Source organism: Saimiri boliviensis, chromosome 4 (assembly GCF_048565385.1).
Source record: "Saimiri boliviensis isolate mSaiBol1 chromosome 4, mSaiBol1.pri, whole genome shotgun sequence".
NCBI lineage: Eukaryota > Metazoa > Chordata > Mammalia > Primates > Cebidae > Saimiri > Saimiri boliviensis.
This window is the reverse complement of record NC_133452.1, coordinates 84,317,186-84,458,116: the sequence shown is the minus strand read 5'-3', so window position 1 is coordinate 84,458,116 and position 140,931 is coordinate 84,317,186. Positions and strand designations below refer to the sequence as shown.

The window sequence follows — 140,931 nt, the reverse complement described above, 5'->3', positions numbered from 1 at the left end:
GTATTCTGATGTTTACAACTTAAAAAAAAATGGTGTGAGATGGGTAGGTGGAATGTGTCAAGCAATTTTTTTAGGAAGAACTACGTGTTAATGCTGTTTGTTGCAGGCTTTTTGGAGTGAGGGGAGCATTGGAGTAGAGGAATCAGTTAAGCCCCTACTAGAAAGCCAAGAAATAAAATGATGGCAGGGCTTCAGTTATGGTGGTAGGTATGAAAATGTAGAACCAGACAAATAGACGCGTTATTTTGAAGAAATCAGCTACAAGTTTGGTGACTCCATGTTGGAGAAGATAAGTAAAGGATGCTTCAAAGTTTAAAACTGGCTGACTAGAGATGAAGAAACATAGTGAGTAGGCAGCTGAGTTTAATGAGGACATTAAGTTATTCTGGCAGAAACTGGAAACAGATGTTGGCATTCAGGAGCAAGGAGAGAGGAAGGGTGGAAAGGTAGATTTGCTGTTATGTTGTTATCCCACTAGTAGTGGTATTGTGCCATGATGGTAGATAAAGTCTCTGGGGATTTGAGGGAAGGGCGTGCCTTATTTGTGGAAGGAGATCAAGGGACGACAAAGGCCATTAATTTCCTGAGCCCCACTCTGTGTGTGAGGATGGGCTGCTGTGATGGCTCCGATCCCAAACCAGGGGAGTGAACACCTGCCCTTTATTGCTACAGCTTCATTCACTTATTCCTGATAATGAGCAAAATAGGCAAGAAGACATGAGATTGCAAAGGTATGATTCCTTACCCTGACAGCTCCGAGCTGGAGAAAGAAAAAAACCCAAGATGTTTTGCTGCACCTGGTTTGCTCCAATGAGCAGGCTCAATTTCACCCTTTAGAAATAACTCAAATCAGGCCAGGCGCGGTGGCTCAAGCCTGTAATCCCAGCACTTTGGGAGGCCAAGGCGGGTGGATCACGAGGTCAAGAGATCGAGACCATCCTGGTCAACATGGTGAAACCCCGTCTCTACTAAAGTGCAAAAAATTAGTTGGGCATGGTGGCACGTGCCTGTAATCCCAGCTACTCCGGAGGCTGAGACAGGAGAATTGCCTGAACCCAGGAGGCGGAGGTTGTGGTGAGCCGAGATCGCGCCATTGCACTCCAGCCTGGGTAACAAGAGCGAAACTCCATCTTAAAAAAAAGAAAGAAAGAAAGAACTCAAATCCTTTCCTTCAGGAATTCACTTGTGTGTACCTCACAAATCCTTTTCAAAAAGCCATTCCAGACTTTTCTCCAAGAAGTTTCATAGACCTTGTGTAGCTGTTTCTATCATCTGTCCTCTGTATCTGCATAAGGGTTTTGTTATTGTAAAAGCAATACCATTAGGTTCAGAACCATTGGTAGCATGGCCAGAAGGGGTTTAAGTGCAAGGCACGTTTTACTGAAACTAAATACACTTGGTCAGGCTCCTGCTGTGTTTTTAACATCTTCATATTTGTTCTCCAAGAATGCATGACTTGTGTAATTACCCTCTCCACTTGTTCGGTCTGTTCCTCTATAGTCTACTCCATTTTTCTCTTTAATTTACAACTAATTTTATTCTACTGATGAAACCTGATGCCTCTTCTCCTATACAACATATTTTCCCTCCAATTAATATTGTACTTCAACAAATTTAATTCTTGTAGCAATCTTATAAAGTAGGTGTAGGGGGGAAAGAAAAGGGTTCCCCCCATTTATAGTATATGAGTAGCTGTGATTGATTGACGGTTTCAGAAAACCTAGAAAGAAAAATGGGCCTACTGTGATTTAGACTAAAGGAAAGGCAATGGGTTAATTAGGGCCACGATCTAATTTCTTAGCAAGCTGGATATGTGTTAAGAGACATGTTTTTGATTAAAGACTCTTCTGTGGGAACTAGAAGAGAAGGATATTAATGAGTCCAAATACCAAAATAAAATTATTAGTAACTTAGAAGAATTAGAAAACTTTCAGGTTTCACTCCTTCCACCTTTCATTGCTAATGAGCTGTTCAAAGAAAGATGGCTATTGAATAGCCACCTAACTAAAAAATATCTTTCTTTCCCCTAGTAAAAATGTCTCTGTTTATCAATATACCTACAGATTTAGAACTAATTAGAGCCCTTTAGTAGTTTGGAGTGGGAAAGGAGAGTATCTATTCACACATAGTAGAATTTAGTAATGTCTTAGTTCATTTTCTGTTGCATATAATCAAACATATGACACTGGTTAATTTATAAAGAAAATGAATTTATTTCCAACAGTTATGGAGGCTAAGAAGTTCACGGTCAAGGGGTTGTGTCTTGGGGAATTTATTGCTGGTGGGTAATTCCTGAAAAGTCCTGATGCAGTGCAGAGCATCATATGGCAAGAGAGTGACAGCTTAGGCCTCTCTTCATCTTTTTATAAAGCCTTTAGTTCATCTCTCATGATAATCCATTAATTCATGAGTGGATTAATCCATTCATGAGAGCAGAGTCCTCATGACCGAACCACCTCTTAAAGGTTTCATCTTGCAATACTGCAGCATTGGGGATTACATTTCAAAATGAGTCTTGATGGGAAAAATTCAAATCATAGTAAGTAAAAAAAAACTAGAATTTTTTCAGTGTGGAATAGGACCCCAGTATTAAAACCTAGATTCTTAGGCCATATGAGTAGATGCTAGTATAAGATATTATGGGTTCACACATGGTAGGTTTAATCAGCCGTCTCTGCACAAAAGCAGAGGTGTCAGCAGCAAACCATCTATCCCGATAAGGTTCTTGAAGGGAAGCACTGTGGATGCAGGTGTCTCATGACTTTGTGAGAGGGATAGACTTGGTGGGAATATTAGTTGGAGTTCTTCAGAGAAACAGAAGCAATAGGACATATATAAATATATTGGAGGGGATTTATTTTGGGAATTGGCTCATGTAGTTATGAAGGCTAAGTCCCTTGATGTGCTGTCTGCAAGCTAGAGAATGAGGGAAGCCAGTGGCATAGCTCGGTTTAAGTCCAATGGCCTGAGAACCAGGGAGAACTGATGACATCATACTCAGTCCAAGGCCAAAGGACTGAGAACCTGGGAAACCACTGGTGCAAGTCCTGGAGTCTGATTGCCTGAGAACCTAGAGATCTGATGTCCTAGGGGAGGCAAAGGTAACTCCAGAAGAGAGTAAATTTGCCTTTCCTCTGCTTTTTAGCTCTATATGGGCCCTCAAGCATTTGGTTGGTACCTGCCCACACTGGGTGAGAATGGATCCTCCTTACTAAGTCCACCGATTCCAATGCCAGTATCTTCTGGAAAACAACCTCACAGATATTCCCAGAGATAATGCTTTACCAGCTATCTGAGTATCCCTCAAACCAATCAAGTTGACACCTACAATTAACCCTTACAAGTCTACCCTTTGTCAGTTTGGTTTGGTCCCCATTAGTATCTCCTTAAACCATATAATCTCCAAATCAAATTTCTAAATGAACATAATAACAAGATCATAGTTCCACATAACATAACACAACTATCCTGTCTATAATCAAAAATGCACTAATCCCTTTCAGAAGAAGAAGTAAAGTCCTTGAGTGATCTTTACTCTTCTCTTAATATTTTCTTTTTTTTTTTTTTTGAGACGGAGTTTTGCTCTTGTTACCCAGGCTGGAGTGCAATGGCACGATCTCAGCTCACCGCAACCTCCGCCTCCTGAGTTCAGGCAATTCTCCTGCCTCAGCCTCCTGAGTCGCTGGGATTACAGGCACGCGCCACCATGTCCAGCTAATTCTTTGTATTTTTAGTAGAGACGGGGTTTCACCATGTTGACCAGGATGGTCTCGATCTCTTGACCTCGTGATTCACCCGCCTCAGCCTCCCAAAGTGCTGGGATTATAGGCTTGAGCCACCGCGCCTGGCCTTCTCTTAATATTTTCTAACTTAAATACTAATATGTGAAATTAACAATACTTAAATACTGATACAAAGTTGAAATATTGAATGTTACATGATAAGGAATAAGGAAAGAAAACATATTTGTCTTATGTTTATATACACACATACACACAAAAATGTATTAACAAAATGGGATATTCATGACAATTACAGTTCTCATTTCTTTAAGTGGTTGTAGCTGGTATGTATGACTGCCTTCTTCTGCTGTCCATTCTGTATTTCCTTTGCCTTCAGCAAGCATGTTCTCTGGCTGTGGTTCTTCACTTATCAGGGTGACCCAGAAAGGTCTAGGCCATTCTTAGTCCTACCTGGATCGAGCTGTTGTAGTTTCCCATTGACTTGAATCACAAAGCATGTGTGTTAGTCTGTTTTCACATTGCTAATAAGGACATACTGAAGACTGGGCAATTTACAAAAGAAAGGGGTTTAATTGGGCTTACAGTTCCACATGGCTGAGGAAGCCTCACAATCATAGCAGAAGACAAGGAGCAAGTTATATCTTACAGGGATGGAAGCAGGCAAAGAGAGAGCTTGAGGAGAATTCCTCTTTTTAAAATCGTCAGATCTTGTGAGACTTATTCACTCTCATGAGAACAGCATGGGAAAGACTTGCCCACATGATTCATTTACCTGCCACTGAGTCTTTCCCAGAGCATGTAGTAATTAAAGATGAGATTTTGGTGGGGACATGCCAAACCATCTCATTCTGCCCCTGACTCCTCCCAAATCTCACATCATAATATTTCAAAACCAATCTTGCCTCCCCAACAGTACCCCAAAGTCTTAACTCATTTCAGCATTAACTCAAAAGTCCATAGTCCAAAGTCTCATCTGAGACAAGGCAAGTCCCTTCTACCAGTGAGCCTGTAAAATCAAAAGCAAGTTAGTTACTTCCTAGATACAGTGAAGGTACAGGCATTGTGTAAATACAGCCATTCCAAATGGAATAAATTGACCAAAACAAAGGGGTTACAGGCCCCATGCAAGTCTGAAATCTAGTGAGGCAGTCAAATCTTAAAGCTTCTCCTTTTACTTCATATCTCACATCAAGATGATGCTGATGCAAGAAGTGTGTTCCCATGGTGTTGGGCAGTTCCACTCCTGTGGCTCTGCAGGATACAGCCTTCCTCCTGGCTGCTCTCATGTGCTGGTGTTGAGTGTCTCAGGCTATTCTAGGCACACAGTGCAGGCTGTAAGTGGATCTACTATTCTGAGATCTAGAGGATGGTGGCCCTCTTCTCATAGCTCCACTAGGCGGTGCCCCGCTAGGGACTCTGTGTGGAGACTCTGATCCCAAGTTTCCTTTCTGTACTGCCCTAGCAGAAGTTCTCTGTGAGAGCCCCATCCCTGCAGCAAACTTCTGCCTTTGCTGCAGAAAAGGTGTTTCCATACATCTGCTGAAATCTATGTGGAGGTTCCCAAACCTCAATTCTTGACTTCTGTGCACTTGCAGGTTCAGCACCACATGGAAGCTGCCAGGGTTTGGGGCTTGCACCCTCTGAAGCCATGGCCCAAGCTCTACATTGGCCCCTTTCAGACACAGCTGGAGTGGCTGGGATGTAGGGCACCAAGTCCCTAGGCTGCGCACAGCATGGGAACCCTGAGCCCAGTCCACAAAACCATCTTTTCCTCCTAGGCCTCTGGGTCTGGGATGGGAAGGCCTGCCATGAAGATCTCTAACATTCCCTGGAAACATTTTCCCCATTATCTTGGTGATAAACATTTGGCTCCTTAATACTTATGCAAATATCTGCAGCCAGCTTGAATTTCTCCTCAGAAATTGGGGTTTTCTTTTCTATTGCTTTGTTAGGCTGCATATTTTTTAGAACTTTTATGCTCTGTTTCCCTTTTAACTTTTTTTTTTTTTTTTTTTTTTTTTGAGACGGAGTTTCGCTCTTGTTACCCAGGCTGGAGTGCAATGGCACGATCTCGGCTCACCGCAACCTCCACCTCCTGGGTTCAGGCAATTCTCCTGCCTCAGCCTCCTGAGTAGCTGGGATTACAGGCACGCGCCACCAGGCCCAGCTATTTTTTTTATTTTTAGTAAAGACGGGGTTTCACCATGTTGACCAGGATGGTCTCGATCTCTCGACCTCGTGATCCACCCGCCTTGGCCTCCCAAAGTGCTGGGATTATAGGCTTGAGCCACCGCGCCCGGCCTGTTTCCCTTTTAAAACGGAATGCCTTTAACAATACCCAAGTCATCTCCTGAATGGTTTGCTGCTTAGAAATTTCCTTCCACCAGATACTCTGAATCATCTCTCTCAAGTTCAAACTTCCAGCAATCTCTAGGGCAGGGGCAAAATTCCACCAATGTCTTTACTAAACATAACAAGAATCACCTTTGCTCCAGTTCCCAACAAGTTCGTCTCCATCTTAGACCACCTCGACCTGATTTCATTGTACATATCATTATCAGAATTTTGATTAAAGCCATTCAACAAGTCTCCAGGGAGTCCCAAGCTTTCCCCCATTTTCTTTTCTTCTCAGTCCTCCAAACTGTTCCAACTTCTGCCTATTATCCAGTTCCAAAGTAACTTCCACATTTGTGGGTATATTTTCAGCAGTGCCCCACTCTATTGGTAGCAATTTACTGTATTAGTCTGTTTTCACACTGCTGATAAAGACATTCCTGAGGCTGGCCAATTTACAAAAGAAAGAGGTTTAATTGGACTTACCATTCCACATGGCTGGGGAATCCTCACAATCATGGCAGAAGGCAAAAAGGAGCAAGTCACATCTTACGTTGATGGCAGCAAGCAGAGAGAGACAGAGCTTGTGCAGGGGAATTCCTCTTTCTAAAACCATCAGATCTCATGAGATTTATTCACTATTATGAGAACAGCATGGGAAAGACTTACCCCATGATTCACTGACCTGCCACTGGGTCCCTCCCACAACATGTGCGAATTCAATATGAGATTTGGGTAGGGACACAACCAAACCATATCAGCATGTTAGTACTAAAAGACATCCTAAGGTATCTTATGTATTCCAGAGATACTGTTCCCTACCTCCGTTGTGGAGTAGTCGTCCAATTTCCCCTTGGCAGTCTGGATCAGTCACCATAGGCAATACCATAACTTCCTTCTTGGTCTGTTGACTCAGGGGCATGAGGAGCCGAAAGTGACTGGATTGCATTCTTAACTTTCAGTTCAATGAAATCATTGTTGTATCTCCTGGTGGAAGTATCCTTCCCTCTGAATCTAAGACCTCTAAGTCAACAGAGCATAAAGTCACAGAAACAGAAAGTAAAAATTTTGCTGGTGGGTCACTAGGGGTAATGAGGATTGGTGCCATTCCCATGTCCACCCCTTGATTCCTAGATTTATAAATTTTGCCAATAAAAACTATCACATATTGGACACTGATTCAGAGCATCTATAACCTTCCCGAGAACCTTGCCCCAGCCGTTCAAGGTATTGTCACTTAGCTATAACTGTATCTTCAAATGACCATCCCAGCATTCTATCAATCCAGCTGCTTCAGGATGTTGAAGAACATAAGACCAGTGAATCCCATGAACATCAGCCCACTGACATACTTCTTTGGCTTGTGAAATGATTTTCTTGGTCAGCAGCAGTGCTTTGTGGAATACCATGACTGTGGATAAAGCATTCTACAAGTCAGTGGTTGGCAGTTTTGGCAGAAGCATTACATGCAGGGAAGACAAATCTATATCCAAACCAAGTGTCTATTCCACTAAAGACAAAATGCTGCCCCTTCTATGATAAAAGTGATTCAGTGTAATTGGTAGCTGGTTGATAACCCTGAGGATGGTGCCATATTGAGGACTCAAGGTTGGTCTCTGCTGCTGGCATATTGGGCACTTAGCAGTGGTCATAGCCAGGAAGGCCTTGTTGAGGGGAGATCCATGTTGCTGAGCCTATGCATATTCTCCATCCCTGCCACCAGGGCCACTTTATTCATAAGCCTATTGGGCTATGACAAAGGTGGCTGGGAAAACAGGCTGACTAGTATCCACAGAATAGGTCACCTTATCCACTTGGTTATTACAGTCTTCTCATGCTGAGGTCACCCTTTGGTGAACAGTCACATGGGACACAAATATCTTTGTGTTTTGTCCACTCAGAGAGGTCTGTCTGAACACCTCTTCCTCAAATTTTTGTAGCACCAATTTTCTTTCTTTCTTTTTTTTTTTTATTGCATTTTAGGTTTTGGGGTACATGTGAAGAACATGCAAGATTGTTGCATAGGTACGCACATGGCAGTGTGGTTTGCTGCCTTCCATCCCCTCACCTGTATCTGTCATTTCTCCCCATGCTATCTCTTCCCACCTCCCCACCCCCCTGTCCCTCCCCCATTTCCCCCCAATGGACCCCAGTGTGTAGTGCCCCCCTCCCTGTGTCCGTGTGTTCTCATTGTTCAACACCCGCCTATGAGTGAGAATATATGGTGTTTGATTTTCTGCTCTTGTGTCAGTTTGCTGAGAATGATGGTTTCCAAGTTCACCCATGTCCCTACAAAGGACGTGAACTCATCGTTTTTGATGGCTGCGTAATATTCCGTGGTGTATATGTACCACATTTTCCCTATCCAGTCTATCATCGTTGGGCATTTGGGTTGGTTCCAGGTCTTTGCTATTGTAAACAGTGCTGCAATGAACATTCGTGTGCACGTGTCCTTGTAGTAGAATGATTTATAATCCTTTGGATATATACCCAGTAATGGGATTGCTGGGTCAAATGGGATTTCTATTTTTAGGTCCTTGAGGAATTGCCACACTGTCTTCCACAATGGTAGCACCAATTTTCTATCATGTTCCTTTCAAGTCCCTGACCATCCAGCCAAACCATGGGCTAAAGTCTATGCACTGGTATATAATTGCATGTCTGGCCATTTTTTCTTGCAAGAAGTATTCACAACCAGGTGCGTTACTGGAGGTTCTGTCCACCAAGATGATTTCCTTTCACTACTGTCCTTCAGGGATGTGCCAGAAAGGGGCTGTAGTGCTGTAGCTGTATACATTTGGGTGGTGACTGCATATTGTGCAGAATTATCTGTAAACCATGCCTGAGTTTCTCTTCCTTTGTCTACTGATTGCAGGGTACTCTCCTGTGAGGCCATAGGTAAAGGCTGGGAGAAAGAAGGCAATATAACAGGAGTAGGAACCATGGGCATTTGGGCCACCTCTTCATGTAACATACTTATGCCTTCAGAACCTGCTCAGGCCTGATCACTTATATACCACTTCCATATGATGATGGAGTGCTGCTGTGCGTGACCAATTTTATAGTTCAGTGGGTCAGATGGCATGCAGTTCATGATAGGCAGCTTAGTTTGCATGGTAACTCTGTGGCTCATGGTCAAGGGTTCTGTTTTTGCTAAGGCCCAGTAGCAAGTGAAGAGCTGTTTCTTCAAAGGAGAGACATCTATGGATGATGGTAGGGCCTTGCTGTAGAATCCCAAGGGCTCGAGCTTTACTCCACATACAGGTTCCTTCCAAAGGCTCCAAACCGCACCCGTGTCTTCCACTGACAGCTCAAGCACCATTGGATCTGCTGAATCATATAGCCCGCATGGCAGAGCAGCCTGCACAACAGCCTAGATCTGTTGTAGAGCCTTCTGCGATTCTGCACCCTATACAAAACTAGTAGCTTTTTGGGTCACGTGGTACATGAGCCAGAGTAACACACCCAAATGAGTAATATGTTGCTTCCAAAATCCATCTAGGTCCACTAGGCCTTGTTCCTTCTTTTTGGTTGTAGGAGGGTCCAGAAGCAACACTTCATATTTTACCTTAGAAGGAATATCTTAATATTTTCCACACCACTGAGCCCCTAGAAATTTCAGTGAATTAGAAGGACCCAGAATTTTAGTTGATTTTATTTCCCACTCTCTCACATGCAAATGTCTTAACAATAAGTCTAGAGTAGTTGCTACTTCTTGCTCATTGGATCCAATCAGCATAAGATTAATGGAATGTAAAGGGAAAGGCAATCAAGATCCTTGTGAACCAAATTGTGACACAGTGCTGGAGGGTTGATATACTCTTTGATTTAGTTCGGTGAAGGTGTATTGCTGGCCTTACCAGCGGAAAGCAAAATGTTTATGGTTGGTTTTATGGAAAGGTAGAAAGAAAAAGACATTGGGCAGATTAATAGCTGCATATAGCTCCCAAGAGATACGTTAATTTGCTCAAGCAATGAAAACACATCTGGTACAGCAGCTGCAGTTGGAGTCACTACTTGATTAAAATATAATAATCTGCTGTCATTCTTCAAGAATAAACCAAACCAGGATGCTAACCATTGATTTAGCAACAATGTGGGGTCAGACATAGCTTTGATTTGTTGGTATATGTCTTGCAGGGCTCTTGACACATTTGCCAAATTATCTGGGATGTATACACAGCATTTAGTCTTAATTATTATGCCATTCCCCACTGTCAGTTGCACTTGGAGGTCTTGTGGGGATATGATGACAGGTTGGCTAAATATATATTTAACATATGTATGGTGTGTCTTTATAATAGAACCATTTATATTCCTTTGGGTATATACCCAGTAATGGGATTGCTGGGTCAAATGGTATTTCTGCCTCTAGGTGTTTCAGAAATTACCACACTGTCTTCTACAGTGGTTGAACTAATTTAAACTCCCACAACAGTGTAAAAGTATTCCTTTTTCTCCACAACTTTGCCAGCATCTGTTGTTTTTTGACCTTTTAATAGTAGGCATTCTAACTTGTATGAGATAGTATCTCATTGTGATTTTGACATGCATTTCTCTAATGTTCAGTGATGTTGAGTTTTTTTAAATATGTGTGCTGGCCATATTCATGTCTTGTTTCGAGAAGTGTCTATTCATTTCCTTTTCTCACTTTTAAATGGGATTATTTGTTCTTTTTTTCTAAATTTGTTTAAGTTCCTTACAGATGCTGGATATTAGACCTTTGTCAGATGCATCAGTTGCAAAAAATCTTCTCCTATTCCAGGTTGTCTGTTTACTCTGTGGATAGTTTCTTTTGCTAGGCAGAAACTCTTTAATTAGATCCCATTTGTCAATTTTTGCTTTTGTTGCAATTGCTATTGACATCTTTGTCATCAAATCTTTGTCCATGTCTATGTCCTAAATGGTATTGCCTAGGTTTTCTTATAGAATTTTTATAGTTTGGGGATTTACATTTAAGTCTTTAATCCATCTTGAGTTAATATTGTACATTGTGTAAAGAAGGGGTTCAGTTTCAATTTTCTGCATATGGCTAGCCAGTTCTCCCAGAACCATTTGTTAAATAAGGAATTCTTTTCTCCTTGCTTATTTTTTGTCAGGTTTTTTGAAGATCAGATGGTTGTAGGTTTGTGGTCTTATTTCTGGGCTCTTTATTCTCTCATTGGTCTATGTTTCTGTTCTTGTACCAGTACCATGCTGTTTTGGTTGCTGTATCCAGTGTATATTTCGAAGTCAGGTAGCAGATGCCTCCAGCTTTGTTCTTTTTGCTTAGGATTATCTTGGCTTTTGGGGCTCTTTTTTGATTTCATATGCATTTTTAAATAGTGTTTTCTAATTCTGTGAAGAATCTCAGTGGTAGTTTAATGGGAATAGCACTAAACCTATAAATTGCTTTGGGCAGTATGACCATATTCATGATATTGATTCCTCCTGTACAAGAACATGGAATTTTTTTTTTAATTTGTTTGTGTCTTCTCTGATTTATTTGAGCAGTGGTTTGTAGTTCTCCTTGAAGAGTTCCTTAATTTCCTTCTTAGTTATTCCTACGTATTTGATTCTTTTTGTGGCAGTTGTGAATGGGAGTTCATTTGAGAATTGGCTCTCAATTTGCCTGTTGTTGGTGTATAGGAAGGTTAGCGATTTTTGCATCTTGATTTTGTATCCTGAGAATTTGCTGAAGTTGCTTATTAGCTTAAGAAGCTTTTAGGCTGAAATGGTGGGGTTTTCTAGATACAGGATCATGTCATCTGAAAACAAAGATAGTTTGACTTCCTCTCTTCCTATGTGAATATACTTTCTTTCTCTTGCCTGATTGCCCTGGCCAGAACTTCCAATACTATATTGAATAGGAGTGGTGAGAGAGGGCATCCTTGATAAGATTTGGCTGTGTCCCCACCCAAATATCTGGAATTGTAGCTCTCACAATTCCCATGTGTTGTGTGAGGGATCTGGTAGGAGGTAATTGAATCATGAGGGGGAGTCTTTCCCATGCTGTTATCGTGATAGTAAATCTCATGAGATCTGATGGTTTTATAAGGGGAAATCTTTTTTGCTTGACTCTCATTCTGTCTTGCCTGCTGCCATGTAAGACATGCCTTTTACCTTCTGCCACGATTGTGAGGCCTCCACAGCCACATAGAATTGAGTCCATTAAACTTCTTTTTCTTCACAAATTACCCAGTCTCAGGTATGTCTTCTTCAACAGTGTGAGAATAGACTAATAGACTTGTCTTATGGCGATTTTCAAGGGGAATGCTTCCAGCTTTTACCCATTCAATATGATATTGACTGTGAGTTTGTCATTTATGGCTCTTATTATTTTGAGGTATGTTCCTTTAATACCTAGTTTTTTGAGTTTTTGACATGAAGCAATGTTAAATTTTATGGAAGGCCTTTTCTGCATCTATTTAGATAATCGTGGTTTTTGTGTTTAGTTTTGCTTATGTGATGAATCATATTTATTGATTTGTGTATATTGGACCAGCCTTGCATCCTGGGGATGAAGCCTACTTGATCATGGTAGATAAGCTTTTTGATGTGCTGGTGGATTTGGTTTGCCAGTCTTTTTGCTGAGAATTTTTACATCGATGTTCATCAAGGATATCAGCCTGAAGTTTTCTTTCTTTTTTTTTTTTTTTCCCTTGAGACAGAGTCTTGCTCTGTTGCCCAGCCTGGAGTGTAGTGGTGTGATCTCAGCTCACTGCAACCCCTGCCACCTGGGCTCAAGTGATTCCCCTGTCTCAGCTTCCCAAGTAGCTGGGGTTACAGGAGAGCACCACCACACACAGCTAATTTTTATATTTTTATTAGAGACACAGTTTCACCATGTTGGCCAGACTGGTCTTGAACTCCTGAGCACAAGTGATCCAGCCACCTTGGCCTCCCACAGTGCTGGGATTACAGGTATGAACCATCATGCCCAGTCTGAAGTTTTCCTTTATTGTTTTATCTCTGTTGAGTTTTGGCATCAGGATGATGCCTGCTTCACAGAATGAGGTAGGGAGGAGTCCCTTCTGTTTGATTTTCTTTTTTTTGGGAAATCATTTCAGTCGGAATGGTACCATCTCTTCTTTGTACCTCTGGTAGAATTCGTATGGTCCTGGGCTTTTTTTTGGTTGATAGGCTATTTACTACTTCCTCAATTTCAAAACTTGTTGTTGTTCTTTACAAGGATTCAATGTCTTCCTGGTTCAAGGAAGGTTGTGGGCTTATCTGTCTTCAATCTTTGAGGTTGCTGACCTTTGGATGTGGGATGTGTGTGTGTGTATGTGTTTGTTGTTATTCGTTTGTTTTTCTTTGAACAGTTTGGGCACTCACCAGTAGGGCTGCTGCTGTTTGCTGTGGGTCTGCTCCAGATCCTAGTTTTTTTCCAGTACATTGAGGTATTACCAGTGAAGGCTGTGAAACAGCAAAAAAAGCAGCCTGCTCCTCCCTCTGGGAGCTTCCTCTCAGGGAGATACTAACCTGTTGTTGGCCTGAATGCATCTGTAGGCCATGGCTGGAGAACCCTTTGGGAAGTCTCACCCAGTCAGGAAGAATGGGATCAAGGACCTTCTTAAAGAAGCAGTCGGCCTGCATTTTGGTAGAGCAGTTGTGCTGGGTTGGAGATCCCTTCATCCCTCAATCAGTTTGGGCCCTTTAATGCCTATAGGCTCAACTGGCTAAGTTGAGCCAAGGTGGCAGCCAGCCTCCCTAGCCCAGGCATTTCGTTCATCCCAGGGAGAAATTAGAACTCTGAAGGCCACAGAACATGGGTGGAGGTGGCTGGAGGCTTCAGCTGGGAGGACCCGCCCAGTGAGAAAAAAATGGATCAAGATCCTGTTTAAAGAAGCAGTCTGGGCATGTCTCCACAAAACAGCTGTGCTGTGCTGGGGAACAACCTCTGCCCTGGTTGGCTAGGACTGTCTAAAGTCCACAGAACAAACAGCCCAGTCGTCCAAATACCAAAAGTTGCATCCCACTCCTCCTCCAGGGCACTCCATCATGGGGAGAGATCAGAGCTCTGTCTGTAGAATACTGGCAGGTGGAGGTGGCTGGAGGCCCTGGCTGGGAGATCCCATCGCATGAAGAGGAACAGATCAGAGTCCTCCTTAAAGAAGCAGTCTGACCACATTCTGGCAATGCTGTGCTGCCCTGGGGGAACCCTTTTCAGACATTTGGACTCTCCAAAGCCTGCAGGCTGGAAGGACTGAATTGACGTAACAGTAAAGATGGCAGCCTGCCCCTCCCACTGGCCCTCCACCCCTTCTCAGGCAGGCTCCATCCCATAGCTAGGAATTCCAAGCCAGTGGGTCTTATCTTGCAAGGTGCTGTGGAAGTGGGCCTGCAGACTGACCCTGCTCAGACCCCTGGATTCATCCCTCTTCCTAGGGCTGAATTTTTACAGTTTCAGGTCTTAAATATATTTAAGTCTTTAACCCAACTTAATTTTTATATGATGTAAGGACCTAGTTTCATTCTTCTGCATGTGGGTATTTAGTGTTCTCGATGCCATTTATTGAAAAGATTATTTTCCTCCATTGTGTGCTCCTGGTACCTTTATTGAAAATCAATTATCTGTAAAAGTGGGGGTTCACTTTTGGACACTATATCCTGTGTCATTGGTCAGTGTGTCTGCTTTTGTGCTAATATGCTGTTTTGATTACTGTAGTTTTATGGTAAACTACATGTAAAAGTTTTTTGATTACTGTAGTTTTACGTAGTTTATGATGCCTTGAGTTTGCTCTTTTTGATTATGATTGTTTTAGCTACTGGGGTCTTTTTGTGGTTCCATGCAACTTTTAGGACTTTGTACTTCTATTTCTATAAAAAAATGTTACTGTAATTTTAATAGGCATTTCATTGATTCTGCAGATTACATTGGGTAGTATGGATACTTCAACAATATTTTTCCAATTTATGAATATGGGATATTTTCCAATTTGTATTTTTGTTCAATTTCTTTCATTGACATTGTATAGTTTGTTTTCAGTATACACACTTTCACCTGCTTGGTTAAATTAACACCTACTTTTGTTGTTGTTGTTGTTGTGCAATTATTCAATACTCTCTTTAACGGTACACACCTGTGAGGCTGGGAGTTTGTTGTAACTCAGCCACTTGCATGATGAGGTCCAGTGTTTATTTTCAGCAATTACAGCTTTGTGGCTCTAGGAGATAAGATTTTCTTTCACGGCACAATAGAAGCTCTTAAATCATTTATGCATTGCTTGAGCCAGAAATTCAAATCCCTGAGCTCATCCTTTTTAAAATTACTTTGTTCAGCAACATTTCTGGTAACCAACTGACCTAATTATATTCCTTAGTATTCCACAAGTGTTTGAAAGTGTCATATAGAGTCACTAAATTAAATGCCTCTTACAAGTGGTTGATCAGGAGTACCCAATCCAGATATTTTGTGTATCCCAATAAGCAGTTCATCCCATAGACTATCAATTCTCCCTGTACTGTTAGAAATAGAGTCCTTAGCACTTGAAATTAGATTAGAAAGCAAATTCTAGAAACCCCAAAACCAATTAAAGACACTCATCCTAAAAGTTCTATTCCTCTAGAATAACTCCTGGTACCAGAAATCTGTATTAGGGTTCTTTAGAGATGTAGATAAAGAGATTTATCATGGGAATTGGTTGACACATGATAGCAGTGTGTAAGTCCCATGATATGTAATCTGCAAGCCAGAGAAATGAAAGCCAGTGGTGTAGTGCTGTCCAGATCCAACAGCCTGAGAACCTGGTGGACACTGGCTTAAGTCCTGGAGTCTGAAAGCTAGATAACTTAGAGTTCTGATGCCCAAGATCAGAAGAAGGGTATTTTAGCTCCAGAGAGAGCAAATTGGTCTTTCCTCTGCCTTTTAGTTCTATATGGGCCCTCAACCATTTGGATGTGTCTAACCACACTAAGTGAGGATGGATCTTCCTTACTTTGTCTACTGATTCAAATGCCAATTTCTTGAACAACTTCATAGACATAACCAGAGAGAATGCTTTACCAGTGCTCTGCGTATCTTATAATCCAGTGGAGGTGACATCTAAAATTAACCATCACACTGGGAGAAGATAGATTATTTCTGGAGCTCAAATCTTTATAAAAACAGCCAGATGTGTTCATCTGTGTCCTCTTCCTGGCCCCTAAGCACAATGGTTAAGGAACAGGGTCTGGCTCCTAGGTTTTTAGTTGTAACAAATAGCTCTTAGAGTACTTAAGCATCTTTATAAATAGAACTGAAGACCTGCCATGTACATAGCTCATTCCAAAATAGAATATATAATCGTCATCAAAACAGGATGTACCTTTTCTGAAAGTAATCATGTGGTGTTTGTATGTGTTCCAGAACCAGGCATGCTTGGATTTGGAATGAATGGCCCATAGTCAGTCAAAAGGACCAAGGAAAGGATGGGTGCAGCTACACATTAATAGGCTCACAGAATAAAAATACACAAAAACACACTCAATAAATTATTTATAACCTAAAATTTATTTTACATAAAAAATAGGAAACTGTAATACTTTTACTATCCTCTAGGCATGTGGTTACTAAGCACTTGAAATGTGGCTAGTCCTTTTGAAGATGTAGTATGACAAAATACAGAAACTCAATTTTTGTATCAATACTGTTAATACTTAGGTAGATGATATAAAATCACGTCACTTGATTTTTACCTTTTTAGAATGTTTTTTTTTTTTTTTTTTTTTTTTTTAATAGGCAGGGTCTTGCTCTGTTCCAGGCTGAAGTGCAGTGGTGCAATCATAGCTCACTGTAGCCATGAACTTCTGGATGCAAGCAGTCCTCCTACCTCAGCCTCCTGAGTAGCTGGGACTACAGGCACATGCCACCACACCTGGCTAATTATAAATATTTTTAAGAGATGGGAGCTTTCCTGCGATAGGATTGTAAAGGTCCATTATGGATGTGTGGATACCGGGGGTCTTTTACTCACTTACTCCTACCCCACTTGATGAAACCTCTCCTGGCTGCATGAGTCCCGGCTCAGCAGGCTTCCCCAATCTGCTCTCCTCTGCTCTCCGTGGGGCCCATGGCTTCTCTGGTGAATCCCAGCATGCTCACTTAGATGATCTTCTTGAAGTGTTAGTATTTACTGGCTATTTTCGTTCCTCACCATGAAACAAGCACTCATTAGCTGCTCTAGTCAGCAATCTTGAACCATAACTCGAGGAAGCGCGTATTCTGAATTTTCTCTTTGACAAATACAGCTCCAAGTTCTTAGGGAAATGGGTAAAGGAATGTGAGCGCAGTGGCGCCCCAGTGTGAGCCCTGGGCCTCCAGACTAACATGGAGAGCTGCTGGAAGACTGTGCAGACACTGCTCAAGCCGTGTGGAATCCCACAGGCTTTTGATGCCTCAGAAGCCCAGCACCAGGTGCCACTGCCCCACTGAGGAGGGAGGCCAGGCACTTTCACCCCCAAGACAAGATACTGCAGCTGCAGCCACCATAAAAAGGGGGTGGCGACACTATGCACTACACTACTTGCCTGCTTCAGGCCCCCAGGGCAGCAGCCTCGCCCCTACCTGAATTCCAGGTGGCTACTGATAAGCCCTTTGCAGTCACCCCTGCTGCCTCAGGCCAGATGTGTAATGGGGAGGTTGGGCACTTACCTGTGCCTCCAGCACAGATACGGCAGCAGTGGCACATGGAGGAGCAGCCGGCTAACTGTGCACACATGACTCCCCTCTTCCACTGCTCCCCACTAAATGGGGCTTGCTCCCCGCTAAATGGGGCTTGCTCCCCGCTAAATGGGGCTTGCTCCCCGCTAAATGGGGCTTGCTCCCCGCTAAATGGGGCTTGCTCCCCGCTAAATGGGGCTTGCTCCCCGCTAAATGGGGCTTGCCTGCTTCAGACCCCCAGCACAGCTACCCTGCCCCTACCTGAACACTGCAGACATGGCCCACCATTCTCTGAGAGCTCAACTCCCAAAGGGCCCTCTGCAGTCACAGCTGCTGCCATCTCCACCCCTAGCATCCCCAGGCTAGGGAGAGAATGAAGAGGCTGGGCACTTCTGCATGCCCCCAGCAGACACCACAGCTGCAGTACAGGAGGGGCCAGGCCATGCACAGCACCACTCTCTGCCTCCACTGCTCCCCACCAAACAGCTTGTCTGCTTTGGGGATAGTCCCCCAACACAGCTGCCCCACTTCTCCCTTAACACTAGGGTTGTGGCTTGGCATTCCTCTAAGAATCCAACTCTCAGAGGCTATGGCTATCTATGCTCCTATTGCCACAGGGCCAGAAAGGGAGGGGGGAGGACTTTCATGTATCCCCAAGAGTGAAATCCGGTGCTGCCTCTGTAGGAGGGAAAGGCTCCACTGCCACAGCTGAGGAGATGTGAGAGACATACAGCATGGCTGCCCAGCTTTTACTATATATTACAAACCTATAGCCAACATCGTAATACATGGGTTAAAGTTGAAAGTATTTCCCTAGGAACTGGAAAAAAGATGACAGTGTCCACTCTCACCACTCCTATCAACACAGTATTGGCAGTCGTAGCCAGAGAAATCAGACAAGAGAAAGAAAAGACATCCAAATTGGAAAAGAGAAAGAGTGTGAGGGTTGAAAAATTACCTATTAGGTACAATGTTTAGTATTTCAGAGATGGGTACACTAGAAGCTCAATTCCCACCATTATGTAATACACCCATGTTGCAACAAGCACATCTATCCCCTGGATCTAAAATAAAAATTAAAAACCCCACATTATCAATAATATTGTGGCAGAGTATGTTCAATTTTCTTTTCTGTTTCTTTTTTTTTTTGAGATGGAGTTTCGCTCTTGTTACCCAGGCTGGAGTGCAATGGCGCGATTTCGGCTCACCACAACCTCCGCCTCCTGGGTTCAAGCAATTCTCCTGCCTCAGCCTCCTGAGTAGCTGGGATTACAGGCACGTGCCACCATGCCCAGCTAATTTTTTGTATTTTTATAGAGACGGGGTTTCACCATGTTGACCAGGACGGTCTCGATCTCTTGACCTCGTGATCCACCCGCCTCGGCCTCCCAAAGTGCTAGGATTACAGGCTTGAGCCACTGCGCCCGGCCTTCTTTTCTATTTCTAGCATACAAGTGAGACTTTCTTTGACAGAAAGGAACCTGTCCATAACTCACTCAAAATGTGACTGATTGATGATTTTCAGTAAAACACACAATGGCACATTAGTTGAAAAACAAGCAAAGATAAAAGCAAATTAAATCAGAGGCAATCTATTTTAAATGTAGAACATTTATTGGTATAAGGCAATTTATTTTGCAATGTTGCTTTGGGGGTTTGCTTTCCGGAAACATAGTGGAACACTTGTTTTTCATAGGCTGTCCTGACGGTGGCACAATCCCATCCATCTTTAAGGCCTTTTAAGGCCTAAGGTCATTATGAAATCTGAGTTTCTAGTTAATACTCCGGTGCATTCATTTCATCTTCAAAAGCAACTGGCACAACCACCCCTTGCCGCTGCAGCTCTCGGAGAACATCTAATATTGAGTCTAATTCTGTGCGGAACTTCTCCAGCTCACGATTCTTTAACTGTGCCAGTCTCTTCCATTTTTCAACTTCTTTGTTTTGTTCAGTTTCTACTACTTGGTGGGTTTGCTGTATTATCTGCAAATACAAAAATTCCACATTGAGGTTATAGTCCATAGTGGTAGGTGAGGAACATTTCATGGTCTTAAAGTAGGCAAACCTGGGGTTTCTTTGGGGAACTCATGTGAAACATAATGCTCTGCATGGATGCGGCATTTTCTATCTCCAAGGAGTATAAAAATCCCAACAGTGTTAGGGACTGAATGTTTGTGTCCCCCACAAATTCGTATGTTGAAGTCCTAATCCTCAAAGTGGCTGTATTTGGAGTAAGGTTAAATGAGATTATAAGGTTGGGGAATTGATTTGGCAAGAATTAGTGTTTTCATAAGAAGAGACACCAAAGAGACCTCTCGCCCCCATCTCTCTCTCCTTTGAGCACATACACTGAGGAAAGATGATGATAGAATGAGAAAAAATGTGGCTAAGTGAAAGCTGGAAAGAGAGCCCTCACCAGAAACCTAATTGACCAAAACCTCAATTTGGGACTTCCGGCCTACAGAACTGTGAGAAAATAAATTTCTCCTGTTTAGCCACCCAATCTATGATACTTTGTTATGTCAGCCCAAGCAGACTAATACACTGTTCAAACAAAGTTAAATTTCAGCACCAAGGCAAGTGCCTAAAAACATATCATGCCCTCACATCAGCTATTTTAATTTCTATTAATTTATCTGTTTGTAATTAAGTGTATAGTAATATTACTAGTGCTAGCTATATTTTAAATAATCATATTAAATTTATTTCTTATAAACATTTGTTGAAATGACTTGGATATGGCACACCATGCCTTATTCCCAGAGTAAGATGTGTAACTTTTTAGGAACCTATCAATAATTAAGAACATGATATAAGCTTTTTCTTTTTTTCCAGATATAAGGATACCAATCTCCAAGCACTTGAGATATAAAATCTCATTTTCTATTAGAAGTTATAAATTTATTAAATTTTTAACAAGATCAAAATACACTGGAAATGCTTTAAATGGTAATTTTTGCTAGAGATGACAAAACTACAGCAAATTAAAGGCATTTAGAAGTAAAGACCTATATAAATACGTAAATGTGATTTACTTTACCTGTTGAAGTTCCTGTTCTCTTTGTGCATGTCTCATTTCCATCTGCTTAATTTTCATCTCTAAGCCCATGAAATGTTTCATCTCTGGTGTATGGTTTTCTTTGGCTTCTCTTAATTCTTCTAAGAGTTTTGTAATCTAAAATTGACATGAAGCAAATGGAAAAAAAGAATCAATTATTTTTTAACAGGTTATCTTGAAAATCAAGAACATTTGTATAACATTTCTCTATAAAAGTAAGAGGCATCTTGGATTGTTAAGAGTAAAACATAGCTTTCATTCTCTATATCCAGAAAGTATTGGTTCATCCTGGCTCTGAGTTGACCTCACATTATAAGAGGTTCCGGATGAATGAACCATTTTCTACCGCCCAGGTATGGCAATTGGTAAATGAGCTGAAAATGAAGTTGGCACTTTTTTTTAATGCATTAAACTTTGCCACAAGGTATTTGTAAGGTGGTTACTTTCAGAATTAAATAAAGTACATTTAAAGCACTCAACACAGTATAGTGCCCCATGCAGAGAAAGAGTTCAATAAGTATGTATATTTTTCTTAACACCCTGTAATTCTACTTGTAATTCTCTATGGCCTTTATCATTTTATAATTTGTAGTAGTTCATTCCACAAATAAACATATACATATAAAGCAGAGACAATGAAGTACTGAGTCCTTTCTGTGTTAGCTGCTGTCTTAGGACCTGGGGATGCAGCGATTAAAGACACAGTCGCCATCTTCATAGAGTGTAGTGCAGTGCCTTCATATTGAGCTTGGGAAAACAATTAATTGTATCTTCTTTATTCAATATAATCATGAAAAGAAATTCCAACAAAAATCAGATTTAGCTAATTGTTTACACCAAAAGGCAGTAACAACCAGGCAAATGAAAAAGGACAGAATTAACACTGTTTTATATGAAAACACCCATTACCTAATAACAATACTAAAAAATCCCACTATCTTACCCACATTAGTTGAAAAACATGCGAAGATAAAAGCAGATTAAATCAGAGGCACTCTATTTTAAATGTAGAACATCTTTTTTAAATGAATATATAACTTACACACAAAAAGCACATATACTTTAAGTGTATCCTTTGCAGATTTCTCTTTTTTCATTGTTAAAATTTATATTGTGTGTGTGTGTGTGTTTTGGTGAGGAGTCTCGCACTGTCGCCCAGGCTGTAGTGCAGTGGCGTGATCTTGGCTCACTGCATTCTCTGCTTCCCAGGTTCAATCCTCCCGCCTCAGCCTCCCAAGTAGCTGGGACTATAGGCATGCGCCACCATGCCCAGCTAATTTTTTTTGTATTTTTAGTAGAGATGGGGCCAGGAGCCGGGCGCGGTGGCTCAAGCCTGTAATCCCAGCACTTTGGGAGGCCGAGGCGGGTGGATCACGAGGTCAAGAGATCGAGACCATCCTGGTCAACATGGTGAAACCCCGTCTTTACTAAAAATACAAAAAAATTAGCTGGGCATGGTGGTGCGTGCCTGTAATCCCAGCTACTCAGGAAGCTGAGGCAGGAGAATTGCCTGAACCCAGGAGGCGGAGGTTGCGGTGAGCCAAGATCGCGCCATTGCACTCCAGCCTGGGTAACAAGAGCAAAACTCCGTCTCATAAAAAAAAAAAAAAAAAGAGAGAGATGGGGCCAGGATAGTCTCAATTGCCTGACCTCATGATCTGCCTGCCTCAGTCTCCGAAAGTGCTTGGATTACAGGTGTCAGCCACTGTGCCCGACCAAATTTTTAAAAATTATACTTTAAGTTCTGGGTTAAACGTGCAGAATGTGCAGTTTGTTACGTAGGTATACATGTGCCATGGTGGTTTGCTGCACCCATCAACCCATCATCTATATTAGGTATTTCTCCATCCCTTCCTAGCCCACCACTCTGACAGGATGCAGTGTGTATGTTCCCTCCCTGTGTCCATGTGTTCTCACTGTTCCACTCCCACTTATGAGTGACAACATGCAGTGTTTGGTTTTCTGTTCTTGTGTTAGTTTGCTGAGAATGATGGTTTCTAGCTTCCTCCAATGTCCCTGCAAAGGATATGAACTCATTCTTTTTTATGGCTGCATAGTATTTGATGGTGTATATATGTGCCACATTTTCTTTATCCAGTCTATCACTGATGGGCATTTGGGTTGGTTCAAGTCTTTGTTGTTGTGAACAGTGACACAATGAACATAGGTGTGCATGTGTCTTTATAGTAGAATGATTTATAATCCTATAGGTATATACCCAGTAATGCTGGGTATATATGGTATTTCTAGTTCTAGATCTTTGAGGAATCCCCAAACTGTCTTCCACAATGGTTGAACAAATTTACACTCCCACCAAGTGTAAAAGTGTTCCTATTTCTCCACATCCTCTCCAGCATCTGTTGTTTCCTGACTTTATAATGATTGTCATTCTAACTGGCGTGAGATGGTATCTCACTGTGGATTTGATTTGTATTTCTCTAATGTGATGATGAGCTTTTTTTCATGTTTTTTGGCCACATAAATGTCTTCTTTTGAGAAGTGTCTGTTCATATTATTTGCCCACTTTTTGATGAGGTTTTTTTCTTGTAAATTTGTTTAATTTTCTTGTAGATTCTGGATATTAGCCCTTTGTCAGATGGAGGCTGCAAAACTTTTCTCCCATTCTGTAAGTTGCCTATTCACTCTGATGATAGTTTCTTTTGCTGTGCAGAAGCTTCTTAGTTTAATTACATCCCGTTTGTCAATTCTGGCTTTGCTGCCATTGCTTTTGGTGTTTTAGTTATGAAGTCTTTGCCCATGCCTGTGCCCTGAATGGGACTGCCTAGGTTTTCTTCTAGGGTTTTTTTGGTTTTAGGTCTTACATTTAAGTCTTTAATCCATTTTGAGTTATTTTTTGTATAAGGTGTAAGGAAGGGGTTCAGTTTCAGGTTTATACATATGGCTAGCCAGTTTTTCCAATACCATTTATTAAATATGGAATTCTTTCCCATTGCTTGTTTTAGTCATGTTTGTCAAAGATCAGGTGATTGTAGATGTGTGGTGTTATTTCTGAGGCCTCTGTTCTGTTCCATTGGTCTAGATATCTGTTTTGGTAACAGTACCATTCTGTTTTGATTACTGTAGCCTTGTAGTATAGTTTGAAGTCAGGTAGTGTGATGTCTCCAGTTTTTCTTTTTGCTTAGGATTTTGCGAGCTCTTTTTTGGTTCGATAGGAAGTTTGAGGTGTTTTTTTTTCCCCCCAATTATGTGAAGAAAGTCAAAGGTAGCTTGATGGGGACAGTACTGAATCTATAAATTACTTTGGGCAGTATGGCCATTTTCATGACATTGATTCTTCCTAAAAATAAGCATAGAATGTTTTTCCATCTGTGTCCTCTCTCATTTCCTTTAGCAGTGGTTTGTAGTTCTCCTTGAAGGGTCCTGCACTAGTCAATTGTATTACTAGGTATTTTATTCTCTTTGTAGCAGTTGTGAATGGCAGTTCACTCATAATTTGGCATTTACTGGTGTATAGGAATGCTTGTGATTTTTGCACATTGATTTTGTATCCTAAGAATTTGCGGAAGTTGCTTATCAGCTTAATAGATTTTGGGCAGAGATGACAGGGTATTCTAAACACACAATCATGTCATCTGCAAACAGACAATTTGACTTCCTCTCTTCCTATTTGAATACCCTCTTTCTTTTTCTCTTGCCCGACTGCCCTGTCCAGAATTTCCAATACTATGTTGAATGGGAGTGATGAGAGACAGCATCCTTGTGCTGGTTTTCAAAGTGAATGCTTCCAGTTTTGCTCATATAATATTGGCTGTGGGTTTGTCATAAATAGGTATTATTATTTTGAGGTAAGTTCCATCAATATCTAGTTTATTGAGAGCTTTTAGTATGAAGGAGTGTTGAATTTTATTGAAGACCTTTTCTGTATCTATTAAGATAGTCATGTGGTTTTTGTCATTGGCTCGGTTTATGTGATGGATTACATTTATTCATTTGCATATGTCAAATCAGCCTTGCATCCCAGGGATGACACCAACTTGATCTTAGTGGGTAAGTTGCTGGATTTGGCTTGTCAGTGTTTTACTGGGAAGTTTTGCATTGATGTTCATCAAGGATATTGACCTGAAATTTTGTTGTTACTGTGTCTCTGCCAGGTTTTGGTCTCATAAAATGAGTTAGGGAGGAGTCCTCCTTCTTCTATTGTTTGGAACAGTTTCAGAAGGAATGGTACCAGCTCCTCTGTGTATCTCTGGTAGAATTCAGCTGTGAATCCATCTGGTCCTAGGATTTTTTTGGATGAAAGGCTATTAATTACTGCCTCAATTTCAGAACTTGTTATTGGTCTATTTAGGGATTAGACGACTTCTTGGTTTAGATTTGGGAGAGTGTATGTGTCTAGGAATTTACCCATGTCTTCTAGATTTTCTAGATCATTTGTGTAGAGGTATTTATAGTATTCTCTGATGGTAGTGTATATTTCTCTGGGATTGGTGGTGATATCCCTTTTATCTTTTTTTTATTGTATCTGTTTGATTCTTCTCTCTTTTCTTCTTTATTAATCTGGCTAGTGGAGTATCTATTTTCTTGATCTTTCCAAAAAGTACCAGCTCCTGACTTCATAGATTTTTTGGAAGGGTTTTTGTGTCTCTGTATCCTTCAGTTCTGCTTTAATCTTAGTTATTTCTTGTGTTCTGCTAATGTTTGAATTTGTTTGCTCTTGTTTCTCTAGTTCTTTTAATTGTGATGTTAGGGTGATTTTGATCTTTCCTGCTTTTTCTTGTAGGCCCTTAGTGATATAAATTTTCCTGTCAACACTGCTTTAGCTGTGTCCCAGAGATTCTGTTATGTTGTGTCTTTGTTCTTACTGGTTTCAAAGAAGTTATTTATTTCTGCCTTAATTTTGTTATTTACCCAGTAGTTATTTAGGAGCAGGTTGTTCAGTTTCCATGTAGTTGTGCGGTTTTGAGTCAGTTTCTCAATCCTGAGTTCTAATTTGATTGCACTGTGGTTTGAGAGACTGGTTGTTATGATTTCTATTTTTTCTCTTTTGCGAAGGAATGTTTTATTTCCAATTATGAAGTCAATTTTACAGTAAGAGTGATGTAGTGCTGAGAAGAATGCATATTCTGTACATTTGGCAGGGAGGGTTCTGCAGATGTCTATTAGGTCTGTCTGTTCCAGAGCTGAGTTCAAGTCCTGAATATCCTTCTTAATTTTCTGTCTCATTGATCTAATATTGACAGTGGAGTGTTAAAGTTTCCCACTATCATTGTGTGGGAGTCTAAGTCTCTTGTAGGTCTCTAAGAACTTGCTTTATGAATCTGGGTGCTCCTGTATTGGGTGCATATATTTATGATAGTTAGCTTTTCTTGTTGCATTGATCTCTTTACCATTATGTAATGGCCTTTTTGTCTCTTTTGATTTTGTTGGTTTAATGTCTGTATTACCAGAGACCAGGATTGCATCTCCTTTTTTTTTTGTTTTTTTGCTTTCCATTTGCTTGTTAAATATTTTTCCATTCCTTTATTTTGTGCCTATCTGTGTGTTTGCAAGTAAGATGGGTCTCCTGAACACAGTACATGGACGGGTCTTGACTCTATCCAATTTGCCAGTCTGTGTCTTTTAATTGGGGCATTTAGCCTGTTTACATTTAAGGTTAATATTGTTATGTATGAATCTGATCCTGTCATTACGTTGCTAGCTGGTTATTTTGCCCATTAGTTGATGCAGTTTCTTCATAGTGTCAGTGGTCTTTACAGTTTGGAATGTTTTTGTAGTGGCTGGTACTGGTTGAGCCTTTTCATGTTTAATGCTTCCTTCAGCTCTTTTAAGGCAGGCCTGGTGGTGACAAAATCTCTCAGCATCTGCTTGTCTGTAAAGGATTTTTTTCCCTTTCAATTATGAAACTTAGTTTGGATGGATATGAAATTCTGGGTTGAAAATTCTTTTCTTTAAGAATGTTGAATATTTGGCTCTACTCTCTTCTTGCTTGTAGGGGTTCTGCCTAGAGAGCTACTGTAAGTCTGACGGGCTTCCCTTTGTGGGTAACCCGAACTTTCTCTCCGGCTACGCTTAACATTTTTTCCTTCATTTCAACCTTCGTGAATCTGATTATTATGTGTCTTGGGGTTGCTCTACTTGGGGACTATTTTTGTGGTGTTCTCTGTATTTCCTGAATTTGTATGTTGGCCTGCTTTGGTAGGTTGGGGAATTTCTCCTGGATAATATCCTGAAGAGTATTTTCCAACTTGGTTCCATTCTTCCTGTCACTTTCAGGTATACCAATCAAACCTAGGTTTGGTCTTTTCACATATTTCCATATTTCTTGGAGGCTTTGTTCATTCCTTTTTGTTCTTTTTTCTCTAATCTTGTCTTCATGCTTTATTAAGTTGATCTTCAATCTCTGATATCCTTCCTTCTGCTTCATCGATTCAGCTACTGATAATTGTGTATGCTTCACGAACTTCTCGTGCTGTGTTTTTCAGCGTCATCAGGTCATTTATGTTCTTCTCTAAACTGGTTATTCTAGTTAGCAATCCTCTAACCTTTTTCAAGGTTCTTAGCTTCCTTGCATTGGGTTAGAACATGCTCTTTTAACTCAGAGGAGTTTTTTATTACCCACCTTCTGAAGCCTACTTCTGTCAATTCATCAAACTCATTCTTTGTCCAGTTTTTTGCCTTGCTGGTGAGAAGTTGTGATCCTTTGGAGGAGAAGTGGTATTCTTCTTTTTGGAATTTTCAGCCTTTTGGTACTGGTTTCTTCCCCTTGTTATGTACTTATCTATCTTTGGTGTTTAATGTTGGTGACCTTCAGATGAGGTTTCCTTTTTGTTGATGCTCTTCCTTTCTGTTATTTTTCCTTCGAACAGGCCCCTTTTCTGCAGGTCTGTTGGAGTTTGCTGGAGGTCAACTCCAGACCCTGTTTGCCTGGGTATCACCAGTGAAGGCTGCAGAACAGCAAAGACTGCTGCCTGTTCTTTCCTCTAAAAGTTTCATCCCAGAGGGGCACCTGCCAGATGTCAGCCAGAGCTCTCCTGTATGAGATGTCTGTGGACCCCTGTGGGGAGGTGTCTCCCCACCAGGAGGCACAGGGTTCAGGGACTCATTTGAGGAGGCAGTCTGTCCTTTAGCAGAGCTCAAGCATTGTGCTGGGAGAACAGCTGCTCTCTTCAGAGCTGGCAGGCAGGAACATTTAAGTCTGCTAAAGCTGTGTTCACAGCCATCCCTTCCCCTAGGTGCTCTCATAAAAGCATATATTCTTTAATGAATAAAACTCTGTTATCTTATTAATAGTTTATTTACTAAAGTAAGGAGTGCTTCACTCAGGTGATGCCACTTAAAGGTGAGTGAACCTGCTTTTCTACCAGAGAAGACAGATATCACTGTGTGCTGGCAGGAGGTGGCTCACATGCTAGAGTTCAAAAAATCTGTGCATAACCCAGAGCCTGCTTCTCAGAGAAGACATTTGTCTCTGTTCTCTTACTTGCTGGTGAGTAGCTAATCTTACAGACTACATATTTCAGTTTAAACAGACCCACAAAATTATTGCTATGTTTATTACTTTAAATGAGTATGGGCCCGTGTGGCTCACACCTGTAATCCCAGCACTTTGGGAGGCTGAGGTGGGTGGGTTACTTGAGGTCAGGAGTTCCAGACCAGCCTGGCCAACATGGTGAAACTCAGTCTCTACTAAAAAAATGAAAATTAGCCAGGTGTGGTGGGACACCCTTGTAAGCCCAGCTACGCAGAGGCTAAGACATGAGAACTGCTTGAACCAGGGAGGAAGAGGCTGCAGTCAGCTGAGATTGTGCCAGTGCACTCAAGCCTGGGCAACAGAGTAAGACTCTGTCTCAAAAAAACAAACAAAAAATACGAGCCTGATACACTGTGTCTATGTACTTCTCAATCATGTCACGTCTTCATGTTTTGTAATTATTGGCATAAGATTTCCTAGTCACTTTGCTGAAGGAATTTGGAGTACTTACTTAATCTAGAGGGTTTAGATACGAATTAGGCTAGCAATGAAAGAGATACTGGGCATTGTGTCTTTAGCAGCCATTCCTGCCTTCTTTGCTGAGAAGGCCTTGATATTGTTCAGGTGTTCATGTGATGTTGGGGTAAATTCTGATCAGTTTTACTGTCAGTTTACTGGACAGAAACAATTGATCAGTTATAGCTGTCCAGTTTTTCTTGGCAGTGATTGGTTTAGAGGTGGGCACATGTCTTTGTTTTCTGCTGCTATAACCAAATACCACAGGCATTTATGTGGCTCACAGTTCTGTCATCTGGACAGTCCAATTGCATGACACTGGCATCTGGCAAGGGCCTTCTGCTGCGTTAACCCATGATGGAAGGACAGGAGAGTGCATGAGACAGAGAGAGAATGAGATCTGCTGAAAATGCTACTTCATCATGAACCCACTCCTGTGATAACTAACCCATTCCTACTCTAACATCATGAATTCATCCATGAGATCAGCACTATCATGACTTAGTTACATTTTAAAGGGCCCACCTCTTAATATTACAATGGCAACTGACTTTAAATTTAAGTTTTGGTAGGGACATTTAAATCACAGCAGCATGTGACACAGCTCTGAAGCAAAGGTGGTTAGCTGGAGACATTACAGACTATATGTATCTGATTATTTTTCTGTCCCATTGGTTAGAATGTTCCTTGAGGACAATGACTTCAGGTGTTTCATTACCATATCCTGAGAAGCATATAATAATAGGGACTGATACCTGCTCATTAAGTATTTATTAAATAAATGAATAAAAAAATGCCATGAAGGTCTTATTTAACTTGATAGCTATAAAAACCGAGGCTATGAGAGTTTAAAGAAACTAGAAATGGGTAGAAAAAAATAAAGATTACTTTTTTCTTCGCATGAGAAACTAACCCTGAGTTCAGTTACTTTTCTGTCTGTTCTACCCTTGATAAAGAATGGACATTGGCTGCACACCAGGTACTTAGGCTTGGGGGACTTTGCATAAACTGAAATACTTCATAGACAGTTTTGGGCTGTCCTGAGCATGCTGACTCTTGTAACTAACTGAGCGTGTGCCTGTGGAAGCCACTGTGCAAGGATTACTATAAGAGATACTGGTTCTTGTGGAGCATGGGGCATTTAAGCTAGCAAGGGAATAAGACTCAGAATTGGCAGGTGGTACGAGTCTTATTCCTTTGCACCTGTGTTGTCATTCGGACAGCTCCTGGACAACTATATGAACTGCTGTGAGAATGACTTGCACTGAAGAGAAATGCCTCATGCTGCCTTGCTAGCCTGCTGTTGTTTCCTGGCCTCTATCCAGCATGCCAAGTGCGGCCTTATGGTTGTTGTGTGACTCTAAATGTTTACCTGAACAAGGTACTGAGCCTTACAATGGTGGGTCAAGACTATAAACCCAGATCTTATCATAAACACTATGATGATTCCACTGTCTGTTCATAAAACAGCAGCAGCTAGGTATAGCATATTTGAGACAAATTACAGTATATTTTGATAATTCTTATGAGTGAGCCACGATTGTCCCTGGGCTCTTATTAGCGGTAAGTCTTAAGTATTTTCTAAATCTTTTATAAAATATTTATGCAAATTAAAAAAAATAAAATCTCACTAATGAAAAAGAATCTATGATCAGTAAAATACATATCCTAATAGAAAAAATATGAAAATAAGCAATAATAGCAACAGTCCTCTTAGGTGTCTGTAGGGACCATAAATAAAGATTCATGTCCCTTGTCTATAACTGCAGGGTGCAAATAAATAAATGCTTTTTGTAGTCAATTAGAAGTGGAATAATACATTGAAAAATCTATGATAAACATTAAAACACAAAAGATTAACTTTAGAGTCTTAAAAAAACCAAAGATTTGAAAAGTACATGCCTGAGTTAGCATCAACTGAAGAGGGGCTAGATGCTTAATAAGATTTTCACCCCACTGAAGCAGATAAAATTTTAAAAGACGTGCTTGAAAATATTTTAGGTAACAAATGCATGAAACATAATTAAGAGTTTAGAAAAATTCTTTAATATTTTTTATAATTAATACACTCAGTGAGAATCATCTCCAATGATATTGAGGGCATTTGCTTTACGTTGAAAACTTCAAAATCATCATTATTCAGTTTTCCCATGGCCAACAAAATATCCTAAAAAAAAAAAATAAGCAATCAAAAGTTCACCACTTTTGATGTTTAAAATGTATGGGTTAAAAATGTATAGTGTGCTTTCATCTGTGGTAATGTATAGTGTACTTTCACTTGTGGGCATGTGAAGTCAAGGGGAGAGTCCTCCTTTAAACAACTAGAAAACAGCACAAAATATTTGAGACAACTGTTTTTAGACACTGGGTAACAGTACTGTAGACTGTGATTTCTGGGAGAAGGGAAATAAGGTAAGCCCTACAGTTGTCCAGTTTATTGCCTGGAGGCATTTTTGAAGCCAGTGGAAATAACAGCATTTCCTGGAGCTCACAAAGAGGTGGGAATAAGTTCATATTCCCACCAACCTAAGAAGAAATGCCTCATAATACACAGGACGTCAGGGAGAGTCCTTGGAAGGGTATCAGTGGTAGCAATAAACTAGCTTTGTCAAAACAGCTATTATATAGAATATTATACAGAATACAGCCATTATTAATAAACTCCATATTAAAAGGTAGGTATTCCAATTAAAAGGCAGGGTGTCATTACCTTTACTTAGGACACTGAGTGCTTTACTTAGCTTTCTAGTAATTAGGCTTAAAAATCATGTGCTACGGCTTTTCTATTTTCAAATATTTGAAAATTCTATTCTCTAAGAACTGTCTTATTGTATTGCTAAATTAACAATTACGTCAACTAAAACTGGCTTCATTCTTTATCTTGCAAACATGTACATATGCTTTCTTTTATGGCTTTTCCTAAAAACTTTACTTCAGTTCGGAGGTTCTGTAAACTTAGTGCTTATGTTAACAAAGTTTTATGTACATCTTAAACATTGAAATGAATGTACAACGTTGAACTAGCCTTTCAACTACTAGAACAAGATTTTAAAAACTAACACTTGCATACTTGTAGAGTGTTTTTACGTTGATCTTTGCATAGGATAATTGGCTCTATGTTTTGCTTGTGGTACTTAAATCCTTGAATAACAATAAATAGTTTATATGCATCAAAGAATAGGATATACAGCTTTCCTGGCTTTTCACACTTTTTAGAATCAAATAAATCTTAGACTAATAAAAATAGTAGGTTTCCAGAAAAATTTATTTTTGTAATGACATTGTTACTGGTGATCCAGCATGACTATATCATGGTGGCTTTACCTATTTATTAATCAAATTAAACAGCAGTAGTACTGAAGGAAACCAGAATATGTTACCTCAAAATATGTCTTTTTGACATAGAAATTTTTGAGCTAAAGCCAATAAGCAGCAGCAAATGGAAGAAAGGCTCTCTGTCCTTCCTCTTACTCTGCTTAAAAGTAGGACATACATTTTCCTTTAGTGAAGAGGACTCTAGATGCTTATCAGCCCAGAGATGGCCCCAGAGGAATCTGCAGTACTCCATGAGTTTTCTACCACATATACATATATTTTTTTACATTCCCAGTTTTCCATCTTTGTAGCCCAAAACTGCTTTCCTATGTCCTGTCTTGATCTACAAATTGATTGTTCTTTGTTGAAGGTGGTTTGTAAGCCAGAGTTCTAAGCCACTGTTTTGAGTTACTTTTTGTTGACATCTCTTCTGTGATGTGTGCTGCACACATGAATAAACTTATTTTTCTCTTGTTAGTCTGTCTCTCGCTACAGAGGCCTGTCCCAACAAAAACTCACATGGATTGAGAAAATTTTTTTTTTCCTTCCTGACAGTTTTGGCAATGCAGATGGGACTTTCTGGGATACCCATTCACTCTGGAACCTATAGATGAAATCCTAGCAAAACTGGCAGAAGCTGCTAAAAGGTAAGAATTCTTACTAAACTCAGCTCTCCAAGGTATCTGTCTGTAGTAACCAGTCAAGAGATGAAGGTGAAATTTTTCTTGGTCCTTCCTTTCCATATTTAGATTGATAGGAGAAAGAAAATTGTAAAATTATTTGAATTTGTGACTCTTGTGGGTTTGGTTTTGGCTACCTATTGGTTATTATCTTTAGTCTCCTTGAAAAGGTCATTATTTTCCATTGTCTTTTGCGTCATTTGTCATAAGGAGAATCACAGGGTAGAATACAGAGACAGGTCATATAAGCCTGTTGTTCCAGGCACCGTCTCAGGCTGGTGAGTTCACAGTTCTCACTAGACTGGTGTCTGTTTAGACCAGGCGTCCCCAAACTACGACCCGCAGGCCGCATGCGGCCCACTGAGGCCATTTATCCGGCCCCCCGCCGCACTTTAGGAAGGGGCACCTCTTTCATTGGTGGTCAGTGAGAGGAGCACAGTATGTGGCGGCCCTCCAATGGTCTGGGGGACAGTGAACTGGCCCCCTGTGTAAAAAGTTTGGGGACGCCTGGTTTAGACAAACCTTGCTGTGGGTTCCCAATAAGAAAAGGAGGAGGTTCACCTTTTGTCTTGATTTATATCCTGAGAGCTTGGCTTTTATGACTGCTAAGACCACTCTCCATGGTCTCTGCCAGGTGGGGGCAAAAGTTTTGGCTTGTATGAGGCAGCCAGATGAATAGGGTGAGAACCCAAGACACAAGTGACAAACGGCATTCTCTTTGTCTGATGGTTCCAGCTCAGGGGAGTTGTCTTAAGGGATGTCAGTCCATAAGGTGCCTTTGGCGTTTCAAACTTTGTTGCTTGGTTTATACTGGAAGCATCTCAGTAGTGCCGGTCTCGTGTCACAGATTAGCAGGTCTGTGACTGGACGTGTCCCACATTCTATGGGAGGCTTGAAACATCATTTTGACAAAACCACTCTTAAAGTCAGCATAGCAATAAAGGTCTTTGTTTTCTTAGGCTATCTTTGAGAGAAACTTTGGATCTTGAGGGAGATTTGATCTTTTGGTAAGCCACAAAATGCTTCTTGGTTGAAGCCTTGAACTCCTGGCTTAAGCGGTCTTCCCACCTCAAACTCTCAAGTAGCTGGGACTACAGACGCATGTTAACACACAAGTTTTTTTTGTTGTTTGTTTGTTTTTGTAGAGATGATGTCTCACCATATTGCCTAGGCTGGTCTCAAACTCCTGGCCTTGAGCAATCCTCTCACCTTAGTCTCCCAAAATGCTGGAATTTATAAGCATGAATCACCTTGCCTGACCTGTTTTAAGCCATAAAAAAAGCTTAGTGGTCTAGAGCGGCAGTTCCCAGCCTTTTTGGTACCAGGGACTGGTTTTGTGGAAGACAATTCTTCCACGGAAGGATGGGGGTTGGTTTTGGGATGATTCAGGTGCATTACATTTATCATTAGATTCTCATAAGCCCACAACCTAGATTCCTTGCACATGCAGTTCAAAATAGGAGTCATGCTCCTATGAGAATCTAATGCCGATCTGACAGGAGGCAGAACTCATGCAGTAATGCTCACTTGACCCACTGCTCATCTCCTGCTGAGTGGTCCAGTTCCTAACAGGCTAGAGACTGGTACTAGTTTGTGGCCCAGGGGTTGGGATCTCTGGTCTAGAGTCACATTAAAATGAATATACCGTTAACGATTTGAGTTTTTACATCAAAAAATGATTTTTTTTTTTTTAAATTTTAAAGGGAGCATTCATTCTAAACAAATGTCTTACTGGTACTTGTGGTAACATAAAATTTAAAGGAGGGCATAAAAGAGTAAGTCTAGTCTTAAGTCCAGTCTGACTTATTTTTTTTCTTTTTAAGACCAAACCTAAAATCCACACCTGCTATAAACTCCTCACCTACCTATAATCTCCTTTATTCCTAGCCGCCTGACTTTGATCTAACAGAAGATCTTCTGATATCTGGGTTCCTGACTTAAAACCTCTTCCTCAAAATCCAGTCTTATCCTCTGAACAAATTCCTTTAATCCTAAAACTTCTCCAACTTCCTAGGGCTCTATAAATCAACTCCATCAGCTCCAGGCCTTCTCGTATTTTGGGCCCCTATTACAAAAATATTTTTTTGTACTCCAGGAAGAGAAAAACTTAAAAAAAAAAAAACACCACTGGATATTTTATAATAGGCGAATATGCCCTAAAACTCCTTCTTGGAGGAAACTTACATCCTTTCTCAGTCCCTCAGAGATGTAAATGTTACCATGTCTTTGAAATTTAAACATTCAAGGAGTTACCTAAAAGAACTCCCAGATACATTTGAGACTAAAAGAGAAAAAGGCAGCGCAGGGGGAGAATAGTTTTTTTTGTTTTTTAAACACACTGCTATAAAAACTCCTTTACTCAGAATTTAGTCCATAGCCTCCCTCCATAACATTACCTACAAAGCGCAAATGAAAAAATTTAAAAGTCTTCCTCACAAATACTGGTAAAAAGTTTGGCCTTAATTTGTTGCATCTGCCAAAATACAATTTGCATTCAACTTTTCCTTTATAAATTAGTGAGTTTTATATTACTGTGCCTGTTTCATGGCTAAAATTTTTAAATGAAAGCTATATAATCTGTTTGCATCTGTCTATGTATGTCTAGTATGTGTGTGTTTATATAGATATGTATTTTTTCTACCTTTGGATGGTGTTGTCAAAAATAATTCATAAAAGAGCACTATTTAATTGACTTGAAACTAACCCAAATGCTTTTCAAATTCATGTGTTTCAGGTAAATCTGGTATATGATTAGTTTAATATTATTGATTTAATAAAAATAGACATGCCTTCAGAATTGTCAACAGTAAGTATAATGCAGACATTGAACCCTTATTTTACCTGGGTTTACTACTCAAATACGTTTATATCTGCTAGATATTTAAAATTATAGACTTAGGACTTTATACCCAAATCAAACATGCAAGTCCAAGTACTGTATCCATTATTCCATGTATATTAAGCACAGCAGGAAAAGGAAACATGTATTTGTTTCTGTGCTGCTTGCCTAACATGCATGTGTTATAAAAATAGTTAACAGGAAAATAAGATAGTGATTAGCTGTTTAATGACTCATGAATTTTCATGAGCAATCCAATCATAATTATTAACAAGTATATTAAGTAAATATTAGTGGGATAAAATTGATAAACTCTTCAATAATGACTGTTTTATGTTTCTAAAAAAAAAAATTAGTTTCCCAAATCTCTTTGGTATAACTTACATCCTTAGGGTTTTGCTAAGTTAAATAATAAATATTCATTGAATATCTAGATCATTTCCAAATATACTGAAACATTGTGTTTCACAGACTTATGTTGCTGAACATAAGATTATTTAACTTGGTTTCTTAATTTTTATAGAGAAACAAAAGATGTTTAGGTCTGTTAATTACCTGTTCTTATTGTCACATTAAAAAAAACCAAAAAATATACTTCTAGAAATCATTAAATGATGTTAATCTGCAAAATGTTGGTATATGACAGGTTATGATTGCTTACTTTGTGGTTTTCCTAAGAAATTAAGGTTACTATGGATTAAAAGTTTTAACATATATATATTTAAAAGTACTAAAGATGATAAGGGTAACAACTTTGTACGCAAAATATACAAGAAAAATAAGATTATAGTTTTGGTAGGCAAAGTCAGGAATGAAGCTGTGTTTTTGTTAAAGGAAAAAGAATAATTAAATCTGTACTAAAGTAGAATGATAGACTGTTTTAGAATGAAGGACAAAAAATGAATGAACAGAGAAAGCTTAAAGAGGGAGAAAGTGAGAATGCATGAATATCTTGTGTGTCCAAGCTGTCTAAAACAGAATACATTTATTATAAGGGTTTTAAAAATGAGCCTTGATACCAAAAGTACAGTGGACAAAACTAGTAATTGGTCTTCTCTCTTAAAACAACAAAGCTTTCTTGGAGCATTGGTCTGCTCTTGGTAAGAGATTATGGAAGACTTTCTTTACCTTTAAGTTAATCTATGTAGAAAGCAAAGATTTTGTGTTTTAGTAAAATAACTTCCTGTGTTTCCTATGGTCTCTATCAGTTCTTTATTACTTAGGAAAACTGAGTCTTCTCGCTATGTGACTTTCTGTATTTGCCTTTAGAATCTTTTTTAATAATTACTCTGGATAACTAAGTTTTGTTTCCTAATAACCTGTGATCCTATTTAATCAAATGATTTAAACTTTTTGACCTAAAGCTAACTTTGGGATGTTCCACAGGGCCACAGATGTTCTCCTTTTTTTTTTTTTTGAGACGGAGTTTCGCTCTTGTTACCCAGGCTGGAGTGCAATGGCGGGATCTCGGCTCACCGCAACCTCCGCCTCCTGGGCTCAAGCAATTCTCCTGCCTCAGCCTCCTGAGTAGCTGGGATTACAGGCATGCCCCACCATGCCCAGTTAGTCTTTTGTAGTTTTAGTAGAGACAGGGTTTCACCATGTTGACCAGGATGGTCTCGATCTCTCGACCTCGTGATCCACCCGCCTCGGCCTCCCAAAGTGCTGGGATTACAGGCTTGAGCCACCGCGCCCGGCCCTCTTTCTCCTTTTAAAAACAGAGACATCAAAGTAATTAGGCTTATTTGACATGTTAAATTGCATAGGAATCACTGTCAAATAAAGACAATGTTTAATCTTCTTTGAGTTATAAACGTAAATATCTGGTATGTCTTGGTATGATGTTATCAGTAATAATTCTTAAAATGTTGTATCGTCACAGAAATAACCAAATTTCCATATCAAGTGCATTATAATGAACTCTTATCATATGTTTAACCACGGCTAAAGTCTTGTCATTCACAGATAGTTAACTGTTTTACCCTGTTACTTTCTTTCCTAAGAGCTTTTGTAAGCATCTATAAATACGAAGAGTTCTATCTTCAAAAAGATTCATGCAAAGGACTCTGACACACATAGGTTTCTGATAACTTCAAGATCATACCACTGAGCCGGGTAAGAATATTTTAGAATTCTAATGAAAACATTGATTGGTTCATAGAATTGCTAACTCAACATCAAGCAGAACAAGAATTAATTACATGGGACTAAATAACTGATGAAGAATTCTTTTTAGGGCCTTTCTGTTTAAAACACTGCTGATTGTTTAATATTCTGTTTTTCAGATTTAAGAGAAGTTTTTTTCTCTTAAGCTATCCATAGCTTAGAGCAATTTGGTAAATTATACTTTTGTAAACAGAATTGAAGCATTTATCTTTTTTTCCTGGGTCACTCCAGAAACCATTAGTGAGTATTCTTATGCAACTATTTATATTACTATGAAAATAAGTTCAGTAAGAATCTGTTCTCTTTGTAACACAACTGGAAACATCAGTTACGTTACCAAGGCTTTGACTGGAATGTCATATTTCAGAATATGCATACAATCAGATAGTTTTAAAAAACACACTAACTTTTTACTGCCAATAATTGGAAAAAACTGGCTTGATATCTTATATACATGGTTTCCTTGCAGATGAGTAAGAAATGTCACTTCCTGACAAGCCCAGGAGCCTCATAATATTTGGGAGATCTTTCGAAAAGAAAGGAATTTACCTGACTCTATAGGTATTGCAGGCAAAATCTGATGGCAAGTCTTTGGCATGCATTCCTAACCTGGGGCGGCCAATAAAGGGCCAATCTGAGAATCTTTATTAAAAGTTCCGGCAAAGCAGACTTATAAAAGAGCCTATATGATTAACCACTATTCTTGCTGGACTTTTATGCAAATAACCAAGCAAGTTTAATAAGACTAGACTTTTGTGAACAAATTGGTCTTACCGTGATTATCTCTGGTAGAAATCAGGTGACTGCAGAGAGAAATACACTGTACTTCATTATAAAACTATGATGCACTCCTGCAGATAGCAGATTCTACCCTTGTTCTTTATCTCTGGGGTTTTGTTATTTACCTGTAATCTGGTCTAGATCCTGTATTCTTCTAGTTTCTTCCAATCTCTGTCTGTAATTCTCCAAACTAGTATTTCCAATTTTTCTCCTACCCTCCTGGCTTGAAATCACTAAAACATAAAACATTTAACTCCCCTTTTCCTGAAATCCTAATAAGCTGAAGCTGAACCACTTGATATAAACGGTGGAGATTCATCAAAACAGCTCACATATGGACAGTTTTCATGTCTATTGTTGTGTGGGCCACACACTTAAAACTAGAGACATTCAAACTGCAAAAAATGCTTTGAGCCCAACATCTAGAACTCTTGACTAGCGGCCCTTAGGATTCAGAAATTAGTATACTGACTGTTTCTACTATTAACTTTTGTTTTTCTTTTGTTTCCATAGAAATGCCTCTTATTAATTCCCTAGAGGCCGAACTTTGATGAGAACTCACCTACAATATCTCCTGAAATGAGACACAACTGCTTAATTGAATTGACCTATTCTCAACACTAATGATTTGGATACAGGGCAATGTACTTAAATTTGCTCATTTGTACTTGTTCCAACCTAGGTTTTTTTCTTCCTTTGCCAGTCTCTTATCTCACAATCTCTAATCCAAATACTTTCAAAGCTACCAACTTGGAGAGTTCTAAGCCACCATTTGTGTTGCGGTTTCTCACACACTGTGTGCTGCACGTGTTACTAAACTTGTTTTTCTCCTATTACTCTGTCTTTTGTTATGGGGTGTGTCTCAACTAAAAACTCATGAGGGTTGAGAAAAAAATTACGACAGTATTTAACACAGAAATGGTCATCACTATTCAATTTTGTCTCCTGAAGAAAACAAACAGAAAACCCAAACATCTCCCATCCCATTTTCCCCTCTACCCACAAAATCTCAACAGGAAATAAAACATAAACAACTTAATGACTTAATATCACCTGGGGAAACAGATTTTACATAAGTACACTACTAATATTTTCTTGACATGTGACAGATACTTTCAGGTTATGTCTATTTGTACATTAGGTAAAAAATTATACATAAATATGAGTATGACTGAAATGCCTAAGAAAAACTTATTTTAGCTAAACAGTTTGGCTATGTCTTACCTCTTTCTGTAGAATTTCTTCTCGAAGTTGAGAAACTACAAGAGACTCTTGCTTACTCTGCAGCTCATTAACTTGACTTTGGAAATGTTTTATAAGCACCTAGGAAATTGTCAGAAGTACTGAGTTAATAATGCTCCTCCTTGAAGACTATCTGAAAAATATAAGCAAGCAAACTCCTAAAAGGGAACTCTCATATGCTGTTGGTGGGAATGTAAGTTAGCATAACCACTATGGAAAAAACTAGAGAGATTTCTCAAAAAACTAAAAATAGAATTACGTATTATCCAGCAATCAGTATCCATCCAAAGTTAAAGAAATCTGTATATCAAAGGGATACCTGGCGCTTGCATGCTTATTGCAGCACTATTCACAACAGCAAAGATATGGAATCAACCTAGGTTCCCATCAACAGATGAAAAGAAATGTGACACGATGGAATATAATTCAGTCTTAAATAAAAAGGAAATAATGTCATAAGCAGTAAAATGGATGGAACTGAAAGTCATTATGTGAAGTAAGCTAGGCACAGAAAAATACTGCATGTTCTCACTTATATATGAGAGCTAAAAAACTTGACCTCATGAACACAGAGAATAGAACAATAGATACCAGAGATGGGAGAAGGGGATTGGGAAGGACGAAAAGAGGTTTGTTATGGGTACACACACACTTAGATAGATGAATTAAGTTCTAATGTTTGATAGCAGACCAGAGTGACTGTACTTAGCAAGAATATTATGTGTATTTCAACGTAACAAAGAAGACAGGGCTTAAAGTGATACCAAGACATAAAAATCATGAACACGCAAGGTGATGGAAATCCCAATTACCCTCACTTATTACACATTCTTTGCATGTAGCAAACACATGTATCCCATAAATATCTACATCATTACCTATCAATAAAAGGGAGGGAAACACATATGAATATTTTTCATGACTAGAAAAAGTCCTTTTAAAATAAAGCTCTATAAAGTCTATGCATTTGGAAAAAGACAATATTATCTTTATACTATGGTTAAGTATGGTAGTTTTTATATAAGAACTATTGATTAAAATAACACAAGCCTCACAGTATCTGTGAAATGTCATCCTCCTATTTTTAGGCAAACTGAAATACATAAATAGATACTTCCATCAAGAAACTAGGAAAAATGTTATATATCTTATCTCTAACTCTACTTTTTACCATCAGACTATGCTGATTTCTCTTTAACTCAATTTTACAATATTACATTTATAACTCTGGGAAAATAACATTTATGGCACTATGGCATCATGATACTACTATTCCCACCTCTCCCAGACTATTCCTTAACACAAAATCATTAATTGAACGCTTATAGTTGCCCTCTGACACCCTATTCCTATGGGGGATAATGCCAGAGAAGTTCTCTGTAAGGCTGAATGGACTGTTACTTTCGAAAGGCACTTTAAGTATTTTTCATTAAAGTAGTCAAACAGTCTCTTTTTCCTCAGCGATGTGAAGTTAAGCTACAGACCTCATTACATTTCACTCCTAAATTCTTCAAATGCCATTTTCGGAAGCCAAAGTGGCCAGATCATTTGAAGTCAGGAGTTCAAGACCAGTCTGTCCAACATGGTGAAACCCCATTCCTACTAAAAACACAAAAATTAGATGGGTGTAATGGCGTGCACCTGTAATCCCAGCTACTCGGGAGGCAGAGGTTGCAGTAAGCCAAGATGGGTGACAGAGAGAGACACTGTCTTAAACAACACCGTCAAATGCTTCAACATACATCTCTTTAGAATAAGGGCATCTTTCACAAAACCAACATTTTACACCTAAGAAAATTTATAATAATTTCTTAGTATCTAATAGCCAGTTCATATTCAAACTTCCCCAATTTTGGAATTTTTAAAAAATTAAAATGGTATTAAATAATTTTATGTGGTGAGAATTCTCAATGTTTTTTTTTCCTTGAGCTTCTTTCTTAAAATTGAAGCCTATAGACAAGATGAACACAATAAACATTCATGTATTTTTCAACTTGATAAACCAAAAGGTGGCTGATGGATTAAAAAAAAAAGGTGGCTGATTTGTCACTTTTTTTTTCTTGGATACACCATTTGAAAGTAAACTGTAGATAAAAGTCCTATTTTAATGCTATTTTTACAAGCAATTAACAGTACAGAAGACCGGCCACATGGTCACGCTCATAGATATTCTGAGTAGCTATAGCTATTATTCAAAAAGGAAGACACATTTGAGGAAATGCTGTTAAGTTGGCAGTATTCCTTACAGGAATTCTTAGAAGACTATGCTGAATCAGCAAGAGCTGTGTAGTCTCTGTTCATTATTTTATCCCAGTTCCTGACGGTCTTTGATCTGAATCATTATTTGTTCAATAAATAAAATGTAATGGGGCAGGAAGAATGCCTTAGGATAACTGTCAGCTAGGACTTGGGGACTTGGTTCAACATCCAAGTTCAAGTACTAGGGTCCCAATCATGTTAGATATATACCTTACAACCTGTGACAACGTATTTAGAGAAAGACGTATTTGAGAAGTGTAGGGACAAAACTGTAAAAACATGTATTTACATGGCACAGTTTTAAAGTAGAAAAATTAAATATATGGTAATGGTATTATCTTCTTTAAAAGGAAATCAAGTCAATAATAGTTTTCCATTTCTATCACCAAGCTGAAAAAGTTAACATTTCCAAATTAAACAATGTTACCTTTAATCTCATTAAAGTCAAAACAAGTTTATTCAAGTCAAAAGATAAAACAGATTTGTCACATACCTCTTGAGTTGCTATTTTACGATTTAGTTCTGCTACTTTGGAAGAAGAATTTTCTACTGCATTTTGGCAAAGGAGTTTCTCTATTTCCCTTTGATGAGATGCTCTGAGGGATGCAATGTGTGCTGCACTATCTTCCTTGACCCTACAGAGCAAATGAAAGAAAACCACACATAAAAGTGGCTCTTCAATCTCTGATTCAGAGTTAGCACAAAAACAGTGTAAGAAACCTGGAAATTAAGCAAAGGGAAAAAGAGCACTAATATTAACTGCATTATGATAGGTACTTTGTACATTATTGTCTAAGAGTTCTTGTGACCAATCCATGAGCTCATTATTATTTACTAAATTTTATAAGGGCAAACTTGATGAAATAGTGACATATCTCTACTTTATCCCCAGTCTGAGGCTACACTTTCTGAGGGAATCTAACGTTCCAAAATAACTGTTTGAATTTAAAGCAAAGCACTTAACATTTGATCTTTGAGGATAAAATCAGATTTCTTGCCCAGATGCGTCTTTGGAAAATCACAGCTGTTCCCTTTAGAATCTTCGATGCCTTAACCAATTTTTGCATTAACCAATTTTTGATCCATGCATGAGACTCCAGGGCTAGCTGCATGTTGTAAGAATGAGACAATCTTTACATTTATTCTCAGGATATATTATGCTTGTAATATGCAATTAATTAATTTAGACTGTAAGTGTGACAGACTATTCATTTGTCTCTGTGATAAAATTTATGTATTCAGAGGCAGTTCAGTAAATGGTAAAATTATAAACAAAGATTATTTCCTACAGATAAACATTTTCTCTCTTATTGGAAAGACTTTGAAAATAATAGTATTTAACTTAAAAACATGTATTTTATTAAACTGCTGTTGCTACATATTAATATGGTACTTCCCAATGATAGACAAATTTATCCATTGCTTATTTCACCATATGAATATTTCTCCATGGAAACAGTGTGAACAGGATCCTAGGAAAAGCATAAAAACCTAATTAAAGCATAAAAACCTAAATTAAAGTACATATAACTGAATGATAGTAAAAAGTCTAAATCTGGGATTAGAAAAATGTATTACTTCTCAGGCCCAGACTTGTCTAAGAAACAGATTGACAATATTAACACATTTTAAATGATGTACAGGAAATTTTATTGGAAAACCTGAATTTTAAATTATTTCCTGGAAAGAATATGATTCTTCTTAAACATAGCTTCATGCTACTATCATAATATTCAGGACTGAAGAAACAAGGTTTCCATTTGGTAGCAATATGACTGCCATATGGTAACAACATATAACTCAACCACTGCCATGGCTGCCAGTTAATAAGCATTTGTTGGGTGCTTCCCATGCTCATTCTGCTTCTACAGCAGATTGCTGTGAGGATGCAAAACTTACACCAGTTCTCAGGGAACTACAAGGCTGTGTATGATTAACGCTTCCTTAGTACATATTAGTAAGTTATGTAGGAGTTGGGGGTAGGAGAAGGCAATTTCCTGGAAAGTTCCAAGAGATGTTTTATGAAAGTAGGACTTGTAACAAGAATGAGCAAAAGGCATGAGAAAATGTGACAGACTAGGTAAGTGGAGTGGAATAGTTAAGGTACTTACGATGCCAGGTGAGAAATTTAGTCTTGTTATTTAAGCATGTTGGGAGTCACTGGAGAGCAGAGATACTCAAATACAGGAGTATTTAAATACTACTAATGATTTTTAAGTAAAATGACTGGGGAAGGTTAAAAAAAATTGGGAGTGGGAAAACTGTGTAATGGTGGCACTGGTTTACTGAAGTAAGGAAGAAAGAAAAATGGGAAACCTACCCAAGGAATAACAGATTAAGCTGGCCTGGTAGTTAAAATAAATACAGACAGTGAAGGGGAGTTTGGGACAGGGAACTAGTTGACAGGTAAATAAAAAGGGAACTTGAGGTATTGGTGATTCCAAGAGAAGCAATCCAATAAATAGTTTTAGGTTTCACATCTGAACTCAGCAAAGAGAACAAGTCTTTAAAAATAAATCTAGAAGTCATGGTTCATAGAAACCGTAAGAATGGGTAAGTTTAGAAATGGAGAAAGAACAGAGAATAAACAGAAAACCAAGAGCTGAATGCTGGTAGAAAGCCAGATTTTGGGGGATAGAGAAGAAAGAAGGGTCAGAAGTCAGTAAAAGAAACAGAAAAGGAGTTTTCATCAGAGCTGCCAAGTCACGAAGGTTAAAGGAGAAAACGGTTTCAGGAGAAGTAGTGTGGTCAACATTGCTGAAGAAAATGAGGATGGAGAAAATGCCACTGGACTGGGAAACGTCATTATTGAGACCAGGTTTAAAAGGGGTGATGATGAGAGCCATATTGAAGAGAAAGTGAGATAGATAAAAAAGACTACTTGTGAAAAACCGGCACTGAAAGACAGGGGATTGGAACTTGGTCAGGTGAAAAAAAGATCTGAGGATGTCAAAAGACTCAGAGGAAAGACACAGTGGATAGCAACTGGAGATTGTGAGGAGATGGATGAGTTTAAAGTTCCTTAAAGCATGAATGGATATGATCAAAAGGTCAATCTGAAGTTATTTTTGAAAAGAGGACCTTTTCTTTCTAGACTGCCAACAAGTTTTAACAGCAGTTGTTTTCTGAAAGCAATCTGCCTACAGCAATAATAAACTATGGCATTCTTTTGCTAGAGGAGCTCAATGAATCAGCTTATTAACATCATTTGGGTTGACCCAGAGGTTCAGGTTCATCAGAATTTGGGCCACCAGTAGGTAGAAGACCCTCTCCTGAAACATATGAGCTCAGCAATGTAACATATTAATATTCACTTATGAATTCAGTTCAGTGTCTATCTGGAGGAAATGTATCTTATAATTTTTCAATTTTATGTTTTAATTTTTTCTAAGGATTTATAAATAATTTAACATTTTACCTTCTCATGGAGTTTTCAAATTCATTCATTGCTGCTTCAGATTTCATCTTCAGCTCATTCTTCTCTGAAATTAATCCTTCTAGCTCAGTTTTTAATCTGTAGTTTTCTTCTAAAACTTCTGAAACATGGGAATCAGTGAAAGTATGTGGTTCGTAAAGCTTGCTATCCAGGGTTCCAGGAAAGGAATTAGCATTCCCTTTTCTTGAGTGCAAAACATCTTTCTTTGCTCTTTTGGCAGTCATTTCCTCTCTGTCCTTAGAGTTCTGATTAGATAGCATCATTCTTCTTTCTTTCTGAAGCCTCTCCACAGTTTTTGAAAGGTCTTGTATTTCTCTCTTTTTTGCAGCCAGTTCTTCACTGAGTCTTACTAGTTTAGCTTTAGCATGAGCCTGTTCCACCTGAAATTCTATAGAGTGAAAGTCTTTATCATCTTTACCATTTTTCTTGACGTCTAATTCAGCATTCTGGTGTTTAAGAACGTCTATTTCAGCTTCAAGGTTTCTTACAGTGATCTGATGGGCTTCCTTAATATCATCAAGTTCCTTCTCCAGTGCTTTAATTCTGGGAGAGTCATGTTGATTCAATTTGCAAGCAAGGAGCTGCTCCTGCTGCTCCAGTCTTTGTTCATACTGAATCTGAAGGAAAGAATCCATGTGAATGCTTAGGAAAATGGAAGAAGGAATTGATTAGCCACATGCAATAGGCTTGCCAAGTGGTACTAAAAGAATTCATGAGATTAGACACCCATATACCTGTGCAGTCTCTCTCTCACAACTGGGTCATCTTCTTCAGAAGCACAAAGCAGTGTGACAAGAAGTGGAGGAGATGGATGCACTATGGGCACCAAGACAGGATGTTAAGGGTGGCTGAAAACTGGGTGTATAAAGGGGTACACATGAGAATTTAGTATGGTGAGAGAGGTAAACAGGCAGGGGCTGAGAGATTTGAAGAAGTGGGTGGAATAAAAGAAACCCAACCTCCTTGATGTGACCTCAATTATCAGGTCACTGTATTTCCAGGTTATCAACCTTCTGTTTTTGGAATCTAATGTTCTTGCATTTGCTGCTTTTCTGAGGACAGACATCTGTGGGGAATGAGAGGAGCTTCCTGGAAGGAGTGTGGTGTAAGGGTTGGTAGCGGATGCTTTGGGCTTGAGGCCTCTTACTCTGCCAACTTACCAGCAGTGGAACCTTGGACAAGGTGGTTGAACTGTGAACATCTCAGCTCCCTCATCTGCTAAATAGTGTTAACAATATCTACTCCTCACAGGTGACTGGAAGGATTATGCAAGATGAACAGAGATATTTATAAAAGTATCTAGCTTGAATTCCTTACAGAAACCATGTGCTCAACAAATTTTTAACAATAATCTATCACTGTTATTTGTCTACAAAAAATTTTTTTTAAGTAAATTAAATATCATGTCCTGTTTCATATTTGGTCTGTTCAAGCACTTATATTTTCTGATTCATTCCTATTTCACAAAATAGTGGAAAACTCAGACAGTAAGACTTTTCTTGAAGATGCTCTCCTAACTGCTGTTCCGTTCCCTAAAATGTATACTTCTTATACCCTTACCCTTCTCTATATAAATTTCAGTGAAAATATATTCAACCATGGTAATTTCTTTTTTCCTTTTGTACTGAATACGTATCAGGTGTGTTTTATTCTGCATTTTCATGACTTAATTTCCACTAATTCTAATATTGAGAGAGATGTAAATATTATCCTGTGCTTGATGACTGTCAGAAATAAAAAGAAAAGTTGCTGAAAGAGGATACCAAAATAGGATGGACTTGGTTTCTGTTGCACCTACTGATACCAGTGGTAAAGGTTTCACGGGAAAGAATGTTTATAGCTATTTGTTAAAGTGAGATCCTAAGAAGTGCTTGCCCTGTGGTCTATCTCTGACCTTTATCTCTGAGGCTACTTTGCACTTACCTTCATTTTCTGAAACTGTTGTTCCATGGTACGAAGGCTTTTCTTTGCATCCTCATCTTTGCCCTCCAGATCAGCTTCTAGCTTTTTAATCCTTTTTTCCATAAATTCCACAGTATTTTTATCCACTGTATCACCAGCTGCTGATGCAGCCAATATTAAAGCAGGTAAAGAATTGGGATATCTTCTCTTTAGAATCCCTTCCATTTCCTTAACCTATTAAAATATATTTTCCACCAAAAAACTCTTAGATTGAATAAATGAATTCAGTAAAGTTTCAGGAAACATTCAGAAATCAGTAGCATTTCCACATACCAATAACAACCTGCAGAGGACCAAATCAAGAACTACCTAGGAATACACTTAACCAAGGAGGTGAAGAATGTTTACCAGGAGAACTATAAAAAGTGATAAAGAAAACTGTGACACAAACAAATGGAAAAACATCCCATGTGCACAGATTGGAAGGATTAGTATAGTTAAAATGACCATACTCCCTAAAGCAATCTACAAATTCAATTGAATCCCAATCAAATTTTATCAAAGTCATTCTTCACAGAATTAGAAAAACCAATCCTACAATTTATAACAGGCGTCCCCAAACTACGGCCCACGGGCCGCATGCAGCCCCCTGAGGCCATTTATCCGGCCCCCCGCCGCACTTCAGGAAGGGGCACCTCTTTCATTGGTGGTCAGTGAGAGGAGCACAGTATGTGGCAGCCCTCCAACGGTCTGAGGGACAGTGAACTGGCCCCCTGAGTAAAAAGTTTGGGGACGCCTGATTTATATGGAACCAAAAAAAGGCCAAATAGCCAAAGCAATCCTAAACAAAAAGAACAAAGCTGGAGGTATCACATTACCTGACTTCAAACTGTACAAGGCTATAGCAGCCAAAACAGCATGGTACTGATAAAAACAGACACATAGATCAATGGAAAGAATAGAGAACCCAGAAATTAAGCCACATGCCTATAATCAACTCATCTTGGACAATGTCCACAAAAATATACACTAGGGAAAGGATACCCTATTCAATAAATGGTGCTAGGAAAATTGGATTGTCATGTGCAAAAGAATGAAGCTGAACTCACACCTCTCATCTTATACAAAAATAAACTCAAGATGCATTAAAGATGTAAGATCTGAAACTACAAAAATCCTAGAAAAAATTCTAAGAAAAACTCTCCTGAACACTGGCCCAGGCAAAGGATTTGTGACCAGGTCCCCAAAAGCAAATGTAACAAACCAAAAATAAACAAATGGGACTTAATTAACCTCATTAAAAAGTGGGCAAAGGACATGAACATTTTTTCAAAAGACGTATAAGTGGCCAAAGACCCATATGAAAAAATGCTCAACATCACTAATCACCGAAGAAATGCAAATTAAAACCACAATGAGGTACTCTCTTACATCAGTCAGAAGGGTTATTATTAAAAAGTTAATAAACAGCAGATGTTAGTGAGGATGTGGAATAAAGAGAATGCCTGTATACTGTTGGTGGGAGTATAAATTAGTATAACCATTATGGAAAACAGTGTGGAGATTTCTGAATAACTAAAAAGAGAACCCTTTGATCCAGCAATTCCACTACTGGGATTGAAAGGAAAATAAAACTTATCAAAAAGACACACACACACTCTCTCTCTCACACTCACTCTCCCTCTCTCTCTCTCTCTCTCTCTCTCTCCCTCTCTCTCTCTCTCTCTCTCCACAGATGAGAATAAAAGCATGTTTTGAAGCAACACCGATGAACCATTTGATCCAGCAATTCCACTACTAGGATTGAAAGGAAGATAAATTGTATCAAAAGACACACACACACACAAATTCATCCATAGAAGAGAACAAAAGCATGTTCTGAAGCAACATGGATGGAACTGGCCCATTATCTTACGTGAAATAGAAAGTAGAATTCCACATGTTCTCACTTGTAAGTGGGAGCTAAACAATGAATACACATGCATATACAGACTGGAATAACAGATCCTGGAGACTCTTAAAAGATGGCAGGGTGGGAGTGGGTAAGAACTGAAAAATTCCCTACCAGGTACAATGTTCATTATTTGGGTAATAGCTAACTAAAAGGTCAGACTTAACCACTATGCAGTATATGCATGCAAGAAATGTGCATGCACTTGCACCCCTTAAATCTGTAAAAATGAAACGCAATTTTTGAAACATATATAAGATCACAAATATATGTAAAATGAAGCAATTTAAACTTAGATTATGCTACGTCAAAATTTTAGAGATATGTATAGCATGTCTCCAGATAGAATCAAATGCACAGAAGCACAAATTAATTTCAAATTTTACATTCCTAGATTATCTGATGAAAAAAATCTTAAAGTATACTGTCTAATTAACTATTGGTTTATTTACAGAAATTATTTTACATTCATTAGAAATATATCTTCAGGGCCAAGTGTGATGGCTCATGCCTGTAATCCCAGCACTTTGGGCGGGGGGATCACTTGAGGTCAGGAGTTCCAGACCAGCCATGGCCAACATGGTGACACTCCGTCTCTACTAAAAAAATACAAAATTTAGCCAGGTGTAGTGGTACGCACCTGGTCCCAGCTACACAGGAGGCTGAGGTGGAAGAATCGCTTGAACCCAGGAGGCAGAGGTAGCAGTGAGCCAAGATCACGTCACTGCACTGCAGCCTGAGTGGCAGAGTGAGACCCTGTCTCGAAAAAAAAAAAAAAAAAAAAAAAAGAAAGAAAAAAAAAGAAATGTTTTCAGACTTTCAATTAGTAATAACTAGTCCTTTTAAGTACAAAGCTCTCCCCGCTCTCTTTTTTCCAGACTTCCTCATATGATAGTGCTTCTACACTCTACTGATTGAAAAATTACTTATAAGCACATGACTGTGTAAACTTTTGGCAATAAACATTCAGCTTCCTAAGCACCTAACTCTGCCTGCAGCTCTACTGCGTCCCAATCTCCCCAAAGGCCCCGGTCCAAATAAAGTTTAACCTACTTTAAAATGATTTCTTTTAATTGGGAAGTAAGTAGAATTAGATAACATTTAATGAAGTCTTAATAAAGGACTGGATACTTTTAGTCTAAAAAACAATGACATAGTATATAATGAAAGAAACACACCAGGGTCCACAGAAATGACAGCTTATTATATACGCCTGTGTGTTTACCTGCTTTTTAAAACTATTACAGTGAAGATATCTTTGAAAAACATACAAACACTCAATTCTTTGTTGAACTGTTTTCTAGCCCATGAGCATGCAACGAACTAGCACCTGAGAAGCTGTGCAGTGTCACAGTTAAGAGCATATTTGGTTAGACTGTGCCACCAGCTTTAGGATCCTGTGTCAACTAATCCCTCGATTTAAATCTCTCTTGCCTGGTGGGTAAGACTGGGATGGTAACAGTAGCAATTTCAAAGGGTTTTGATACAACTGAGGATCAAATGACTTTTTGATAAGCACTTAAGAGAACCCAGCATACAGGGAGGACTTGATAAGTAAGTGTTGGCTTTTATGATGATTTCAACTCCCAAGGCAAAATGGTTTGCTGGTGTTCAAAATCCTGTTCATATTAGGTATTTACAGGGCATATAATTTGCAAAGTTATAAATATTTCCATTTGTGAAAACTGCTTGCACATTTACTGATATGTCATAAACTGGGATATATCCATCTACAAATATTAATAATTTCTTTCACTTGAAAAATTCAAAGCTTTATTTCCTCTGATATTAGTTACTTGAGTTAGTTGTAGGTATATGAAAATACATGTATACATACCAACACTACACTACATATATTAAAAAGAGAACTAGATTTTAAAGAATTTAACATATTAATTAATGTATTCATTTAAAAAATTTAAGAAATATTTTCAATCTAGTTTTGATATCTTGAAATATATATTACTTTTTTTGGGAAAAACAAAATTTTATTTGTATCTTCTTTAATTTTGCTTTTTAGTGTTATTCTTTGGTCAATAATATCAGTCTGGTATACAAAGTAATTTTTTTTAACTTTCATTGAAAATTAAACTATAAAATATTCCATTAAATTAAAAAAAGCACAAATGCAATCTGAAATTTTCATTATAATATGCATCTAATTATCCCCATTTTTACTTATATTCTATTTAAAAAGAGCTATTTTATTTATAATTAGTCTACTTAAGATTATTGCTCCATAATTATACTGAATGTATTGTGATATACTATAATTAAAATATACATATTAAGGTTTAAAATATTGGGATACAAATGCTCATGGAAACTAAATAAGTAAGATCTGAAATGTGCATGCAGCAATCCAACTACACAGAAAACTACTTTAGAAAAATATAATCTAAGATGATGAACTAATGTTTAATAAAAGTATTAATAAAAGACAGAGGTTACTTTTATAATGTGGTAAATTTCTGGCCAATATGAATTCAATTCTACATTTCTCTTAAAATAAATTATCTAATAAAAAAGTAGTTACTTTGGTCTTTTTTCTCTTCCATTCCTGGATGGCTTTTTAGATTGGCTACTCTAAATCCTGAGCATTGAAGAAAATCCAAGCAATCCCAAATTATACTCACTTTAGAATATTTCTAGTTCTTTGTTTTAAATCATTATTATTTTTTTCTTTCTTTCTTTTTTTTTTTTTTTTTGAGATGGAGTCTTGCTCCATCACCCAGGTGGAGGTGCAGTGACATGATCTCAGCTCACTCCAACTTCCATCTCCTGGGTTCAAGTGATTCTCTTGCCTCAGCCTCCCAAGTAGCTAGGATTACAGGTCTGTGCCACAGTGCCCAGCTAACACCATGCCTGGCTAATTTTTCTATATTTTAGTAGAGACGGGGTTTCACCATGTTGGCCAGCCTGGTTTCGAACTCCTGGCCTCAAGCGATTCTCCTGCCTCGGCCTCCAAAGTGTTGGGATTATAGGCGTGAGCCACAATGCGCCTGGCCATATATTTCTAGTTCTTCATATCATATTTGGCTGATCCTTTCTTGGCCCTCAACCAATCTACTCGATCATACCTTTTAATATAAAAATAGTTCTTGTAAAAGTAATAAAGTTAATTCTTTGCTTAGTTCTCCTTCTTCTCATAAAACTGGGATAATAATCAGCCCAGTGATGACCTCACAGTTTCGCATTTATGATGGAATAATACCCATATGTTTAAGGATCATGACTTGACTACAGAATCATGCTCCCTTATGAACGAGGCTGGCAATTCATACTTTGTTTTAAAATATTTAGTTATGAATACAAATACCATATTATAGTGTTTTAAAAACAGAAGGAAAAGTAATAATCCTGCCTCCTAAAACAAATATTTAAATTAAAAAATCTTTATTCTGATAAGTTTTATGACTTTAGTAAAGGTCTCCCACACCGACCACAAAATAAGTATTTCTAAGCCTCAACAGTAAGAAAGAGCTCAAGATAATGGCCACCTCTTTGGGAGGCTGAATATTCTGTTTACAGGGTGTTTTGTAACATTTCCCAAGCATTACCAGCATGTTCCCAACTCAGGGATCTCCCTCCTGTACTCCTCTCTCAGCTGTCTATGGGCAGGAAGAGAAGTTCTAACTCTATATCCAGAGTTTCAAAATTCTACTTCCTTCTTCCTAGATGTCTAACAGAGCTGGGGTACCAAATTACCTTTTATCAATAGGTCTGCCATCCTATAAATGAGGCACATTAGTCTAAAAATTCTGTAATTATAAAGCTGTAGCTCTATAAAATAATGCTATTACTTTTATTACTGTATAAGTACTTTAAAACAAAAATTTCCAGGTTGACTCTATCTCATGAGAACTCCTGAAACAAAAGAGAAAACCAAAATGCACTGTACATAAAACACGCTCATGAAAATTTACCCTGAACACATACTTGTCGCTCTAGATCCTGAATTTTTTTGGCATCTGCTGCTTTATCTTTTAAGCGTATCTTCTGCTGAATAGTTGGATTCCCAGATTCAGTTTTCAGTTTCTCAATCTGCCAACAAATAAACAACATGTTAAGAAGCATATTTAAACGTAACAGAAAAGCTCTAGAGGGGAAGCATAATGTTAGTTCACTCACTCATTTATAAATTTCTCAGCAAAATTTGGGGAATTCGTCAAATTCTTTGGGGACCTCCCAAGTTCCAGGCACTACCCAGATCTGGCAGGAGATATGGAGGGCAAACGAGACAAACTAGGTCCCTGCTCCCAAGATGCTTACGCTCTAGTAGAGGGAGAGAGTTGACACGCTAATAAAGTAAATCAAAGGCGAAATGAAATAACTTCAGAGTGGTAAGGGGTAAGAAGAAAATTAAACAGAGTGAAGGGACAGGAACAAACAGCCAGAAGTTGGGAGACTGGCAGCTACATTAGGAAAGGGGAGTCAGGAAAGGTCTTTTCTAGACAGTAGAAATCTGAGCCAAGAGGAATGAGGACGAGTGAGACACAAAAAGAACTGAGGCAGCATATTCCAGGCAAAGGAAACAAATGGAACGAGTTCAGCATGTTCAAGAATCAGAGGAGCTCTGATGTGGCTGAGGATGCTGAAGAGGCAGGCAGGGTTCGGACCCCACGGGGGCCTGACAGGCTGTGAAAAGGAGCTTATATTTATTCTTAGTCTAATCTAAAATAGACTATGTATCTAAAAACAAACCAGTGATCTTAATTAATAGTTCAGAGTAATGATGCAATGACAAAAGGTTATAAAGAACCGATATTATAGACAACAGAATTCATCTAGAGAAGAAATACATTCTGAAATGATCTATCACCTCAAGTTTGAGCTTCTCAATTTCCTCATTTGCTTCTCTAAGCCGAAGTGCATCTTTATCTAGAAGTTCCTGATTTTCAGCATACCACTGTAATCTTTTTTGCAGACGACTGATTTCTTGTTTATGTGTTTCTTCTAAAATTTTTATTTCATATAATTTTTCACCTATAAAATAAAGTAACTCAATAACCTGCTTGCTGTTCTCCAAAATATGAAAATAAACTAAAAAGATTTTAAATGAAAACCAGTGCCCATCTAATGACAGCATTATGAAGAAACAAGAAGCATCAAACAACTGATTTACATAATATAATGTCTAGCTTAATCTATTAGTCAAAGGAAATAAGAGACTGTGTTTATAATCCAAACCATCAACCTCGTAGCAAAGTTGGCTATGTAGAAATTTTTAATAAATTTCTTGTTTTCCAATAACCTTTTAAAAATTATAAAAGTTGTTTCCATGGGAAAATAAATGTTGGATTTAAGAAATAATAAAAATGAAGAATGTCTATAATTATATTAAAAAGTAACAATGACAAACATTCAGGAGCACTTATTACAATTTATTGTTATCTACTACAGCAAACTTTTACAATGGGTACTGCTATTATTGCTGTTACTCTATTTTACAGATAGGGAAAGCAAATGTCATTTTCTTACAAATAGGTCAAAACGGATTTCTCAGCCCTTGTCTTACATTGAGGCTCATAATACTGCAGATCAAAGATCCTATCTTTTGCAAATGAGGGCTCCTCTGATCTAACTTTCTATCCCTGTGTTCCGCCATTCTAAGTCATGGGATATACTTGTGCAGCCTTTCTCTTTCCCTTCACCTTCAAATACTACTACCCGTCAAGGCCCAGCTCAAGTGCCACTCTGTCCCAAAACCCTCATTTGGTATCCCAATTCCTCTTATGTTTGTAATTTTTTCCTTACATGACAGTTTTCTGTTTTCTTATCTTACTCCCCTTGGTTTTTGTGGTCTGGACCATGCCACATTTATCTATGTGCTCTTTATAAAACCCAGCGCACTATGATTTATTCACTTGGCAAACACTAAACAGCCTACCAAGTTTCAGACCCAGGGAAAAGAAGACAGGCCTTGCCCTCAAGAATGTCACAGTCTAGGTAGGATGACAGACATGTGAACAATCAAACATAAATGCCATGAATCCAAAATCTTTTCCCTGCTCTTGCAATTATTCCTGTTAAACCCAATTAGATTCATACATCTTTTAATAACTAATTTTAAGAAACATTTCTAAAATTATAATATACTTCAAGGAATAGCATTTTGATTATACCATTCAATTTCTATTACTTAAATTCAACATTAGAACAGTTATGATTATAAAGGTATACTATTTCAGTTCAGTGTTTTACCTGTGACATAAGCAATCTGATCTTTGGCTTGGTCCCTCTCTTTCTTCATTTTTTCCAAGTCTACTTCAAGAGCTTGTTTGTCTTGTTTCAGTCTTTTGATGTCTTCCAATAAACTGTTTTTTTCTTTCTTGATATTCAAAGAAATATAAAAGCAAGGTTTTTCCAACCACAATAAATTGTGGCATAGTCTCTCTTTCACTCAACGCATCATGAATACTGCTGCAAAATATTTTCTCACAATTTTAGCTCTGATGTTATTACCATCACCTGCCCCACCCCAGAATTTTTTCATGTCTTCCGATAGCCTATTTGAATCAGTTCTAATCATCTCAGCACTGCATTAAAGACCTTTTAATCCACTGTTCAAACTTCTTTCATATATTAACCATACTGAAGACCCACTAATTCTCTTGCTTGAATTACTATAATAAGCTCTTAACAACTAGTATGCCTCTTCTACCTCTGGCCCCTACAGTCTATTCTCACAGCAGCCATAGGGATTGTTGTAGAGTCAGTTAATGTCATTCTCCATCAAAAACTCTCTGCTGGCTGGGTGCAGTAGCTCACGCCTGTAATCCCAGCACTTTGGGAGGCTGAGGCAGGCAGATCACGTGAAGTTAGGCGTTCGAGACCAGTCTGGCGAACATAATGAAACCCCATCTCTATTAAAAATTCAAAAATTAGCATGGTGTGGTGGCATGCAACTGTAGTTCCAGCTACTCAGGAGGCTGAGGCAGGAGAATGACTTGAATCTGGGAGGCAGAGGTTGCAATGAGCCAAGATCACACCACTGCAATCCAGCCTGGGTGATAGAGTGAGACTCCGTCTCAAAACACAGCTAAAGCAGTGTTACAAGCAAATTTATAGCATCAAATGACCACATTAGAAATTGGGAAAGATCTAAAATCGACACCCTAACATATTACACACACACACACACACACACACACACACACACACACACACACCCAGAGAAGCAAAAGCAAACAAATTCAAAAGCTAGCAGAAGACAAGAAATAACTAAGATCAGAGCAGAACTAAAGAAGACAGAGACATGAAAAAACGTTTAAAAAAAAAAAAAATCAATGAATCCAGGAGCTTTTTTTTTTTTTTTTTGGGAAAAGATTAAATAGATAGACCGCTAGCCAGACTAATGAAGAAGAGAGAAGAAACACATAGACACAATAAAAAATGATAAAGGTGATATCAACACTGTTCCCACACAAATACAAACTACCATCACAGGATACTATAAACACCTCTACACAAATAAACTAGAAAATCTAAAAGAAATAGATAAATTCTTGGACACATGCACCCTCCCAAGACGAAACCAGGAAACAGTAGAATCCCTGAATAGACAAATAACAAGTTCTGAAATTGAGGCAGTAATTAATAGCCTACAAGGAAAAAAGCCCAGAACCAGACAGATTCACAGCTGAATTCTACCAGAGGTACAAGGAGGAGCTGGTACCATCCCTTCTGAAACTATTCCAAACAACAGAAAAACACGGATTCCTCCCTAACTCATTTTATAAGACCAGCATCATCCTGATACCAAAACCTGGCAGAGACACAACAACAACAACAAAATTTAGGCCAATATCCCTGATGAACATCGATGCAAAAATTCTCAATACAATACTGGCAAACTGAATCCAGTAGCATATCAAAAAGCTTTTCCACCATGATCAAGTTGGCTTCATCCCTGAGATGCAAGGCTGGTCGAACATACGCAAATCAATAAACTTAATCACATAAACAGAACCAATGACAAAAACCACGATTATCTTAATAAATGCAGAGAAGGCCTTCGACAAAATTCAACACCGCTTCATGCTAAAAACACTCAATAAACTAGGAACTGATGGAACGTATCTCAAAATAGTAAGAGCTATCTATGACAAACCCATAGCCATTATCATACTCAATGAGCAAAAGCTGGAAGCATTCCCTTTGAAAACCAGTAAAAGACAAGCATGCCATCTCTCACCACTCCTACTGAACATAGTATAGGAAGTTCTGGTGAGAGCAATCAGGCAAGAGAAAGAAATAAAGAGTATTTGAATAGGAAGACAGGAAGTCAAATTGTCTCTGCTTCTGGATGACATAATTGTATATTTAGAAAACCCCATCGACTCAGTCCAAAAAATCCTTAAGCTGATAAGTAACTTCAGCAAAGTCTCAGATAAAATCAATGTGCAAAAATCACAAGCATTCCTATATACCAATAACAGACAAGCAGAAAGCCAAATCATGAGTGAACTCCCATTTACAATTGCCACAAAGAGAAAAAAATAACTAGGAATACAACTTAAAAGGAATGTGAAGGACTTCTTCAAGGATCACTGCTCAAGGAAATAAGAGAGGACACAAACAAATGAAAAACATTCCATGCTCATGGATAGGAAGAATCCTTATCATGAAAATGGCCATACTGTCCAAAGTAATTTACAGATTCAATGCTATTCCCACCAAGCTACCACTGACTTTCTTCACAGAACTGGAAAAAAACTACTTTAAATTTTATATGGAACTAAAAAGAGCCCACATAGGCAAGACAATCCCAAGCAAAGAGAACAAAGCTGGAGGCATCATGCTACCTGACTTCAAACTATACTACAAACCTATGGTAACTAAAACAGCATGGTATTGGTACCAAAACAGACATACAGACCAATGGAACAGAACAGAGGCCTCAGAAATAACACCACATATCTATAACCATCTGATTTTTGACAAAACTGACAAAAACAAGCAATGGAGGAATAATTCCCTATTTAATAAATGGTGCTGGGAAAACTGGCTAGCCATATGCAGAAAACAGAAACTGGACCCCTTCCTTACACCTTGTAGAAAAATTAACTCAAGATGGATTAAAGACTTAAACCTAAGACCTGAAAACCATGAAAACCCTAGAAGAAAATCTAGGCAATACCATTCAGGACACAGGCATGAGCAGACTTCATGACTAAAATACCAAAAGCTATTGCAACAAAAGCCAAAATTGAAAAATAGGATCTAATTGAATTAAAGAGCTTCTGCTCAGCAACACAAACTATCATCAGAGCGATCAGGCAACCAACAGAATGGGAGAAAATTTTTGCAATCTATCCATCTGACAAAGGGCTAATATCCAGAATTTACAAGAAACTTAAACAAATTAAAAAACAAAACAAAACAAAAAAACCAACCAACCAACCCACCCTATCAAAAAGTAGGAAAAGGATATGGACAGACTCTTCTCAAAAGAAGACATTTATGCAGCCAACAAACATATGAAATAAAGCTCAGCATCACTGGTCATTAGAGAAATGCAAATGAAAACCACAATGAGATACCATCTCATGCCATTAGAATGGCAATCATTAAAAAGTCTGGAAACAATAGATGGCAGTGAGATGTGGAGAAATAGGAATGTTTTTACACTGTTAGTAAGAATGTAAATTAGTTCAACCATTGTGGAAGACACTGTGGTGATTCCCCAAGGATCTATAACTAGAAATACCATTTGACCCAGCAAACCCATTACTGAGTATATACCCAAAGAATTATAAATCATTCTACTACAAAGACACATGCACATGTATGTTTATTACAGCACTGTAGCACTGTTTACAATAGCAAAGACTTGGAATCAACCCAAATGCCTAGCAATGACAGACTGGAAAGAGAAAATGTTGCACATAAACACCATGGAATACTGCGCAGCCATAAAAAAGAACGAGTTCATGTCCTTTGCAGGGACATGGATGAAGCTGGAAATCATCATCTTCAACAAACTAACACAAGAACAGAAAAGCAAACACTGCATGTTCTCATGAGTGGGAGCTGAACAGTGAGAACGTCTGGACACAAGGAGGGGAACATCACACATGGGGGCCTGTCGGGGCTTGGGGAACAAGGAGAGGAAAAACATTAGGACAAATACCTAATGCATGTGGGACTTAAAACCTACATGACATGTTGATAGGTGCAGCAAACAACCATGGCACATGTATACCTATGGAACAAACATGCACATTCAGCACATGTATCCCAGAACTTAAAGCAAGACAAAACAAAACAAAACAAAACAAAACTCTGTTGGCTCCTTCCACGGTTAACCCAAAGTCCTTACCATGACCTTTAGTGTCATATAACCCAGCCTTATCCATGACTGATCACCTGTTCTATAAAACCCCACCTATTTCATTCTAGCCCAAGACCTCCTTGCTGTTCTTTGAACACTCCTACCTCAATGAGTCTGCACTGTCTCTTCTGTTTGCTGTGCTCCAGGGCCCAGATAGCCAGGTAGTTTTGTCCTTCACTTTATCATGATTTCTGCTTACATGACCACCCTAACTGAAACAGCAAGCCCCATCCTGGCCCCCAGGCACACAGTTTCACTTTTTTCTCACAGCACTCACTACCACCTGACATATTTTCTATTTACATGAAAGCAGGATTTCATTTTGCCAAGCTTTGTATCATAAATGTATAAAAAATTTAAGGACACATGCACACGAATGTTCATTGCAGCACTGTTTACAATAGCAAAGACCTGGAACCAACCCAAATGCCCATCAATGATAGACTGGATAGGGAAAATGTGGTACATATACACCACGGAATATTATGCAGCCATCAAAAACGATGAGTTCGTGTCCTTTGTAGGGACAGGGATGAACCTGGAAACCATCATTCTCAGCAAACTGACACAAGAGCAGAAAATCAAACACCGCATGTTCTCACTCATAGGTGGGTGCTGAACAATGAGAACACATGGACACAGGGAGGGGAGCACTACACACTGGGGTCCGTTGGGGGGGAAATGGGGGAGGGACGGGGGTGGGGAGGTGGGAAGAGATAGCATGGGGAGAAATGACAGATACAGGTGAGGGGAAGGAAGGCAGCAAACCACACTGCCATGTGTGTACCTATGCAACAATCTTGCATGTCCTTCACATGTACCCCAAAACCTAAAATGCAATTAAAAAAAAGATTTGAAAGAGAAAATAAATAAATAATTAATCAATTAACAACAAAAAAAATGCTTGGGACATCAAAAAATAAAAATGGAATTCTCAATATGCACTAAATTCCATACTATTCTCTATAGTTCCAAGTGTTGTGCCCCATTCTTATGCTTGACAAAAATCATACTATCTTTCAAAGCTCAGTTCAAATTAAGCTAAGCTATTCCTGATCATCCCATCTTCTGTCTCCCACAAACTTCAGTTGTACCTCTGGTATGGCATTTATTACTGTTTCATATGATAGTGATCCATGTATATACAACCTCTTTTCTTTATAAGGCGGAAGGCTCTATGGGGACCAAGACTGATTTATATTAACTTTTTACTTTATGGCAATAAGTACATGGCATGTATTAGATAAATGCACACTAAACTGAACTTATGAAACTACTGGACTCAACAGCAGTCAACTTGGTATTCATGTTTCAAAATGACAAGTTCTTGCAAACTTTTTTACAATTTAAAATTCACTCTTAGGGAATAAGAACATTTGTAAAGCACTGTATAATCTTAGTTTCTAGCTGCTCCATGGATTTAACTGCATCATTTCATTGTTTAATCTTCTGTAGATGTCCTTTCAGAAGAACACCGAAACTAACACTGATCTAAAAGTTGCTGAATGCTCTTTCTGCAAAAACCTTTTGCTTAATTAGTTCTATCAATTTAGAAATGTTCTCTATCAGTGTCTACTTCATGGAATTAACAGTATTTTAGAATTCAAAGAACTGTAAACATCTTGAGTTCAATTATACAATCAATGCTTAAATGGATGTCCACTCTAGGCTTGTGTATCTCCAGGGATAGGAAATGCCCATCTTCAAGAAAGCCAAGTATGCCCCATGTTAAACCTGTGGGCCAGAGGTTTTTGTCTGGCAAGTACTTTTCGTCTCTCCTAAGTTACTATGCAGACATTTAGAGAAGCCTCTGTCACTTTTGTCCTTACCTACTTACACTTCAAAGGCCTCTGGCTTCTGGAAGGTAACAAACTCAGGGCTTTTGCATTTGCTCTTCCCCTAGCCTTGAAGTCTCAATCTTTGCACAGTTGGCTGTTTCTCTTTTTCCACTCTCAACTCATATATCCCTTTCTCAGAGAGAGCTTTCCATTCGACACTATTAAATGCTGCCTTACCTCTAACTCATCACCCATTATTCTCTATTTTCATTTTCTTCAAAGCACATTTATCTGTAATTATTTGTGTATCTGTTGCCTGTCTGCTTCTCTAGAACATATGTTTCTGGTGAGCAAAATCTGTGTCTGTCTTATTTACCTACTATATTTCCAATGCTTGGATGAGTGCCTGGTGCATTGCAGGTGTTCAATAAAGGCTGTCTGAATAAATGAGTTGAAGTCAGCCCCATTCTCCTCCCAATCCTGGGATACTAAAGGAAAGGGCTCAGGAACTTACCTTTTATTACACTTCCACTTATACTTTAAAACCAACTGACATTTTAAGAATATACCAATTGGTACTAATTTTTAAGGGATAAAGTAGACTATACACAAATATACTTGACAAGATTATTTTGTAGATTTGTCCCAGTATAATTTTTGCTCTAAAACTATTTAAGAGTACCAAAGTAAATGAAAATAAAGGTATGTTTACATTCTATCTTGCAGTATGGACACAAAAAACTTCCCAAATAATTTTTACCATTATCTTAAACTAACACCTGTCCCCCCTCTGACCCCCGATTTCTTTTAGGCTTCCCCTGACTTTGGCAGCTTCATCATGATGGGAGTAGATGTGGATTTTTACTCATTTATGTTGAGTGGGACTTATTGTGCTTCCTAAATTTGAGAATTCATCTTTTATTACTTCTAGAGAATCCTCAGCCATTACCTATTAAAAATATTTAAATATGCATTAGGGCATCTCATATTTCTTAATATTTCTGGTATTTTACATTTTTCTATTTTTCTGTGTTTCACTCTGAGTTCCCTTAAATTGCTTCTTTCAGTTTAACGTTTTTCTTAGTTGTTTATGATTACCTATTTAATTCTACTTACTTTTTAATTTCCGGCATTACATTTCATTCCCACAGCTCTGATTAATGTTATTTTGAATTTGCCTGGCCTGTTTTGCTCTTTTTGCATCCTTTCCCATTTATTTTGCATATTTAAGCACTTTAAGTCTATTTATTTTATAGTCTCTATTCAATAATTCTATTGGGGTTCTAATCCTGCTGAAGCAACTCTTGCCTATTGATGGTGGGCTGCTTCGCTAGATTTTGTAATTTTGCATTTGTGAGCAGATCATCAGTTGGATTTTATCTGTGGGAATATTGTGTGGGCTGGGTTAAAAGGTGTATACCTCTAAGAATTGTTTTGCATTTGTTTCTTCTAAATCTACCAGAGGTTATCACTGACTCAGATTACTGTTTGTTATTTTTTTTAGTTTGAACATTGCAAGATAGTGTCAATTCAAATACTAAATACAAATGTGGCAGAAGAGGTAATACTTACATTGAACAAACAGTAAAGTATGTGCAGAGGAGACTTGTTTCCTCTCCCCACCCAGAGACCAAGTTTAGACAGAAAAGCTTTCTTGACATCTCAGCTTCTTTTTTCCTAATCCACTATTTTAGTGAAAGATGTGGTCCGTTAAGGGTATCCTGTCTACACTTTGCTGTTAAAGCTCAGGCCTCAGGCCAGTGCAGTGGGTCACGCCTGCAATCCCAGGACTTTGGGAGGCCAAGGTGAGCAGATCACCTGAGATCGGGAGTTCAAGACCAGCCTGACCTTGATGGAGAAATCCTGTTTCTACTAAAAATACAAAATTAGCTGGGTGTGGTGGTGCATGTCTGTAATCCCAACTACGCAGGAGGCTGAGGCAGGAGAATCTCTTTAACTGGGAGGCAGAGGATGTGGTAGGCCAAGATGGCACCACTGCACAACAGTCTGGGCAACAAAAGTGAAACTCCATCACAAAAAACAAACAAACAAACAAACAAAACCCCAAAAACAAACAAGCGAAATAGTTCAGGCGTCTTGGCTGTTTTTTTAAATCCCTCCTTTATTTTGGCTCCTAAAGATTTCCCTTTCTTTCCTGAGAGGATGGTTATCCACTTACAAGTATTTATTATTTTTTTCCAGTATCTTCTGGTGGTGTTAGTGGTAGTTTTCAAATTTTCTGTCATTAAAATACGTTCAAAACAGAACTTTTAAAAGGTAAAAACAACAGCCTTTGGAACTAATGCTATGCTATGCCTGAAACCTTACTTTGTTCCTCCTAGCCTTCATAGAATAAGGTAATATTAATTTGTTTTAGCTTGCTAATTTTTGAGGTCCACTGATGGTGTGGGTGGAGAGGGTATCATCCAATCATTCATTCACCTTTTTACCTACCTTCCTAGCTATTTACACATGCATCCAAAGGAAATTCCCTGTAATGGATTCATATGTAAAGCTGCATTTTTAAAACCCTATTAAACATTTATTAACTATGGTATGTTTCTATTTCTATTTAACCTGTGTGTGGTAAATTTCTTATTAAAAAGTAACTGAAATTTTTCTAATTTACATAATCATTGAAATAGATTGGGAGGGCTTTTTAGTTTAGTGCTACAATTCTCAAAGGGAGGGGTGGGAAGAAGTAACTCATCTACAGGCCATATTTGGAAATGTGGCAGAGTGGTTTTAACTTTTACAATGACTAGTGGGTATTATGAACACATAGTTCTTGGGACAGTAAAAATCATGCAGTGTATGAATTACTACTGCTTAAAATAGAACTATCCTGCCCTAAATTCCCAGACTCCTCTTACTGATAAATACTGCTTTAGAAAACTCTAGGCCATATTCTTTATAATATAATTTAATAAACATAAAAAAGATGAAGCAGCACTGCATTTCGACTTTATTTTAAATATGTGGGATATAAATACTTGTAAGATACAGTCTCTGCTCTCTAAAAGGGCCCAGTCTACTTCAGAACACAGGTAGAAAGCTACTAACTTTTAAAAGTAAACAATTATCTCCAAATTACACTATTTAGGCTGCATGCTTTTGAATAAGGAATTTGTTTCAAATAAGGTATACATGTCCTAAATAAAATCGTGCCTCTGATATGGTTCCATGATAAATAAGCCTGATTAAATGTGATAAACGCCTGATGAGGCTGAATCATAAAGACAATGACATCTAAAACCAGTATTATATTGTTTCCTCTATACTTAGGTCATGTGTAGACTACATGCTAATCTATTGCTCCCTATTTTTTAAATGGTATGAAACTGACAGTTTTTATAAATTAACATGGGGATTTTTACTAAAAAAAAACCAAAAAACCTTTATTATCCCTAATATTAAAATCTTCATGCAACTTACCTGTGCCATCCGTAGTTCTGCTAACAGATCTGTAAAATTCTGGTTTCTGATGGGCTCTGAATCTTCAACTACTTGAGACAGAAGACGACTTTTGTGCATCTGTTCTCTGATTTATTTTGAAAATAAAAAGTTGTTTTTCTTTCTTACCAGGTGCTACTTTCAGTAGAAAATATTCAATTCTTAAAAATTTTTAAAAACATACATTGAAACTATATGCATAAATGAAGGTAAAATTTGTATTTAATCTGAAGATTATCATAGTAATATACTAAAAGAGAAATATACTTTAAGGGAAATGCTAATTCTAAAAGAACTGAAACCTAAGATTATTGATTTATAATATACAAATATTTCTTCCCAATTCTCAAAGAAAAAAAATTAATGGCCCACAAAGATATGCTGGATTTTTCCTGTGGGGTTGTTAACGTACTCCTTGTCATATTGTTCTAGAATCTTCTCTGAGAGTTGCCAGTCTCGTATATGGAAACTAACAAAACCAAACACAGCCTAATACTTGGCCTAAGATTCAATTTTCCTGTTATTCCAGAGATAACATACAAGGAGTTTCAGATTCCATATAAGATTATCTAACCCTAATGTACTAAAAAAACCATTTATTTCATTCTGAAAGCTAACTTAGAGCTTCACTTTTGGATCCTGGGACAGACCTTCTTTTAGAAGCTGAGTAATGTAAGGTATTTTAAAATAACTTTACTGAAGCTTCTGGGAAAACAAAGCAGAAGTAAATGAATTCATGTAATACAACTGTGCAGATTATCACACGTGGTCTGGGGCTACATTTACCAACCTACCAGAAGAAAGAGGCTATATATATATGTGTACATATTGCTTCTCTCTCTATAGATACACACTATATATATACATACACACACACCATACACAGGTGTGTATGTATATATATGGTGTGTGTTTCTATGTGTGTGTGTGTATATATATATATATATATATATATATATAGTGTATATCTATAGAGAGGCAATGTATACATATATATTGCCTCTCACAACTGTGTGTGTGTTGTATATATATGTAAATATACACATGCAATGGTGCTCTCTGCTTGGTAACCTGTGCAGCTGCTGGCTTTGTCTGCTATCAAGTGTGCCTTTTTCTGTTCTGCATGAAAGACAGTATGAGATTATTTTTAGCAGCCCTGCCTCTCAGGCCCCTAGGTTATATAACCAAAAAAATGGGGACAAGTGGCTGGGCATGATGCCTCTTTGGGAGGCCGAGGCAGGCGGATCGCTTGAAGTCCGGAGTTTAAGACCAGCCTGGCCAACATGGTGAGAAACCCTGTCTCTACTAAAAATATAAAAATTAGCCGGGTGTGGTGGCATGCACCTGTAGTCCCAGCTACCGGGGAAGCTGAGCAGGAGAATCACTTGAACCAGGGAGGCGGAGGTCGCAATGAGCTGAGATCCCGCCACTGCACTCCAGCCTGGGCGACAGAGTAAGACTCTGTCTCAAAAAAGAAAGAAGAAGTATATAAATAAATTTGGTTAACATTCATGATATTCATGGGTCAAAGAAATTTCTGATAACAGTCCTTTCTGAACAATTAGGTGTTTATATAAAAGGATATACAAATAGTGGTTATTTTCTAAGAGAAGACAATATCCCAGCTTGTCTATGTTCATGGGCTTGGCCTTTTCACTTAATATGTTAAAGTTGGAAGCAGTAACATCTGAAAGACCTTAATAGTTTGAAATATGATTCCTAAGTAGGTGTTGGTGCTCCACTATCTTGCTGTGATGAGTGCTGGCTGAAAAGAACTCACAAGTGCTCCTTTAAACAGTAGTCCCTGTACCCTGGCATAAAGGGCAGCCCCCACTCCCTTCCATGGTATACTCCAGCCAGTGACCGAGGCTGCCTCCATGCCTCAAGCAGGAACCAACTCTGGTACAATCTACTCTCCAGAGCTTCTTGGTGGAAGGAGAATGAGGCCAGTCTACAGCTGAGATCATTACCTGCCCTCCTTCTACCTCCCTGATCCTGCTTCCCCTGCTCCCTTCTCTTGAGTGTTAGCCTTCAGTGTATCATCTCCACAAGGACCTCCACCATCTCAGGCTCTGCTTCTATGGAATTTGACCTACGATCATATGTGATACTGTATGATCTTTCTATTTTAGGATTATTAATCACATGGTTCCTTGGGAAATGGTTAATTATCTCATTCTTAATGACTAATGGAGAGGAATACTGTATATTTAATTGTCTAAAACTGATGTTTAAATCACTTATGAACATAAATTCATATAAATTCAAATATGAATATGCTGAAAATACTATAAAGTATGTGCTAACCATCTAACACCAAAAGAAAAATCCACTGAATATTAAATATATAAACTGGAAATGAGTGTACAAATAAAAATAAAATTTTACAATGTCTAAGTAAAAACAAATGTATTATTAACATAATAAGAACATGCTTAGACACAGTCTAAGTACATTTGGTTTTAAGAACTTCAAAAAGACTTACTTTAAGGAAGCTACCTCGCTGAATAAACTCTGATTTTCCTTAAACATTCGCTCCTCATTTTTCTTGTTTTGTTCTTGGAGATCTTTTACTTGATTATATAATCGTTCATTTTCCTTTTTAAAACCAGAAAACTGCATTTTAGTTAAAAGTCATCAGTATGTACATATTATATGTGCTCATAATACAGTAATCCTTTAAACGGCCTTTTAAGTCTGTTTAGTTTTTTGAGTATGTAAAATCTTTCTTAAACTTTTTACATTGTCTCAGAAGAAAACTTGGTGTCTAAAAACAGTTCTTTCCAGAATGTTTAAAATGTCTACTTGAAAAATTAATTTGCAAAAATTCCCAAAGCCAAAGGGCCTAAGGTCAGTTTAATGCACTGCATTTTGTAAGTGTAAAGTGGGAGAGTGGCTGAAGAAATCACCACATCCTGACTGTGTGGACACCGGTGGAAAGACCCAGTGAAACCCTTTACATTCTTTTCTGTCTGAGAGGGGAAAAAAAAATCACTTCTGGAGGAAGATTCTGCAAGTCTGGCTTCTAGTGATGAGGCAATCAGATGTACTTAGGGGTGTTCATGCTTTTACCTGATACTGACCTTAACCAGGGAGTTAAAGACCAGAGTTTCTGAAAAGTGTCAGGATAAGGCACAACAGAGGACAGATCCAGTACACCACAGGCTTGAGCTAAAGAGTGACTCAACTAGTTGAGATCAGAGGGAGAAGAGAAGGTGCCAATCTGCACTTAGGTGCCCTCCCTGGCTTATTAACCCCTTTAAAATTAAAAATCAGATGCAAACCAAGGGCTTTTGAGGATCTAATGTAAACTATAGACTGTGTTTCATCATGTCTGGAATTGTGCCTGGTAGACAGTCTGTGCTTAAACACCTGGAGAATTAATGAACATCCTCTACTATTTAGACACATAAATTTTGTGTTGTCTTTGTTGGAGGGGTTGATTGGCACACTTACGGGTCTGCTAAATTTTATTTAAAACCCTTGTATTTTAATGGCAAGATCAAATCAGCAAAAGAGTTTGAATGGTACCTAGTAACTGAGGGCAGTGTGTCCTGCAAAATCATTCCAATTCAGTTACAACAAACATTGTAATCACTGATGTGGCAATGGTTTTGCTGATGTCCCTGGGTGATAATGCATGTTACTAAGGTTCAAGGTTCCAGTTATGTTGTCCAAAGAGAAGAATGTAATGAAAGACAAGAAGGGAGAGAAGTAAGAAAAAATGGGTGTGGGAGGCACGGAACAAAGATAAAGTCTTATGATGAAGATCACTAAACCTGTCCTGGCTGTCAGGCTAGCAACACCAAGATGCCATCACACATTGCAAACATCTGCCTCTGTAGGACACACAGATCTTCTTGCATTAAATTCAATTTTTTTTTTGCCGTCAGGGCATTAGCAATTAATTTCAGATTCATATTTCTGAATATAGTAACAAAATCCGTCAATATTATCTACTGAAGAGCATTATAGAAAACTAAGATAGGACAGTTTCTAAGAAATTGACTATTAAAAATAGTAACAGGTAACACTCATTGATTGCTGTGTGCCACACTAAGAGTGTACAGATGCTCCTCAACTTGCTTGCCCCTCAAATGGCTATATTCCAATAATCCCAAAGTAAGTAAAAAATGTTTTAAGTTGAAAACACACTTAATACCCTGATGAACCCATTGTAAAGTAGAAAAATAGTAAGTAAAACTTATGATGAGGTTACATCCTGATAAGCCCATTATAAAAGTTGAAACTTTGTTAAGTTAAACCACTGGAAGTTGGGGATCCTCTATATTATTACCCCCACTTCACAGATGAAGAAACTGGATTAGAAAGGTTAAGTGATACCCAAGGCACACAGCAAGTGGTAGAGCTAATACTCAAAACCAGATTTTTCCAATCCAGAACCCATGCTCTTAACGTTTAATCCTGCTCATAAGAAATAAATAGATTAGTCAAATTATTACTCCCTCATATTTGCCAGATTTCTCATTATCTGTTAAATAAGCACAGAAATATTTTAATATGCTTTATTTTTTTTTGAGATGAAGTCTCACTATATCACCCAGGCTGGAGGGCAGTGATGTCAACTCGGCTTACTCTGCCTTCTAGGTTCAAGTGATTCTCCTACCTCAGCCTCCTGAGTAGCTGGGATGACAGGCGTGCTCCATCATGCCCAGTTAATTTTTTTATTTTTATTTTTAGTAGAGATGGGATTTCACCATGTTAGCCAGGCTGGTGTTGAACTCCTGACCTCAGGTGATCTGCCTGCCTCATCCTGGCCTGGCTTATTTTTATAAATAAAAGATCAAGAGTAAATTTGCCATGTGCTTAAGAACTGCCATACCTGTTGATATCCTTGAAGAAGTGTCTCCTGTTCTTCTATTTCTTTTTGGATTTGCTTCAATTTTTCTCCAGTGACAGGATCAGCTGCTTCTCCAAAATGTAACCACCTTTGTTTTTTGTTTGTTTCTTCAAAGCTGCTTAACTTTGATAAAATGAAAAACTTGTTTTATTTGAGGAAGGAAATAACAGAAGTGAGAAAGAATAATAGAAAACTGCTATTTAGATCCGAAGCTGTTTGATAATACTGAACACACTGGAATGTGACATAACTACACTTAAATTTGCAAACTGCTGTTTTGTGCTGATGGTTTTGGGTTAGTGAAGTAACTCACAAATGCTATGCAGTGTCATTCTCTGGGTCTATACCTTCTATAGCAGTTCTTTCTCAAACTTTGATTTCTTTGAAGGTCAGAATGAACTGATTTTTTTAAAAAAGGACTGCTAATAGAAGAAAAGCATCAAAATGAGCCAATTTAAACTTAATTTTCTCCCCAAAGTTTCAAAATTTAGGCTCTCATGTAAGGCATCACTCTTGGAACCATGTCTATATTTTTATACAGCAAATATATTAGGTCAAACACCTCTAGTAATCGAGGATGACAGTGTATTTAGCAGGTAGTACAGTTTCTTTTTTTAAAAAAATAAATATAAAGAAAAACAGAACAATGTGTCTAGTACCTTGGCTTGAAGAATATAATTATCTTGATTCAATTTGAAGAGTTCTTTTTCCCGTTGTTTCTTTAGTTCTTCTAACTTATTTTCTAGTTCTTTCTCTTTTTCTGAGAATGTGACTTTAATTTGCTCAATTAGGGCTTGTGCACCTCTCCATTTTTCCTCTGCTTCACGTACTCTTTTAAACATAAGTAATTCCTTCTCCTTGTTCTCACCATGGTATCCTAAGTAATCCTTTCAAGAAGAAGTATTACTTCATTATGGTAGACTTATGTATAAAATTTGAACACAGGTGGTTTAAAAAAAAGGAATAAAAAGGACATGTTTAATAATGTTCTATTATATAAGAAAATCAATAACTGTTCATTAAGAGTGATTAGAGTATCATTTGAAGGAAAAGACATTTCAAATGCTTATATTATTTATAATTTAGTTTTAATATAATTTTTAACATAAAAACATTATAATTATTATTTTTGAATTTAATACTTACAGTATAAAGTTGAATACAGAAATCAGTTTCTGTGGGATCTTCAAACTTCTGAGGAGTAGCCAGGCAACTTTCAGTTTTGGGAGCTGGTTTATCCAAAGCTGCAGGCTTGATGAGTTTTGTTCCAGATAAAATTTCTAAATGTTATAAACAATTATAAATGCACCACAAATGTAAAGTTAAATGTTTATTCATCAATTGTGTCAAATAACTACAAATACAATGGAAACAATAAAATGAAGATCTCAAAATAGGCTTATGGATTACACTATAATACAGCTGTTTCACTATGATAACTGATGGCATTCAGGACAATTGCCACCCCATAATCAATGTTCTCCTAAATTTGACACAGATGGCCAATTAACCCAAGAGTCATGTCAAATGACAAATGGAGCTAAATAAACGTTAGAATGTAAATAGGGATAACTTTCAGAGTTTATTACTTTTAAATAAATTCTGTTAAATGTTCATAGCAATAATCAATCATAATTTCTAAATGACAAATCAAGGAGCAGCTGATAACTTTATGAAACATTTTGATGCAGATTACGTGTGCTTTCAGAGCACATTTTTAATAGACAATGTATATCATGATATTATAGTATCAATGGAATAACAGAAATTTCATAGAGGATTTTATAACTGTTAATCTAAATCTGATTTTAAAAGATTATGACTACTATAAAAACCTGGTAATATACATTAAATTAGAAAAAACTGTGATAATATATATTCTGTTCCAACTGTCAGCTTTTAGGGTAACCTGCGATTTCTCAAATAAATAATTCTATACTATTCAGTTAATAATAAACAATGTTTAAGAAGAATATCTAGAAGGGATCCTAAGCTCCATATTCAAATACTACAGGCCCTGAGTTGAAAGTTCAATAAACATTAGCTGACTGCTTTAGAGATTAAAAACTTCAAAATTTAAATATTTAAAATATTTTATTCAAGATGCTAACTTTTTAAATGTAGAGTTTATTTTTTAATTACAAATGTTATACATGATTATTAAAGATTTGGAAAATATAGAATAGTCAAAAGAAAAAACAGATTATCAACAATCCCTCATCAAAAGATTTCATTTCAATTATTTTTCCAGGTTATGTGAAGGTTTTTCTTACAGAGTTATAATCATATTTAATTAGACGAATGTAAGTTTTCTGTAGAAATTTCTAACAGTGTTCATGAAGAGACTGTTTTCAGTCATTTTAAGAACAGGCTTTTTAACCTTCCAAATCATTGGAGTTAAATGAATGGGGTGTGATCTGCTAGCACATGAACATCCCAGATCAGAAACTCCAAAATCTGAACTGCTCTAAAATCTGAAATTTTTTGAGTGTTGACATGACGCTCATAGAAAAATGCTTATAGGAACGTTTAAGATTTTGGATTTTTGGATTGGAGATGCTTAACTGATAAATATAATGCAAATATTCCAAAATCCAAGGAAATCTGAAATCTGAAACACTTCTGGTCCCAGGCATTTTGGATACGTAATTCTCAACCTATCACATGTTCTTATTCATAGTTGTAGTCTGCCTGTCCTTTTATACCAGAATTCTCCCTTCTTGAATTCTATTTTTTTTTTTTTTGAGATGGAGTTTCGCTCTAGTTGCCCAGGCTGGAGTGCAATGGCGTGATCTCGGCTCACCGCAACCTCCGCCTCCTGGGTTCAGGCAATGCTCCTGCCTCAGCCTCCTGAGTAACTGGGATTACAGGCACACGCCACCATGCCCAGCTAATTTTTAGTATTTTTAGTAGAGACGGGGTTTCACCATGTTGACCAGGATGGTCTCGATCTCTTGACCTCGTGATCCACCCGTCTCGGCCTCCCAAAGTGCTGGGATTACAGGCTTGAGCCACCGCGCCCGGCCTTTGAATTCTTAATATTGAATTCTCTCTCAACGAATTAAAGTATCAAGTAATTACTTTAAATAATGGCACATGAACAGTATTTTCCCCTTTTACACATGAAAGAACATTTGCTTGACTATGAAATTTAAACACGAGAACACTGCGGAATTTGAAACCCATGAAACCTTCTTGAAAATGCAGTGCATTAAGAAAAGTCGGTCAAAACAGAAACCAATCAAAATAATTCCAGAATGGAGAAACTATGTCCAAGAGACAGGTGAAAACCATTCAGTCTCTTTAATAATCAGAACCAAGAACTAAATCCAAAAGCTGAGGGATATTAAGGTTGTAGGACAGAATATACTAAATATATCTTAAGGGCTAGGGGAGAAATAGCAGGGGGTAGGGGCATTGGGGAGGGATAGCATTAGGAGAAATACCTAATGTAGATGACGGGGCGATGGATGCAGCAAACCACTACCATGGGACATGTATATCATGTAACAAACGTGCATGATCTGCACATGTACCCCAGAACTTAAAGTATATAAAAGAAAAGTAAAAATAAAATAAAAATACAGGAGGCATGTAAGTAGTGGATATAATATACTGTATATTCCAAAGAAAAGGAATAGATTGCTAATGTCTAAAATTGAAAAATGCGGTAAAGAAAACAACAGTACAGTTACGGCAACCTTTGAGTGTTTTTCATAATTTCTTTCCTTAAAGGGATCTTTTCGGATATACCATTTCTTAGGATGAAATTTCTTTTTCTTCTTACAGATATAAGTAAACCTAGATCTAATACTCTATTTTAAAAGAGAATGTAAAGTGTGATCTCATTCTTACAAAATATTTTGTCCATTTATACATGTCTGCTTCTCTCCTTCCATCCATTCATTCGCATTTCCATATGTAAATATACACATTGTGAGATCCATGTAATCTGCTCACCTAGCATAACACTAGTTGTTTCTGGCTAAATTACTGCTTTCTTCTTTTACTTTTCTGTATTTTCGAATTTTAAATAATAAGCAAGTGTTCCTTTCATGACAAAAAAAAAAAAAAAATTAGTCTAAAAACAAAAACACAAGTTAGAGCCAAAGAAAATTAATCAAAACTAAAAAGGAAAACCACCACATGGCTGGTACTGCTAATTGCCAACCTTCTCTTCCTTCCTATTAACAAAGATCTAATTCTGTCCTGAGCAGCAAGGTGCATAGTTAAACATACTCGACCCCCTGAACTACATGCAACTGATGGCCACAAGATCAAAGGTCATGAAGATGGCTGCAAAAACTTTCCTGATTATGAAGTTGATGATTTGGCAGGCATCTATCTTTCACCTTTCACCGTACCTCATGCACAGGGTCTGGAGGTGGAGTAGCCATTGTGCCAATGAAGACAGAAATCACATACTAAGGATTTAGCATCAGAAAAGGAGAAGGAATCTGGTTCTTTGCATGAGCTTTCCAGCCATGAACTGCCTATCTCTGGACTCTGATACATAAAAGAAAAGATGCCTTTTATTTGGTTAAGTTTCAGTAGCTGGGCTTTTTCCTCATCCTAACCAATGTTGATTTTAATTTTAACTGCATCCTGTATACTTTCTAACACTAATCTCATCTCAAACTCTGCTTCCTGGAGAATTCAATCTTTGACAAGTAACAACTATCCTAAAGGAATTACAGTTCTGAATAAAACTAAAACTGCTCTGGGCAGTTCTTCAATAAAAAACAGAGCTTAAAAGCATCATACTTAATAGACAGTCTAATGAGAAAAAGTAGTTCAGTATAAAAACATTTATGATCCATCATTAAACTTCACTATAAATTTTAGTAATGTGTTTTATTGGATGTTAAAAATGCTGTACAATTTTAAAATATGAAAAACAAGTTTAAGAATATTATTTCATTTTACTCATAAAAATGTTACTTTTTTCATCTAGCAACCTCCTCATCATTCCTCTCATTTCTTTTTCACTCACTGTGACATTACCTCTGTTTTCATTCTTGGTAATTTCAATATACTCATAAGTAATCCTTTCAACTCCCTGGCTTTTGGTTCCTTTAACTTCTTTCCATCTCAGCTACTCATTCCCATCCACACAGTCCAGGTCTTTCCTAGACTATTGTCAGTAATGTAACCACTCCCTAGTCTCATCCCCTAATCTAATCACTTCCTCTGACTATCATCTCTATCTCCCCAGTTTACATCCTTTGGTACCCAGATTCCAACAATCCTTTGACCCTGTTAGGACTCACAGTCGATGGATCGTACCTGTTGAACCTTGTATCACACTCCCCTGATGCCCTTTCTTCCTTCATTGCTCAACTTCAATTCCACGGTCAACCATATTAATCACTCTTACACGCATGATCAGCTTTACTTGGCGAAAACATATTTCTTGGTAAACCCAACTGTTTTACCAAGTACAGCTGCTTAAACAAGTTGGTTATTTAAATTTAAATTCATGATCACTTACTTTAATTAGAGTCTCTTGGTTCCTGACAGTCTAACTCTCCTAGATGGCTAATTCCTATCTTCTCTTTTCTCTTATAAGCTCTAAAACACTTCTGCCTAATCCTCACTCCCATCTAATGAATGATACTGCTTTCTATTTCTCAGAAAAAACTGAAGCTATCATGAAAACCACCCACATTCTCTCCTTAGCACATCTATCCACCTGCCAGCATACACTTTCCCTTCCTATCTGCCTCCACAGTTCCTAGAAAGCAGGAAGTAGCCATGTTCCTGTCTAATGTCAACCCTTCTTCCACTGTGCACCAGATCCCATTATAGCTTCTCTACTCAAAACATTGCTCCAGAAATTCTTCCCTCACTCTCATACATTGTCAGTTATTTTTCTATCAAATCTGTCTTAATATCATACAAACAAAATGATCATTTATTTCATAAAAACAAAGCAAAGCAAAAATGCTTTTGGTCTCACCTCCCTTGTCAGCTACTGGTCTATTATTTTGCTGCCTTTTACAACAACTATCTGCAGCATGGACTATAATTTGAAGCACCATTCCACTCCTCCTATCCCCACTTATTCCCATTTAATTTGCCTTTTATAGTCACTTCTCCATGGAAACTACTTGTCCATTTTACTGATCACTTCCTTCTTGCTAAACCCAAAGGGCAGTTCTCAGTCCTAACCTTTCTTAATCTCTCAGCAGCAAATGACAGAGCAGTCCTTCTCAATATACTTTCTTCACTTAGTTTTCAGGATTCCATAAGCTTTCAGGTTTCTTCCAACCTCACTCTGTTTCCTTTGCAGGTTCCTCCTCTTTTGCCTGACCGCTTCAGGTTATCATGCTCAGGGGCCTCAGGCCTTGGCTTGCTCTTTTCCATCTATTTATGCTCACTCTCTTGGTACTCTCAGTCAGATTCCAACAACTCCCAAATGGTATCTATAGTCCATATTTCCCTCCCAAACTCCAGACTTTTATATCTGACTGCCTCCTTGTCACTTCTGCTTCCATGTTAAATAGACAGCTCAAAACTATCATCTCGAAAATTAAAACTCCCAGATTTTCCCCAACTGTCAAATATACTCAATCACAGCTTTCCCCATTCCAGCTGAGTGTAACTCCATTCTTCCAGTTGCTCGGGCCAAAAATCTTAGCAACCCAAAACCAATTCTTCAAATTTTTGGTTCTACCTTCTATATATAACCTTATCCAACCATTTTTCATCACCTCTACTGCCACCACCCTGTGTCAGGCCCTGTTGCCTCCTGTAAATTGCATCTTACAAATGGAATATAGTATCTTAAGATTAATTCTCTTCCATGGAAACAAAGAAAGTAAAATAATATACTAAATGCATAGAATTCTATTATGAAAAGAGTATATGATTACCTTTTTTCCTAGGTTGACTGGACGTCAGAATAGATCTCAAGTTTCTGCTTTTCATAATGTCCTCTGAAGTTTTCTTTTCAAGAGTAGAAAACATCTTGAGTGGTGAACTGGGTTTGCCATAGCCTGAGCTCCTAACTGATGCATACAATCCTCTCTGGGGTTTCCTTTTAAGTAAAGGAGGTGCACTTCTGGCCTTCTTGTATGGTACCTGTTTACCCATTATAGCCCCTTCTTCGGAACTAAGTTGAGATCTGTAAGCCTGTACACAACAAGCAAAAGCTCTTTAGTATCTAAATAAACTTTACTGTTGTAAATGAATATTTAACAGATGGCAAAACAACAGTGATTATCAAATAATGTAGTTTGTAAAAGGCAAACTACTAAAGTTCTTGAAGTCTAATGCATTAGAATTTCAGCATTTTGAAGCAAACCCTCAAAGTTAGCATAGAGACAAACTAAAGCAAAGTAATAAAGCAAAATTAGCTTGCCAGAAACCAAGATGTTTAATTACTGGAATGAACACAGCAGAAAGAAAGAACATACTTTGAAATTACATAAAATCTTATCTAATTTTTTATCTGAACTTCTCAAGACACTTTAAAAAATTTATTAATACTCTGACTTATTCCACAAAGAACTGGAGACAACTTAAATATGTAATTCAAAATTATAATATACAAGTCGAATGTCTGAATCAGGGCAACTATAAAGTAGGAGAGATCAAGAATACAGGAAAAAGAATCAGTAAAATGTAAATTTCTTCACAGGTGTTAATAGCATTCATATAAAATGCCACTTACAATACAAATGATTGGAAAGACTGAACAGTGCATACTAAATGAAGAATAAACTTTTTCTTATACTAGTCAAATTCTGGACTATATTTCATTGAAAGAAAGGAAGAAATGTATAAAGAATGTCTTCTAAAAGAAAGCTAGTGTTATGGTGGTATTTTTGAATCTGGGGACTGGCTAGCATTGTAATAAACAAGACTCACAAATATCCAAGATCTACTGTGGAGGTTAGTATATAATCGATCCCATAGTTTAAAAAGCACATACCTACCAACAGTACTTATAACTTTACATAACTTCAATTCACAATATCTCAAATCAATTTATAAGTACTTACTTTATTAATTCTGTCATCCTGAGATAATGATGAGGGATTAACAGATATTTTTTTCCTCAAAATATCAAGGTACATTTTATCAACATGTTCTTCTGTGGCAGTTACTCTTGGACAGCTGTTCTCCATACTCTCGTTTGTGGTCTTTTGTAAAATCACATTCTCATCATTTTTATCAAAAAAATGGTTTAAATTTTGTGAGTCTTGAGATATAATATTTGGGTTCATCTTCAGGGGTAAAGAGCTAACAAATTCAGTTGCTTTACTTTCAGCCACTTTCTCAGAGCTATAAAACAAAACAGGACACAGATAATGAACCCTATGCACAACTCTTCAAATACCAGTAATATCCACATGTGTGTGTACACGCACATGCACATGCACAATATATATAGATAAGAGTTGTTAACTATTCAATTAAGTTTCTGATGTTAAATACATTATTTATAAATTTGGTTAACAGAGTGTACTCAGTACAACTGCTTTTAATTTCAGATAATTATTTTAATGCAGTATAATGCAAAGGATTACATAGGTGACGTTGAGACTTATTTCAGAGAAAGGCCAAAGCAAACAAGACTGAGACTGCTTGTATATAAGAAAAATACAATATAAATTTCTGAGTGAACTTTTTGTAATATATCCCTTACCTACATTTTCTTATAAACTTGACATGCATTTGAAATAAGAAAAACATTTTAATCATTTTTAGAAGAAACTAAAGAAGCAATCACAATTTATGTCAAGGAGGCATAGAGTATAAATACTAAAAAGTATACATTTAAATCACAGTATAGGAAACATTTCAATGTAAAAAGAAGAATCACCAGGCTTTGAAAATAAAATCATTTTTTTGTGGTTTAAAACATTTAAGTGGGCTCTTCATAGAACTTAAAATGTAATTTAAAAAAATACGGAAAGACCTAAAAAAAAAAAGTACCACTGCTCCTCCTAAATGGAGAATATCATTCTAAATTTTAAGATCTTATAAACATAATATCTTATTTAATCATTAAAAAAATAAAGATAACCCCTACTTATTAAAAAAAAGCACTTGTAACAATTCAGACAATTAGATGTTAAAAATCTGGAAGTTACAACTTAAGGAAATGTTTTAAACGTGGTTAAATATTGGCAAACTACAGGGGCTCCAAAAATATGGGAACTGTTAGTATTAAAATATTTAATCATATGTCAATTAGGCCATTTGATTTTATAATTTATAAAATAAGATTAAAAAAATGTTTAAGAGGCTACCATTTTCATATAATGTAGATTGGCTTCTTGGTAACTGTTGGAAGCTTCTAAAGTAGCTGGAATCATCAAAAATAGAATGGTTCTTTCCTTCTTCACAGTAGCTAGATGCTAATCAAAACTTTCTCATTCTTGCGAGGTACCAAGAAACTGTATTTCCTTGCCATCTTGCATCTAAATGGGACCATTTACTAGTTAGTCCCTTTAGAATGTAAGAGCTGAGATGCCAAGAACCCAACTTATTTGTTAATGGCTTAGGTCAGGTTTTGGGTGGCAGGAAACTGATAATTAGAGTCTGGAGAGATGGCAGCCTATGTTTTACAGTGGCAAAACACTGCTAAACTGTCACCTACAAACGCTTATAAGGCAGATCACATGCCTGCTGACCATGCAGTACTAAGTGAAATGAGTGGAAAGAACAAGGAGTTATTAAGTGCTGGCTACTGTTAGCTTCTTTTGACAAGATATCACCAAAAAAACTGACGGGCTCAAGAAAGAATAAGCTGGTTTGTAAGCAGAATTTAAAGAGAATAGAAGGAATCTAGAAACTCTAGGAATGGGTTCACTTTCTGTATAGACTCAAGCTGTAGATTCAGCATTAAAAAATGCTGAGAAAGCAAGATTTCATGAGACTTCTTGGTTGAAAAGTGAGAGACTCAGTCCCTTAGCAAAGATCATATTAAGAGTGTAATCTTCACACTTTTGGTTGTTTCCCCAAATATCAGAAAACTGCAAATAAACAGAAAAAAAAAAAAAAAAAAAAAAAAAAAGAAACAGAGGAACAAGCAATCAAAGAATAAAGCAGATTTAAACCCTCTGTCTAGCAAAAAACTTTTTTTTTTTTTTTTTTTTTTACTTTTATTCTAGGTTCAGGGATACAGGTACTGTTTGTTACACAGGTAGACTGCATGTCATGGGGGTTTGATGCACAAACTATTTCATTACCCAGGTAATAAGCATAGTATCCAATTGGTAGTTTTTTGATCTCCACCCTCCTCCCAACCTCTCAAGTAGGATCCAGGGTCTGTTGTTCTCATCTTTGTGTCCATATGTACTCAATGTTTAGCTCCCACTTATAAGAACATAGAGTACTTGGTTTTCTGTTCCTGCATTAGTTTGCATAGGATAACGGCCTCTAGCTCCATACATGCTGCTGCGAAGGATATGATCTCATTCTTTTTCATAGCTGATAGTATTCCACGGAGTATATGTATCATACTTTCTTTATCCAATCTACCACTGATGGACATTTAGGTTGATTTCATGTCTTTGCTATTGTGAACAGTGCTGCAATGAACATATGCATGCATATGTCTTTATGGTAGAACAATTTACATTCCTTTTGGTATATATCCAATGATCAGATTGCTGGTTGAGTAGTAATTGTTTTAAGTTCTCTGAGAAATCATCAAACTGCTTTCGACAATGGTTACTATTTTACATTCCCACCAGCAGTGTATAAATGTTCCCTTTTCTCCATAACCTCCTCAGCATTTTTTTTTCTTTTTAATAATAGCTATTCTGACCTGTGTGAGATGGCATTGCATTGTGATTTCAATTTGTATTTCCCTAATGATGAGTGATGTTGAGCATTTTTTTTGAATGCTTGTTGGATGCACATATGTCTTCTTTTGAGAAATGTCTGTTTGTGTCCTTGCCCACTCTTAAATGAGGTTGTTCTCTGCTTGTAAATTTGCTTAAATTCCTTATAGATTCTGGGTAGCAAAGAACTTTAAGTCTGGTTACTGGCACATGGCATTCACTGGGACCAAAGAGATAACTAGGTTACTAAACTTTCTGAAAGACTATAATGTCAAAGAAATTAGAACCCTGTTTAAAAGAAAAAAAGGAAAGAAATAAAAAAGAAACCCAAAAGCCAGGGACTGGGAAACTTAAAGCTACCTGTAGGCAGGAAGTGGACCGAGAAAGGAGTGTGATGGGCATACCCCTCAACCTAAAATTCACTTCAGTTGTAGTCAATGGTGATAACATACAAGACAAATCCTCCAAGGAATGGAACAAGGGCTATATGGAATAACTGACTTTAGGTGGTCCCTTCTTAATAGAGTAATAACCAAATAAAGGAAAATCCCTATTCCCAAGTTAGGGGCCCTTTACAAGGTCTTTCCAGCGGTTCTCAAAAGTTGCAACACTGGTTGCTGTATTTTCTTCATACTTTTCCTTGCTGAAAGGGCACATCTACTGCAGTTCCACCATTATATATTGGGATGGGGGTGAGGAAGTATGTAACTTTGTCATTATCTCCCATTGGCAGACAATGAGGAGCCATACTCAAATATGACGGAGAGGACTGCACTGGATCTGGAAATCCTAGCCTTTCAGATGCGTATAGTCCTGAATGGGACTTGGGGCTGTCTGGTTGGGGAAGGGGATAAGTGGGTCCGTGTATGAAGAAGAGTGAAATCAATATTTTGTTATTAGAGATACTGACTAGATACTGACCAAACTCATTTATTTTTCTTTCTTCGCACTGAAACAAACCACATTTCACAGCCTCTTTGGACCTCATTAGCTGGATGTGCTGGTTCCTACCAATGGAATGTGAGCTGAAGTGATATGAAACTTCTGTGTTAAGGCAGCTAAAAGAAAGGATATAAAACCATTCTCTTTCTTTCCTTACTGACTGGTTGGATGATGTTGTAACAATCTTAAAACTGTATGTTGATGACAGCAACAGCCTGGGTTCCTAAACAACTGTGTGAAGCGGAGCCCAAGTCCAACCCCACTGACCCACCAAGGACAGTGATGTGAACAAGAAATAAATTTTTGATGATGTTAAGCTACTAAGATTTCAAGGATTCTGTTAGAGCAGCTAGGATCATCTACTCGCTAGCTACTAAAAATTTTTTACATATGGGTACTAAAGGTCATATTTCTTGATTTCCATCATATGTGATTACCATTATACCTGTAATATAAGTATAACTGCTTTCAGCTTTTAAACACAAATGTAAAAATGTTTTAGAATTCCTATTACTAAAATGGTTTTACCTATAAAAACGAAGATAAGATACAAGATGTGCAAGAAAATCTCTTTAGTTATTACTAACACCCCCAAACAGCAATAATGAGTTGGCACAATATTTCCTTTAAAAATACTAATTAGCATTACAGATCAATGGAAGATTACTAGACTTAACATTCAAGTACATGAATTTTAGTGTTAAGGTTCACTACTTATTTTTTTTAATTGCATTTTAGGTTTTGGGGTACATGTGAAGAACATGCAAGATTGTTGCATAGGTACACTGCATCATTTTTTTCTCAATTAGCACAAATGTAGAAACAAGGCCAAGAAATCACCACATGTGGATTTACATCATGAGGGTATAGTATACAAAGGGGGCTCAAAACATGTCTACTGAAGACACAAATAAATGAGAACATGAATGGATGACAGGCTATTTCACAGAAGTGTTTTACAGAGATAAAAGACTGACGATACAAGTGGTTAGGAACATGGATGGCCCCTGTTCCTGGTCCACAGCTATATGACCTTGGGCAATAGCTTTATCTTAACCTCTTAGGCTTCAGTCTTCTTGTCTCGGAAATAGGAATAATAATGGACTATAACCCATTGTGTTGCTGTAAGGTTAAATGAAATAATATATGTAAAGTATTTGCCCAAAGTAAATGTGATAAATGTTAGCTGTTACCTACCAGCAAAATGAGTTTATCTCAGTCTCATTTCTTGAATTATGAGCATGAACACACCTTCCCTACTTGTTATGAGGAACACATGAGAGACTGGACATGATATTTCAGTGCTACATAAAAGCAACGCTGTCTATGACAAGGTTACTGTGACGTGTTACTCCATGTTGAAGAATGACAGCGGGTCACACATAGTCCAACTAAACTGTATTAGACCTGAAGCATTTTAATGAGGCCCATTTCTCTTGTGGCTACAAAACTCAGCCAGTGAGATGATGGCCAGGGTGCGAATAGGTCAAAACTAACTGGTATAAAAAGAAGCAAATCTATGACTCATAAACAGAATAAAATTCACTTTTTGCCTCATCGTGAATAAACTGTTCCAGCACTATTAAAGCTGAAGAGAGACTATTTTTCAGTGAAAACCTTTAGGACTATTTAGTGGCAGAAACTTTTTTATAGAATCTATTTATTTTTTCATTTAGCACTAGAATTTTGATGAACTGAGTGAGGACAAAATAAAAAGAAGAGAGTAATGACTCACAGGCAGACTCATGCAAGGTAATATTAGTCATTAATCATTCACTAGGAAAGATTACATAGAACAAATGACTAAAAATTTCCAAAGACAAAACAATAAACAAAAAAATTCATACCTGACAGCTTGTAAATCAAAACCACTGACCCCAGATGAATCTATTCTGATAGGCTTCATTAGCTCCTCTACCGTGGGCAGATCTAAGGGGGGCAAAGAAGTAGAAATAAAAAGATGTTACGTAGACTGCTTAATTTACATGTGTAATACCACCAAAATTATATTTTCTCTGACATAGTTAACAAAATGATACATGAAATAGACCTGTTTTCCATCTTAAGTTTCCTTACACCAGGAAAACTTCCTTATGAAATATCATATATCTCACATACCATTATCAAATATATATATCAAAAAATATCTATACACACATGCTCACACACACACACACACACACACACACACACGCTATGTACATGTTTGGTTGATCCGGAAATACTGTTCTCTAACAAAATGCAACTTTAATATATGTACTTGCAAAAGAGTAAAAAACGTCCATTTAAGTGACTTCTTAATTTGGTCAAGGCATGTTAGAAAGGAAACTGGGCTGGGCGCAGTAGCTCATGCCTGCAATCCCAGCACTTTGGGAGGTTGAGGTGGGCTGATCACCTTAGGTCAGGAGTTCAAGACCAGCCTGACCAACATGGTAAAACCCCATCTCTATTAAACATACAAAAATGAGCTGGGCATGGTGGTGGGTGTCTGTAATTCCAGCTACTGGGGAGGCTGAGGCAGGAGAATCACCTGTACCTGGGTGGTGGAGGCTGCAGTGAGCCAAGACTACACCATTGCACTATAGCCTGGGTCACAGAGCAAGACAGACAGACAGACAGACAGAAAAAGAAAGAAAGAAGAAAAGAAAAGAAACAAAACGAAACTGAAATTCCATTTTATGTTTAGCTCTAATTTTATAGTTAAGCCAATAATCCCCGTATGTCATTTGAACAAATCTCTTTAAAGCTCAGAGACAGAGGAAAAATCACTACAGCAAATTGTATTTTAACTATATTACACTAAAAACTCTTTAGAAAGAATATCAAATAATTAAAAAATTCATCTATAAGCTTTTACCAGATTCCATAGTAGAGATGTTTCTTGAATGCTCTTCATTTTCTTGAGGATGACCTTTCATCACTGAGCTCTTGATATCTTCCATTGTGTTACTCTCAATTTTTTGTTCATCTTCATCTCCCAATGAATGTGCTATATGACAATAAGCTTGATGTAGGGCTTCAATGTCACTATTGCTTTGTCCATAAGAAACACCTGTTGAAATAAATGTAAACCCCAAAAATAATTACACCACAAACACATGAGAACTATAAAACACTAATATCATTCCTTAATCTGTTAGAAATATAAAAGTAGAGTTAAGTACTAACTAGGTAATTTCCAGCTATGGGCTGCCAGTATATATTCACAGCAAGCTCAATAACTCTTTTAGCAAGTTGAGGTGTGTCCTGATGCAGTTAAGTATAAAATCTGCCTTCACAAGTCATTGCCCTTTCCCCTACTATTCTTAACTGACCCCTCTGCATTGGATAAGACTATTCTTAAATTTCCCAAAATGACAAATTCCTTTGAAGGATTCTACTTCTCCTTTACCATTACCACTCTCTCTGTACCACCAAGCATCCTGTCATTTGCCTTTTTTCAACCACAGTGAATTCACTCCTCTAACTTTGCAATCCAATGTGTTCCAACATCCTGCTAAAACTGCTGTGATCAAAAGTAATTTTCTAATGACCAACTCCATCTGTCTTTAGTTCTCTTCAACTATGTGAGACATCTGACATTATCTTTTTCACTTCACCTTAGCCAAAAGGCAGAGAAGTCATACATTGTCTTTTTCCTGGTAACTGTTTCTTCTGCATGCTTTCTTCTTTTTGTTATTCCCACCACTTTGACGGCTAGTTTTTCATCTCTTATGGTCTATAGTTCATTTCAGGATTCCATCTTCAGCCCTCTTTTTTTGAAAGTTTCACTTACCAATTTTTTGACCTGACTAGTTTCATGAAGACTCTTAGCTTCAACTATTACCCACAAGCCTATGACTCCCAAATCTATGTCTATGTGCTTACAATTCTTTTCTGAACATCAACTTAACATTTAGATTGTCCTGTAAGTGTATCACATCTACATATTGCCAACTGAATTCATTACATTCCCTACTAAAACTTGTTCTACTACCAGTATTTCCTATTTTACCTAATCACTTCACGATTTACTAAGTCAAAGTAGAAACCCTGATGTCATCATTCACTCTTCCTTTCCTATTAGCCTTCTAATATGATTTGGCTGTGTCCTCACCCAAATCTCATCTTGAATTGTAACTCCCACAATTCCCAAATGTCATGGGAGGAAGAGAGTGGGAGGTGACTGAATTATGGGGGCAGGTCTTTCCTGCACTGTTCTTGTGATACTGAATGAGTCTCACGAGATCTGATGGTTTTAAAAATGGGAGTTTCCCTGTACAAGCTCTCTTTGCCTGCCACCATCCACTAAGATGTAACTTGTTCCTCTTTGCCTTCCACCATGATTGTGAGGCTTCCCCAGCCACTGGAACTGTAAGTCTAATAAACCCTTTTTCCTGTATAAATCACCCAGTCTTGGGTATGTCTTTATCAACAGCATGAAAATGGACTAATACACCTTCTCTTTCCACCAACTGACAAAATCTAGAAAAAAGAATTCAAATAATTTGATAATAATGATTGCACATTTTTGAGTACTTTCTTACTCATTTTGTAATTTTCATTACTAACAAGAGGAATTTTCAAAATTAGAGGTAAACAACGAATCATGGAAGAGAGGAAAAAAAGAAAACAGAGTAACCAATCCCTTATCTTGATACCCACGGTTAACTAACCAGATATTAAAAATAAAATAGTATATATAGTCACATCTTCCTGTACACACACAATTTGTAAACAGAAGAGATAGGCAAGTACTATATATAAGATTGTGTAAGAATGCCTTACACCGAGATGTCTTTCTAGCTAGTGCTTCAGGTCCCCATAGCTACATGAAGCATACCCAAATAACAAGTTTGCTTAAATAAACTAAAAACAGAAGGGGATACTGCTAGAGAATTGCCAGTTGAAGGGCAGAGATTTTCAAGAGGACATGAGGAAAAAGGTCTTGCTTGTAGCATGAATGAAAGAGATCATTAATTTTCAAGAAAATAGGAAAAGCACACAGTGTTTTTTTTCTCTATAAAAATATCAGGTTGAGTAAAGTATCTGCTGGGTATACATCAAAGAAATGACTTCAATGGTAAACAGCATAGTAGTACTGAATGCTGATATCTAATTTAGTAGGTATGAAGTGTCAGAAAGAACAGGTTCTATGCTTTTAAGCAACAACAGAGCAAACATGCAGAAAAACAAATGACCTAAAAGTTAGAAAAGAGGACCGAAAAAAAATAAAAGAGGTAGGAGGGGCTGCTCAAAAAAATGGCAGGAAAATGGTACTTTTCTAACTTGAGTTATTAATCCAAGTCATATTAAAAGTAATTTCGTGGTTATGGAAGTTAACTTTTTTCCACGCATATCATGAAAACAAAAGGAGTTACTTATCTGCCTTTTACACTGAAAAGAGCAGACTCTGTAGTTATTTTATGTATTATTACAAGTCAGAAGAGCCCTGTATTTTTCAACTTTAGAAGCTGAGGCTGGGCACGGTGGCTCACACCTGTAATCTCAGCACTTTGGGAGGCTGAGGTGGGCAGGTAACCAGAGGTCAGAAGTTCAAGATCAGCCTGGCCAACATGGTGAAACACCATCTCTACTTAAAAAAAAAAAACACACACACACACACACACACACACACACAAATTAGCAAGTTTTGGTGGTGTGTACCTGTAATCCCACCTACTCGAGAGGCTGAGACAGGAGAGTCGTTTGAACCCAGGAGGTGGAGATTGCAGTGAACCGAGATCATGCCACTGCACTCCAGCCTGGGTGACAGAGCAAGATTCTGTCTCAAAAAAAAGAGAGACAGTTTTAAAGTGTCAAATATTATTTTGTAGAAGAAAGGGTCTAGTTTCATGAAGCAACACTGTCACACTGTGACGACCCTAATAACGCAGGCATAGCACAAAATGGCACTTGCCTGTGAGACAAATGAAAAAAATGAAAGGTTAGATCTGGTCTGGTGTTAGGAAACCCTTCGTTTTCTACTTGCTAAACTCTTTAATATAGCCAGGCACAAATAATTTCATAAATAATATTTTTAATAAGAGAATCTTTGTCCATGTTTTAAAATCAGCCAATGTTTGAAAGTTAAGCAACGTGCGTTAGTTAGCTGCTTAACACATAAAGCGGCAAGGTAAAACAAAACCCCACTGAACTTTTCAGTTCTTAAACCTAGTTCACATACTCATTTGAAGACTTTCCAGTATATATTTTATTTTAATTAATTAATTTAGAGATGGAATCTTACTCTGTCACCTAGGCTGGAGTACAGTGGCATGATGTTGGCTCACTGCAACCTCCGCCTCCCAGGGTTAAGCAACTCTCTTGCCTCAGCCTCCTGAGTAGCTGGGATTATAGATGCGTGGTTTCACCATGTTGGCTGGGCTGGGCTTGAACTCTTGATCTCAGGTGATCCGCCTGCCTCAGCCTCCCAAAGTGCTAGGATTACAGGCGGGAGCCACCACACCTGGCTGAAGACTTTCAAGTATATATTTTAAATACCAGAAATTCAATCCCCCGCAGCCAACAAGTATTTACACTGTATAACTCTAGGTTCTCTACTATAGCATGTATTAATAACAGAGAGTTGACATAAATAATAATGATAATAACAACGACAAAGTTGCTACTATTTAGTGAATCTTAAAAATTTACTATACGTTATCTCAGTTGACCATCACAAGACTTCATTTTAAAAATCAGAAAACAGGCTTAGATGTACTCATTATCCAGTGTCACATAACCGGTAAGTGGCAAGGTTAAAAATCTGAATCCAAACCTACATGATAATAAGTTCACACTCTACTATATTCAAGTAATTGACTAATCAAATTATCTTATAGGCAAGAATATTTAAGAATTAAGATCAAAAAACTAGTTTTATATAACTGCTTAGTTCATCTTAATAAAATTTTTACTTTTAGAAATACATATTTTATTTCTGAGCTTTTCTTATAACCTACTGGTTTCATACAGTGTGAAAATCACTACTGGTTATAAGAAATCAGTAGTGGTTTTCACACTGTATGAAACTAATTTTATAATCAGTTTTTCAGAGAAAATCATGGATTTCACAGATGTTTGACTGAAATTCCATTTTTTTTTTTTTTTTTTTTTTGAGACAGAGTTTCGCTCTTGTTACCCAGCCTGGAGTGCAATGGCACGATCTCGGCTCACCGCAACCTCCGCCTCCTGGGTTCAGGCAATTCTTCTGTCTCAGCCTCCTGAGTAGCTGGGATTACAGGCATGCACCACCATGCCCAGCTAATTTTTTGTATTTTTAGTAGAGACGGGGTTTCACCTTGTTGACCAAGGTTGGTCTCGATCTCTTGACCTTGTGATCCACCCGCCTCGGCCTCCCAAAGTGCTGGGATTACAGGCTTGAGCCACCGCGCCCGGCCTGAAATTCCATTTTAAATCATGCTTTAAAATTAAAAAATTGGAATAGAACCTATTCTGCACACTCAAATGTACCATTTATGTAACTGTAATAATCTGAAGACATTATGTAATAATATTGTTAGTAACTTTTGCTTTCTCTTTTGTTTTAATGCACCTCGGAATAAAGTTTCTCTGGTCATCCTGAGCACATGAACTTCCTATAAAATACTGTTAATCAGAAAAATTGTGGCTCTACAATGGTCTTTTAAAAGAATTCACGTCTGCCTACTGAAAACTGTGCAAGGGTTTAACTATCACAGGATGTATGTGACATGATAAATCAAGAGCAGTAAAATTGAGGGACCTGCCATCAGCACATGCTTACATTACAGCAGAATACTTAGTTGGGCAACAAATGAGTAATGTGTCTTAATGGGAAAATTATGTCTTATAGTTGTAATTTTTTGACCTTTATATTTTAAAATGAAAGTAGATGTAACAAGTCAAAATAGTGGTGACTCTTGCAAAGACAGTGACTAGACATAAGATATGTGATGGACATTGTGGTTTGAGTCCTCTTAGTTTTTATCTGGTTGCTGATTACATGGGTGTGCTCAGTATTTCAAAATTCACTGAGTTGCACTATAGTGATACCATGAACTTTTCTAAAGGTATACTATATATCAATTAAAAAGTAAAAAGGAAAAAAAAGGAAATGCAAGCTGATGATGGTTAGTGATTTCTGAGTTGGTTGTGATTTCAATTACTCCTTTTTTTTTTTTTTTAAATCAAGTATCTAAATTGGTTTAGTTAACCAGTATATATAGACTGCAAAGTAGGCTGATTAAAAAGTTCCCATTTGAAGCTATTTATATGATAAAACAAGAACAATTCTATACTATTTAACTAAAACAGAAACACAAACACACTAGAAGACTGATGGTAATATGAGGCCACAACAAATCTCAATAGTTTCTGATTTCAAAAATTCCAAAAAACATTATTGTTCTCACCTATTTTATGGCCAAATGTAACAAATATAAGTTTACATATTTATACTAATAAAGTATCATTTTTACCTATGAGAGAGTTCTACATAAGATATCAATTGGAGATGAGCATTTTGCTGCTTTAAAAAAGTTTGAAAAGGCATTATCTCAAAGACATTTAAAGGTTTTAGCAAAGTCCAGTTGGTATCAGGTATTTCAGAATTTGGGGATGGGATGTAGCTTTTTCCTAGAGAAAGAACTATGGAAAAGCACAATAAGACCAAAATCCCATTTCTCCTACACATGGCAGATTTAACTGAATACTCTGTAGAGGCATAGAAAATTGGTTAACGTTCACCTACAGTGTTATACTTTGTATCAATAGCATTTATTCATTTATTAATATTTATTTAAAACCATACTTTTCTTACTAGCATTGTGGCATCATTAGAAAGTTCCAATTATTTAAATGACTACATATGGTAGAAAAATGTCAGATTTAAAGTTTTCAAATACTTTTACCTGTTCCTGTCATTTCGTTATCAGTCATTTCTGGTAGGCCCTTTGGCTTAGATGTTGTTTTATCTTGTTCATCAAGGTTGACTTCTGCAACAGAGTCTAATGAATCAAGCAGCACAACTGGAAGAATATAAAGAAATATATAAGGAATGTGATAAACTGGATGGTTCCATTGATTTGATAAAAATTATTTTAAACATATGCAATGCATATAAAAGCAAAGATAAATGCTCACAGAGTATATAATCTTATATATGTATGAATATAACAAGCATGTTTTACGTTTGTGTGTATGCATATAACAAATATTATTTTCTTCCCATGTAGAAGACAGTAGGCTAACATCAACATACATATCTACACGTATGTACTGGTCTAGTGTACACATACACATATACACATGGAAGGCAAAGGCATAAGAAAAATAACAAAAAATAATCTTTTTTTTTTTTTTTTTTTTTTTTTGAGACGGAGTTTCGCTCTTGTTACCCAGGCTGGAGTGCAATGGCGCGATCTCGGCTCACTGCAACCTCCACCTCCTGGGTTCAGGCAATTCTCCTGCCTCAGCCTCCTGAGTAGCTGGGATTACAGGCACGTGCCACCACGCCCAGCTAATTTTTTGTATTTTTAGTAGAGACGGGGTTTCACCATGTTGACCAGGATGGTCTCGATCTCTTGACCTTGTGATCTACCCGCCTTGGCCTCCCAAAGTGCTGGGATTACAGGCGTGAGCCACTGTGCCCGGCCCAAAAAATAATCTTAAATATAACAGAATGGATTCAATATAGGAAGAAACACATTATTGGGAAAAGCTAGGAAGTTTAATTCCTTAGAAATACTTAAAAACAAATACATAGTAACTCATTCAGAATTATTTAGATGAAATTCTAAGCAAACTAATTTTTTGCCAACTAAAATATATGAATACAAATAATATTTACCATTAGCTAGCATGCCAGTTTTTTCTTCTTCCTAAATTAAAAAATAAAAATGATTATATGTTTTGGGACCAAAATTACATAAAATGACCACAATGCAAATAACAGCAAAACGTGAAAATCAGGGCTTTTTACTGAAAAGATCAGGAACTGTGTTTTCTGATTCATCAATAACTCTTCAAGACTGTAGCACTGATGGAACTTCTAAAATTTTTTTCTGAACCTTGGTAATTACCAAAAATAATTTAGACCTGAAAAAAGTCTTGCTTAAAGTCTAAGTGCCATTTGCTCATCTAACATGCTCATGAATTCGCTAGTTTTCTTGAAAGTCAAGATTAAACAGATCTATTTCACACAAGAGTTCTGCAATTGTAACATTACCAGTCTATTATCCCTTATTGTTCAAAATTAATGACCATATTCTTTGTATTCATTATTTCATCTATGTTTCAAAAGACACAACTTTCAGAAAGGCAGGCTACCAAACAGCAAGACAGATACAGTTCTTCAATACTAGAGGTTACCTCAGAATAAGTTTTCCTATTAATATCACCTATACCTCCTACCTGGCCAGGCAGTTTGTGGGATCCTCCCATAATAGAGCTTTAGTTCTTTCCTATTTTGATTCTTACCCAGACAGTGCTCTGAAACTTCCACATTTAGGTTGATACATTTTTTTATATATGGTACACTTTCTAAATATACCACACTATTATGCCTTTTACTGACCGATTCATTTTTCCTTTTTCTTTTTTTTTTTTTTGAGACAGTCTCTCTCTCTGTCTCCCAGGCTACAGTGCAGTGGCTTGATCTCGGCTCTCGTAACCTCTGCCTTGCCAGGTTCAAGCGATTCTCCCGCCTCAGCTTCCTGAGGAGCTGGGATTACAGGCACCTGCCACCACACCTGGCTAATTTTTCTATTTTTAGTAGAGGTGGGGTTTCACCATGTTGGCCAGGCTGGTGACCTATTCAGTTTTCAATAAAATATTGCAATTGCCTTATTCCAAGTATAAAATTTCATTAAATTTCTAAGGATACTTATCTGTCACATTAATTTCTGTTATTTCTAAAGTCATCTTGTTTTTTCCTCAAAATTGAGTGACATGTAGACACCCAAGGGCTAAATACTAAGTAAACTTAAAAATAAGAGTATTTACATATGCCTGAAGTGTTTCTTTTATCTTGTGTCCACAGTTTCATACATGTTAAAAACATCTAGTCTAAAATACAGTACCAAAGAGACTATGTCCAGATAGAGACCAAAATAATAAATAGTAGTAACAAATAACAACATTAATTGCCCTACCAGCTACTGTAAGAGAGCTTCAAAGGTAAGTTCTATAAGGAAGGCAATATGGAGTAGTAGCACTGAATAATTCTTGGTAAGAACTGGTAAATGAGAGAATTAGAGTACGAAGCACCACTGAATCTGAATGGAATCATGTAGTTCCTTATCGCAGCCAAGTAAGTTTTAGACGTTAATGTATTAATGTTAATGTTAATGACGTAAACTAGCATAAATACTAGGGAGGGCCATTTACTATACTTCATAAAGACAAATCATACCAAAGAAAAGTATAATTTAACATACTTGTTTAAAAATTAGTTTTCAAATTTTAATTAGGCTTTCAATTTCTAAAGTTTACCTTAAGCTTAACTTACTTGCCAAAAGAAATCTTTTTTTGTTTGTTTGAGACAGAGTCTCACTCATCACCCAGGCTGGAATGCAGTGACATAATACAGGTCACTGCAGCCTTGACCTCCTGGGCTCAAGTGATCCTCCCACCTCAGCCTCCTAAGTAGCTGGGACTACAGGCATGTGCCATCATACTTTGCTAATTTTTTAAAAATTTATTTTCTGGAGAAATGAGATAGCACCATGTTGCCCTGGTTGGCTTCCAGCTCCTGGGCTCAAAAATCTGTGCCTGGCCAAAAATCTCTTATAAAATCATCAACTGTCATATTTTTTAAATTAATGTTTACATTAATTTGATATACTGAGCTAAGAAAATGTTTGAGTGTTCAGAGACCTGTAACTTTACAACAATGAGCAAAATTATGAAAAACTCCATTGTTTGAGCTCTTCATATAGTGATAGGCAGCCAAGTTGATGAAAAAGTTGTAAAGCTGACAAATATATAATTGATGTATACCTGTTTGGGTATGCTTATTTTTTCTGATTTAGAATCCTCTTTGGAATGGGAATCTTCATCTTTAGTAGTCAAAGGCGCATCAACATACTCATCTTCAAAATCATCACTATAATTTTCTGCAGAAAATAATTTTTAAAAGTACAAAGATCAAATTGTCAAAAAAGTCAAATTCCAGGAAAGGACTGTTGATTTCCAAAGGAAGAAGTCTGTATAAAAATAGTTTATTGAAATAGTAACATAAAGATGTCTTTAGAGAATTTTTTTTTTTTTGCAGATTTAATGAGAGTTCAATTTATAAGACTATCTTTGGTTTATGTCATTACTGTACTTTCAAATAGTTCTCAGAGTTTTATAATCTTTCATATTATTAACAAAATAAAAATTTCTAGAGCTGCCCAAAAGATCTTTTATTACCTTTAAAATAAAACTTTAAACTTTAATATTTATTTGAAAAAGACAAACATTTTCAATTGCTTATTTTTTTTATTTTTTTTTTTTTGAGACGGAGTTTCGCTCTTGTTACCCAGCCTGGAGTGCAATGGCGCGATCTCGGCTCACCGCAACCTCCACCTCCTGGGTTCAAGCAATTCTCCTGCCTCAGCCTCCTGAGTGGCTGGGATTACAAGCACGTGCCACCATGCCCAGCTAATTTTTTGTATCTTTAGTAGAGACGCGGTTTCACCATGTTGACCAGGATGGTCTCGATCTCTTGACCTCGTGATCCACCCGCCTCAGCCTCCCAAAGTGCTGGGATTACAGGCTTGAGCCACCGCGCCCGGCTAATTGCTTACTTATAAAAGAAAAAACTTTGTGAAATCTAGCCACTTTAAAAAGGCTAGATTTTTTTTTTTTTTTTTGTCTCTACAGGTATCTCTACTCTGCTGTAAGTCTTAACTAGTACTTATGAAAGATCTCTGACCCTTCCCATAGGTAAATACTGGCCTCATATGACTTGCTGTTTCCCCAATTCTCCAAGTGCTTCTTATCTAAAGCCTCCAAATTGTATCTCAATGACTTTGTGCAGGAGGAAAATGTGTCTCCATGTTAACTGATGCCTTCAGTGTCCTCATGGGGAAGGTGGTATAGGAATTATTTGGCCAGGACTGCTTCAATTTTTAACTTGCTCACAGTATTAATTTAGATCTGTGGCCTATGAAAGGAAACAGCCTTTTCAGAGTGAAATTGATCATTTTAGAAACAAATGAGATCGAATTTGTATTTCAAAAAATTACATCACATTGAGAAACAGGATGGTCTGATGGGAAAAAGACTGCATAAGGTACTAGAGTCCTACTTCTGGAATCAATTGTCATAAGTGTACCTTAATCTGTTTTTTACTCTTTTCGTAGAATGAAGAAAATGACAACTTGTGTGTAATTAATATTGGAAGTTAAGGAATGTATTTGAGAGTGTTTAGGAATGAAAAGGGGATGCTTCCAATGAGATCTGGCTACAGAAACATCTATATTTTAGTTCATAAGAAATATGAACTTGGAACAGCATGTGTATTGTTACTTAGGTAGATAAACTAGGTTAGCTGGTTAACTGTGTCAATATCTGTATTCTGGGGCTAAGAAGTTCACTTTTGTTTCTTTTCCACGTGAGAAAGAACACTGCTTGGGATTTTCTATTATCAGTAGACATACAGTTAAAATCACAAGACAGTTATAAGCAATTACTTTTTATTAGGCACACTTCCACGTGCTGAGACCAATACAAAATGATTAAGACTTTAACAGTCTAGGTGGGAACCAACGAATTTTAAGTAGCCTCAGAGATTAGACTTGCTTAAGAAAAGAAGAACAAGGAAAGAGGAGATATTAAAGAATATGACATTGAACTTAGACAACTATTTATGATTTGGGAACCAATGGTAGGCACTGTAGTATGTGTGTGTGACTGCATAAAGGGAGTGTTACCAACAGTTTAGGCCAGGCGTCCCCAAACTTTTTACACAGGGGGCCAGTTCACTGTCCCTCAGACCGTTGGAGGGCCGCCACATACTGTGCTCCTCTCACTGATCACCAATGAGAGAGGTGCCCCTTCCTGAAGTGCGGCGGGGGGCCGGATAAATGGCGTCAGAGGGCCACATGTGGCCCACGGGCCGTAGTTTGGGGATGCCTGGTTTAGGCAGTACGGCATAGGGTTTAAAGAGCATGACCTGGAGCCAGAAGGCGTGGATTCAATTCCTGGTTCTACTACTTTCAGCTGTGGAACCATTGAAAGTAGTAGGCCACAAACTCCCTTTGCCTGACTTTTTCCACCTATAAAGTGGGGATAATAGTACTTTTCTCAAAACATTGCTGAGATGATTAAGAGTTAAAGTGTTTAGAATGGTTGATATGTAACATGTACTGTATTTAAGTGCTAACTATAACGTTTATAGTAATTATTGCTGTTATTATAGCTATTTTTTTTTTTTCTTTTTTGAGATGGAGTTCTGTTCTTGTTGCCCAGGCTGGAGTGCAATGGCATGATCTTTGCAACCTCTGCTCCTGGGTTCAAGCGATTCTCCTGTCTCAGCCTCCTGAGTAGCTGGGATTACAGGCGCCTGCCACCATGCCTGGCTAATTTTTTTGTATTTTTAGTAGAGATGGGGTTTCACCATGTTGGTCAGGCTAGTCTCGATCTCCTGACATCAGATGATCCACCCGCCTCAGCCTCCTAAAGTGCTGGGACCAAAGGCATGAGCCACCATGCCTGGCCTTTTATAGCTACTCTTATACTTAATCTAAGTAAAAAGTTAATACATCCAAGTATTATTTCTGATTAGGAAAAGTGCTAATCTAATAAGCATTCCTCAAAACTACATTTTGTTATTTCATTTAGTAACTAAACAGCTTATAGGTAAATACTACCAACCAACACAGTAATGACTGACTTCCTCCCCAGAAACTTGTCATGAATAAAGTAGGTTTGAAGAAGGAAATGTCACTGATAGACACATAGAGAAATGAAAGAAAAGAAACAAAGAAAAGGAAAACAGCACATTTCAGAGATTTCAGGAACAAGCATCAAGGCAAATTAAGTTTATATAAAAATGAAAGAGTAAAATTAATTTGAGAGGGTGATTCTTATATGAGAAATATCAGAGATTGTATCTAGGCTCTTCCACACTGTTTGGAAAACAATTAGAATATTCACTTGTACCACTCTGATCTTTTTGGCAGGAAGATGTTACATGTGCAAGGTACTGGGTTTCTATTATTCCCTATCCTTGTAGCTTCAAGAATATTATATTCGGAAATAAAGAAGTTCTTAAAGCTCAGATAAACCATATTCAATGTAAAAGATCCTTTCTGAAGACATTTTTCATCTTCTGTTGGCAAATTTAGCTGCAAATTTTTATTTGTTTGCCAATCTGGAGGACTTTCTCCTCTGCCACGTTGGAGTTAAAGGGACTATATTTCCTTTGTAAACAGTGAAATATTAAACAACTGTTTTCAAATATTAGACAACTGGTAGCAGAAAAATATGATTCATAAGAAAACAAGTGAACTAGCCCTAGAATTACCTGAAGGCACATACATTCTGAAGTGTTGAGCAGGAGTGGGGAGATCAGGACAGTCTCACTGAGTTGAGGAGTGAGAGATAAGTTCAGAAAGGCTAAGGCAACGAGAGAGGAGGTATCTAAGTAAAAACAAAGCCCCAGAAATCTGCAAAGGGTCCCCTTGAGTCTTTGCTGAATATATAATGCAAAAAACGAGCCAAGAACAAGGGGAATGCTGTAAGTTAGACAATTCTCAGAGTTCATATATGACAAGGAAACTTTCGAACTCTAATCTGCCTAAGTGGAGAGTCCTCACTGATCACTAGGGGTACTCAGCAGAAACCTCAGAAGGGATGTGCCTTGGCAGTAGGGTTAGATGTTACTAGAGCTACTCCAGACTTCTGCTAACAAAGCATAAGAAAAGCCTTAAACAAAATCAAGTGGTGGGGTCAACTATTTACCAAAGCTCAACAATGCTCTTTAAAAGAAGACAATCAAATCCAGATGCTGAATAACATAAAATTCACAATACCAAACATCCAATCAAAAATCACTAGATTTCTAAGAGGCAGGAAAAAGTGTCAGAAAACCAGAAGAAAAAATAGCCAACAGAAAAAAGACCCAGAAATGAACAAATACTGAGATCTGTAAAATATGCTTAATATTAAGGACTTGAAAAAAATAAACATAATGAGGAAAAATACTAAAGAAAATTTTTTAAAAAGTTCCAAAACAGAGTGAAAGAAAAAAAATGGATGGGATTAATAGCAGATTTAAGAAAAAGACCAGTAACTTGAAGCAACAGAACAGTGATAAGAACTGAAGCACAGAAAGAAAAAAAGGTTTCAAAAAATGGAACAGTCTTAGTGACCCATAAAACAAAGCTTAGCATTAGAACATACTTATAATTAGGGTCAGATGGCAGGAAGTGGAAAGCAGCATTATTACTATTTTAAGAATTCATGGCCAAGAGATTTTTTTTTGATGGAAACTATAAATCCATCAATCAAGGATGCTCAACTAAAAGAATAAATGAAAAGAATACCACGACACACCACAGTCAAACTGCCAAAAAACAAGGATAAAACCTTGAAAATAGATTAAAAAAAAAGACACGTTATATGCAAAATAACAATAAGAGGAATTACCAGAAACTTCTCATGAGAAATAAGATGAAAAGACAATAAAATCATGAAACTGCCCAAAGGGGGAAAAAAAATCTACATAAAATTCTGTATCAAGTATTCCTCAAAAACAAAAGCAGAATATATTTTCAGAAAAACAAATGCTGAGAGAAGTTGTTTCTAGTAGTAATTCACACTACAAGAAATGTTAAAGGAGGCTCTTCGTGCTGAAAAAAAATAATATGAGACAGAAATTCAAATCTATGCAATGGAATACAAAGCATTGGAAATTGTAAATATATGGATAAATACATATTTTAACATAAATATCCATTTCATAATATTCTTTAAAAGTACTTTTAAATGATAAATGATCGCTTAAACAACAATAATAATACATTGTGGGGTTTTTAAGAAATGTAGAAGACAAATGTTGACAAAAATAGCGAAATAGTTGAGGAGAGTTTACTGTTGTTAGAGTTCACATAAATATAGCTATAAAATGTTATTTGAAAGTAGACTGTAATAAAGTAAAGATATATGTTGTGACTCATGGGACAATTAAGAAAAAAAAAACAGTAAAGAAGTGTAGCTAAAAAGCCAAAAGAATAAAATGGAATACCATAAATAATACAACAGAAGGCATGACAAAAGAAACAAAAACAAAAAGATGAAGAGAGAAAACAAATGGCAAAACAGTAAACAACCACATCAGTAAATACATTCTTATAAACACATGAATTAAAAGGCAGAGATTGTCAGATTGGACAAAAATGCTAAAACTAACTATATGCAGTCTATGAAAAAAACATTTTAAATATAAAAACACATATGCATTAGAAGTCAAAAGGTGGGAAAAGACACACCTCTCCACTACCATTCTGGAGGTCTTTGTGTTGTCTTCACAGATTCCCACAATCCTGGCACAAAAGTCCTTTTTTCTTTCTTCCCAAGTGGTCTACTGCCCACTCTCAACAAATGAGGCAGTTCGCTTTTAACAATGTATTAGCACCTCAGATTATAACATAGGCAAACCCACTCTATTCAAAGCTCTTTCTATGACAATAGGATTTTCCTTTTAATTATACCTCTCTAATCACTGTCTTTATTAAAAGCTATGTTATCTTTTCAAATATTATAAATTTAAAAACCAATGAAATTACCTGCCAGTTCCTCGTGTTTCAATCCATTCTCATGTCTGTCATCAGTTAGGTCTAAATTGGCTTGATTACTGGAAAAAATATTTTTTAAATTTAGCATTATATGTTAAAAATATATCCTCATGCAACTCTTTCTGTGTATCTTTAAAAAAAAAAATCCCTAAAATTGTACATGTCCTCTCTCAAGTACTCTTGTTCTATCAAAACCTAAAAATTTGGGAACTTCTAAGAAAAATTTTTTGAAAATTAAGCATCTTCAGAACATGATTAATTATAGCTATAAAAATATTACAAAGGAAAAAATGCCCTATTTCTTAAATACACACAATTTTGTAACTATGTACATTTACATATACGAATTTTATCTTATAACCCTAGATATCCCTTTACATTAAAGATCAGAAATTGAACACAAGCTATGAGAACCAGTGAATCCATAGAAAAGTCAGAAAAAAAAAAAAAAATCCTAAGGTCGGCACTCACATGCTACTAAGCAATTTAATTCTGAAAAGGAAGCTGAATAGGAACCAAAACCTAAGCAAGGGGACAAAGGAGCTTCAGTATGATTTAATTACATTGGATATATTAATTCATATACTGCTTTCTCTCAAACCAGGAATCAGTTCTACCTTTTCAGTCTATCAGCCCTCTTTAGTGAGATCGTTGGAGAAACTATAAAACTAAAATCATAATGATGATAGGAACAAACACTTAACATTGCATGCTCAATGCTATCCTGTACTTTGACCAGCCTGTTCTAGAGCAGAAATATCAATGGTTAAGAATATTGTTAAGAAATAAGAAAAATGTTAAAAAATATTGCAAAGTGGCAAAAAGCCCTGGCCCACAAACCTAAGCATGCTTAATCTGTATTGACATCCTTGGGAGAGGCAATGACCACAGGCCCTGAGTATCCTTGTACATTCTTGCTGAATATACCAACAATGCAAGACCCTGACCATTATTCACTATGCCATGTGGTTATTTCTGAAGAGACAAAGAGCAGGCTTTTTCCACTTACAATAAAAGCAATATATTTTCCAAGCTCAGTGTTCCTCTTCTGAAACAGTGTTTCTTCTCTGTAACACAATGGATCCTTTGCCTTGCCCTCAGCATACTCACAGGGCATGGGGAACCAATGCGAACAAACGTGAAATTCAGGTACTGCCTTTGCTCCTTAGTTCTGACCCAAGAATTTGTTTCTATCATCAACATCATAAAACTGGAAGGCTAACTTGTTAGCTTGCCAAGTAGAGTAAAAATCTCAGACCCCTTAGAGTTCATGACAGTAAATGTATTTCTTTATCCACTGTCCATAAAAAACTCATCATCCTGCAGAGACTAGGCACTCTAAGAATCAGAGATTATGATTCTCCTGACCTTTAATTTAATTATACCTTTGTGATCTCAAAATCCTAAATAAAACTGTACATCTGCTTTATACTCGTAATTTTAAGAATTATATGGATAACTAAATAAGGGCATTAAAGAACTCAGGTTTCAAAGGTCTTGAGAATGGCAATGGTCTAGTGTAATTAAGAGAGGATCAGCTCAGTAAACTAGTGGAATTTCTAGAATAAATGACGTTTCCCAGTAACAATCAGGGTCAACCATAAAGAGGTTAAGACAAAGATCAAACCTGTCTTTGCTCTTTGGTTCCCATTTCCCGTTGTTACTTTTTTCCTGAAAATGACTTAATAAATTACTTTCCCAGTAAGGACTTCTTGGTAATGTACTGTTAGTCTCAATAGCATGAAATTTCAGATTCTGAAGGGAGCGTGGGCTTTCAAATACAAAGAAAACATATTCTATTCATACATAAGAAAAACCCTAACTATAATGATGAATAGATAATAGATTTTAAAAATAAGATTTAATTTTGTCTGTTTACCTATTTAAAACCATGCATATATCAGTCTTCCAAAAATATAGAAAACATGAAAATCATTAATAGTTTACACTGTACTTTACCTTTGTAAAGCTTTAAAATTTATAGAGTCATTAGAATCCAATTCCTTATTTAATCTCGAATAATCAATAGAAGATGTCAAGCCTTTCTCAAGCCTGGCAAAAAATTGTTCTTTCTCCTCTTGTTCTTCTAATGTGTCCAATCCCACTCCGAGAATACTATGGTTGAGCTCAGAAACTACCAGTTCTAAATGGAAAGCACAAATATATTTTAGTGATATATAGAATTTTGAAAACACTGATTTGAATGATGCATCTATTCACATTATATAGTAAATTTCAAAAATTTTACAAACGTTTACTGTCACTCATCAAACATGATTTCCTATTGATAATATGTAAGGTTTAAAGCTTCTCTAGAATAATTCTAAACCCCTAGGAAGATATTAAATCTGTCTACATGCTCCAGTAAAGAAGGTTCAAGATAGTTATAAGTCAATTTTTGTAATTCTGAATATAAGCCTAGTAATTAAGTTACCAATTCATATCCCTTGCATTTCTTACCATTTGTTTCTAAGCTGTCAGTACTTAAGAGAGAGGTTCCACTGCTCTTAAGAAACTGGATCTTTTCAGCAGACTCCTCTCCTATTTCCGTAACAGGTTGAGAAGTCTTCTTTGTTTTCAAATAGCTCACATTTGTTCTAAGCAGTCCTAGGAACAGAATTTAATACAAATTAATATTTATGTTAGGAGAACTGTTTTGACCACTATGACAACACAAAAATACAGTTATGCTAATTTTGTTCACAGTAGCTACAAAATAAATCTGCTCTATTAAATAAAAATCCATCAGACTCAAAACTCACAAAAGAAAGATTATACTTCTATTTGGTGGCACTGGATCATATTAAATAGAATACTTCAAATATTTGCACCATGAGACAAAATTTTTTAAATTACTTTGAAGCCCAAGTACTTAATTCAGTATACCATACCACTTTAAAGAGTATCTTCTGCTTTATTCTCTCTGTTCTTTACATTTCTCAGAGGGTGTTTGTTGCTGAACTCTTAATGCTATTGGAAATAGACTGTAGGTGGCATGAATTAGTATAACAAAACACAAGGGGGCAAAGTAGGTACAAATTAAAAACCTACTGGGCTAGACAGAAGCCTTTGTTAAATAACATTTCAAAAAATAGACGGAAATATTAAAAGATCTTTCAAAGTCATTATTTCTAAAACAATGGAATCAGTGGCTCCCTGCATGAGATGTTCTCATGCCGGGATATGTGCATTACTGTTGGCGGATGGGAGGCTATTACAGTCTCTCACAGCATACAGGAATTTGAAATTTTCTGTAAGGCTAATATATATTAAGCATATTAAAAGTGTTTTATGACTGACTAGATATTTGGTGATACTAAGACATTGTTATAGATATTTCTTAGATAATATTATGGTTATTTATTTTTATTTTTTTTAATAGAGATGCGGTTTCACCATATTGGCCAGGCTGGTCTCGAACTCCTGACCTCAGGTGATCCACCCACCTCGGCCTCCCAAAGTGCTGGGATTACAGGCGTGAGCCACCACGCCCAGCCTATAGTTACATTTTTAAAAGAGAGTGCTTATTTTCAGAGATACTTTGAAATATATGTGGAGAGAACTGATACGCTGTTGGAAAATTGTTTCAGAATAATCCTGAGCGTCAGAAGATGGAGAATAAGAGAGGATACTGATGAAACATGATTGGCCATGAGTTAATAATAATTGTCACAGAAGGGCAATGGATACATGGAGTATTTCCTGTTGATAATATGTTAAGGTTTAAAGCTTCTCTGGAATAATTCTAAACCTCTAGGAAGATACTAAATCTGTCTACATGGAGTATATTGTATTTAGGTATATGTTTGAATTTTTTTATAATAAAATGTTTCAAAAATATTCTATGAAACTTGGGTAAGAAAGTATAACTAATGTTTATGTAGCAAAAGTTCTGAGTATTACTTATTTTATTCAAATTTTTTGACAAACTATGTGCCTAGAACATTGTTAGTGCCAGCTATACAACGAAGGCCTTTACCATCATGAAGGTTAGAATCTAACAGGAGGAGACAATAGCAAGTATTTATGGGTGCCTACTACACACCAGGCACTGTTCTAAATACTAGGGCTTTATCAGTGAATAAAAGACAAAAATCCCTGCTCATTTATGTGAGTTGAGGCAGGCAATAAGTAAAATAAATATGTACACTGCAATTAAACAGTACATTAGAAACAGTTAAGTGCCAAGAACAAAAATAAAACAAGAAAGAAGAACACAAAATGCAGGAATGGAGGGCACTACAACTTTAAACAGGGTGGTCAGGAGGGCCTTTACTGAGAAGATAACATTTGAGCTATGGCTTGGTGGGGGACCAATCCACATGAATACATGGGTGAAGAGTGTTTAAGGAGGAGGAAAGAAGTGTAAAGCCTCTACGCCAAGAAAATGCCCAAGCATGTGTGAAGAGAAAGAAGGTCAGGGTAGTAATATTGGCAAAAGCAAGGGAAAGGTAGTCTAAGTTGAGAGGTCAACAAACTCAGGGTGCAGAACTGGGGTGGGTGGTAGCTTGAAGGTCATTAGCTTTTACAAGTGAAATAAGAAGCTATTAGAGGGAGTAGGTGGCTATGATGTGGTAGGTAAGATTTTTTGGTGTAAAGAAGTTTAAGGAACTTAGAAGTCGGTTAATATAGTCACCAATAATTAGACAAAAGAATTGGAGAATCACAGTGAAACAGCAGCTAAAATCTTAAGAGGAATGAGGAGGAATAACCCGGAGTTCAGTAAATAACTGCAGCAAACAGACACAGTAGGTAGGTGGTCTGATGGCATGGTTCATAAGGAGATTGGAAGGAGAATGGTCCAGAAAATAGCAATGAACAATAACCTATTCCTTTTCCAAGTCTAATGAAACAAGAGATGTGTCAAAGAAAACAGTAACCACCAGAGGTTACTAGAGAAGCAGCAGTGTTCACAGAGCAAAGTTAAATGTGAATTACAAGTCTGCTTTGAAGAAATTATATGAGATTAATGGGGATGGTATACCAATACAGGAAAATCTAAAAATATTTCTGTGAGGAAGTAGTATTTCTGCTAAGATGTGAAGAAAGAGCAGGAAGTAACCAGGTGAACTAGGACAGGGAGACCAGTACAGGTAGGGGGATTAGTAGGTACAGAAGTGTGAAAATGGGAAGGGCAGGCCACATTTGCTGATGCAAAAAGGCCAATGAGGCTGATCCAGATGGTGAGGGTGAGCCTGAGAGGAAATAAGCCCAGAGAAGGAAGTCAATGGTTGGACCATGCTTGTCCTCATAGGCTAGGCATACAGTCTTACTCTGTATTCCAAAGCACTAGAAAAAACTTGTAAAGTTATAGTATCAAAATCTCCTTATTTTACTAGTATATGTTTGTTGTAAAAAACTGATATATGGAAAAGGCAAATAATTATAATGTATGCTTAATTTTGTTTTTTGCATTTTAATGTTCTTTTGTTTTTTGTTTTCTGCCAAAACCAGAAGACTGAAAATGTATGCTATAAATACTAAGATTAGAAAAAATACAACTTTTGGTTAGAAGGAAGCCTTATTAAGAAGTCACGAATTCTGTCTTCAAATTCTTTCATTACTGTATTCTTGGAAAAGGCTAAGAATCAATTTATTTTATGTCTTTCTATGAATAATGGGTTTACTGGATCAAACAGTAACCTCCATACAGTTGTAAAAAATCAAGAGCTAGACCTGTAGATGCTTCAAATGAAAAAATACGGGCCAAGGTTGGTGTGCTATGGTGCAACATGTCCAGGGTCTCACCGGCTCTAAAGCAGGACTTGGGGTTGTAGCTCACACTAACCAAGCTCACAAGAAACTAATGTAACAGAAATCAAGATCCAGTTTAATTATTTACAATAAAGAATACCACCAGCAAGAGGATGAGATAGTTTCATCTTTTAAGCAGAACATTTTATTCCTATGGCAACTGGGAAACAAGCAAGAATATAACGTAAAAGTTGCTCAATGTTAATGTTTATTGGTACCTCTCTTTAAGATTTGGTGAAGCATTCCTCTTCTCAAAACGGGTATGGAATTCTCCCTCAGAAGCTTCTACACTCTTGACACAAGAATCACATCTTGCCTTTTGCTACTAGTGCCTAGTATTTATAATATAATATGAACTCAGTAAATGTTTGTGACTGAATCAGGGACCAGGTTAGTCCCCTGGGCAGAGAAACCTCCCTCTGTTTAAGTTGACATTGTCAAAGTTTGCTACTTGACTATCCTTCTTTACTTCTTTTACTAATCAAATCTATTTTTGATACATTTTTAAAAAAATTATTAATACCATTAGGTTGCATGTGAGTATTTTTGGTCTAGGAGCTATTCTTTTCTGTAGGATTGGTCTATATCTACCTGCTCTGAGTCATTATCTTCTAGACAAAATGCTTTATGTCCCAAATCTTTGTCAACAATTCCAATAGTACTTCATCTTATAATATCCTTTTCAAACATTAAAAGTGGGGAGAGATTCTAAAACATAATTCTTCACTACAAAATTGAGCATGTTGTATAATTTAAGAATTTATAAAAAACTGAATTTTTCAATAAGGAATTTCTTTATAGTATTAAAAAGAACAGAGGTAACTGTCAAATCTACTTTAACATGCATTTATCAAACAAATTTATCACTTAATGTTGATAATGTTGAGGGTCAGGGGTTACAAGGACAAAGAAGTGCTTCCTGCCTTGCCCTCACAAAGCTCCCAACCTCAGGAGCTGTCCTGTAGGTTACAACTATCAATACAATGTGTTTTATTACGGTGTTTTGACATCAAAATGAAGGGGAAACTAATTGTGACAAGACAGCTAGAAGACAAAGTGAAGGACTGCAAAAAGTGGTGATGCTAGGTTTTATTGGGCAAGAAAGATGAAAGGAAAAGGCATTCTAATGGCAAGGAAGCATGAGATAATACACAGAGGCATGGAGGTCTATGGTGTTTCCAGGAGATAAGGAATGTTAAGCATGGCTAGAGCACACAAGAAGGCAGAGTTCCAATCAGATCATGCAGGGCCTTAATTATTACATGAATTCAGGCTCAATTTTATGGGGAATAAACAAAACCCCATAGGTAAATTTTTTCCCTAGAGAAGAGATACAGAAATTATATCAGTTTACAAAATTACGCTTAACGCTGATCCACAAATGGTCTGAATGTAGGTACTTAAATAGAAGCAGTCTGGGTTGTTTACAGATACGGCATTATCACATATAATAAATGTATCAGGCCAGGTGTGATGGCTCATGCTTGTAATCCCATTGTTCTGGGAGGCCAAGGTGGGAGGATTGCTTGAGGCACGTTCGAGATTAGTCTGGGTAATACAGAGAGAGACCCTATCTCTAAAAGAAATAAAAAAATTAGCCAGGCATATTGGCATGCACCTGTAGTCCTAGCTACTCAGAAAGCTGAGGTGCGAAGATTGCTTGAGTCCAGGAGTTTGAAATTACAATATGCTATAACTATGCTACTGTACTTCAGCTTGGGTATATCATATACATATATATGAGGCATATACACACATACATATATCTATGCAGTAATTTTTTTTTTACTACTGTCATTAACAAACTGTGATATCAAAGTCTACGGGTTTGTTAAAATCTTCCCAATGCAATGACATTAATATACTGCCAGAATACAATATCTTATCAAATCACCTTAAATCAATTTATCATTAAACAAAAAAAAATACCTGAATTGTCACCTTAATTTGAGTAAATATAAATTATCTCCATGTAAAATAAGCTGATGTTATATAACACAGAAGCTCAATTACATAATAAAGTACTGAGTATATGAAAACCAATTCAAACTTGAAAAATCCACATTATTAGTATTATTTTCTTTATATATTTATACTGAAGTAACAAAATCCAGAAGTCTGGACTGACCCCTTGTGGTCAAATAATTTGAAACAAAAAATCAGCAACATTTACCATCATCCTTAAAATCATCTTCAGTTATCCACCAAGGCACCTTATCTTTCTTCTTCATGTCTTTTTTAGGTTGTTTAGCTATTTTGTCTGAATTTTCAGAAGAATCATCTGAAAGCTAAATCAGATACAAGATACTGAATTTGAAAATACACTGTAAATTCAAGAGTCTCAGATTCATCATTAAGTATGTTTCTATTAGTTCGCTCACAGTTCAGTTGTCACATAAATAACATTTTCACCAATAATATATAAGTTCATATCTACAAACATGTGGCCAAAATAACAAAAATCAGACATACTTCTCTGAGAATCAATTTCATAATTAAGTAAACCAGGAGAATAACAACAAAGAAATGAAACTTGATCAAGAAATTTTTTCTGGAAAGAAAAAAACAGGAGGATACAATCCTATTTTCCAGACGTTCTCTAAGGTTTAAGAATGAATACATAATGGTTAACAAAACTGCATAGCATCACTCTAGAAAAACAGAATTTCAAGATAAGGAAGAACTGAGTTTCAGGGTGTGAAGAGGAGGAGGAAACTGACCAGAAAGATCAGCATTTTTTTCAGTGATTAATAAATGTTTGTTTTTTTCTACTCTTCCAGTCCAAATTTTACTACAATCCTAAATCCCAGGCTCTAACCTCAATTCCACCCCCCAGCACTTTAGCCAATAACTTGGTCACTCTTTTCACTGAGAAATAAAAACCTTCAAACACCACCCACCTCACTCCACTACTAAACTTACCTGTGAAGGCACTTCTTTCGTCTTTCAGACAACACAATTTTTTCCTCCACTCCAAGTGGAACTTCTCTAGTTCTCCTTCCTTGGTTATCCCACTTGATTTCTGTATCTTCACTCCCTTCTCTCTCTACTCCCCTCCCTTCCCTCTTGTTATACACCTGCTCAGCACTTCATCTCCAGTGCCTAGCACAGTAGCAGGCGAAACTGTGGAATGAAAAAATAAACATTCTACTCAACTCTGAAAAAAAAAAAAAAGTAAAACAACAAAATTCCTTAGCCCTACCTCTCTTTTACTCCACCTATCACATTTCCTTGATATGCCAACTTCTTGATTTCACTGCTTAACCCCTTATAATCTGGTTCACATCCAGAACAGCTCTCCTCCAGGCACTAAAGGCCCCCTAAATGTCACAAATAAAGTACCACTGTCAGTTATCCTCCCTGATGACATCATGAAATTTGCTACTGGTGATCAACTCTTACTTTACTTCTTGAAATTCTCTACCTTGACTTCAGTAGCATCACTTCCTCCAGGTTATTCTTCAGATCTGTGGCTACTCCCACCCACCTATCTTAATAGCTTTTTTTTTTTGGCCCATTTATTTAACAGGAGACTTCTCCATGACACTGCTGTTGATCCTTTTTCAATCTCATTCCACATAACTTTTTCTGGAAAAGAAACCAACATTTGCCACATGCCTGCTCTATGTCGGGATCTACACTCAGCTTATCTCACTTAATCTTTAAACAACCCTGCAGAAATTTACTCATGAGGAAACTGAAGCTCTAAGAGGTTAAGCAACTTGCCCAAGTTGCTACTGCTACTGTTAGTAAGCGTTACAAAGTGATGTTTAAACCCATGTCTGACTAACTCCTGTCCACTTTCCGCCATACTATGTAGTTCCCCAACTAGAGTATTATCTGAGTGACGTTTTAAACTTCTAAAACAACAGCGCTTCCACTTGCCAAACAAAAAACTCTACCCCAGTGACCTGAAGAATGTCAATTTTAAAAGGTTAAAGAAGAACTGTCTTCACCAACAACCAGGTAGGAAGACAGGAGGAGGGAAGACAAATATTGCCTATCCCATCAGAACTTCTGAAATTAGTTAGCTACATCACTTTTCACGTACTCTCTAAACTTCAGTATCATTTTGAGGTGTTCCATTTCTCTCTCCTCCCATTTTTTCAGTCTGCTTATCTGCAACACAGGCATAGTATCACTGATCTTGTAGGGCCATGACAAAGAGAAAAATAAATGAAGATTGTTCGCCCTACTTTCTAATACATGGTGAGTGTTCTCACTTTAAACGACCTTCTACAGTGCTTCCTAGCACTTTCATTAGTTATTTTTAAGAAGATAATTCATTAAAAATAAAACAAAACAGGCTGGGCACAGTGGCTCACACCTGTAATCCCAGCACTTTGGGAGGCCGAGGCACTTTGGAATCGCGAGGTCAGGAGTTTGAGACCAGCTTTACCAACATGGTGAAACCCTGTCTCTACTAAAAATATAAAAATTAGCCAGGCATGGTGACATGTGCCTATAATCCCAGGTATGCAGGAGGCTGAGGCAGGAGAATCGCTTGAACCGGGGAGGTGGAGGTTACAGTGAGCCAATATCATGCTACCGCACTCCAGCCTGGGTGACAAAGCGAGGCTCCATCTCAAAAAAATAAAAAAAATAAAAAAAAACCGAAAAAGCTGATTCTCGGATATAACAGTTGTTAGCAAGGATATGGAGAAACTGGAACTCTGGGCTGGGCACAGTGGCTCACACCTATCATCCCAGCACTTTGTGAGGCCAAGGCAGGCGAATCACTTGAGGTCAGGTGTTTGGGACCAGTCTGGCCAACATGGTAAAATCCTGTCTCTACTAAAAGCACAAAAATTAGCTGGGCATGGTGGTAGGTGCTTGTAATCCCAGCTACTTAGGTGGCTGAGGCAGGAGAATCGCTTGACCCCAGGCGGCAGAAGTTACAGTGAGCCAAGATTGTACCAATGCACACTGTCCAGCCTGGGCAACAGAGCAAGACTCAGTCTAAAAATAAAAACAAAAAAAATGGGAACTTTGTACGCTATTGGTGAAAATGTAAAATAGCACAGCCACTTTTAAAAACAGCCTGGCAAACACAGAGCTACTGTATGATCCAGCAATTTCACTTTTTGGCATATATACAAGAGGAACGAAAACACATCCACACAAAAACTTGTACATGATTGTTCATAGCAGCACTGTTCCTAACTGCCAAAAATTGGAAAGAACCCAGATTTCAACTGATAGGCTGAAAAACAAAACGTGGTACATTTACATAATGAAATATTACTCAGCTATAAAAAGAAATGAAGTATTAATACATACTAAAACATGAACCTTGAAAACATCATGCTAAGTACAAGAAGCCAGACCCAAGGAGCCTCATGATATATAATTCCATTTCTATGAAATGTCTGTAACAGGCAAACGTTTAGAGACAGAAAGTAGATTAGTAGTCTCCCAAGGCTAGGGAAGGGGGAATGAGGAGATGGAGTAACTACTAACAGATATGGAATTTCTTTTTGGAGTGATAAAAATTCCTAAAATTGATTGTGGTGGTGGTTACATAACTCTGAAACCACACAACTGCACATTAAAAATGGGTGAATTAAATGGTATGTGAAATACGTCTCAACAAAGCTATTTTTAAAAAGCTAGTACCACCACTCTCCTAAAAATATATATATAAATGATGCCCTTGAATTAATTGTTTGAACAGTAATTTACCAAAGTGAGAAAAGAGGTTAGCATGACTCTAAAATCATGACTTTCATATTAAAAAAAATAAAAATGAAACACTGCAAAGGAGGATGTAAGAGGGAGAGAGATGGAGACAGAAGACGGGGGAAGGAAAGTGCTGGAGACTGTGTGTGCTGGAAGGGTGATAAATGAGGGAAGAATAAAAACATCTTAAAGGCCTGTTCTGCTATCTTTTACAATAAAAATCATTCTTATAAATTTTCAAAATGTGCCTGTATTTGAAATTTAAAAAATAAACCTTTCAAACGGTAAATGAAACTTATTCCAAGTGCCTATTACATCTTAGCAACTGGTAGATGTTTTTTGAATCCTTCAAACAATCCTACAAAGAAGGCATTATTTTTCCATTAGACAGATAATGAAACTAAAGTTTTTTTCTATTAAACTCCCCTTTTTAAACAAGAATGTTCGACGTATAATAGCTTAAAATGTGACTCTCTTGAATGTTCTACAAGGCCCCTCCATTTATGTAGAGTTAGGCATTGCTTAATGATGGAGATATGTTCTGAGAAATACGATTTCATCGTAGGAGCATCACAGAGTGTATTTACACAGATTAGATGGCCACATGGTATAGCCTACTCCACACCTAGGCTATATGGTATAGCCTATTGTTCCTAAGCTGCAAAGTTGTTCAGCATGTACTACACTGAATCTTGCAGGCAACTGTAACACAATGGCAAGCATTTGTATCTAAACATAGAAAAGCTACAGTAAACATGGCACAAAAGATTTAAAAGGTACACCTTTATAGGACAGACCCTTTAGAGTCTTATGAAATCATTGTTATACATGTGGTCTGTTGCTAACCAAAATGTCTTTATAAGGTACATGACTGTACAGAGAATGTGGTACACCATTTGATTTACTCACTGAAATATTTAAGTACTGTATATATAGTAATGAACACGTAGATATATAACAGCAATGAACATAGAGTCATCACTTTACAGATCAAACAATCTTACAATGGGAAGCAGTAAACAGACCCACACAAGAAAAGTAATTAATGTGCTAAATGCTAGAAAAATAATTAAATACATACTAGATTAACAAGTGACTCCATGGTTACCTTTTACTGGAAAAACAAAAGAAGCCACTCTGAAGTAGTAATATTTAAGGTAAGATCTTCACCAGCCAGGTAAAGAATATTGGCAGAGGGAACAGTGAGTGCAAAGATGCTAAGGTGAAATGAGCTTGAAATGTCTGGGAGAGAAAAAAGGCCACTGTGGAATAGATAAAGTGGATGAAAGGGGAATATGAAGGCAGTGACATATGTAAGAGCAAAATTATGAAAAACTTTTTAACCACGGTAAGGAGTTTGGATCTTTTCCTACATTTGATGGGATACCAAGATAGTCTTTTACTGGGGAGGAACAAGCATCTGACTGCAATGCAGTGAGCAGTGAAAGGAAAGCTGGGTCATGAGTTGGGAACTGCTGCAATAGCTCAGTTGAGATGATGGCACTGAACTAGCAGTGGCAGAGAAAAGGGAGAGAGCTAGAGGGATGAGGGGAGTTGAGAGTTTGGTGATGGACTAACTGTATCTTGAAGGTGAGAGAATTGAAGGAGTCTTCTGAGACAAATTTACAACATAGCTTTTAAAAATATAAACTTACCTCTTTCATAAACTGTTCAAACTCTTCATCTAGCTCTTCTTGGGAACAGTCAGCCATAGTCAACAATTTTGATCTCCCAGAGAGAACATTCTAAAGTATCTCAAATACTGGAAGCACTAAATGACAAGAGACATAAATATCTTTTGAGGAAAGCCAACACATCATGAACACGACCAAACTTCAGCTTAAGACATTTCTCTTACGATTTAGTATATATGTACAAATTTTTTAATGATATAGTATACATTACGATTTTTTAAAAGTTGGTCAAGAGATTCCTAATTCATTATGCAAAATGATTTGGAAAAGCAGCTCTGACAAGGATGTCTTGTACTCAGTGTTCAGGATTGTTTTCATTTGTTAACATCCAATTGTTAACGAGTGGGTCTTGTACTAATTGTTTTCATCTGTTAACATTCAATTGTTAACGGGTGTGTCTTGTACTCAGCGTTTAGAATTGTTTTCATCTGCTAACATCCAATTGTTAAAGAGTGGTCTCTACAGTATTTCCCAAATCTACGTTTGTGTGCATGTGTTAATACCACTGAAACAGAAACCAGGTCTTCACAGGGAATCTTAAAAACTAAAAGTCAGCAAATCCAAAGGGCTGTTTCTTTCCAGCAAAGCACAAAACAGAGCTTGTGCTACCTGCCCGTTATTTTACCAACACGTATTAATAGTTTCGTAATGCAGACTGTATCCAGATTCGGGGATGTTTCAAAATATACATAAATGGAATTTACTAAGAAGATTCAAAATACTTAAAGAATACTTAATACACAAATCAGTACTAATTATGTTTCTTTTGAAACGAGGGAAGAGACAGAAACTGCGCTAAACACAAGTAGAATCCAGTGACTTGCAAGGGAAAGCTTTCCCCTATACACCTAATGAACCCAACCTTAGGTCGACTCCCAGTTCCTGAACTCCTTGGAGCAGCACAAACCCCAGCTTTCTTCTGCAGAGAAGGGGGAGGGGAGGTGGGCTTGCAGACCGGGACAATACACGCCCCATTGTGCAGAATAACACCTCTTCCCCTTATTAGCACTTTCGATGAGTTCAGGGCAAGCGCGGTTAAAGTCTTGGCCGCACCAGCTTGGTCAGAGGCGGACTCCAGCAAAAAGTTCTCAAGCCTGGCGGCAACCTGGCACCCAGAAGCGCGGGTTCGGAGGTTGGCGGGAAGACAAAGACGCATTTTCCGTGCGCTCCGGACCGGGAAGGGAAATGACCCGGAAAACTAAAGACCTTGGATCGGGTCTGAGGCACGACCTCGGCCATGGCGATGTGGGCGGGAAACTATCGTTCATATCTTACCTCTTTACCTCTGCCTCTGAATTCCGCGCTTTCCGGAAAGGTCTGTGCAGGTCCACCAGTTGCCGGGGTAACAGACTTCAGCTGTCGGGCTCTGGAGTCACGTGACCCCGGCGGGTCACATGGCCCGTGGGCCCAGCCCAGCTGCCGTGGGTTTTCCAGTTCCTTTACAAGCGAAGGTCGGAATAACCAAGGCTCAGAAAGACACTCTGGTGGCTAAACCTTCGCTGCTGTACTAAAATTAGCCTTTCCTTCCTTGGCTTTCTCTACCTTCCTTAGAAAAAGGGACGGCACTCCAGCCTGGGTAACAAGAGCAAAACTCCGTCTCAAAAAAAAAAACCCAAAAAGAAACCCGAAAGAAAAAGGGACGGCGGCGAACAGGTTACTGAGGAGTGAGACGGCAGGCTTCCGGCGGGCTTCGGGAGCGCGGTGGTTGTAGGCCAGCCCGTGGCTTTCTGGGAAATGTAGTTTCGCTCCCCGGTCCTTGTGTTTCCGCACTCCGCATCGTCTCTTCCCAGCTTTCCCCACACTTGTCATTCGAACGTTGTGTTTTTCCAAGCGGCAGTTTTGAAGAGATTGAATTTCTTGGATTTCTTTGGCGTGCAAAGACCTGTGTAGGCGTTGTGAGAGAAACACAAACCTGTAAGGAAAAAACTGTCGTTTAGATAGGGACTCTGTTCCACCACCTAGTGGACAAGAAGTCGAAGATACACAAACACCAAGATTCTTACTAAGACCGCTACTGGCCTCAGAGCTTCTCTGGTTTTCCGCTACTCCTACTTTTCAAAACTCCTTTCTTTACTGGCATTTCACAATCACCAACTTGGGTTTTGTTTTCTGTTTTCCTTTTTTTAAAGCACACAACATTACCTGGAGTTTCAGAAGATAGCGTTTAGCGTAGCGTAAGTAAAATCTACAACAGCTGCAGGTATTGCTGATGGTAGATTTAGTTAAGGACTTCATCTTCAGCCAGAACTGTTTGTTCAGCAAGTGTTCATTGCAATCCGAATATGTACAAGTCAGGAGCTGTGCACTACGATGCAAATATGAATGATAAAAGAGATATTGTAAGCTACCATTTATTGAGAAGTTGACTTCCTGCCACATTCTATCAAAGACTTATCTTACCACATATGATCTAGGGCCTTTACCCATTCTTCTCAGGGATCTTGTTCCACTGGGTCATTCCCCTTAATCCTGTATCTTCGACTTCTGGCTGGCTGTGGGATTTTTCCTAACAGCGTTTGAACATGTTTTGGGATCCCCACCTAAAGCACCACTCTGACACACTCTGTTCATTCTATTATTTCCCAACGGTTGAAATTATCTCTCTCCTCACCTTACTTGCCAATCTTTTCTGAGGAATTATTTCCACTTTGCCTCCCTTTTATCAGACCATTTAATCCCCTGTGTGTGTGTGTGTGTGTGTGTGTGTGTGTGTGTGTGTGTATAAATGTACATATATGACAGCATTGTACTTTTCCCCTCTCTCCTTGGTTTTTCTTTCACATTTATAGCCTCCCCTCAAGGGTTTTCACTGTCTCTATCTATCCTAGTTGACCTCTAAATGTTAGAATTTCTTTTCTTTCTTTTTTTCTTTTTCTTTTTCTTTTTTTTTTTTTTTGAGCTAGAGTCTCACTCTGTCACCCAGGCTGGAGTGTAATGGCGTGACGTCAGCTCACTGCAACCTCTGCCTCTCTGGTTCAAGTGATTTTCCAGCCTCAGCCTCCCGAGTAACTGGGATTACAGGTGCCCACCACCAAGCCCAGATAATTTTGTAGTTTTAGTAGAGACAGGGTTTCTTAATGTTGACCAGGCTAGTCTTGAACTCCTGACCTCAGGTGATCTGGCCGCCTTGGCCTCCCAGAGTGTTGGGATTACAGGTGTGATCCCACTACAGCTGCCACTGCAGCTGGTCAATGTTAGAATTTCTTAGAGCTTATTTCTGGACTCTTATTCTGTCACACTCTATGGTACTTCCACACGCCCACTCATTCAAGACAAAAATCTGGGAGTTTCCTCTCTCCCATATTTTATTTATCAAGACTTGTCAGTGCTATCCCAACAATGTGTCTCTATTCTGTTCACTTTACACCTTAATTACCGATGTCAGAGGCATCGTTTTCTTTTGTCTGAACACTTCACTAGCCTTCAAGTTTCTCTATTTCTAGTCCTATCCTCCTCTAACCCATTGTCTACAAAATAGGAAAGGTGATCATTTGAAAATGTAAATAAGGTTACTCCATGGCTTAAAATCCTGCAAGGAGTTTCATTGTACTTAGACTAAAATGCAAATATCTACAAGGACTTGTACGGTATGGTTGGCACTACTCTCTTCTACAGCCTCCTCTCATCCCTACTCACAAAGGCATGCAGAATTATTTACAGTGCTGGTACAGAGTTCAGTCCTATTGGAGCTTTGGTATAAGGAGTGCAGGATGGACATTTTACTGTGTCTAAAGAGTGAATATTCATTTCGTCTCTGCATAAATCTATAAAACTTACGCTAATAGGATCCAAATATTTGTTATGCTGAATTGTGGTAGGAATGTCACTAAATTTTTGATACTCAATTGAATCGTTATACATTTTTCAACATAATAGTCATTAAAAGAATAATTAATATTTACTGAGAGTTTACACTGTGCTTATACTATTGTATTCATTTTTACAAAATGAATTGACCTCATGACCCATAATTTAAAACAATATATACTACTAGCTCTCATGATAAATATGTATCTAAAATGTCAATGAAATGGCAAAGTAAGCTGGCTACTTTAGTAGTTAAATCACTCTGTGTAGCATCAAAGATTCTTATTTTTATATTCTCCATAATTGTTGCAGGTTTCTCAATCATTATGTGTTTCTTTTTGTGTTTCCCAGAATGATATGGAATTTGATATTTGGTGTTTATCCAACTCCCTAGTGAGATTATAGAGGGGAAGACTGTACTTCAAGTCTTATGTGGCCTTTTCTCATAGCAAACAGTACAGTATGGGAACTCAACCAACATTGATAGCATAGCTGCAGCCAAGAACTGCAATGTTAAATGGGGTGTAAACTTAGCACATTGTGGGGTTGGATTAAGGAGAAGAACTGAATTAGATACAGTTACACAATAGTTCCAGTTGCTTGCTTCTTTACCTCTAATTTTCAGAAGGGGGCATTCTCTTCACTTATGTGGATAATGAGGAAGACACTGAAGGAATCGTGACATTGTAGTCGTAAGAAAATTAATGGTTAGTATCATTGTGTTTTTTGTGGTTGTCATTGTTATTTTGTTTGCCAAAGTCATTGCTGACTTCTGCTCATTTGACCACATCTTGACTGCTTTTATTTTGACTACTTAAAAATTTTCATAATTGTTTTATATGTGGAATGTAGTAATCAAGCGTTTAGCTGTTGTTATGTTTTCCCCAAGAAAAAGACTAATAATTATTCATAGTAGAATACTGAGAAATTATACAGTCATCTTTACAAGTATTTAAATGTTTCTAAAATACAGGCAGGTGCTCATTTCTTAGCATATGCAGGGCTGCCCATTTATAATTATATCATGAGGACATGCATGGTGATTTAGGTCATGAAATTGTTTTCAAAATAATTCTTTAATAATCCTTATTAAAAAAGTAAATGGCCACTGAGGATATTAGTCATCATTGCAATTTAGCTATGCTTCTAAACAATATAATTAACAACATGATTTATAATTATTATCTAAATGCAAAAACCCAAAAATTGATACAACAAGGAAAACCTTTTTTTCTATGAAAGACCCCGTTAGAGGAGGAAGAGACAAACGAAAGACTAGGATAAAATATTTGCAAACCAGATATCTGACATAAAGCTGCTATCTAGAATATATAAAGAACACTAGTAAAATAATAAAATCAGCAAAATACACAATTAGAAAATGAGCAAAAGACATGAGCAGACATTTCACTAAAGGGGACATGAAAAAGGTACATGAAAATGGTGAATAAGCACATGAAAAGTTGCTCAACATCACAAAAATATTATACATCATTAGGGAAATGCAAATTAAAACCCACAACTGGGTGGGTTTTATCACTGGGTGAGTGTAGATATGAAGAGGTAGCATAGGAAATCTTTATGGTGATGGAATAGTTCTGTATCCTGATACAGCAGCAGTTACAGAAAGCTACATATTGATAAGATTGCATACAAATGCACACACACATAACACACATATACAAATGAGTGCATATAAAATTGGTGAAATCTAAATGACCTCTGCCCCATTTTTCCCAACCATCTGTGAATCTGCTACTAGATAAAATAAGATCATAGGTTATATATATATATGTGTGTGTGTGTGTCTAGAATCTTTTCTTCTGGGAAAATCTTATGAGAAGCACAATATATAAAACAAATAAAAGCAGAGTTGCCATGGTTTGGAGGCAGGTGAGGGATGGTTTTGAGCCCCCTTTCTATGCTTTTTTGTAGGTCTTGAAGGGACCTCCCCCAAACTTCACAGTCCTGTCTAAAGTTACTATTTTAGACTATAACTCTATAATCCAGATAATCACATAATTTCGATATGTCTATTAATATATAATCAATGTAATACGTATATGAATTCACTAGCAAGTTAGAGAAATAGTAAAAAATGAATATGGGTTTTCCTTTGTATATATGCAGAATTGTGATTTTTAGCATGTCTAAAATATGGACTAAACTCATCTGATTATTAACAAATTATTAGGCTGTGCCTATGTAATAATGTTAGTCTAAAATTTTTTTGTATTCACATACTGTAGATGGTGGGAAGATGATTGGATACAAGAAGAAAATGTCAGAATTTATTTTCAATTTATTTTTATCTCAAACTTAATAAAGTTGGACTAATATTGTAGACCAATTGCTATAAATGTATTAATTTATAAATAAATATTCACAAAGTGAATGTGTTTGCCTCCAAATAGTTTTACTGACAGGGTTATGTGGAACATTACTGATTTATTGAATGGAAAATTCAAATAAATTTGGAAAATCTTAGAACTCAGAAGTACTTTATTAAAATATGTCAATAAAGCAGAAATTTGAAGTTGTAGTTATTATTTTCTAAACTAAATGTTTTGGATTACAAATATCACTATTTTGTTGTGTTAAGAAACTCTAATGAAGAAAAATCATTATAATATCTTTTAGCTAGAAACAAGTATTATTCCAGTAACAATCTGTAGTCTTAAGCATAACTAGGCCATATACAGTCATTTTCTAACTCCTGCTCTATTATTAGTTACAATCTTGTTGCTTGATACTCTATTTTTCTGTGTGTTCCATTGGACTGTCTTATGTGTTGCATTCAGATGTTCATGGCCTCATCTTTCACTCTTGTCACTGCTGCTGGGACCAGTTTTGCTTAGGCTTCCACTAGCTTCACAGATGTAGGTCAAAAGTATGCCTGCCTTAAGCTTGCACGTGAACCTCTTGCTTTCTGCTCCCTAGGGTTTCTCTGATACTTGAGGGAACACATTCAGCACTCAAAACTTGCACATTGGAAGTGTAAGGGACTAACTTCTATGGCCTCACCCTTGACCAATGTGGGGAGCAACTGATGAATAAATGCTTTCTGCTTTTCACCCTATGGTAGATAGTATTGATATACATTTCATAAGACTTTTGAGAATGTTTGCTGTGATTTGGAACCAGCTGTTCACAGCAATGGTTTGATGATACATTCTTGTATTGGCTCTCTTGCTCTCTGTCACTGTCCTTATTCATCACTTCTACTACTTGACAACTCATTTTCAAATATATTACTTTCATTGAAGTCTATGTATCATGTTATCCTTTTAGGGGAAAGACAGATAGTGTTAGAGTTATCTTTAGAAAGCAAACCATTAGGATAGGATTTGGGAACTGAAGAACTCACCAGTAAGATGGCAATGAAAACCTCATTGCTGAAAGAAATGGAATGGTGACCAGTGGAATGCAATTGCTAAGATTCTCATATGAGGTTGGTTGGGCAAAGGTAGAGGTGGAATGTGAGGGGTTACTCATAAAATATGATGGTGATGATAATTATTAATATTGTAGAATGACTGGATTTTACTAATTGCTTTGGATGTCTTGAAATAAAGACAATTAATGGCTCAGGTCAGCCAAAATCAAGGTGCATTATAAAAGCCAAGGGCTTATAACAGTATTTGAGGGAATCATCCTTTCCTACAGCTGCAGGAGAGAATGGTGAAAGTCATGCCCAGGATCAAATTGTAAGAATGGCACAGCTACAAAGGGAATTAAAGCCACAACCTTTGTGGGTCTTCTGTGTCAGAGCTCTGGTAGCAAACAGTGGAATACTGAACTTGAGATATGGACATTTGGGTGGATAAATCTGGGAATCTCGAACTCTCAGATTTTCCTGAACCCTCAATACTGGGAGAAGCAGTTCCATTCTCCTTCCTAGAGCAGAACGTTCTCTTCTTGCCTAGAGACCTTGAAAAGACCTAAAGACCCTTATATGAGGAAGGAAACTCACAAGATGATGCTTGCCCTCCTCAAGATCTATCAGATCACCATTTTTGTCCCCATGCCAGTAACTTGGGTCAGGTCTCAAAACACCTGAGTCGGGAAATAGAATTCTTTCTCCAGGAGAAAAGAGTTTACAGGAATTGCATGTCCTAGCTTATCATATGCATTAAAAGAAACCAGGGAAACACATGTAGGGGTGAATTTTGAGAGTGTTGACTGGTCGGGTAAATAAAATAAGGCTCACTAAGGAAGATTTTATTGACATGAGAGTACTCACTCCTGAATTGGCCTCAATATCCTAGTAAGGACACCTCGAGTTGGTCCTAATATTCTTCTGGGAGGTTTCCTTAAATTCCGCATGTAATAAAGGCAAATAGGAAAATGAGACAGAAATGCTGAAATTGCTTTGCCCTAGTATTAAGGAAAATTTGAGAAGGCTCATGAAGATGGGGATGTTAGCATGGATTTGTTATATGATATCTAGAATCTATCACCTGACTTTTTTCCCTGAGACAACATACCGTTCAGTAAGGTTAAAAAAAAAAAATTCACTGGTGAGGGGAACATCAGAATCTGAAAATCTTGGTGATGTCTATCATTCCTAGGTCAGGGTTAATAACAGGAGATGCTGCTTGGAACTAGATTCCCTAGTATCAGTGAAGTTATGGGATTTCTCAATGAAAGAGTATATGTGGCAATACTAAATTGTCAGAGGCAAGATGGTTGCAATTACTGAAATGGGCAGAAGTCTATAGTAGTAATCAGGCTGTCTTGACCTGCAGGAATCTGCAGCAATGGCTAATAAATAATAAATCGTGGTTTGAGGAATGAGGTACATGGACAGCTGACTCTGTGTGTGTGTGTGTGTGTACAACAACAACCAAAAGATCTTCATATGATCTGCTCCATCAGAATATAAGAAGAATATGAGCATCAGCTATCACGATGGAAAGTCCAGGTCCTTCATCCAGCTTCTAGATTTATGTAATTTTGTAGACCCAGATCTCATTGGTTAAAAGGGAGGGTGAGTGCCCTTAAAAAGGACTCTGCATTGTCACATAAATAATTATAAACATTCTCCCCATCTCTCTACAAAGGGGCCTATGACTAAGGTAACACTGCACTGAGCAAAGAATAATAGTTAGATTTTGTAAAGGCTGTTGAATAACGAATATGAGCTGACTCTAATACTAGAAAACCAGAAAAGCTTCTATGGTCCTCTAATTAGAGTGGGAGTGTTTGGGGGCCAGATGAAATTTGGAAAAAAGAAGTTATACTTTTTAAAGATTGTTGGATAAATGGTGTGAGCTAGGAGGCAGCGCCAAGTTGGCCAAAAGGAGACAACACTGGGATGCAACTCCCAGCAAATGAGACACAGAGGGCTAGAAGAATTCATGATTCCAAGTCAGGTGCTGGGTTCATTTTGGGGGGACTGTAAGGACTCTGAAAGTAGCCCAGGGAGGGAGCCAAAGCAAGGCAAGAGCCACCCAGGGAGAATGAACCAAGACAGGGCAGGGTTTGTGCCCACCTGGAACATGCAGCCAGCTCAGAGGGTCGGGTAACTTCACCCACTTGGTGCTCTGATTTGGATCCTGTGCTTACCTCATCCCTCATGCAACCCACAGTCCACTAGCGCCCCTCCAGACTGAGGGGCGCCATGGGTTGTCGATGCAAATCTGAGCTACAGCTCCCGCCTCGCCTCGTGCTGTAAGTTGTCAGCCGGGCCAGGACGGAAGTTTGGACTAGAGCCAGTGGGACGGAACAACTGGGACAGAACAACTCATCCCACAGAAAGAGGCAGAGCTGAAAGCAGGGAAACAGGTTATTTGGCCTGGCAGGCCCCACTCCCCACAAAACTCAAACTGAAGCCCGCACAACAGAGAGCTTGGCAATGAATACACCAGTTTGACCCCAACCAGGAAGATTGAGCTCAGGGAAGGAAAGATGCCACTGGGAAGGTGGGGCTAATCTCACCTGCAAACAAACCCCAGGGGAGGACCACCCACCCATCAACCTGACTGAATCCGAGGCAGCCCAGCAGTGCATCTACAGGACAAAAAAAGATACAGCTCCAGTTGCAACAGAAAGGACATCCACTCAGAGATTCCTCCTGAAATCACCACCTTCAAAGATCAAAGGGAGATAAATCCACAAAGATGGGAAAAAAACAGCATAAAAAGGATGAAACCTTCAAAGACCAGAACACCTCTTCCTCTTCCAGGGATTACAACTCCTCACCATCAAGGGAACAAAACAAGACAGAAAATGAGTGACAAATTGACAGTAGCAGGCTTCAGAAGGTGGATAATAACAAACTTCTCTGAGTTAAAAGACCATGTTATAACCCAATGCAAAGAAACTAAGAGCCTTGAAAAAAGGTTAGACAAAATGCTAACTAGAATAACCAGCTTAGAGAAGAAGATAAATGACTTGATGGAGCTGAACAACACAGCACGAGAACTTAGCGAGGCATACACAAGTTTCCACAGCCGAATCAATCAAGCAGAAGAAAGGATATCAGAGATTGAAGATCAAATCAATGAAATAAAATGAGAAGGAAAGATTAGAGAAAAAAGAGTGAAAAGAAATGAACAAAGCCTCCAAGACCTATGGGATTATGTGAAAAGTCCTAAACTATGCTTGATTGGTATTCCTGAATGTGATGGGGAGAATGAATCCAAGTTGGAAAACACTCCTCAGGATATTATCCAAGAGAACTTCCCCAACCTAACAAGGCAGGTCAACATTCAAATCCAGGAAATACAGAGAACACCACAAAGATATTCCTCAAGAAGAGAAACCCCAAGGCACATAATCGTCAGATTCACCAGGGTTGAAATGAAGGAAAAAATGCAAACGGCAGCCAGAGAGAAAGGTCGAGTCACTCACAAAGGAAAGACCATCGACTCACAGCAGATTTATTGGCAGAAACTCTACAAGCTACAAGGGAGTAGGGGCCAATATTCAACATCCTTAGATAAAAGAACTTTCAACCCAGAATTTCATATCTGGCCAAACTAAGCATCATACGTGAAGAGAAAGAAAATCCTTTATGGACAAGCAATTGCTGAGAGATTTCATTGTTACAAGACCTGTCTTACAAGAGCTCCTGAAGGAAGTACTAAACATGGAAAGGAAGAACCAGTACCAGCCACTCCAAAAATGGACCAAATGGTAAAGAGCATTGACACAATGAAGAAACCGAGTCAACTAATGGGCAAAACAACCAGCTAGCATCAAAATGGCAGGCTCAGATTTACACATAACAATATTAACCCTAAATGTAAATAACGTAAATGCACCAATCAAAAGACACAGACTGGCAAATTGGATAAAAAGTCAAGACCCATCAGTGTAGCTGTATCCAGGAAACCCACCTCACATGCACATAAAGGGATGGAGGAAGATTTACCAAGCAAATGGAGAGAAAACAAAACAAAACAAAACAGGAATTGCAATCCTAGTCTCTGATAAAATAGACATCAAACCAACAAAGATCAAAAGAGACAAAGAATGGCATTACATAATGGTAAAAGGATCAATGCAACAAGAAGACCTAACGATCCTAAATATATATGCACCCAATACAGGAGTACCCAGATACATAAAGCAAGTCCTTAATGACCTACAAAGAGAATTAAACTCCCACACAATAATAGTGGGAGACTTTAACACTCCATTGTCAATATTAGACAGATTAATGAGACAGAAAATTAACAAGGATATCCAGGACTTGAACTCAGATCTGGACCAAGCAACCCTAATAGACATCTACAGAACTCTCCACCTCAAATCCACAGAATATACACTCTGTTCAGCACTACATCACACCTACTATAAAATTGACCACATAATTGGAAGTTAATCACTCTTCAGCACATGCAAAAGAAAAGAAATCATAATAGTCTCTCAGACCACAGTGCAATCAAACTAGAACTCAGGACTAAGAAACTGACTCAGAATCACACAACTTCATGGAAACTGAACAACTGGCTCTTGAATGTTGACTGCATAAACAATGAAATGAAGGCAGAAATAAAGATGTTCTTTGAAACCAATGAGAATGAAGACACAACATACCAGAATCTCTGGGACACATTTAAAGCAGCATCTAGAGGAATATTTATAGCAATAAATGCCCACATGAGAAGCAAGGAAAGATCTAAAATCGACACCCTATCATCAAAATTAAAAGAGGTAGAGGAACAAGATCAAAAAAACTCACCACCTGACAGAAGACAAGAAATAACTGAGATCAGAGCAGAACTGAAGGAGATAGAGACACACACAAAAAAACCCTTCAAAAAAATCAATAAATCCAGGAACTGGTTTTTGAAAATATCAACAAAATAGACCACTAGCCAGATTAATAAAAAAGAAAGAGAGAAGAATAAAAAATATGCAATAAAAAATGATAAAGGGGATATCACCACTGATTCCACAGAAATACAAACTACCATCAGAGATTATTACAAACAACTCTAGGCACATAAACCAGTAAACCTGGAAGAAATGGATATTTTCCTGGAAACTTACACCCTCCCAAGCCTAAACCAGGAAGAAGTCAAAACCCTGAATAGACCAATAACAAGGGCTGAAGTTGAGGCAGCAATTAAGAGCCTACCAACCCAAAAAAGCCCAGGTCCAGATGGGTTTATAGCCAAGTTCTACCAGACATACAAAGAGGAGCTGATACCACTCCTTCTGAAACTATTCCAAGCAATCCAAAAAGAGAGAATCCCTCCCAAATCATTTTATGAGACCAACATCATCCTGATACCAATACCCGACAGAGATTCAACAAAAAAAGAAAACTTCAGGCCAATATCCATGATGAACATAGATGCAAAAGTCTTCAATGAAATACTGGCAAACTGTATTGCAACAGCACATCAGAAAGCTTATCCATCACGATCAAGTAGGCTTCATCCTGGGGATGCAAGGCTGGTTCAACATATGCAAGTCTATAAATGTAATCCACCACATAAATGGAACCAAAGACAAAAACCACATGATTATCTCAATAGATGCAGAGAAGGCCTTTGACAAAATTTAACAGCACTTCATGCTAAAAGCTCTCAATAAATTAGGTTCAACAGAACGTATTATAAAATTATAAAAGCTATATATGGCACATCTACAGCCAATATCATACTGAACGGGCAAAAGCTGGAAGAATTCCCTTTGAAATCAGGCACTGGACAAGGATGCCCTCTCTCACCACTCCTACTCAATATAGTATTGGAAGTTCTAGCCGGAGCAATCAGGCAAGAAAAAGAAATAAAGGGTATTCAATTAGGAAAGGAGGAAGTCAAATTGTCTCTATTTACAGACAACCTGATTGTATATTTAGAAGACCCCATCATCTCAGCCCAAAATCTTAAACTGATAAGCAACTTCAGGAAAGTCACCGGATACAAAAGCAAAGTGCAGAAATCACAAGCTTTCCTATACACCAATAACAGACTTAAACAGAGGCAAATCAAGAACGAACTGCCATTCACAATTGCTACAAAGAGAATAAAATACCTAGGAATACAACTAACAAAGGATGTAAAAGACTTCTTCAAGGAAAATTACAAACCGCTGCTCAAGGAAATAAAAGAGGACACAAACAGATGGAAAACATTCCATGCTCATGGTTAGGAAGAATTAATATCATGAAAATGGCCATACTGCCCAAAGAAATTTATAGATTCAATGCTATCCCCATCAAGCTACCAATGACCCTCTTCACAGAACTGGAAAAACACCTTAAACTTCATATGGAACCAAAAAAGAGCCCACGTAGCCAAGACAATTCTAAGCAAAAGGAACAAAGCTGGAGGCATCATGTTCCCTGACTTCAAACTAGACTACAAGGCTACAGTAATCAAAACAGCATGGTACTGGCATCAAAACAGAGACATAGACCAATGAAACAAACAGAGGCCTCGGAGGCAACACCACACATCTACAACCATCTGATCTTTGACAAACCTGACAAAAACAGGCAACGGGGAAAGGATTCCCTGTTCAATAAATGGTATTGGGAAAACTAGCTAGCCATGTGCAGAAAGCAGAAACTGGACTCTTTCCTGACACCTTACACTAAAATTGACTCCAGATGGATTAAAGACTTAAAAATAAGACCTAACACCATAAAAAACCTAGAAGGAAATCAAGGCAAAACCATTCAGGACATAGGTATAGGCAAGTACTTCATAACTAAAACACCAAAAGCATTGGCAACAAAAGCCAAAATAGACAAATGGGATCTAATTAAACTCCAGAGCTTCTGTACAGCAAAAGAAACAGTCATTAGAGTGAACCAGCAACCAACAGAATGGGAAAAAATTTTTGCAAGCTACCCATCAGACAAAGGGCTAATAATATCCAGAATCTACAAAGAACTATAACAGATTTACAAGAAACAAACAAACAGACCCATTCAAAAGTGGGCAAAGGATATGAACAGACACTTTTCTAAAAGAGGACATTTATGTGGCCAACAGACATACGAAAAATGCTCTTCATCACTGGTCACTAGAGAAATGCAAATCAAAACCACATTGAGATACCATCTCATGCCAGTTAGAATGGCTATTATTTAAAAATCTGGATGCTGGAGAGGATGTGGAGAAATAGGAAAACTTTTACACTGTTGGTGGGAGTGCAAATTAGTTTAACCATTATGGAAGACAGTGTGGCAATTCCTCAAGGACCTAGAAATAAAAATTCCATTTGACCCAGCAATCCCATTACTGGGTATATATCCAAAGAATTATAAATCTTTCTGTTATAAAGACATGTGCACACTTATGTTCACTGTGGCACTGTTTACAATAGCAAAGACCTGAAACCAACCCAAATGCCCACTGGTGACAGACTGGACAAGGAAAATGTGGCACATATACACCATGGAATACTATGCAGCAATAAAAAATGATGAGCTTGTGTTGTCCTTTGCAGGGACATGGAAACCAATCTGGAAACCATCATTCTCAGCAAACTGACACAACAACAGAAAATCAAACACTACATGTTCTTGCTCATCGGTGGATGTTGAACAATGAGAACACATGGACACAGGGAGGGGAGCATCACACACTGGGGTCTGTTGCGGGGGAATAGGGGAGAGACAGTGGGGTTAGGGAGTTGGGGAGGGATAACATTGGGAGAAATGCCAGATATAGGTGATGGGGGGATGGAGGCAACAAACCACATTGCCATGTATGTACCTATGCAATAATCCTGCATGTTCTGCACATGTACCCCAGAACCTAAAGTGCAATTATATATATATATTTGTATACATATATATTATATATATAATATATATAATGTATGTATTATATATAATATATAATATATAATATGTATAATGTATATATTATATATAATATATAATATATACATTTTATAATATACATTATATATGTATATTATATATATAATATACATTATATATATACATTATAATATACATTATATATACATTATAATATACATTATATATACATTATAATATACATTATATATATGTATATTATTGCACTTTAGGTTCTGGGGTACACTTTAGGTTCTGGGTTTATATACATATAAAGGTATGAGCTAATACTGGTCCCAGGGAACCTGAAATGCCATCATAGCCTTCCAGTGAGAATGAGAGCATATGGAGGAAAGGTTAAAGAGTCCTAGTATGTCTAGTGTCTATATCCTAGTATGTCTCACAGAGGTTACAATGGGTCTGTAGCTCACTCTTTGATTGTGTCTCCAGTCCATACATAGATAATTTGTAAAATTTCCAACTATGTAAGTCTTATGTTTGTTCCCGGATCTGTGGAGCCGTTATGGTAGGAAGTACTAAGTGGAAGTCTCTGAAAATACCCCACTTCCATCCAAGTGAGTAAATCAGAATCAAGACCTCTTCCTGGGAGGGATGGCAGAGATTATTACCTCTGCATATCTGACAAATACGTTTTTAAATCCCCCTTGGAAAAAGCCTCAAAAGTAGTTGGTACGCATTTGGGTAGGATTAACAATTCAGATTCACTATTTCCCCACATGGCTGTATTAACTCTGCTGTTCTCTAGCACAATGTAGCCTGTGGGAACCTTGATTGGCTTATCATTTCACAACATCAGGATGGTCTACTATATTGATGGCATCATGCTAATTGCACTAGATAAGAAAGAAGTGACAATTATTCTAGATGCCCTAATTAGGCACACGGACACCAGAGTACGAGATATGAACCCCACAAAATTTTAGACTCCTGCCACATTTTTGGTGTTTTAGATGATTAGAAAAGATAAAGATGAGAAACAAATTGTTACACATTAGAATCTCCCATCCAGAAAAAGTCATAGTGCTTCATGGGTCCTTTTAGATTTTAGAAGCAGCATATGCTACATTTGAGAGTACTGTACTAACCCATTTATTTATTGGACTTTACTTTTACTAAGAGCAATAGAGCAGTCCACAACAGGTTCAGGTACTAGTGCAAGCTTGCTGGAAGTTTGGTCCACATGACCCAGCATATCTGATGGTGGCTAGCAATATCCGTGGTAAATAAGGGTGTTTTAAAATTCCCTAAGTGTCAGTTGCATAGCAAGAAGACAGATCAGTATATAGTGAAGAAGGTCATATTTCCTGCTGTTGAAAACTACTTGCCAATTTGAAAAGCTTTTAGTGTGTTACTTGGTTCAGGTAAAGACTGAGTGCTTGACCATTAATGTCTTGAAACCACAGTGCAATTAATAGAACTCAGGATTAAGAAACTCACTAAAAACTGCACAACTATATGGAAACTGAATAACCTGCTCTTGAATGACTACTAGGTAAATAACGAAATCAAGGCAGAAATAAAGAATTTCTTTGAAACCAATGAGAACAAAGACAGAACATACCAGAATCTCTGGGACAGAGCTAAAGCCGTGTTTAGAGGGAAAATTTATAGCACAAAATGCCCACAGGAGAAAGCAGGAAATATCTAAAACTGACACCCTAACACCACAATTAGAAGAACTAGAGAACTAAGAGTAAACTCATTTAAAAGCTAGCAGAAGACAAGAAATAACTAAAATCAGAGTAGTACTGAAGAAGATAGAGATACGAAAAACCCTTTAAAAAAATCATTGAATCCAGGATGTGGTTTTTGAAAAAGTTAACAAAATAGACCACTAGCCAGACTAATAATGAAGAAAAGAGAGAAGAATCAAATAGACATAATAAAAAATGGTAACAGGGATATCACCACTGATACCACAGAAATACAAACTATAATCAGAGAATACTATAAACAACTTTACACAAACAAACTAGAAAATCTAGAAGAAATGGATAAATTTCTGGACACATATATTCTCCAAATACTAAACCAGGAAGAAGTTGAATCCCTGAATAAACAAATAACAAGTTCTGAAATTGAGAGAGTTTCAGAAGAAGACATTTATGGAGTCAGCAAACATATGAAAAAAAGTTAATCATCACTGGTCATTAAAGAATTTCAAATCAAAACCACAGTGTGATACCATCTCACACTAGTTTGAATGATGATCATTAAAAAGTCATGAAACAGATGCTAGAGAGGATGTGGAGAAATATGATTGCTTTTACACTGTTGGTGGGACTGTAAATTAGTTCAACCATTGTGGAAGACAGTGTGGTGATTCCTCAAGGATCTAGAACTAGAAATACCATTTGACCCAGCAACCCCATTACTGGGAATATACTCAGAGGATTATAAATCTTCTATTCTAAAGATACACGCATATGTATGTTTATTGCAGCACTATTCACAATGGCAAAGACTTGAAACCAACCCAAATGCTCATCAATGTTAGACTGTATAAAGAAATGTGGCACATATACACCATGGCACACTATGCAGCCATAAAAAAGTACAAGTTCATGTCCTTTGCAGGGACATGGATGAAGCTGGAAACCATCATTCTCAGCAAACTGACACAGGAACAGAAAACCAAACACTGCATGTTCTCACTCATAAGTGAGAAGTGAACAATGAGAACACATGGACAAAGGGAGGGGAACATCACACACTGGGGCCTGTCGGTGGGTGGAGGCCTAGGGGAGGGACAGCATTAGGAGAAATACCTAATGTAGAGGATGGGTTGACGAGTGCAGCAAACCACCATGGCACGCATATATCTATGTAACAAACCAGCACATTCTGCATATGCATCCCAGAACTTAAAGTATAATAAAAGAAAAGGTAGGAAAAAAGGAAGGAAATTCTGACATTTATACAACACAAATGAACCTTGAAAATACTATGCTATATTAAATAAACCAGTCATAAAAAGATACCTATTTTATGATTCCACTTACATAAGGTAACTAGAGTCATCCAATTCTTAGAAGCAAAAAGTAGAATGATGGTTTCCAGGGACATGGGGGAGGGAGGAATGTAGAATTATTGCTTAATGGATATGAAGTCAGTTTTGGAAGATGAAAAAGTTCTGGAAATGGTTGGTGGTAAAAGTTGTAATATGAAAAGTAGTGGCACTGAACTGTACACTTAAAAATGGATAAGATGGCAACTTTTATGCATCTTTTATCACAATTTAAAAATATATATTTAAAGCATTTGAGGATATTATAGAAGAAAACTTACATGAAATAAAGAAATATAAAGCTAAAAAACAGAAAAACTGAGAATTATCAGCTTTATGAAGTCTAACATCAAATAGGCACAGAAGAAATCCACTGCATTGTGGAAATGGTACAAGGCCTGAAAATGTACAGAATGTAGAAGTCATGTACTTTACCTGAATGGATAAACAAGACTCCCATAATTACCTCTTTCACACTAATGCTGCTTCCTAATTCACACAGGAATTCCTCTTCCTGTTACCTCAAGGGCACTTTCTATGACCAACTAATGAAGGAGAAAGTACGCTGGCCTGGTTCACACACAAATAAGGGTAATATATTGGTGTCAACCACAAATAGACTGTTGTTAGTCTACTGCTACACTCACAGGTATCCCTAAAGAAATGTGGTACAGGGAAATTCTCCCAGTGCAAAGAGCTCTAAGTAGAACATATCACTAATTACTTGTATAGAGATAGACATGGCCCGAGGTATTAGCTATAGGATATACATAGACTAATAGGCAATGACAAATGTCTTTGCTTTTTTCTCAGAGGCCTTGATAAAAACAAGATCAGAAGATCAAAGACAAGTACATCTGGAGAGAGGCATGTGATGGATCTATGGGAGTGGGTACATGGCATGTCCATTTGACATGGTTTGGTTGTGTCCCCACCCCAGTCTCATCTTGGATTCCCACATTGTGGGGGGTACCTAGTGGGAGGTGGTTGAACCATGGGGCAGGTTTTTCCTGTGCTGGTCTCATGATGGTGGATGAGTCTCATGAGATCTGATGGTTTTAAAAAGGGGAGTTCCCTGCACAAGCTCTCTCCTCTTGTCTGCCGCCCCGTGAGACGTGCATTTCACCTTCTACCATGATTGTGTGACCTCCTCAGCCACGTGGAACTGTAGGTCTATTAAAACTTTTTCTTTTGAAAATTGCCCAGTCTTGGGTATGTCTTTGTCAGCAACATGAAAATGGACTAGTACAGCATTACTGTGCCTTGTGTTAAAGCCCACCAAAGAGCACTCTAAATAGGAGAACTTGACAACAAATAACACAAGCTGGGTTTCTCTGTGGATATAAGCTGTTGCTCTCATTTGCTTTTCCATACCTCACTGCTTGGACAATTGCTTTGTGAACAAATTTGCCACCACAGCTGGAAAAGAGGCTATTAATGGGCACAGCTGCTTAATGATGATCTAACTACTGCCCCCTGCTGAATGTGCAACTTGTCAGTACTAGAAGCTGGTGCTGAGACCCCAATATGATATTCTCAGGTTCCAGCCAGTCATTTTATATCAGATTTATTTTATTAGATCCTTTCCATCATGGAGATGGCAGCAATTCATCCTTGCTGGAGTTAAAACCTACTGTGGTAATGATTTGCAATCCCTGCGAGTAAAGCCTCCACCAGCACCACCAACTGAGGGCTTACAGAAAGTGTTACCTACCGACATGGCATCTCTCACAACATTGTCTCTGCTCAAGCAGCTTAATTTATGGCAAAGGTGGTTCAGCAACAGATGCATGACCGCAGAGTCCACTGGGATTACTAAATACCTCATCACATGGAAGCAGATGACCTATGGTAAAATAGCCTGTGGTAGACTCAGCTAAAGTTCAAGGTTGGGACAGGATGAGATATAGGTGTATATTATATCAGAAGCTGACATATGGTTCTGTGTCCTTTACGATAGAATACATGAATTCAGAAACCAAGGGGTGGGAGTACTCCCAGGCAACTTATTTGTAAGATTTGTGTTTCTTGTCTTTGAAATCTTAGGCTTTGCTGGATTAGAGGTTCTGGTTCCCAGGAGGCAGAGCACTTCTGCCAGAGGATTCGGTAAGAGTCCCACAGAAATTGACTATCTCTTGATTACTATCTCTTTAGGCTCTTCATTCCAGTGATTGTACTCCTCATTCCTGGATCAGCAGGCAAAAGAACATCAACATAGTTAAAAACCTAGTCTATCCTTATTTGTGTAAAGAGCCAGGGTAACTGAAGGTAGAGAAGACTCTCCAGGGACTTGAATGATGCATCTCCTGCCAGTTGATGCATGGTAAATGGGTAATTACAGCATCTATGACCTGATAAGGGAAAAGAAAGCCTAGAGAAAAAATATTTGGGTTACTCTACCAGGTAAGAAACCTTAAATCAGCTGAGATGATGGCCAAAGGCAAGAGAAATCTAGCATTGGCAATGGAAGGCAGGGATGATGCCTTTCAACAAAGTCTGGGGATCAGCTGTAGCAGAGGTTGTAGCTAGTTCCAGAAACCCTCTTGCAGAGATTGTGGCTGGCCAGCTCCTTAAAGGGAACTCTGCAATAGTTTGATCTTAAGGAAGAGAAAAGATAGATCTGCGTAGTGGAAAGGATCTTCTGTATCAGGTAACACTGTGTGCATCACTTCAAATCCTCTTGGTGCCAGATCTTACTGCAATCCCTGTTTCAACAACCAATTCTTGCAGACTTTGACCAACTTCCTGCTGGAGAGTGCCTCACTTTTAACCAAGGTGTGAGCTTCTTGCATTCTTCCTTGGAACTCTTCTGACATTGAAGTGTGAAATGTTCATTGAACTGCCACACAAACACAAGTTGCAAGTGGTTATGTGGTAGTCAAAGTCCCAGGAGCCACCTTCATTCATGGGGAGTGAAAGCCTATGGAGAAATAATGTTTCTTTCTTCATGCATTTAATTAAAGCTTCTCAAAAGAGCTTTGAATTCAGCACAAGTTAGCCATAGCTGTAATCATTTGACAATGCATTCTTGTTTCAGCTTTCTCATTTTCCCTGTTTTTATTTCCCCGTTCATATAGCTGCTCTCCGGGTTCATGTTCCCAGATAAATTACTTGTGGGCAAGCCTTTTCGGGAGAAACTCAGGCCCAGACAATCTATTAACTAAGTTGAAACAATAAACAAATCTAAATAATTCAGGTTTTAATATGCAAGTCTGCTTTCTTACTCATAACTGCAGAGACTTAGGAAGAGTAATGATTTTGTAAGTTAGAATATTTGTTTCAACTTATCTAATTCTATTATTTATTCAATTTACGTTTGAGAGCAGCAGTCATAGTAAGTGCTTTATCACTGAAATATTCATTCTGCGATGTAAATTGCACATATAATTAGAGACTTACAAGCTGTGAATAAGAGGGCTTTAGAAAAAACACTTAAACATGAAATTGCCCAACATTACTTTTGCATTGTTGAATAATTGATGCTATTACATTCTCAAGGTAAATAAGTATGTAAAGGAGAAAAAAGGTCTTCAATAATAAGATAAATAGAATTTGTGGCATTATTTCTGATAGCTTTTGTAATGTCAGTTTACACTTTCACCATCAGAGGTCATGAAAGGACAATGTAGAGCAGAAAATTTGAGCTTTGTTAAAAATAAATTCAAGTTTAAAATTTAAACTGGAACTTAGAAGGCCTTTTAAATAAAGAAGTCACAATCTGCTTAATGCCATTTAAGAGCAATTTTAAAGTGCAGAGTATTGTTGACTACTTGTCTTTCAAATATAAATATAATATGTAATTTTAGTTGGTTTTTGGGATATATAATTGATAAAAATATTCTATTTTTTGAAAAAGGAAAGAAACTAAGTGAAATGAAAACTTAGAAGTGCCTTGCAATATATTTCTTTGTGACATAGCATGTACTTCATAAATTTACATCTGAGAACCTGATGATGCAAAATATATCAGTTATTTTACCAATAATAATTTCATAATAGCTATTATTAATATGTATTTTGGCTCAGTCATAGGTAGCATATATTGATTTAAAACTTCTTTTGCTCTAGATAAATTCAAAAAAACCAGTAAATTAAAATAGTTTACATTTGGGTTATAGAAACATGAAGTCATCAGTTGTCACTGCTCCTTTTCTATATATTTTAAACCTTGTTATAAAATAATAATTTTTGCACTAGCAAAGTTAATGTTTTGCATTACTGTGGCACATGAAATAAATGAGTCAGAAAAAGACTAATACTATCTGATTACACTTATATGAGGTACCAAGAATAGTCAAACTTATAGAGACAGAAAGTAAAATAGTGGTTGCAGGGGCTGGGCATAGGAGAGAATGGGAAGTCGACTGAAGAGTTTCAGTTTTGCAAGATTTCTGGAGATTGTTTGCACAGCAATGTGAATGTACTTAACATTAGTAACTGTATACTTAAATGATTAAGATGGCAAATTTTATGTTACTCTATATGCGTTTTGCCACAATTAAGAGAAATGGGGATAAAAAAATACTGTGACATATGAGGCAACAAATCCTCTCCACTAAAGTTGGAGTGCAAAGTTACCAGCATTTGTGGTCTGCCTCTGCTTCCTCTTGACAACACTAGGTCTGACCAGCCAAAGGAGCCATCAGTGGGTGGGAACCCCTGCAGGCCTGAGGCCTGGTTTAGAGAAATTATATTTGATCTATACAAAGAGTTCATACCAAAATGTGGCATCATCCATCCCAAATTTCTCTTTCATTCAATAGGTACAACAATAGCTTTCACATTATACTATAGTGTTGTGAGAACTAAATGAGTTAAAACATATAAAAATATTGAATGGTGACTTGTACATAATAATGCTTAATACACATTAGCTATTGTCATATTGTTCTTGTGAAGCACATTCTACAGCATACATGGCAAACAATGATTTGATACCTATTATTATTATTATGACCATTATTATGTTTATCTTTCTTCCAGTATAGAGAAAGATACTTTTCATTTGTCTCATGGCGCCCCAGGAAAGGGCTGTCACAACTGTCAAAAAGTCTTAAAAATAATAAAAACACAACTCCGTGACTAAGTAGAAGAATCCATTTTTATGAACTATTTCTTTAAACAGCCAAATTTTAGCTTTCACAAATGTCCATTGCAATTGTCCCTCCCCTCAGTTCTGTCTTCTTTTCTGAGTCAGTTCTATCGTACTTGCTTTATTCTATAATCTTCCTGTGGCTCTCACATTTAAGAAGCCTCTATGTGGCTACTAGGTGTGGCCTGCTGCTATCTGATAGCATTCTTTTTACTTGCAAGGACCATGGGAAAGAGGCGGAGGTGGCAAGAAGGTGGATGAGCACCTATCAGGATCTGGAGTTTGAGAAATTTTCACCAGAGATTTTGTTTTGTTTTTTAATTTATGCTCCTTTATGGATACTAATAACTATTCTAAATTAATTATTTAGGCATTAAAATAGTTTTGGACTTCCGTTGTTCACTTTTGCTTGATTCATTAGTATCTTCAATTTTAACATAAAACCTAAAATTTAGACATGAAAATAGATTCACTACCTGTGCAAAACCTGCTCCTTGTGCAAAAAAAGTGTCCTGTGTGTTGAGAATGATTTCACTCAATTTTTTGCTAGTTTTTAGTTATGTATCAATCTTAACATGAAAAATACGAATTAATATTTGACATGAAATGGGAGAAAATTTTGATTTTTTTCATAAAGTCTTTCTTTGAAGAACTCTATCCAGAAAGTCAAAACACACATACATTTTCTAGTCACCATATAAATCTCATTGGTGAAAACAAAGTTTCTTTGAAAGAAAAAGAAAATATAAAGAGACTGTTTCTACAATTCTACCAAACCTTTCACCAATGCTTCCAACAAGTTCCAAAATGAATTTCAGCCCCATCCCCTCCCTTGTTTGCCCTCTGCAGGAGGTTTTAATGAGCAAGGAACTGCTTCTAAGGGTAAAAACCAAAGGAAAGAGAATCCCGAATAATTCACTACCTGCATTATTCCACATCTAATAATCAAGAATATTAAGAATAGCATTAATTCCATAATACTACTGCCTTATTAAAGAAACCTATTGAACTTTAGGAAAATTGCACAAGGTGCAGAAGAACCATCCAATTCAGGTTTATTTTATGCTCACATCCAAGTCTTCAGTGATCTTCTGATACTTTAAGTTGGGAACAACAGTTTTTCTTAGTTTAGTTCAGTAAAAAACTGTTATCCTACTTATTTTTAAAATTTTATTTGTTTATTTATTTAATGTATTCTCTTTCTCCTTTTCCTACCTGATCACAGTCTTTAAGGTCAGGCATAGTGTTACTACTTTTTGCATTTATACCAATGTATGGTTGTCAAAACTATTGGCTTTATTGCATATTGGTTCAATTTATTATCTAATAATATGTCATAACTTAAGACATCTTGAATGTTATAACTTACACATCTTGAATGAATATCATGTGTATGAGGTGATGCTCTTTTCCCTTTCTCTCCCCTCTGTCACCTTCTAACCCACCTAAACGTGTCAGGTTAGAGAGATTGTTCTTTGGTTTGAGCATGAGCAGGCACGTTATTTCCAGGCAGGAGTAATTCCAATTCCAATAGATATATGGTCATCTGTTATTGCTCTCTAATTTCAATGATAGAAATGATGACAAATGTCTTAGGTAATACAATGAGAGATGTGGGAAGCTGTAGCATCTCCTCCACCAGCTTAACAGTTGCTCAGAGTTCACCTGCCTGTTTTCTTGCCTCCTAGGGTCTAGTAAATGGATGAATATGTTAATTCTTTTAATTTGTACAAATACTGCATTAATGGGAACATTCTTTCATTTTGGCTCTCAATTCTGAAGGGCTTAGAACAAATAAAGTATCTTCACTAATTGCCTACTGCTGTAGAAGAGTTCCTCAGAGTGAGAATGAGCATTGGTGATGACCTTTGAATTAGGAGCCTATCCTAGTATCTTTGGGAAGCTGGAGGAAGCCTTGCTACTTTTACCACATTTTTGTCATAAGTTAATATACCTTGAAAGTGACTTTCCTTACCAGTTTCATTTCCTTCCTCTTATGCAAAAAACACATTTAGATTCTTCACCTACTCTGAAAGCTATTTTGCAATACATAGGTAAAGATATAGGTTTATGCTTCTTTCTTCTTTTTCTTCCAAGGAAGAGAGATGCTAATGATTTACTTTTCTTAAAAAAACACTTTTAGTTTTGGGGGTACGTGTGCAAGTTTGTCGTATAGGTAAATCACATATTGTGGGTGCATGGTGTACAGACTATTTTGTCACCCAGGTAATAAGCATGGTACTCAATAGGTAGTTTTTTGACCCTCACCTTCCTCCCACCCTCTACCCTCTTACACTTAAATAGGACCTGGTGTCTACTGTTCTGTCTTTGTGTCCATGCATATTATTTTTCTTAAAAAGGAGAATAAAACCCATGAGAATCAGGGTTGTTTCTAAATCTTAGTACTCTTCTAAAGGAGATAAATTTCACCTAATTTTAGCTGAAATTGAATTTTTTTGTTTAAAAATATATAACAAGGATACTGCAAGCAATGAAGAAGAAATAAAGTCATCTATTAACATTACTTTAACCTGGGGTTTTAAAAACATGCTTTTTGGTGTAAATCTAAGAAGAGGTCATAGACTGATTTAAGACAAAGGCATCTCATGAGGTAGTCTCAGCTGTGGTTTAACTGGGGAGGTGAACCTTATTTTATAGAGCTTTGAAATGTCACTATCATGAATATACTTTGTTTGAACCAAAACATCTAGTGGGTTTGTTTTGATACTGGAATGTGGTAGACAGGCGACCAGAGTTGTCTACCATCATGGAGGATTACGTTGGAAGGTCTGAGAACTCCCAGGCCTCCCTGCAGTGGAGCCACAGCCTGGTGAATCACATAGGTGGGAAGGCAGGGTTGGCAGGGACTAGCAGGAAATGAAATGAAAACCATTTAGGAACAGGCTACTGAGAACAGTAGCATCTGAACATTAGAAGATAATTGTATACTTTTGGCTTAGATCAACAGCCTTTTAAGGTCTGGATAACACAACCAGACTACACTGAATTTTTTTTACATTTTTAGTTCTGGCAATTTTTCAAGAACGAAAGGCTATTTTCTTTTCATTTTTCTTTCTTTGAAAGCTCTCTAGTCTTTACATATTAAATCTTTGGATATGATACAATTTCAAATATCAGGTTTAAAATTGTAATTCAAATTTTATAAAATATTTGTATATAAGCTCATAGAAAAATGCATAGGACATACATCGAAGATGAATTGGGGGACCAAATTTGATTTATTTTATTTTCTTTATATCATACTTTATTATATTTTCTAGTTATTTCTATTGAATGTGTAGTCTTTTCTGAAGTTTGAAAAAAGTAAAAAGACTAAACACCAAAGTATGCACCACCCTCGCTTAAAATTTGTTATTTTTGCTTGAGATTTATTTTTGAAGAAATAAATTATTCAAGATAAAAGTTTTCTACTTTATTTCTATTTTAAAACTCATTTTTAAATCAGAAAAAATCAATAAAGTCTTTAACTTTCTGAGAAGTTATTGTCAACATGATTGCATTTCACATGTTTATGTCTATTCCAAGAATAATTCTTATGTGAGAGTTTTCTATTTTAAAAAATTCAGAATATGGAATAATAAGTAAACTTACAAGAATATTTATAGTTTAAATGAAAATAAAGTAAGTTATTTTATGTTTGTAATAAAGATTTTATGTTGTGAAAGAGATCTAAAATAATAGTGCTCTAATAATAAAACAGATATCCAAATAGGAATGTTAGAGATGCAGGTTGAGACTTGTAACAAATTTCTTCTTTCCATTTTTATTTATTTAGGTTATCATGAATCCAACTCTTTGTTCCTAAGGTTGGAAACATATATTATTTGATTTTTGGATGTACTGGACCAAATGCAAGGACCCAGGGTGAGAATGAGAATGTAATTTAGAGAAAGAAAGGGAAAGGAGTTAATTTTCGATGTACTCAAGCCAACAATACAGTTTAATAGTTTCATAAAAATACTGTTCACATATGAACTGGCAGAACATGTTATGACAGAACCCAAACAAGACTAGATGGAATTTAAAGTTTTTAAAAAATCCAGGTTAGAAAATTTTATCAAAATAAATTTCTGAGGACTCCTGGAGTTCCAGAGTCCCAGGCACACTAATGGAAACTGTAATTTGTGGAATGAAATAATGAGTTTAAGTGTGTGGAAAAACCATATATCACTGACTCTTACAATATAACAATGACATTTTCCCCTGAATTTATGCATAATTATTCCTCACGCAATTTTACCATTTCAACTATTGTGTCATTTACCTTTCCAAAGTTTGGCTCATGTCAGTGGAATAATTATTGTGCCCACTATTTCTCATGTCTAAGGAATAACAATTCTCTGTGCCTCCAAGTGTATCCAGATGACAACTGACAATCGTGTTTGTTGAAAAATCACACTGCTTTAAAAATCTCTAAAACCAATGAACATTATTCACTCATGCTGTTACTTCTCAGTTAATATTAGTAATGTATATTGTATGTTATCTTCTATTACTGATCACAAATTCAATCTTGACATGTAATTTACTATCTTTAGAAATGTAATATCTATAATACATGCTGAAGATAATCCTAGCTTTATATTGTTATACTGACACAATTTCCAATATTATTTTAAAGAGTTTAAAGAATTTTATTTCATTTGCAATCTGTGAAAGCTATGTAGAGACAATGGGCTCTTTGCTGTCTTCATAGCACAATGTTGATTTTAGTGTTTATGAGTACTATCCCAGAGAATTTGAATACTCTTGAAATTGATTTCATCTTCACCTGTGAAATAATGGAAAGCTTTTCACAAGACTGCTACAGTACCCAGCTCATAACTAGTTCAGGCAGTAAAACAACTGCACATAAGCTTTGGCATAGATGTAACCTTAGCAGAATGTCGGAGGTTGCATCATAATGAAGGTTAGAACTGAGAATGGAGTTGGGGGGTGCTGAGTATAAGACTGACGGCCAATGTTCATGCCATGAGTGCCTTCCAGTTTGCAATTGTCTAGTGAAGTTGTGGAAGTATCTGTTACTGTCACTGGGCAAGAGGAAGAAGGTGCTTCTGCTACTGACAGTCCAGGCCAGTGTCTTCTAGGAGTTTCCCAAAGACTTTAACACATTCTTCCAAGGGGAGCCACACAAATTATTCAACAAACTTTGTTGGAGACACATTTTGTCCCAGGCACAATGCTTGACTCTGAAGGCACAGAGAAAAAGACACAGTCCCTGCCAAGAGAAACTTACTGTTGAGATGGGAAACAGAATTGTGAAATGAGACAAAAATAACCACAATACACTCTGAGAAATTCTACAATAAGCTGTTATGACCACACAAAAAGAGGCACCAGTTCTGCCTAGAAGTGCCAGCCAGTTAGCATTAGACAAGGGAAAGATGGA

The 140,931-nt window shown here is 37.4% G+C and overlaps 1 protein-coding gene across 3 annotated transcripts; it reads right to left on the bottom strand.

The window, feature by feature from the left end:
* Positions 1–19,281: 19,281 nt before the first annotated feature.
* On the bottom strand, positions 19,282–114,043 carry CEP162 (centrosomal protein 162). Of its 3 annotated transcripts, none has more exons than XM_010333824.2 (27): positions 113,595–114,043; positions 112,281–112,396; positions 107,120–107,234; positions 101,653–101,799; positions 101,152–101,335; positions 99,184–99,251; positions 93,407–93,522; positions 91,257–91,287; positions 90,319–90,435; positions 84,303–84,497; positions 83,293–83,374; positions 77,711–77,993; positions 76,580–76,838; positions 70,851–70,984; positions 70,364–70,591; positions 69,687–69,827; positions 67,329–67,441; positions 64,826–64,931; positions 55,481–55,607; positions 54,099–54,262; positions 53,216–53,320; positions 47,347–47,559; positions 45,406–46,040; positions 42,481–42,622; positions 39,711–39,809; positions 20,741–20,875; positions 19,283–19,683 (listed from the first exon to the last, which is right to left on the bottom strand). In XM_010333824.2, the coding sequence occupies exons 2-27, from the start codon at positions 112,335–112,337 to the stop codon at positions 19,477–19,479; spliced, it is 4,203 nt and encodes a 1,400-aa protein (XP_010332126.1). In that variant the 5' UTR covers positions 112,338–112,396; positions 113,595–114,043; the 3' UTR covers positions 19,283–19,476. The 3 variants fall into 3 exon arrangements, with proteins under 3 accessions (XP_074253828.1, XP_010332126.1, XP_074253827.1); XM_074397726.1 differs by lacking the exon at positions 113,595–114,043 and adding an exon at positions 107,869–108,069 and having other exon boundaries at positions 112,281–112,381; XM_074397727.1 differs by lacking the exons at positions 93,407–93,522; positions 101,152–101,335; positions 101,653–101,799; ... (1 more) ...; positions 112,281–112,396; positions 113,595–114,043 and having other exon boundaries at positions 19,282–19,683; positions 99,184–99,244.
* Between the last annotated feature and the right edge of the window lie 26,888 nt (positions 114,044–140,931).

What these genes read in the sequence shown, in the direction of transcription:
- CEP162 (XM_010333824.2), bottom strand. Translation starts at nt 112,337, where the DNA reads ATGGCTGACTGTTCCCAAGAAGAGCTAGATGAAGAGTTTGAACAGTTT. An exon ending in AATTTTAAAGCTTTACAAAG is followed by an intron (nt 99,252 to 101,151) that starts GTAAAGTACAGT and finishes TATTTTTTCCAG; the next exon opens with TAATCAAGCCAATTTAGACC. An exon ending in AACAGTTTCAGAAAATGAAG is followed by an intron (nt 46,041 to 47,346) that starts GTAAGTGCAAAG and finishes TCTTTCCTTCAG; the next exon opens with ATTCAGTATGAACAAAGACT.